This window comes from Hirundo rustica, chromosome 5 (genome assembly GCF_015227805.2).
Source record: "Hirundo rustica isolate bHirRus1 chromosome 5, bHirRus1.pri.v3, whole genome shotgun sequence".
Lineage (NCBI taxonomy): Eukaryota > Metazoa > Chordata > Aves > Passeriformes > Hirundinidae > Hirundo > Hirundo rustica.
This window is the reverse complement of record NC_053454.1, coordinates 60185612-60320173: the sequence shown is the minus strand read 5'-3', so window position 1 is coordinate 60320173 and position 134562 is coordinate 60185612. Positions and strand designations below refer to the sequence as shown.

At 47.8% G+C, this 134562-nt stretch overlaps 5 protein-coding genes and 1 long non-coding RNA gene across 12 annotated transcripts; 2 read left to right on the top strand and 4 right to left on the bottom strand.

Annotated features, from left to right (window-relative positions):
• Nucleotides 1-32514: 32514 nt before the first annotated feature.
• Nucleotides 32515-33673, top strand: LOC131378569 (uncharacterized). The gene is made up of 3 exons (XR_009207894.1): nt 32515-32627; nt 32814-32894; nt 33540-33673. It is a non-coding gene; the product is annotated as an uncharacterized LOC131378569 (long non-coding RNA).
• A 21418-nt stretch (nt 33674-55091) lies between these two features.
• KLHL8 (kelch like family member 8) lies at nt 55092-76076 on the bottom strand. Of its 6 annotated transcripts, none has more exons than XR_005700994.2 (11): nt 76014-76076; nt 68617-68923; nt 65141-65689; nt 62849-63035; nt 61996-62139; nt 60705-60816; nt 58917-59121; nt 58281-58440; nt 57070-57271; nt 56468-56673; nt 55092-56379 (listed from the first exon to the last, which is right to left on the bottom strand). XR_005700994.2 is itself a non-coding variant. In XM_040065156.2 (10 exons), exons 2-10 carry the CDS (start codon nt 68818-68820, stop codon nt 56550-56552), a joined length of 1887 nt encoding a protein of 628 aa, XP_039921090.1. In that variant the 5' UTR covers nt 68821-68923; nt 76014-76076; the 3' UTR covers nt 55092-56549. The 6 variants fall into 6 exon arrangements, 4 of the variants coding, with proteins under 4 accessions (XP_039921090.1, XP_039921095.1, XP_039921093.1 ...); XR_009207876.1 differs by having other exon boundaries at nt 58917-59085; XM_040065156.2 differs by having other exon boundaries at nt 55092-56673.
• Nucleotides 76077-82034: 5958 nt separating this feature from the next.
• LOC120752655 (17-beta-hydroxysteroid dehydrogenase 13-like) lies at nt 82035-88656 on the bottom strand. The gene is made up of 7 exons (XM_040064081.2): nt 88308-88656; nt 86007-86114; nt 85258-85389; nt 84523-84629; nt 83689-83826; nt 83320-83436; nt 82035-82598 (listed from the first exon to the last, which is right to left on the bottom strand). Exons 1-7 carry the CDS (start codon nt 88515-88517, stop codon nt 82511-82513), a joined length of 900 nt encoding a protein of 299 aa, XP_039920015.1. The 5' UTR covers nt 88518-88656; the 3' UTR covers nt 82035-82510.
• A 3255-nt stretch (nt 88657-91911) lies between these two features.
• LOC120752654 (17-beta-hydroxysteroid dehydrogenase 13-like) lies at nt 91912-101038 on the bottom strand. Its single transcript, XM_040064080.1, has 7 exons — nt 100757-101038; nt 99243-99350; nt 98494-98625; nt 97752-97858; nt 93955-94092; nt 93587-93703; nt 91912-92615 (listed from the first exon to the last, which is right to left on the bottom strand). The coding sequence occupies exons 1-7, from the start codon at nt 100964-100966 to the stop codon at nt 92528-92530; spliced, it is 900 nt and encodes a 299-aa protein (XP_039920014.1). The 5' UTR covers nt 100967-101038; the 3' UTR covers nt 91912-92527.
• Nucleotides 101039-101390: 352 nt separating this feature from the next.
• Nucleotides 101391-107738, top strand: NUDT9 (nudix hydrolase 9). Of its 2 annotated transcripts, none has more exons than XM_040064908.2 (8): nt 101391-101531; nt 102586-102822; nt 103853-103948; nt 104475-104561; nt 105440-105551; nt 105710-105856; nt 106100-106184; nt 107141-107738. In XM_040064908.2, the coding sequence occupies exons 2-8, from the start codon at nt 102629-102631 to the stop codon at nt 107314-107316; spliced, it is 897 nt and encodes a 298-aa protein (XP_039920842.1). In that variant the 5' UTR covers nt 101391-101531; nt 102586-102628; the 3' UTR covers nt 107317-107738. The 2 variants fall into 2 exon arrangements, with proteins under 2 accessions (XP_039920842.1, XP_039920841.1); XM_040064907.2 differs by lacking the exon at nt 101391-101531 and adding an exon at nt 101747-101946.
• Nucleotides 107739-109754: 2016 nt separating this feature from the next.
• SPARCL1 (SPARC like 1) lies at nt 109755-122033 on the bottom strand. The gene is made up of 11 exons (XM_040064906.2): nt 121867-122033; nt 118676-118793; nt 118495-118548; nt 115566-116714; nt 114801-114870; nt 114032-114159; nt 113327-113447; nt 112430-112566; nt 111831-111979; nt 110770-110918; nt 109755-110246 (listed from the first exon to the last, which is right to left on the bottom strand). The coding sequence occupies exons 2-11, from the start codon at nt 118727-118729 to the stop codon at nt 110218-110220; spliced, it is 2040 nt and encodes a 679-aa protein (XP_039920840.1). The 5' UTR covers nt 118730-118793; nt 121867-122033; the 3' UTR covers nt 109755-110217.
• Between the last annotated feature and the right edge of the window lie 12529 nt (nt 122034-134562).

The window sequence follows — 134562 nt, the reverse complement described above, 5'->3', positions numbered from 1 at the left end:
GGGACCAGGGGCAAATTATGGGCAGCTCCTTTGATTCTCTTAATTTTAAAGTTAGGGCAGATTATTACCCCCAAATTCCACCAGGGAAACCCCAAACGGCTCAGCTAAGCTAGATGTAAGTCTCTGGTATGTGGCTTGCGTAGCAAAACCCAAAAATCAGGAATAAACCTTTCCCCTGTTCTCTCCTTAATAACAGGTTATCTATCTTTTGGATCACCTGGTGCATGACAGAGGTGGCATTTGTGCTATAGCACTTCCCTGCCTGGCAATTGATGGAGTATTTCTCTTTCTTTTCTTCAGCTGCCTGTTTTCTTGAAATTTGTGGAAACTCTGCTTCTGAGACAACTGTGCTCACCCTCTGTTAAATTTAAGTTTGTTGACAGTTTTGCGGAAGAAATTACCCCACATGTTCTTATAAGTGATCTCATCAGCCTTATTTCCATTTAAAAGCAGGATAAACTGAACTTGCATTGACTTATTTGTCCCACTTGTTCTCTCCCCCCAAAGAAGTAGAGAAGTCTGCCAGCTTTCAGGTGTTTTTATGTTCTGAGAAGATGAAAACAGACATTTTTCCATGTCAGCAGCCTTGGAGGAATAGAGATTGCAGCCTCTTGGTACTATTACTCGTCCTTCTCCAAATACCAGTGGGAGAACCGTGGGTTACGAGTTCTAATGAAAACACCAAGGGAAACAATTCCACAGCCGGTTATGTTTTTTTTCTTATTTTGAGTAAAAACACCAGTCAAGCAATGAATATACATTGCAGGTATTCCTGTCTTTGCACAATATTTACATCCTTATACCTCGAGAAGCCGCTGCTGGGATTATTGGCTTCGTGTGCTCAGGGCCATTGCTGGGGCAGCCCAAGGGAATTGTACAGTTGCCATAGCCCTGGGATGGGATTGCAGTTCTCTAATTCAGTTTTTCCTGCTAGGGTTTTTTTTATTTTTTTAATGTGAAACACAGACCTGAATCTCTGCACTTCTTTTCCTCTGCTACGTGGCTGGTCCCTGAAACTTTGTGAGACTGAATTTGTCTCATGAAAATGAATCAAGACCAAGATAAAAAGCCACGGTCTTGCTTTCTATTTGGAACGTTGTGCATCTCTCTCTGCTTTGTATGAAAATAATGAAAAGTCTTAATTTACATTGTCCCAGACTGGAACCCAAGTGCCTTCCTTAACTGGGTGTCCACGATGTAAATACTTCCAAGTTCTCTGTTGTTTTGAAGAGTTACAAACAGTTTTGTTTTAGTTTTATGTTGTTGTTCAATGCAAAGCACTTGCAAAGTTTTGGGTTGTTTGTTGTAAATACAGTTTTAAGTTCTTTTTGTTACCTTTGGAAAACTTGGTGGTTTTTGAGAGTAATGCTCTTCTGCCTTGCAAAAGGAGAGATGGGGTTGAGAGGGTGGTACCTGCCATGGAGATGAAACTGTGGAGAGAAGGATGGTATCCCAAACTAGGAGTGATTACAAGAGCGAATGATCTCCCTTTTCCACGTCATTCCATGCTACAGGAACAGCTTAACCAGGGACTGAAATAAAGTTACTCTTGGCCACGGTTTTGTGGCTGCTCCAGTTGCCTGCCTGTGCCGACGCACACAGCCACATTTCCCAACAGTCCTGTGGATAGTGCCATGAACAAAGGCAAGAGTCCCACGGAAGTTCCTCCTAAAGGGGAAAAACAATAATTCTTGTCTCGGAGGTCCCTGCATGTGGCGTGTCTGCCCGTATCTGTCACCCGCAGCCTTTCCCAAGGCCGGGCTGCAGAAACGCTCGGGGTTAACAAGCGCTGACAGAGGTTGTGGCAGCCAAGGCTGCCCTCCAGCGTGGCTTCCTTGAACTCCACTCGCCAATGGCTTCCTTTTCGGGGTTGATAAACGCCTTCCGATGGCAGGGACTCTGTGACTCAATCTAACTGCCAGAAAATCTTTTTAAAATCTAGGTTTCACAAACCATTACTTTTACTAAAATTACATCGAAAATAGAAAAGAATGTGTAAATAAAGGAGTATTGCTTTTAAAATTTATATTTGGTTTGCTGATTTGTGTAGTCATTTTTAAAAAGCTCTACAGACCTGCTGGAACAGCTTTAACAGGAGTCTCTTCAGTGAACCTTGTGAGAGAAAATGCACTGCTTTCTGCCCTATACTGAGCATTCAAACTATGATCTACCACAACTCACACAAAGAGATGGTGAGATGAGCAACAGACAGAAGCATTTTGCCTGTGCAAAACCTCCATAGATCCTTAAAACACCATCAAGAGAAATCAGAATATTTTCAGACTATTATCCCAGCAGATTTCTGATAGTCCTTATAGTATAAAAAAGAATAAAATTCTTCCAAGTCAAAACACCCTCCAGCACCCTCAAAGCCGTTCACCTGTAACCATGCAATTCTTCCCACAAAAAACCCACCATGCAGGTATACACAAACACCTCAATCATGTCCAGAAATATCTGGGGACCTTTCAGGCATAGCTGATTTAATTTATTAATTTATTCCTCTTTCCTCCATAATTGATCTAGAGCTTGCTGCGGAATTTCAATCCAGAATTGCAGTCAAAGACAGCATCAATACAACATTGAGTGTGCATGCTGAAGTAGTTCCAACCAACAAGTGGCAGAAAGGTGATATTAGCCACATTTTCTCTGTCTTCACTCCCAGGTAAAAGCCACAGGACAAGAGGAAATAGCCTCAAGTTGTGCTGGGAAGGACAGGGGATTTTTCCATGAAAGGCGTTCAGGTTTCTTTTCTCTGCACACCCCGTATCCTCCGTGCACTGTGCCACAGGGAACATGCCAAGGAGCCTGGAAATGCCCTGGGTTTAGGGAAAAGGCAGACAATGGGCACGTTCTGTGTCCCATACACTTGCCAAGGCACACGGGGCTGCAGGGCCACGCCCTGTGCCAGGCGGCATTTGGTGTCCCGCAGGTGCCCTCAGCCCCAGGCTGGCAGGGTTCCAGGCCCAGGGCAGCTGCCCCCGGCCCCTTTCCCGGCAGCGCTCCCGGCTCCATGGCTCCCACAGGCCTTGTCCAGAGCCAGACGCCGCCGGCAGCTTTCCCCCTTTGGCCAGGCACGTCTCTGGACACGGCCCAGCCTCGTAGTGTGGCCCCAAACCTGAGCCCAGGATTCCAGATGCCCCCGCAGCAGCGCCCAGCACAGGGATATTGGTCAGGTCAAAGCATCATAAAATATGCTGAGCTGGAAGTGATCTACAGGGATTGGTACTAAAGGACAACCCAAAAGTCTCACAGTGATGTTGAAACATTGGGAGCAGCAGAAGGAAAGAAGACATTGTTCATATCAGAGAATCAAATAACCTGAATCAATAAAATTGAATGAAGAAACGGATTAGCATGCCAAAAACCTTGTATATTTCATATTGCTTCCCATCACTTAAAACATTTGACTCCCTGTGGTTGGTCTATTGCATTTGTAACTTTCCTTTTCCAGACCAGAATTGAAAAAGTTCATTCAAAAATATGTCCAAGACATCCCCACCACTGGGCATGACCAAGGCCATCAAATGATGGCGGTAATCCCTCTGGGATAAAACATTCAGGAGGAGGGGAAAGGGAGTGGCCCAGATATCAGCCAGAGAAGAGAACTTGGTGGCAAGAGAGAATCTCAGGGAAATTGCCCCCCAGGATGGAGGCCAGAGCTCCTCAGGACACTCGTCTGGCACAAAATGCAACAGCCAGAAGCCTCCTGTGCACACCAAGGACACCTTTTATTCGAGTACTGCAAGGCCAGGAGGAAACACCCCTCAATTCTCCCCGGAACTCCAGCATTCAGCATGGGAAAATGAGACACGGGAGCTTATGCCCTTTAAAACAAAACCGTACCTTTAAAGAGGATGAAGTAGAAAACGTTGTAGTAAAACCAAAGGCGATGTGGAGCGAGATGCAAGCTGTGCTTTTATTCCCAGCGAGTGCAGCAGTCGGTGCCCACGGAGCCATGGGGTCGGGTGGGAAGCAGGCTGGGCAGTAGGACGGCGTGTGCGAGCGAGGCCTTTGGCAGTGCCAGTCCCTCAGGCCTCCCTCAGCGGCTCCTTCTCAGCTGCCGGGCAGGGCCCGGGGGCTCGCTGGCACAGGGCCGCGCTGGCCCCCGCCCTGGGGCCAGCCCGAGCGCCGCTGCTATGGGGCAGGGCCGGGTTCCCGCAGGGCAGCGGGGGCCGCGGGCACGGGGCGAACTCCGGCAGGGTTCGGCGCCCTCCGAGCCCCGCGGCACGCGGAGCCCGGCCCGGCCGTGCCCGGGACGCTCCGTTGGCAGCGGCCCCGCCCGGGGCAGAACCGGCCTCGGGCAGCGCCCGCGGGCTGCAGCGGCACGGAGCGCAGCGCAGCGGCTCCGCTCGGCAGCGGCGCCGGCACGCAGAGCCTCGTGGAGCGCCTCTCCTGCCCCAGGGGAGGCATTCCTGGCCCGCAAGGCCGCCTTGTGCCAGGTAATTCTGCGCTTGGCTGCTGCCAGGGGCCCAACGGGCCGGCCACGGCTGTCCCTGCCGCCTTCCAGCGCTGCCCGGGCACAGCGACAGCTCCAAAGCCAGGCTCCTGCCCCTGCCCCTGCCGGCTGCCAGCACTTTGCTGGGAAAGAGTCACTGACCAGGGAAATTGCCTTTCTGCCTGATGCAAATAGTACCGATTGGCACAAAGCCAAGCTGAAGCGGCACCAATTAATGTCAGCTGGAGGGGGCAAGGTTGCAGGAGGGCTGGCTGCTGGTCCAGCTTTAATCCCAAGTGTCTCTGAGGAGCAGGAGAGGCAGGCAATCCCTGGCAAAGGAGGGTGCCACGGGAAGCACCAAGGCCCCTCGGTTGTGCCCCATGTGCTGCCAAAAGGAGTCAGCGGTGAGAAGGAGAGGGATGAGGGCAGAGGCGGCAGATGTGTGCCAGGGACAACTCTGGCCTTTTCCTGCAGCAGGTGTTCCAGCTGGGGCTGGGATTGGCCCGTTGGGAGTGGGAGCAGCTGCCCGGGGCCGCTCTTACAGTTGAACTGTCACAGCCAGGGACTGCAGAGGGAGGTGGCAAAGCCCGTGTGGAAACACCCACGTGCCAAAGTGAAGCCACAGCTATGGAGCTGTTATTTTTTCCAGTTTTCGGAATCAAGGCCGTTATGATGACCACGGCCTTGTCTATATATATTTGTATATCATATGTATAAAAGCACATTGGCCAGCAGAATATTTGAATCCTTCAAGGCCAGGTTGGACAGGCCTTTGAGAAACCTGGTCTAGTCAAAAGTGTCCCTGTCCCTGGCAGATGGGCAGAATGTGGTGACAATCTAAGGCCCCTTCCAACCTATGACATTCTATGGTTCTGTGGTTTTATGGTGCTGAGGTTCTACAAATCCAGTGTGTTTCCAGAATGTACGTCGAGTTGTCCATCCAATACCCGAATGTATGCAAAACACCAAGCTTTGTCCATAAAAATATCATGGGAAGTTTAGTGATAGCAACATTTGAAGGAAAAGCTCTTGAGATGGGGACACAAGATTTAGGTTTCCAATCAGCTTCCTTGTTATTAGTGCAGCTCTCTGCCTGTGGCTGGATGGGGAAGGCAGGAAGAAGAGCAATGAGATATGTCCTGCTAAGGGCTGCAGAACTGAGCCTGGCCACATACAGCACTGTCAAAAGCTTGTAAGAATTCGCATCGAGGTCATTTGTGTTATGATTATAATGAGGCTGGTGAAATTTCGCTGTATAAAAAACAGAGATCCCTTTTGGTGAGCCTGAATCTCTGGTGGCCAGAAGGATTCCCATCAAGCTCCCAGCACTGTTCCCCCTTTGCTCTGTAATTGTAACAGGTTCTAGTTAAATTTCATTTACTCCTTCCTGCCTGGGGATGGAGTGGTTTATAACACTTGGGCACCTGCTTTCCTCTCCACAGTGAGGAAAGCAAAGCTTGGTTCAGAAGTTCTGCACACAGCTGTGTTCAGTGGCACATGCTGGTTGCCAGAGCGTTTGTGCCTTGTGGGAATTGTGTCACACAACCCCAAATCCCTGGGGCGTCAGTGTGGGTGAAAACCCGGCCTTGCCAAGGACAAGTGCAGAAGTTTTTGGCTGTTCAGTGAAATCTAGATTTTCCTGCTGGCCACCTGTGTGTGCTTTGTGGCCATGCTGAGGAGAACCTGGTGACAGAGCAGGCTTCCCTGCCACGCTCTTTATTCACACGTGTGAACTCTCCCAAGTTATGCCAATGCCAGGTCCATTCAACAAAAGTTGGAAGAAAGTTGGAATGACTTGTCCCTGTATGCACTTCCTGCTTCTCCCACCTTTGTTGATCTTGAAATTAAAGTGGGCATCTGGCTCTTTAAAGGCACTTTATTTTCCACCCACCATGATGGTTTTCATGACTGTGAGGATGGAACAAAGATGCCGTGTTTGTTTGCTTCCAGATGTGTCCTCTGAGCTTAGTGTGAGTGTCTGTTCTTGGGCCTCCCAGCTGCAGGGGGAGGTGGGCTCTGGCAGGATTCCCCTCTGGAGTGGCCCCTGTCTCTCTGTGATGGCAGAATGGTTCCCTGCTGGTCCCTTCCCTGGTGTTAAAGCCATGGGCTCGAGCTCAGCTGCTTCAGCTCTTCTCGCAAGTGTCTCTGCTCCTGTTTCTCCCCAGTTGTCCTAAGTGGGCTGCTTCACAGGACTTCACACAAGGCTCCTGTAGCCTCCTCCCCAGTGCTAAATCATTCTGCTCCCTTTGGTGTGTGAGATGAATCTCACAAATGAAAATGTAAATGTTTTGAGTCCTACTTCCACCTGTTTGAGATAGTTTACTTCTGCTAAGGGGATCTCGTTACCTATTAAACTAGAGCTGGTTATTTTATAGTTGTTTTCTTTTCCCCTCCTTTTCTTTCCTTCCTCTTTCCACAAATGCTGCCATTCATGTGAGGTCCATTTGGTTGTCTAAAGGCAGAGTTCTTAGGGCACATTCATACTTAAAATTGAACCAAATATCCTGGAGCCTGTAGCAGCGGCCTGGTTTGTCATGTTCTTGGCCAGACCTGGAGTTAAGAGCTGACCTGGAATGCAGCAGCACTGCTGGGGAAGGGCAGAATGGATCTCTTGGCTCTCCCATTCCCCACTACGTGTGATCCCCATGTTTGGATTGTTGATGTTCAGGAGCACTGCAGTGACTCCCAGTCGGGCACTCCAGGCTGGGAGTGTAGCAAGTCCCTGGAGGTCTTGACCCCAGCTTTGGGCAGGACCTGGTGCAGATGGAGAATATCTGTTTGTTCTCTTCCAGAGAAGCTGCCTCAGTCTGAGGCTTCGTCATGGAACCGACAGACAAGCAGCGCAGTGACAATAGGTAGGAATTAATTTGATGTAATCAGGTTGGCTTCCCAAGTGCTCTGATGAACGTTGAGATGGTTTAGAAAAAGAATCCCCCCCATCCAATGCAAGAATCAGAGTCCCTGAGTGGGAGGAGGAAAGTAAGGATTGTCCTGTGAGTGAGAGTGGCCTCAGGGCACGTTGGTATTTTCAGAGCTTCTGGTACAGACCCAGGCCTGGATGATGGTGTGGGTCAGGGCAGGTTCTCTGCTGAACTTTCTGAAGCCAATCTCTTATTCCTGGAGCCAGGGCACTCCTTTGTGCAGGAAATGGGAGTTTGGGATGCTTTGGGCCTTGGAGTATTTTGCTGTTTCAGTCTGCAGCCAAGCAGGAGTAGTGGATTTTTGGAGTGGGTGCAAGTTTTTCCATCTTGTGGGCCATGGTTGAAGATGATGAGGACTGAGCTGATGTTTCAGGGCAGACATTCATTTTCCTCTGCCTCTTTGAAGAGTTGGGGTGTTTGGGTTTTCCTGGGGACTCATCAAGTCTGGCTTGCAGCAAGTACAGCACTATTTTTAACTCTCCAATCCTGAGCTGTTTGTCCCCTGGCGAGGGAGGGGCTGGCACTGTGGAGTCCCCCTGCTCCAAGGCTCCCAGGTGCTGGTGGTGTTGACAGCAGACTCTTCTGCTCTGAATTAGGAATGTCATCCTATGCAAACCCCCGATGTACTGTAAATAACAGCCCCTCGGTATGAGATGAGGCAGCTGTGCCTCTGCTCTAGGGATGATTCAACTTTCAGGAGCTGATTATTGGTGTGGTATTGGAGCAAGTGTCACTGCTGGGCAGACAAGGCTCTCTCCTGGCAACCTGGGTCTCTTGGGAAGTTGGATGGGTGAAGAAGAGCCCAGGAATTGTATGTAGAGAGCGGAGTGTGCAGTAGAGTAGAAAGAGATACCTGCATCCACTGTGCCGGCACACTTTTCCTTCCCCAGTGTCCACAATTATCAGAGCCAGAGTTTCCCTCATTTGGCAGTTGTCTTTCACAGAGCAGGGACAGTTGAAAGGATCTGGTGTTCCATGATGGAACACAGCTTTATTGGGGTTTGGATGTAGGGCTGCTGGGATTGAGTACGTGCCTGTGTGGATGAGGAGGAAGAGCAGGATTTGACCTGGTGTTTTCTGAATATCTGAGATCTCCTTGTTACTTGCATTTATGGGGTTGCTTTAAATGCAGTGACATGACACGGTTCAGTGTTTGAAGCTGGCAATAACCCTCAAGACAGAGGAAGCTCTTTCAGCCAGGAGTAGCAATCCCTGAGAAGGATGTGTGCTGTCATCCCGTGTGTCTCTTGGCTGTGGGGTACAGCAGACGCTGGACAGAAGCGATCTGTCCACTGGCAGCATCCTGTGGATTTCAACATGGCTTTGCTCCTGGACACGTGCCCTTGTGGGAAAGGCCCAGTTTGTGCAGGCAGTATGAACAGGGGTTCAAGTGTTAACTCTCCTTTCTCTGTGTCTTTCTGAAAGCTGGAGCAACAACAGAGAGTTGCTGCGCCTTCTGGAGCAAGAGAGGAGGAGGAGGCAGGCAGCTCCAGAAGAGAAATATCCACTGTGGGAGAAGACTCCCCTCTTTGCCAAACCCTACAAGGTAATGGGAGTGTGGTGCAGGCTGGAAGGAGAGGAGGAAGGAGGCTTGGGGTGGGAGAGGAGAGCTGTGTCTTCTGCATGGGCTGTGGCAGACTTGAGCCCAATCCCTGCAAACACAACATCTTCCCATCCGCTCCACTGAGCCTGCCCAAGTTCCCTTGTGGGGATGCACGGAGATTCCATGAAGATCCTGAGCTGTGTCTCTGGCTGGGCTGGATCTCCTGCTTGGGGTGTTTGTGCCATTTCCCGCTCTCTGTTCTTCTGCTGCAGACCGATAAAGAAGATGAGCTGTCGCGGCGCATGAAGAACTTGCTGGGTGATGTGGGCTCCAAGGTGCTCCTGAGCCACGAGTCCCCTGGGAATCCCGTCTGGATTCCAGAGAAGCCCAAACCCAAGTCCCACAGCAGCAGTCATAGGCCGGCCTCCAGCAAAACAAACCCCTATGCAGACATCTGGAGAGAATCCTCACCAGAATCTCTGGACCTCACTCCAAACCCTGAGCAGACCTACGATGACAGTGATGAAGGTCACTCAAAGCAGAGGTCAGAAGTCAAAGCTGCACCATCCAAAATCCTTCCTGGGCCTGTCAAGGTGAGTGCAATTGTTGGGGCTCTCTGTTGCTGGCAGTCCCTCAAGGCCCAGGGATCAGCACACGGGCCCTGCCTGGCTCGTGGCTCAGCCTCCCCAGAGCTCAAAGGCACTTGGTTCCCAGGGCATTGAAGACAAAGCTTAGCTGCTTCCAAGCAAAATTCCATAAAGGAAGAACAATGCACAAACGTATTAACATAATAAAAATAGCAGAAATGATAAGTAGTAGTAGTAGTAGTAGTAGTAGTAGTAGCAGTAGTAGTAGTAGTAGTTGTTTAAGAACAGAAACAGTGTTTCCTGACTGCCAGGTTCCAAAGGGAACACAGACATTTTTATCAGAGGAGGAGGAAGTGACTGTGGGGATTTCAGCTGGTTTTCTACCTGGCCTCCATTATTAACTCCCCTTCAGAGGAGCCTTTTGATCCTCAGCAGCATTTCATTATTAAGGGACTTGCATGACACGTGTAGAGCTGTTGGTAAGCAAATGCTGGCTGAGTGCAGGCTTGTTTGCTGTGCATGAGTAAAACACCCCAAGAAACTCACACTGCTTCCCTCCTTCTTGTTTCAGCCCATCCTGCACGTTTATGTGCAGTCCATTGAAGGAATATTGAAGGTGGGTGCTCTTCAATACCAGATGTCCACAGGGAAGCCTCTACAAATCCATGAGGAGGTGGATCCCCCTGACTCTGGGAAGGGTGAAACTCCCTCTGTGTCCATCAGCAAAACTCCTGAGAGCTGCTTCTCTCCCTCTCTTTCCAGGAAATGTGCAGCTCACTGCCACCTCTCCTGTCACCTCTTCAGTCGCCTCCTCGAACTGAGACTTCCAAACTCCCACTGCAGGCAAAGGTAACGCAGCCCATTTTTGCCAGGGCTTCTGATAAATGACAGGAGATCTTCCTGCTGAGCACAAGTTCAGTCTTGGCAGAAGGATCCTGCCTGGAGGCCAGCCTGAGTTCCCTGACCATAAACAGTGTTGTGAGTTAGGAACCAAGCACAAACTGCACAATGGGTTGGCTTGCATTATATCAAGGCTGGTTTTTATGACTTCAATGCAACCAGGAGTCTGATTTTGTGTGAATGGCAAATATTCCTGTTTCTTGAAAACTGGCCTAGGAGAATTGGGAACTCTTATTTCTAACTGGGTTTGTTTGTTTTTTGTTTTTTGGTTTTTTTTTTAAACTCTTGAGGCTCGATGCACAAGTACATGCAGAGGCAGCCTGTGGCTTTGCAGGCAAGGCTCAGGAGCTTCAACAGCAACTTAGGGAAAGGGCAGTTCCATAGAGGGAGCAGAGTGCAGGAACATGTTTATTTAAAATGAATGATAATTAGAATAACGATGATGATGAAAATCATAGTAATAAAGAGTAGGAATAGTAGCAGTAGTTTAGAAATGGGAACAGTTTTCCCTGACTGCCAGTTTCCAAAGGGTAGACAGACATCTTGAAAGAGGAGGAGTTGACAGTGGTGGCTTCAGCTCTCTCCATGCCTGGTCTCCATCATTAACCCCCCTTCAGATGGGCCTTTTCATCCTTACTCTCCCCTTATTTTCAATACACTTACAAGACATTTCGAGAGCTGTTGGTAATCAAAGGTTTGATGAGTACCTGCCCATCAGTAAATATCCCAAACAAACTCCCTTCTGTTTCCCTCGTCCTTGTTTCAGGCAAAGAAGCCCATGGAGGAGCCCTTGATTGAAGACATTTTGAGGGTGAGTGCTCTTAATTAGAAGCTCTCTGTGTTTGCTCATGTTTTGCAAACATTAAGGAAATGGCTGGGGACAGAAAACATTTGGAGAGCTGCTTCTCTCCCTCTCTTTCCAGGAAATGAGCAGCTCACGGCCACCTTTCCCCTCAACTCTCCTGACGCATCCGAGAGCAGAGACTTCCAAACTCCCACTGGCACCAAAGGTAACGCAGCCCATTTTGGCCAGGGCTTCTGATCAATGACGTGAGATCTTTCTGCTGAGCACCAGTTCAGCTCAGCTGTTTGGCAGCTCTTAGAATGCTCTAAAAATATTTATTCAGAAATGCACGTGCCCCTAACGTGCCAATAACACAGTTTTTGGTGTCAGTAGATGTCTTGTTGAGATAACGTGCTAAGCTGCTTTGTCCTTTAATTGTAGAAAACCCAAGCTGTTGGATCTGCAGCACAGAAGCAGAGTAAGTAGAAATGCAAAGAAACCCCGGTTCTTTGTGTGCTGACAGGTAATTTTGTGTGTTAGGTGTGGTAGACACCATCAAGTGTTCACACTGATTAAATCAGCGTGATTTCCTCTGCTTTGCTGAGCAGAAATGAATTTAGGAATGGCTTCAGAAAGTGTAAACAATCATTACCCAGAACTCAAGGTAGCAGTTCAGCAGAGGCCAACCAGTATTTAGTTAGGAAACCCCCATCTGGAGGGAGGAACACTTTTGATGGCAAACCCCTCCTGGAAGAAAGTGGCTCTCTAATCTGGTGCTCAGAGACCACAGGGTAAAATACGCCACAAGTGAGGCAGAGAAACGCAACCTTTTCATTTTTGCTTTCCAGAGCAGGCTGGAGCAGCTTCAAAGACGTTGCTGAGTTCTCAGGCAAGAAAATTGTAAGTACCCAGAGCTTGTTCCCATCTCTGCTGGGCAGTTACTTAAAGGAACTGGAATGCACAAAAATTTGGGTTCTCAGGCAGATTTTTCTCAGGAACCTTCAGTGAAGGGAATTTTCACCAACAGAAAAATTATTATTATATGTCATGATGGTCTCATGAATGCTAAGGGATACCACCTGAATCTGAGTATTCCTGGAAATGGTTTTGAAGCCTGGGCAGATGAGTAAAGCTACAGCTACAAAACCTACACAAATCTGGCAGTGAAATTTGAAAGTCATCTCCTGTGCCCAAGGAAAACTTTCCTAAGAAGTGTTGCAATGATTTAATTTTTATTTAAAAAAATACACACCAAGAAATATAATATTTCAGATGGATGTTCTAAAAGCCTCACTTTATATGCTAATCGAGTAGCTAGCTGCAGAGCAGGGTGAAAATGAATTTCCATGGCTTATTTGGATTGTGTCTGTTTGTCCGGCTGCGTGGGAGTTGGAGGTTTGATTATTTCCAGGGGTTTTTTATTCTGGTGCTTTGCATTTCCAGTCTGGCAAAGTATTCCTGTGGCCTTCTCCCTTCTGTTCTCCAACCCAGGTTTCAGTTTTAGTTTGGCACATTGCTATGCCAGTGGAATAAGGAAGTAAGCTTCCCCGCTGCTGCTTCCTAATTCTGTCTCCCGGTGGCCTTGCAGAGCTCTCCAGTGGCAGCAGCGCAGGAGGGTGGCACCAGCCCAGCGCAGGAGGTGCGAGTCGGGGAGCACCAGGGACTGCCACAGCTCCTCAGCTCTCTGTGACAGAGGCATCAGCTCCAGTGACAGTGAGGAGGACGACCTTCCAAGGGTGCTGGTCCTGCCAGCACGTGAGGTGAATACAGGGAGCATGGAGAGGCTGCTGGCACAGCCCCCTGCCCACTGCAGGGCGGGGCTGTTAGCAAGGAAGCAGATGTTGTGCTTCTCCTCGGGTACCAAATTCTGCCTGGTTTGTCCTGCAAATACTGATGTGTGAGAGCCCTCTCACTGCAGTGAAGGCTGAGCTATTTGCCACGGACTGGATTGTATGGTTTTTATGCAGCACATATCCAGGCATGGTGCTCGAGGAGCAAGTTAGTGCACGTGGCCTGTTTGATTAGAGTCAGTTCTTCCCTGGCCAAAGCCCAGACTGTCCAACCTCTGGGCAAGAGTCCCTGGGCTCTGGGGAGCTGTGCTAGGACAGAAGGAGCCCACAAAGGCATCAGCCTTGAATCCTTCTTCTCTCTTTTTGTTGGCAGCCTAAGCCATCAACTTCTAGAAAATGGCACCTTGACAACCTGGTGACCCAGACAAAGCGAGGAGCAGTGCCAAGAGAGGGTCCCAGGGACACTGGCTGTGGGAATGGACGTGAGGAGAGGAAAAAGCCAGAGCTGGGCATCAGCAGCAATTCCTGCCAGCAGCACTCCAAGGCAGGGGAGCCTCCTCACAACGTCTGTGGCCACCCAGACAAGAAATCTCAGACATTCTTTTGCCCAGTGGCCAGAAATTCAGAGAAGAGCTCTGGCAAAGTGCCCATGACTTCTCAAAAAAGCTGTGGCCAAGAGATCAAGAATCCTCACAAGAACTTTGGCCAAGGGTCCAAGGATTTCCACAAGAGCTCTGGCCAGGAGACAAAGGATTTTTACAAGAGCTCTGGCAAAGTAGTGAGGGATTCTCAGGAGAGCTGTAGACAAGAAGCCAAGTACCCTGAGAAGAGCTCTGGCCAGGTGACGCAACAGTTTAGAAAGAGCCCTGGCCACTTGGCCAAGGAGTTTCACAAGATAAATGGCAAAAAGGGCAACAATTTCCACAAGAGCTGTGGCCAGGTGAGCAAGGATTCTGACAAGAGCTTTTGCCAAGTGAAGGATTCTCAGAAGAGCGGTGGCCAGATGTCCAAGGCTCCTCAGGACACTCATCTTCAATCTAAACAGAGCTGCCTGAAGCCTCCTGTACTCACCAAAGATGCCGTGCCCAGGAACACTGCAGGCATCAAAAGGCCCGGTGAACCCCTGGTGCGCAGTGAATCCAAGAGAGTGTGGAATGTGGAGATCAATCCTGGTCCTTGGCAGGTCACAGACCAGTCCTGCAAGGACTGGCGGAAAGACAAGAAAACACCGATGCCAAAAGCCACAGCCAGTGCAGACCTGAAGCTGGCACTTCACGGGCCCTCTGAGAAGACAAAGGACAAGGGCTCCCACCAGGCCAATGCCAGAGGCTTTTTGGACCCCAGGCTCCCGGGAGATGCTCAGAGACGTGACACTCTCATCCCCAGTGGCCACAGACCTGGGGATGTGCACCAGGAGAAGGTGCCCTTGCCTCCAGAGGAGGAGAAATTGTTCTTGGCTGCAGTGAAGCCAGACTTGAAGAGAAAAGCCATGAGGAGTCCTGAGGAATCCCCTGGAAAGAAGAAGGTGAGAGGCGCAGGGGGAGGTGGGTTTGGAAATTGACCAAGGTGGTGTTAGAAAAACCCTTGTGCAGCCATGATTCTTCTCCCCTAAAAGGAGTTCCAGTGTGTTTTATTTTCTGTTTTCAACCAGAACCTCTCAATCTGAGCTGGACTGGTCGGGACTTCAGGTGAACTTTCAAGACCTGAGTGAATATTTTGTCCTTTTTTCTTTTTTCCTGTTAGAGGGAAGACAAGGGGGATACTCCCAGGAAGAAAAAGGAATGAGAGTAAAACCAACAAAATAATTCCAGCTTTCAGGAAGCCAAGGGTCCAATAAACTGAAGTGAGTATGCAGCGGTGGGATGTGAGAAAGATGTGTAAATCTAAGTCTCACGCCAGAAGGGTGAGACAAAGAACTGTATCTCCTGCCCTGACACTCGAGAGTTTCCTTCTGACATGCTGTGCCTTGTGCACCTTCAGCTGCTGCTGGAAGGCAGCAGTGCAGAAAGCAGCTCTGTAGGTGTAGGTGGGTGAGGGTAGGGAGCCTTTCCCTCCTGACATCCTCTGGAAGCACAGAGGCGCTGGGGCTGGTGTTTGGCTGGGGGAAGGGATGTTCCAATTGTGGTAGGAATGGAAGAGCTTTAATTTTGGAGTTGCTCCCTCCCTTTTCCTCAGGGAAAAGGAGCAGCTGTGTTAGTCCTGTGCTGGCTTTTGGAGTGGCAAGGGTAGGAGGTGTTTTTGGGCAGAGAGGGCTCTGGATCAGGTTGGGGATGGTGCTGTGCTCTGTGTCCAGTCATCCTCTGTGCCAAGGCAGAGCAGCTGGAGAGCACGTGTGCAGGGAGTAGGGACCAAAGCACGGGAACAGTGGGTGCTGCTGAAAGAGGGGAGAGCACTGTGCCATGCACAGCAGAGTCAGGCAAGAAGTGCAGCCTCACAGCTGAGCCTTCTCACTGGGTTTAACTTCATCTCCTGCTCTTCTGGTGCTGCAGTCCATGGGCTGGGATTCACTGCTTGGTGTGTTCTTGGAACCTTGGAGAAGCTGACTGAAAACGGTGGAAATGAGCAGTGGTGAAACAAGCTTGAGAGGTGTTTGGTGCTGCTTCTGGCTGCCAGAGTTCCCTGCTCCTCCTGATTTCAGATGATCAGAAATCTGCTGGGCCACTCTGTTATTGAATGTGCCAGTCTCTGCCAGTTAAAAGTCTCTCTCCTTGAAGCCTCTCAGCCTTTGTAATGTTGTCCTGTGGAGACACTGGCAAGATTTGGTGCAGGATGTAGCCAGGTTTTTAAGAAATGCCTAAATGACATGTGCATCCTAGTCATGAATTTGCTTCTCTTGTCCAGAGCATCAGAAGCTGCATTCCAAAGCCAGAGGAAAAATGTGGTGCTGCCACCGCTGCCGGCCATGACTGCTGCACAACGTGCGCCAAACTGGACCACGACAGCCACCAGAGACCCAGGAGCGAGACCGACGGCCCAGAGCTGCCTGCCGTGGATAACCCTGCCAGGAACCAGGATCCTCAGAACCCAGGGGTGCTGTGTGATTCTCTTCAGAAACATCCTCTCAGATAAGTGACCATTTCTGTTTGTAGGCCCCTGTGAATACCACACTGCTGTAAAAGGAGTGTGTTTATGGAAATAAAGGGTGGTTTGGCTAAAAATAAGAAACAAGAAACCTGTGGGTGTGGCTGCAACCTGGGCCTAAGGATTTAGAGGATGCTTACAAAATTGTTGACCCTTGCCGCTTTGAATTTCCTGGTTATAAAATTGGATTTCCCTGGCTGTTTATTAAAATTTGGCCGTTTAGAGCTGGCTCAGGGTGTGGGGTCTAGGATGTTGGGGGGCAGGCAGGGCTGTGATTTATGCCAGACTGTGCACATTGTATTAGCTGCCTTCTAACTGCTTGCTTTTTCCTCATCATTTTCCTGCTGCCAGCCCTCACTGCACTCTCAGCCACTGAGCCAGGAAACCTGCCGCTGAATTTCTCCGTGCTTGGGAAAGGCTGAGAGGTACAAAGCATTGTGAGCTGCCAGGTGAGAAGCCAAGGTTCCATTTCCATTATTGGAGAGATTGCTGGGGAAGAAGACCAGAGGGGAACAGCCTTGGGAATAGAATAGGCCTGGGACAAAGGAACATTTTCTCTGGAAATTTCAGAGATCCTGGATTTGGAATTGCTTGAGGCATCTCTCTCTGACCAGCTTTCTCTCTGTGTATTTTCAGGGATCTGCAGGGGACGAGAAGAATCCTTTTCCAGAGGCTTCTGCTGCAAATGAAGACAAGACAAGACCTCAGCTTTGAAGAGTGAGTGTTTGTTTTACAGCCCTGCCTGTAGTTTCTGAAGACACCAAAGAGGGCTGGCCCTGCACCTATCCCAGTTCCTGCTTCCTCATGAGCACTTCTTTTGGGAGCAAGGAGAGGGAGAGATGGGGGAGAGCTGCCCTGTCAGGGGAGCTCCTGCTAAGGGGCTAGGTTGCAGGTGAGCAGCACTGGAAATATTGAGTCCTTGCTGGGCCTTTGACCAGTACTGGCCAGCAGAAATTCCTGGAGTTGCTGCTACTATTTTTTATTGTACAGTTCAGTCCTTACAAATGCTGTGCTGTCCTGTGGGGCAGGCAGTGGGGAATACTCAAAAGCTGTAACCTGCCATCCCACGGGGCCTTTGCAGTGTCATTTTCCATAAACCACAAAGGTTTGTGACCCTGCTGGGCAAAGGGATGCACTGCCATGATCTGCTGGCAAAGCTGCAAACAAAAGAAGCACGATGTGCCTGGCAGAGGGGCTGGAAGGCTGCAAGAATCCTGACCCTAAAGAGGCAGCAGCTGAAATTGAAAAGGCTTTGCAGGTCCTCTTGGAGTAAAGTCACTGCAGTCATTGACTGTCCTCTGCCAGGTGTGGCTGTTGCATGGATCCCACCAAATCTTTTCTCTCTCCCTCCATCTGTTCCAGACCCTTCTGCTGAAGAAGGACAAGCGACGTGACCAGGAGCCCGGCGGACCTGAAACAGAATTTCCAATGTCCCAGCCTGGAACCCAAGTGCCTTAACTGGGTGTCCAGGATGTAAATAGTTCCAAGTTCTCTGTTGTTTTGAAGAGTTACAAACAGTTTTGTTTTGTTTTTATGTTGTTGTTCCGTGCAAAGCACTTGCAAAGTTTTTGTTTGTTTGTTGTAAATACAGTTTTAAGTTCTTTTTGTTACCTTTGGAAAACTTGGTGGTTTTTGAGAGTAATGCTCTTCTGCCTTGCAAAAGGAGAGATGGGGTCGGGAGGGTGGTACCTGCCATGGAAATGAAACTGGGAAGAGAAGGATGGTATCCCAAACTAGGAGTGATTCCAAGAGCGAATGATCTCCCTTTTCCACATCATTCCATGCTACAGGAACAGCTTAACCAGGGACTGAAGGGGAAAACCAATAATTCTTGTCTCGGAGGTCCCTGCATGTGGCGTGTCTGCCGGCATCTGTCACCCGCAGCCTTTCCCAAGGCCGGGCTGCAGAAACACTCGGGGTTAACAAGCGCTGACAGAGGTTGTGGCAGCCAAGGCTGCCCTCCAGCGTGGCTTCTTTGAACTCCACTCGCCAATGGCTTCCTTTTCGGGGTTGATAAACGCCTTCCGATGGCAGGGACTCTGTGACTCAATCTAACTGCCAGAAAATCGTTTTAAAATCCTCACAAACCATTACTTAGCTTTTACTAAAAAGTACATGGAAACTAGAGAAGAATGTGTAAATAAAGGAGTATTGCTTTTAAAATTTATATTTGGTTTGCTGATTTGTGTAGTCATTTTTAAAAAGCTCTACAGACCTGCTGGAACAGCTTTAACAGGAATCTCTTCAGTGAACCTTGTGAGAGAAAATGCACTGCTTTCTGCCCTATACTGAGCATTCGAACTATGATCTACCACAACTCACACAAAAAGATGGTGAGGTTAGCAACAGACAGAAGCATTTTGCCTGTGCAAAACCTCCATAGATCCTTAAAACACCATCAAGAGAAATCAGAATATTTTCAGACTATTATCCCAGCAGATTTCTGATAGTCCTTATAGTATAAAAAAGAATAAAATTCTTCCAAGTCAAAACACCCTCCAGCACGCTCAAAGCCGTTCACCTGTAACCATGCAATTCTTCCCATAAAAACCCCACCATGCAGGTATACACAAATCCCTCAATCATGTCCAGAAATATCTGGGGACCTTTCAGGCATAGCTGATTTAATTTATTAATTTATTCCTCTTTCCTCCATAATTGATCTAGAATTTGCTGTGGAATTTCAATCCAGAATTGCAGTCAAAGACAGCATCAATACAACATTGAGTGTGCATGCTCAAGTAGTTCCAACCAATAAGTGGCAGAAAGGTGAATTTAGCCACATTTTCTCTGTCTTCACTCCCAGGTAAAAGCCACAGGACAAGAGGAAATAGCCTCAAGTTGTGCTGGGAAGGACAGGGAATTTTTCCATGAAAGGAGTTCAGCTTTCTTTTCTCTGCACACCCCTGTATCCTCCGTGCACTGTGCCACAGGGAACATGCCAAGGAGCCTGGAAATGCCCTGGGTTTAGGGAAAAGGCAGACAATGGGCACGTTCTGTGTCCCATACACTTGCCAAGGCACACGGGGCTGCAGGGCCACGCCCTGTGCCAGGCGGCATTTGGTGTCCCGCAGGTGCCCTCAGCCCCAGGCTGGCAGGGTTCCAGGCCCAGGGCAGCTGCCCCCGGCCCCTTTCCAGGCAGCGCTCCCGGCTCCATGGCTCCCACAGGCCTTGTCCAGAGCCAGACGCCGCCGGCAGCTTTCCCCCTTTGGCCAGGCACGTCTCTGGACACGGCCCAGCCTCGTAGTGTGGCCCCAAACCTGAGCCCAGGATTCCAGATGCACCCTCAGCAGTGCCCAGCACAGGGACATTGGTCAGGTCAAAGCATCATGAAATATGCTGAGCTGGAAGTGATCTACAGGGATTGATACTAAAGGACAACCCAAAAGTCTCACAGTGATGTTGAAACATTGGGAGCAGCAGAAGGAAAGAAGACATTGTTCATATCAGAGAATCAAATAAACTGAATCAATAAAATTGAATGAAGAAACAGATTAGCATGCAAAAAACCTCGTACATTTCATATTGCTTCCCATCATTTAAAACATTTGACTCCCTGTGGTTGGTCTATTGCATTTGTAACTTTCCTTTTCCAGACCAGAAATGAACAAGCTCATTTAAATACGTCCAAGACATCCCCACCACTGGGCATGACCCAGCCCATCAAATGATGGCAGTAATCCCTCTGGGATAAAACATTCAGGAGGAGGGGAAAGGGAGTGGCCCAGACATCAGCCAGAGAAGAGAAGTTGGTGGCAAGAGAGAACCTCAGGGAAATTGCCCCCAGGATGGAGGCCAGAGCTCCTCAGGACACTCGTCTGGCACAAAATGCATCAGCCAGAAGCCTCCTGTGCACACCAAGGACACCTTTTATTCGAGTACTGCAAGGCCAGGAGGAAACACCCCTCAATTCTCCCCGGAACTCCAGCATTCAGCATGGGAAAATGAGACACGGGAGCTTATGCCCTTTAAAACAAAACCGTACCTTTAAAGAGGATGAAGTAGAAAACGTTGTAGTAAAACCAAAGGCGATGTGGAGCGAGAGGCAAGCTGTGCTTTTATTCCCAGCGAGTGCAGCAGTCGGTGCCCACGGAGCCATGGGGTCGGGTGGGAAGCAGGCTGGGCAGTAGGACGGTGTGTGCGAGCGAGGCCTTTGGCAGTGCCAGTCCCTCAGGCCTCCCTCAGCGGCTCCTTCTCAGCTGCCGGGCAGGGCCCGGGGGCTCGCTGGCACAGGGCCGCGCTGGCCCCCGCCCTGGGGCCAGCCCGAGCGCCGCTGCTATGGGGACAGGGCCGGGTTCCCGCAGGGCAGCGGGGGCCGCGGGCACGGGGCGAACTCCGGCAGGGTTCGGCGCCCTCCGAGCCCCGCGGCACGCGGAGCCCGGCCCGGCCGTGCCCGGGACGCTCCGTTGGCAGCGGCCCCGCCCGGGGCAGAACCGGCCTCGGGCAGCGCCCGCGGGCTGCAGCGGCACGGAGCGCAGCGCAGCGGCTCCGCTCGGCAGCGGCGCCGGCACGCAGAGCCTCGTGGAGCGCCTCTCCTGCCCCAGGGGAGGCATTCCTGGCCCGCAAGGCCGCCTTGTGCCAGGTAATTCTGCGCTTGGCTGCTGCCAGGGGCCCAACGGGCCGGCCACGGCTGTCCCTGCCGCCTTCCAGCGCTGCCCGGGCACAGCGACAGCTCCAAAGCCAGGCTCCTGCCCCTGCCTCTGCCGCCTGCCAGCACTTTGCTGGGAAAGAGTCACTGACCAGGGAAATTGCCTTTCTGCCTGATGCAAATAGTACCGATTGGCACAAAGCCAAGCTGAAGCGGCACCAATTAATGTCAGCTGGAGGGGGCAAGGTTGCAGGAGGGCTGGCTGCTGGTCCAGCTTTAATCCCAAGTGTCTCTGAGGAGCAGGAGAGGCAGGCAATCCCTGGCAAAGGAGGGTGCCACGGGAAGCACCAAGGCCCCCCGGTTGTGCCCCATGTGCTGCCAAAAGGAGCCAGCGGTGAGAAGGAGAGGGATGAGGGCAGAGGCAGCAGATGTGTGCCAGGGACAACTCTGGGCTTTTCCTGCAGCAGGTGTTCCAGCTGGGGCTGGGATTGGCCCTGTTGGGAGTGGGAGCAGCTGCCCGGGGCCGCTCTTACAGTTGAACTGTCACAGCCAGGGACTGCAGAGGGAGGTGGCAAAGCCCGTGTGGAAACACCCACACGCCAAAGTGAAGCCACAGCTATGGAGCTGTTATTTTTCCAATTTTCGGAATCAAGGCCGTTATGACGACCATGATATTGTCTATATATATTTGTGTATCATATGTATATAAGCACATTGTCCAGCAGAACATTTGAATCCTTCAAGCCAGGTTGGACAGGCCTTTGAGAAACCTGGTCTAGTGAAAAGTGTCCCTGCCCCTGGCAGATGGGCAGAATGTGGTGACAATCTAAGGCCCCTTCCAATCTTAGACATTGTATGGTTCTGTGGTTTTATGGTGCTGCGGTTCCACAAATCCAGTGTGTTCCCAGAATGTACGTCGAGTTGTCCATCCAATACCCGAATGTATGCAAAACACCAAGCTTTGTCTATAAAAATATCATGGGAAGCTTAGTGATAGCAACGTTTCAAGGAAAAGCTCTTGAGATGGGGACACAAGGTTTAGGTTTCCAATCAGCTTCCTTGTTCCATTAGTGCAGCTCTCTGCCTGTGGCTGGATGGGGAAGGCAGAAATAAGAGCAATGAGGTATGTCCTGCTAAGGGCTGCAGAACTGAGCCTGGCCACATACAGCACTGTCAAAAGCTTGTAAGAATTCGCATCGAGGTCATTTGTGTTATGATTATAATGAGGCTGGTGCAATTTCGCTGTATAAAAAACAGAGATCCCATTTGGTGAGCCTGAATCTCTGGTGGCCAGAAGGATTCCCATCAAGCTCCCAGCGCTGTTCCCCCTTTGCTTTCTAATTGTAACAGGTTCTAGTTAAATTTTATTTACTCCTTCCTGCCTGGGGATGGAGTGGTTTATAACACTTGGGCACCTGCTTTCCTCTCCACAGTGAGGAAAGCAAAGCTTGGTTCAGAAGTTCTGCACACAGCTGTGTTCAGTGGCACATGCTGGTTGCCAGAGCGTTTGTGCCTTGTGGGAATTGTGTCACACAACCCCAAATCCATGGGGCGTCAGTGTGGGAGAAAACCCGGCCTTGCCAAGGACAAGTGCAGAAGTTTTTGGCTGTTCAGTGAAATCTAGATTTTCCTGCTGGCCACCTGGGTGTGCTTTGTGGCCATGTTGAGGAGAACCTGGTGACAGAGCAGGCTTCCCTGCCACGCTCTTTATTCACACGTGTGAACTCTCCCAAGTTATGCCAATGCCTGGTCCATTCAACAAAAGTTGGAAGAAAGTTGTAATGACTTGTCCCTGTATGCACTTCCTGCTTCTCCCACCTTTGTTGATCTTGAAATTAAAGTGGGCATCTGGCTCTTTTAAGGCACTTTATTTTCCACCCACCATGATGGTTTTCATGACTGTGAGGAGGGAACAAAGATGCCGTGTTTGTTTGCTTCCAGATGTGTCCTCTGAGCTTAGTGTGAGTGTCTGTTCTTGGGCCTCCCAGCTGCAGGGGGAGGTGGGCTCTGGCAGGATTCCCCTCTGGAGTGGCCCCTGTCTCTCTGTGATGGCAGAATGGTTCCCTGCTGGTCCCTTCCCTGGTGTTAAAGCCATGGGCTCGAGCTCAGCTGCTTCAGCTCTTCCCGCAAGTGTCTGTGCTCCTGTTTCTCCCCAGTTGTCCTAAGTGGGCTGCTTCACAGGACTTCACACAAGGCTCCTGTAGCCTCCTCCCCAGTGCTAAATCATTCTGCTCCCTTTGGTGTGTGAGATGAATCTCACAAATGAAAATGTAAATGTTTTGAGTCCTACTTCCACCTGTTTGAGATAGTTTACTTCTGCTAAGGGGATCTCATTACCTTTTAAACTAGAGCTGGTTATTTTATAGGGTTTTTCCCCCCCGCCCCCTTTTCTTTCCTTCCTCTTTCCACAATTGCTGCCATTCATGTGAGGTCCATTTGGTTGTCTAAAGGCAGAGTTCTTAGGGCACATTCATACTTAAAATTGAACCAAATATCCTGGAGCCTGTAGCAGCAGCCTGGTTTGCCATGTTCTTGGCCAGATCTGGAGTTAAGAGCTGACCTGGAATGCAGCAGCACTGCTGGGAAAGGGCAGAATGGATCTCTTGGCTCTCCCATTCCCAGCTACGTGTGATCCCCATGTTTGGATTGTTGATGTTCAGGAGCACTGCAGTGACTCCCAGTCGGGCACTCCAGGCTGGGAGTGTAGCAAGTCCCTGGAGGTCTTGACCCCAGCTTTGGGCAGGACCTGGTGCAGATGGTGAATATCTGTTTGTTCTCTTCCAGAGAAGCTGCCTCAGTCTGAGGCTTTGTCATGGAACCGACAGACAAGCAGAGCAGCGACAATAGGTAGGAATTAATTTGATGTAATCAGATTGGCTTCCCAAGTGCTCTGATGAACGTTGAGATGGTTTAGAAAAAGAATCCTCCCCATCCAATGCAAGAATCAGAGTCCCTGAGTGGGAGGAGGAAAGTAAGGATTGTCCTGTGAGTGAGAGTGGCCTCAGGGCACGTTGGTATTTTCAGAGCTTCTGGTACAGACCCAGGCCTGGATGATGGTGTGGGTCAGGGCAGGTTCTCTGCTGAACTTTCTGAAGCCAATCTCTTATTCCTGGAGCCAGGGCACTCCTTTAGTAGGAAATGGGAGTTTGGGATGCTTTGGGCCTTGGAGTATTTTGCTGTTTCAGTCTGTAACCAAGCAGTAGCGGATTTTTGGAGTGGGTGCAAGTTTTTCCATCTTGTGAACCATGGTTGAAGATGATGAGGACTGAGCTGATGTTTCAGGGCAGACATTCATTTTCCTCTGCCTCTTTGAAGAGTTGGGGTGTTTGGGTTTTCCTGGGGACTCATCAAGTCTGGCTTGCAGCAAGTACAGCACTATTTTTAACTCTCCAATCCTGAGCTGTTTGTCCCCTGGCGAGGGAGGGGCTGGCACTGTGGAGTCCCCCTGCTCCAAGGCTCCCAGGTGCTGGTGGTGTTGACAGCAGACTCTTCTGCTCTGAATTAGGAATGTCATCCTATGCAAACCCCCTGATGTATTGTAAATAACAGCCCCTCGGTATGAGATGAGGCAGCTGTGCCTCTGCTCTAGGGATGATTCAGCTTTCAGGAGCTGATTATTGGTGTGGTATTGGAGCAAGTGTCACTGCTGGGGCAGACAAGGCTCTCTCCTGGCAATCTGGGTCTCTTGGGAAGTTGGATGGGTGAAGAAGAGCCCAGGAATTGTATGTAGAGAGCAGAGTGTGCAGTAGAGTAGAAAGAGATACCTGCATCCAGTGTGCCGACACGCTTTTCCTTCCCCAGTGTCCACAATTATCAGAGCCAGAGTTTCCCTCATTTGTCAGTTGTCTTTCACAGAGCAGGGACAGTTGAAAGGATCTGGTGTTCCATGATGGGACACAGCTTTATTGGGGTTTGGATGTAGGGCTGCTGGGATTGAGTACGTGCCTGTGTGGATGAGGAGGAAGAGCAGGATTTGACCTGGAGTTTTCTGAATATCTGAGATCTCCTTGTTACTTGCATTTCTGGGGTTGCTTTAAATGCAGTGACATGACACAGTTCAGTGTTTGAAACTGGCAATAACCCCCAAGACAGAGGAAGCTCTTTCAGCCAGGAGTAGCAATCCCTGAGAAGGATGTGTGCTGTCATCCCGTGTGTCTCTTGGCTGTGGGGCACAGCAGACGCTGGACAGAAGCGATCTGTCCACTGTCAGCATCCTGTGGATTTCAACATGGCTTTGCTCCTGGACACGTGCCCTTGTGGGAAAGGCCCAGTTTGTGCAGGCAGTATGAACAGGGGTTCTCCTTTCTCTGTGTCTTTCTGAAAGCTGGAGCAACAACAGAGAGTTGCTGCGCCTTCTGGAGCAAGAGAGGAGGAGGAGGCAGGCAGCTCCAGAAGAGAAATATCCACTGTGGGAGAAGACTCCCCTCTTTGCCAAACCCTACAAGGTAATGGGAGTGTGGTGCAGGCTGGAAGGAGAGGAGGAAGGAGGCTTGGGGTGGGAGAGGAGAGCTGTGTCTTCTGCATGGACTGTGGCAGACTTGAGCCCAATCCCTGCAAACACAACATCTTCCCATCCGCTCCACTGAGCCTGCCCAAGTTCCCTCGTGGGGATGCACGGAGATTCCATGAAGATCCTGAGCCGTGTCTCTTGCTGGGCTGGATCTCCTGCTTGGGGTGTTTGTGCCATTTCCCGCTCTCTGTTCTTCTGCTGCAGACCGATAAAGAAGATGAGCTGTCGCGGCGCATAAAGAACTTGCTGGGTGATGTGGGCTCCAAGGTGCTCCTGAGCCACGAGTCCCCTGGGAGTCCCGTCTGGATTCCAGAGAAGCCCAAACCCAAGTCCCACAGCAGCAGTCATAGGCCGGCCTCCAGCAAAACAAACCCCTATGCTGACATCTGGAGAGAATCCTCACCTGAATCTCTGGACCTCACTCCAAACGCTGAGCAGACCTACGATGACAGTGATGAAGGTCACTCAAAGCAGAGGTCAGAAGTCAAAGCTGCACCGTCCAAAATCCTTCCTGGGCCTGTCAAGGTGAGTGCAATTCTTGGGGCTCTCTGTTGCTGGCAGTCCCTCAAGGCCCAGGGATCAGCACACGGGCCCTGCCTGGCTCGTGGCTCAGCCTCCCCAGAGCTCAAAGGCACTTGGTTCCCAGGGCATTGAAGACAAAGCTTAGCTGCTTCCAAGCAAAATTCCATAAAGGCATATTAACGTAATAAAAATATCCGAAATGATAAGTAGTAGTAGTAGCAGCAGCAGTAGTAGTAGTTGTTTAAGAACAGGAACAGTGTTTCTTGACTGCCAGGTTCCAAAGGGAACACAGACATTTTTATCAGAGGAGGAGGAAGTGACTGTGGGGATTTCAGCTGGTTTTCTACCTGGCCTCCATTATTAACTCCCCTTCAGAGGAGCCTTTTGATCCTCAGTAGCATTTTATCATTAAGGGACTTGCATGACACTTGTAGAGCTGTTGGTAAGCAAATGCTGGCTGAGTGCAGGCTTGTTTGCTGTGCATGAGTAAAACACCCCAAGAAACTCACACTGCTTCCCTCCTTCTTGTTTCAGCCCATCCTGCACGTTTATGTGCAGTCCATTGAAGGAATATTGAAGGTGGGTGCTCTTCAATACCAGATGTCCATGGGGAAGCCTCTACAAATCCATGAGGAGGTGGATCCCCCTGACTCTGGGAAGGGTGAAACTCCCTCTGTGTCCATTAGCAAAACTCCTGAGAGCTGCTTGTCTCCCTCTCTTTCCAGGAAATGTGCAGCTCACTGCCACCTCTCCTGTCACCTCTTCAGTCGCCTCCTCGAACTGAGACTTCCAAACTCCCACTGCAGGCAAAGGTAACGCAGCCCATTTTTGCCAGGGCTTCTGATAAATGACAGGAGATCTTCCTGCTGAGCACAAGTTCAGTCTTGGCAGAAGGATCCTGCCTGGAGGCCAGCCTGAGTTCCCTGACCATAAACAGTGTTGTGAGTTAGGAACCAAGCACAAACTGCACAATGGGTTGGGTTGCATTATATCAAGGCTGTTTTTTATGACTTCAATGCAACCAGGAGTCTGATTTTGTGTGAATGGCAAATATTCCTGTTTCTTGAAAACTGGCCTAGGAGAATTGGGAACTCTTATTTCTAACTGGGTTTGTTTGTTTTTTGTTTTTTGGGTTTTTTTTTAAACTCTTGAGGCTCGATGCACAAGTACATGCAGAGGCAGCCTGTGGCTTTGCAGGCAAGGCTCAGGAGCTTCAACAGCAACTTAGGGAAAGGGCAGTTCCATAAAGGGAGCAGAGTGCAGGAACATGTTTATTTAAAATGAATGATAATAGGAATAATGATGATGATGACAATCATAGTAATAAAGAGTAGGAGTAGTAGCAGTAGTTTAGAAACTGGAACAGTTTTCCCTGACTGCCAGTTTCCAAAGGGTGGACAGACATCTTGAAAGAGGAGGCGTTGACAGTGGTGGCTTCAGCTCTCTCCATGCCTGGTCTCCATCATTAACCCTCCTTCAGATGGGCCTTTTCACCCTTACTCTCCCCTTATTTTCAATACACTTGCAAGACATTTATAGAGCTGTTGGTAATCAAAGGTTTGATGAGTACCTGCCCATCAGTAAATATCCCAAACAAACTCTCTTGTGTTTCCCTCGTCCTTGTTTCAGGCAAAGAAGCCCAATGAGGAGCCCTTGATTGAAGACATTTTGAGGGTGAGTGCTCTTAATTAGAAGCTCTCTGAGTTTGCTCATGTTTTGAAAACATTAAGGAAATGGCTGGGGACAGAAAACAGTTGGAGAGCTGCTTCTCTCCCTCTCTTTCCAGGAAATGAGCAGCTCACGGCCACCTTTCCCCTCAACTCTTCTGACGCATCTGAGAGCAGAGACTTCCAAACTCCCACTGGCACCAAAGGTAACGCAGCCCATTTTGGCCAGGGCTTCTGCTCAATGACAAGAGATCTTTCTGCTGAGCACCAGTTCAGCTCAGCTGTTTGGCAGCTCTTAGAATGCTCTAAAAATATTTATTCAGAAATGCACGTGCCCCTAACGTGCCAATAACACAGTTTTTGGTGTCAGTAGATGTCTTGTTGAGATACGTGCTAAGCTGCTTTGTCCTTTAATTGTAGGAATCCCAAGCTGTAGGATCTGCAGCACAGAAGCAGAGTAAGTAGAAATGCAAAGAAACCCCGGTTCTTTGTATGCTGACAGGTAATTTTGTGTGTTAGGTGTGGTAGACACCATCAAGTGTTCACACTGATTAAATCAGCGTGATTTCCTCTGCTTTGCTGAGCAGAAATGAATTTAGGAATGGCTTCAGAAAGTGTAAACAATCATTACCCAGAACTCAAGGTAGCAGTTCAGCAGAGGACCACCAGTATTTAGTTAGGAAACCCCCATCTGGAGGGAGGAACACTTTTGATGGCAAACCCCTCCTGGAAGAAAGTGGCTCTCTAATCTGGTGCTCAGAGACCACAGGGTAAAATACGCCACAAGTGAGGCAGAGAAACGCAACCTTTTCATTTTTGCTTTCCAGAGCAGGCTGGAGCAGCTTCAAAGACGTTGCTGAGTTCTCAGGCAAGAAAATTGTAAGTACCCAGAGCCTGTTCCCATCTCTGCTGGGCAGTTACTTAAAGGAACTGGAATGCACAAAAATTTGGGTTCTCAGGCAGAGTTTTCTCAGGAACCTTCAGTGAAGGGAATTTTCACCAGCAGAAAAATTATTATTATATGTCATGAAGGTCTCATGAATGCTAAGGGATACCACCTGAATCTGATTATTCCTGGAAATGGTTTTGAAGCCTGGGTAGATGAGTAAAGCTACAGCTACAAAACCTACACAAATCTGGCAGTGAAATTTGAAAGTCATCTCCTGTGCCCAAGGAAAACTTTCCTAAGAAGTGTTGCAATGATTTTATTTTTATTTAAAAATACACACCAAGAAATATTTCAGATGGATGTTCTAAAAACCTCACTTTATATGCTAATACTCTATTAGCTGGCATCAGAGCAGGGTGAAAATGAATTTCCATGACTTATTTGGATTGTGTCTGTTTGTCCGGCTGCGTGGGAGTTGGAGGTTTGATTATTTCCCGGGGTTTTTTATTCTGGTGCTTTGCATTTCCAGTCTGGCAAAGTATTCCTGTGGCCTTCTCCCTTCTGTTCTCCAACCCAGGTTTCAGTTTTAGTTTGGCACGTTGCCATGCCAGTGGAATAAGGAAGTAAGCTTCCCCCGCTGCTGCTTCCTAATTCTGTCTCCCGGTGGCCTTGCAGAGCTCTCCAGTGGCAGCAGCGCAGGAGGGTGGCACCAGCCCAGCGCAGGAGGTGCGAGTCGGGGAGCACCAGGGACTGCCACAGCTCCTCAGCTCTCTGTGACAGAGGCATCAGCTCCAGTGACAGTGAGGAGGACGACCTTCCAAGGGTGCTGGTCCAGCCAGCACGTGAGGTGAATACAGGGAGCATGGAGAGGCTGCTGGCACAGCCCCCTGCCCACTGCAGGGCGGGGCTGTTAGCAAGGAAGCAGATGTTGTGCTTCTCCTCGGGTACCAAATTCTGCCTGGTTTGTCCTGCAAATACTGATGTGTGAGAGCCCTCTCACTGCAGTGAAGGCTGAGCTATTTGCCACGGACTGGATTGTATGGTTTTTATGCAGCACATATCCAGGCATGGTGCTCGAGGAGCAAGTTAGTGCACGTGGCCTGTTTGATTAGAGTCAGTTCTTCCCTGGCCAAAGCCCAGACTGTCCAACCTCTGGGCAAGAGTCCCTGGGCTCTGGGGAGCTGTGCTAGGACAGAAGGAGCCCACAAAGGCATCAGCCTTGAATCCTTCTTCTCTCTTTTTGTTGGCAGCCTAAGCCATCAACTTCTAGAAAATGGCACCTTGACAACCTGGTGACCCAGACAAAGCGAGGAGCAGTGCCAAGAGAGGGTCCCAGGGACATTGGCTGTGAGACTGGACGTGAGGAGAGGAAAAAGCCAGAGCTGGGCATCAGCAGCAATTCCTGCCAGCAGCACTCCAAGGCAGGGGAGCCTCCTCACAAGATCTGTGGCCACCCAGACAAGAAATCTGAGAAAATCTTTTGCCCAGTGGCCAGAAATTCGGAGAAGAGCTCTGGCAAAGGGCCCACGACTTCTCAAACAAGGTGTGGCCAAGAGACCAAGAATCCTCACAAGAACTTTGGCCAAGGGTCCAAGGATTTCCACAAGAGCTCTGGCCAGGAGACAAAGGATTTTCACAAGAGCTCTGGCAAAGTAGTGAGGGATTCTCAGGAGAGCTGTAGACAAGTAGCCAAATATCCTGAGATGAGCTCTGGCCAGGTGACGCAACAGTTTAGAAAGAGCCCTGGCCACTTGGCCAAGGAGATTCACAAGATAAATGGCAAAAAGGGCAACAATTTCCACAAGAGCTGTGGCCAGGTGAGCAAGGATTCTGACAAGAGCTTTTGCCAAGTGAAGGATTCTCAGAAGAGCGGTGGCCAGATGTCCAAGGCTCCTCAGGACGCTCATCTTCAATCTAAACACAGCTGCCTGAAGCGTCCTGTGCTCACCAAAGAGGCCGTGCCCAGGAACACTGCAGGCATCAAAAGGCCCAGTGAACCCCTGGTGCACAATGAATCCAAGCGAGTGTCGAATGTGGAGATCAATCCTGGTCCTTGGCAGGTCACAGACCAGTCCTGCAAGGACCAGCTGAAAGACAAGAAAACACCGATGCCAAAAGCCACAGCCAGTGCAGACCTGAAGCTGGCACTTCACGAGCCCTCTGAGAAGACAAAGGACAAGGGCTCCCACCAGGCCAATGCCAGAGGCTTTTTGGACCCCAGGCTCCCGGGAGATGCTCAGAGACGTGACACTCTCATCCCCAGTGGCCACAGACCTGGGGATGTGCACCAGGAGAAGGTGCCCTTACCTCCAGAGGAGGAGAAATTGTTATTGGCTGCAATGAAGCCAGACTTGAAGAGAAAAGCCATGAGGAGTCCTGAGGAGTCCCCTGGAAAGAAGAAGGTGAGAGGGGCAGGGGGAGGTGGGTTTGGAAATTGACCAAGGTGGTGTTAGAAAAACCCTTGTGCAGCCATGATTCTTCTCCCCTAAAAGGAGTTCCAGTGTGTTATATTTTCTGTTTTCAACCAGAACCTCTCAATCTGAGCTGGACTGGTCAGGACTTCAGGTGAACTTTCAAGACCTGAGTGAATTTTTTGTCCTTTTTTCTTTTTTCCTGTTAGAGGGAAGAAAAGGGGGATACTCCCAGGAAGAAAAAGGAATGAGAGTAAAACCAACAAAATAATTCCAGCTTTCAGGAAGCCAAGGGTCCAATAAACTGAAGTGAGTATGCAGCGGAGGGATGTGAGAAAGATGTGTAAATCTAAGTCTCACTCCAGAAGGGTGAGACAAAGAACTGTATCTCCTGCCCTGACACTCGAGAGTTTCCTTCTGACATGCTGTGCCTTGTGCACCTTCAGCTGCTGCTGGAAGGCAGCAGTGCAGAAAGCAGCTCTGTAGGTGTAGGTGGGTGAGGGTAGGGAGCCTTTCCCTCCTGACATCCTCTGGAAGCACAGAGGCGCTGGGGCTGGTGTTTGGCTGGGGGAAGGGATGTTCCAATTGTGGTAGGAATGGAAGAGCTTTAATTCTGGAGTTGCTCCCTCCCTTTTCCTCAGGGAAAAGGAGCAGCTGTGTTAGTCCTGTGCTGGCTTTTGGAGTGGCAAGGGTAGGAGGTGTTTTTGGGCAGAGAGGGCTCTGGATCAGGTTGGGGATGGTGCTGTGCTCTGTGTCCAGTCATCCTCTGTGCCAAGGCAGAGCAGCTGGAGAGCACGTGTGCAGGGAGTAGGGACCAAAGCACAGGAACAGTGGGTGCTGCTGAAAGAGGGGAGAGCACTGCGCCATGCACAGCAGAGTCAGGCAAGAAGTGCAGCCTCACAGCTGAGCCTTCTCACTGGGTTTAACTTCATCTCCTGCTCTTCTGGTGCTGCAGTCCATGGGCTGGGATTCACTGCTTGGTGTGTTCTTGGAACCTTGGAGAAGCTGACTAAAAACGGTGGAAATGAGCAGTGGTGAAACAAGCTTGAGAGGTGTTTGGTGCTGCTTCTGGCTGCCAGAGTTCCCTGCTCCTCCTGATTTCAGATGATCAGAAATCTGCTGGGCCACTCAGTTATTGAATGTGCCAGTCTCTGCCAGTTAAAAGTCTCTCTCCTTGAAGCCTCTCAGCCTTTGTAAGGTTGTCCTGTGGAGACACTGGCAAGATTTGGTGCAGGATGTAGCCAGGTTTTTAAGAAATGCCTACATGACATGTGCATCCTAGTCATGAATTTGCTTCTCTTGTCCAGAGCATCGGAAGCTGCATTCCAAAGCCAGAGGAAAAATGTGGTGCTGCCACCGCTGCCGGCCATGACTGCTGCACAACGTGCGCCAAACTGGACCACGACAGCCACCAGAGACCCAGGAGCGAGACCGACGGCCCAGAGCTGCCTGCCGTGGATAACCCTGCCAGGAACCAGGATCCTCAGAACCCAGGGGTGCTGTGTGATTCTCTTCAGAAACATCCTCACAGATAAGTGACCATTTCTGTTTGTAGGCCCCTGTGAATACCACACTGCTGTAAAAGGAGTGTGTTTATGGAAATAAAGGGTGGTTTGGCTAAAAATAAGAAACAAGAAACCTGTGGGTGTGGCTGTAACCTGGGCCTAAGGTTTTAGAGAATGCTTACAAAATTGCTGACCCCTGCCGCTTTGAATTTCCTGGTTATAAAATTGGATTTCCCTGGCTGTTTATTAAAATTTGGTTGCTTAGAGCTGGCTCAGGGTGTGGGGTCTAGGATGTTGGAGGGCAGGCAGGGCTGTGATTTATGCCAGACTGTGCACATTGTATTAGCTGCCTTCTAACTGCTTGCTTTTTCCTCATCATTTTCCTGCTGCCAGCCCTCACTGCACTCTCAGCCACTGAGCCAGGAAACCTGCCGCTGAATTTCTCCGTGCTTGGGAAAGGCTGAGAAGTACAAAGCATTGTGAGCTGCCAGGTGAGAAGCCAAGGTTCCATTTCATTATTGGAGAGATTGCTGGGGAAGAAGACCAGAGGGGAACAGCCTTGGGAATAGAACAGGCCTGGGACAAAGGAACATTTTCTCTGGAAACTTCAGAGATCCTGGATTTGGAATTGCTTGAGGCATCTCTCTCTGACCAGCTTTCTCTCTGTGTATTTTCAGGGATCTGCAGGGGACGAGAAGAATCCTTTTCCAGAGGCTTCTGCTGCAAATGAAGACAAGACAAGACCTCAGCTTTGAAGAGTGAGTGTTTGTTTTACAGCCCTGCCTGTAGCTTCTGAAGACACCAAAGAGGGCTGGCCCTGCACCCATCCCAGTTCCTGCTTCCTCATGAGCACTTCTTTTGGGAGCAAGGAGAGGGAGAGATGGGGGAGAGCTGCCCTGTCAGGGGAGCTCCTGCTAAGGAGCTCGGCTGCAGCTGAGCAGCACTGGAAATTTTGAGTCCTTGCTGGGCCTTTGACCAGTACTGGCCAGCAGAAATTCCTGGAGTTGCTGCTACTATTTTTTATTGTACAGTTCAGTCCTTACAAATGTTGTGTTGTCCTGTGGTGCAGGCAGTGGGGAATACTCAAAAGCTGTAACCTGCCATCCCACGGGGCCTTTGCAGTGTCATTTTCCATAAACCACAAAGGTTTGTGACCCCACTGGGCAAAGGGATGCACTGCCATGATCTGCTGGCAAAGCTGCAAACAAAAGAAGCACAATGTGCCTGGCAGAGGGGCTGGAAGGCTGCAAGAATCCTGACCCTAAAGAGGCAGCAGCTGAAATTGAAAAGGCTTTGCAGGTCCTCTGGGAGTAAAGTCACTGCAGTCATTGACTGTCCTCTGCCAGGTGTGGCTGTTGCATGGATCCCACCAAATGTTTTCTCTCTCCCTCCATCTGTTCCAGAGCCTTCTGCTGAACAAAGACAAGCGACGTGACCAGGAGCCTGGCGGACCTGAAACAGATTTTCCAATGTCCCAGCCTGGAACCCAAGTGCCTTAACTGGGTGTCCAGGATGTAAATAGTTCCAAGTTCTCTGTGGTTTTGAAGAGTTACAAACAGTTTTGTTTTGTTTTTATGTTGTTGTTCAGTGCAAAGCACTTGCAAAGTTTTTGTTTGTTTGTTGTAAATACAGTTTTAAGTTCTTTTTGTTACCTTTGGAAAACTTGGTGGTTTTTGAGGGTAATGCTCTTCTGCCTTGCAGAAGGAGAGATGGGGTTGGGAGGGTGGTACCTGCCATGGAAATGAAACTGTGGAGAGAAGGATGGTATCCCAAACTAGGAGTGATTACAAGAGCGAATGATCTCCCTTTTCCACATCATTCCATGCTACAGGAACAGCTTAACCAGGGACTGAAATAAAGTTACTCTTGGCCACGGTTTTGTGGCTGCTCCAGTTGCCTGCCTGTGCCGACGCACACAGCCACATTTCCCAACAGTCCTTTGGATAGTGCCGTGAACAAAGGCAAGAGTCCCACGGAAGTTCCTCCTGAAGGGGAAAAGCAATAATTCTTGTCTCGGAGGTCCCTGCATGTGGGGTGTCTGCCCGTATCTGTCACCCGCAGCCTTTCCCAAGGCCGGGCTGCAGAAACGCTCGGGGTTAACAAGCGCTGACAGAGGTTGTGGCAGCCAAGGCTGCCCTCCAGCGTGGCTTCTTTGAACTCCACTCGCCAATGGCTTCCTTTTCGGGGTTGATAAACGCCTTCCGATGGCAGGGACTCTGTGACTCAATCTAACTGCCAGAAAATCTTTTTAAAATCCTCACAAACCATTACTTACCTTTTACTAAAATTACATCGAAAATAGAAAAGAATGTGTAAATAAAGGAGTATTGCTTTTAAAATTTATATTTGATTTGCTGATTTGTGTAGTCATTTTTAAAAAGCTCTACAGACCTGCTGGAACAGCTTTAACAGGAATCTCTTCAGTGAACCTTGTGAGAGAAAATGCACTGCTTTCTGCCCTATACTGAGCATTCAAACTATGATCTACCACAACTCACACAAAAATATGGTGAGATTAGCAACAGACAGAAGCATTTTCCCTGGGCAAAACCTCCATAGATCCTTAAAACACCATCAAGAAAAATCAGAATGTTTTCAGACTATTATCCCAGCAGATTTCTGATAGTCCTTATAGTATAGAAAAGAATAAAATTCTTTCAAGTCAAAACACCCTCCAGCACCCTCAAAGCCGTTCACCTGTAACCATGCAATTCTTCCCACAAAAAAACCACCATGCAGGTATACACAAATCCCTCAATCATGTCCAGAAATATCTGGGGACCTTTCAGGCATAGCTGATTTAATTTATTAATTTAGTCCTCTTTCCTCCATAATTGATCTAGAATTTGCTGTGGAATTTCAATCCAGAATTGCAGTCAAAGACAGCATCAATACAACATTGAGTGTGCATGCTCAAGTAGTTCCAAGCAACAAGTGGCAGAAAGGTGAATTTAGCCACATTTTCTCTGTCTTCACTCCCAGGTAAAAGCCATAGGACAAGAGGAAATAGCCTCAAGTTGTGCTGGGAAGGACAGGGGATTTTTCCATGAAAGGCGTTCAGGTTTCTTCTCTCCCCAGAGCCCTGTAACCTCCGTGCACTGTGCCACAGGGAACATGCCAAGGAGCCTGGAAATGCCCTGGGTTTAGGGAAAAGGCAGACAATGGGCACGTTCTGTGTCCCATGCACTTGCCAAGGCACACGGGGCTGCAGGGCCACGCCCTGTGCCAGGCGGCATTTGGTGTCCCGCAGGTGCCCTCAGCCCCAGGCTGGCAGGGTTCCAGGCCCAGGGCAGCTGCCCCCGGCCCCTTTCCCGGCAGCGCTCCCGGCTCCACGGCTCCCACAGGCCTTGTCCAGAGCCAGACGCCGCCGGCAGCTTTCCCCCTTTGGCCAGGCACGTCTCTGGACACGGCCCAGCCTCGTAGTGTGGCCCCAAACCTGAGCCCAGGATTCCAGATGCCCCCGCAGCAGCGCCCAGCACAGGTCAAAGCATCATAAAATATGCTGAGCTGGAAGTGATCTACAGGGATTGATACTAAAGGACAACCCAAAGGTCTCACAGTGATGTTGAAACATTAGGAGCAGCAGAAGGAAAGAAGACATTGTTCATATCAGAGAATCAAATAACCTGAATCAATAAAATTGAATGAAGAAACGGATTAGCGTGCAAAAAACCTCGTATATTTCATATTGCTTCCCATCACTTAAAACATTTGACTCCCTGTGGTTGGTCTATTGCATTTGTAAGTTTCCTTTTCCAGACCAGAAATGAAAAAGTTCATTCAAAAATATGCCCAAGACATCCCCACCACTGGGCATGACCAAGGCCATCAAATGATGGCAGTAATCCCTCTGGGATAAAACATTCAGGAGGAGGGGAAAGGGAGTGGCCCAGATATCAGCCAGAGAAGAGAACTTGGTGGCAAGAGAGAACCTCAGGGAAATTGCCCCCAGGATGGAGGCCAGAGCTCCTCAGGACACTCGTCTGGCACAAAATGCAACAGCCAGAAGCCTCCTGTGCACACCAAGGACACCTTTTATTCGAGGACTGCAAGGCCGGGAGGAAACACCCCTCAATTCTCCCCGGAACTCCAGCATTCAGCATGGGAAAATGAGACACGGGAGCTTATGCCCTTTAAGACAAAACCGTACCTTTAAAGAGGATGAAGTAGAAAACGTTGTAGTAAAACCAAAGGCGATGTGGAGCGAGATGCAAGCTGTGCTTTTATTCCCAGCGAGTACAGCAGTCGGTGCCCACGGAGCCATGGGGTCGGGTGGGAAGCAGGCTGGGCAGTAGGACGGTGTGTGCGAGCAAGGCCTTTGGCAGTGCCAGTCCCTCAGGCCTCCCTCAGCGGCTCCTTCTCAGCTGCCGGGCAGGGCCCGGGGGCTCGCTGGCACAGGGCCGCGCTGGCCCCCGCCCTGGGGCCAGCCCGAGCGCCGCTGCTATGGGGCAGGGCCGGGTTCCCGCAGGGCAGCGGGGGCCGCGGGCACGGGGCGAACTCCGGCAGGGTTCGGCGCCCTCCGAGCCCCGCGGCACGCGGAGCCCGGCCCGGCCGTGCCCGGGACGCTCCGTTGGCAGCGGCCCCGCCCGGGGCAGAACCGGCCTCGGGCAGCGCCCGCGGGCTGCAGCGGCACGGAGCGCAGCGCAGCGGCTCCGCTCGGCAGCGGCGCCGGCACGCAGAGCCTCGTGGAGCGCCTCTCCTGCCCCAGGGGAGGCATTCCTGGCCCGCAAGGCCGCCTTGTGCCAGGTAATTCTGCGCTTGGCTGCTGCCAGGGGCCCAGCGGGCCGGCCACGGCTGTCCCTGCCGCCTTCCAGCGCTGCCCGGGCACAGCGACAGCTCCAAAGCCAGGCTCCTGCCCCTGCCTCTGCCGGCTGCCAGCACTTTGCTGGGAAAGAGTCACTGACCAGGGAAATTGCCTTCTGCCTGATGCAAATAGTACCGATTGGCACAAAGCCAAGCTGAAGCGGCACCAATTAATGTCAGCTGGAGGAGGCAAGGTTGCAGGAGGGCTGGCTGCTGGTCCAGCTTTAATCCCAAGTGTTTCTGAGGAGCAGGAGAGGCAGGCAATCCCTGGCAAAGGAGGGTGCCACGGGAAGCACCAAGGCCCCTCGGTTGTGCCCCATGTGCTGCCAAAAGGAGCCAGCGGTGAGAAGGAGAGGGATGAGGGCAGAGGCAGCAGATGTGTGCCAGGGACAACTCTGGCCTTTTCCTGCAGCAGGTGTTCCAGCTGGGGCTGGGATTGGCCCGTTGGGAGTGGGAGCAGCTGCCCGGGGCCGCTCTTACAGTTGAACTGTCACAGCCAGGGACTGCAGAGGGAGGTGGCAAAGCCCGTGTGGAAACACCCACACGCCAAAGTGAAGCCACAGCTATGGAGCTGTTATTTTTCCAATTTTCAGAATCAAGGCCGTTATGACGACCATGACCTTGTCTATATATAACTGTATATCATATGTATATAAGCACATTGGCCAGCAGAATATTTGAATCCTTCAAGGCCAGGTTGGACAGGCCTTTGAGAAACCTGGTCTAGTGAAAAGTGTCCCTGTCCCTGGCAGATGGGCAGAATGTGGTGACAATCTAAGGCCCCTTCCAACCTAAGACATTCTATGGTTCTGTGGTTTTAGGGTGCTGCAGTTCTACAAATCCAGTGTGTTCCCAGAATGTACGTCGAGTTGTCCATCCAATACCCGAATGTATGCAAAACACCAAGCTTTGTCCATAAAAATATCATGGGAGGTTTAGTGATAGCAAATTTAAAGGAAAAGCTCTTGAGATGGGGACACAAGATTTAGGTTTCCAATCAGCTTCCTTGTTCCATTAGTGCAGCTCTGTGCCTGTGGCTGGATGGGGAAGGCAGGAAGAAGAGCAATGAGATATGTCCTGCTAAGGGCTGCCGAACTGAGCCTGGCCACATACAGCACTGTCAAAAGCTTGTAAGAATTCACATCGAGGTCATTTGTGTTATGATTATAATGAGGCTGGTGCAATTTCGCTGTATAAAAAACAGATCCCATTTGGTGAGCCTGAATCTCTGGTGGCCAGAAGGATTCCCATCAAGCTCCCAGTGCTGTTCCCCCTTTGCTTTGTAATTGTAACAGGTTCTAGTTAAATTTCATTTACTCCTTCCTGCCTGGGGATGGAATGGTTTATAACACTTGGGCACCTGCTTTCCTCTCCACAGTGAGGAAAGCAAAGCTTGGTTCAGAAGTTCTGCACACAGCTGTGTTCAGTGGCACATGCTGGTTGCCAGAGCGTTTGTGCCTTGTGGGAATTGTGTCACACAACCCCAAATCCATGGGGCGTCAGTGTGGGAGAAAACCCGGCCTTGCCAAGGACAAGTGCAGAAGTTTTTGGCTGTTCCGTGAAATCTAGATTTTCCTGCTGGCCACCTGTGTGTGCTTTGTGGCCATGCTGAGGAGAACCTGGTGACAGAGCAGGCTTCCCTGCCACGCTCTTTATTCACACGTGTGAACTCTCCCAAGTCATGCCAATGCCAGGACCATTCAACAAAAGTTGGAAGAAAGTTGGAATGACTTGTCCCTGTATGCACTTCCTGCTTCTCCCACCTTTGTTGATCTTGAAATTAAAGTGGGCATCTGGCTCTTTAAAGGCACTTTATTTTCCACCCACCATGATGGTTTTCATGACTGTGAGGATGGAACAAAGATGCCGTGTTTGTTTGCTTCCAGATGTGTCCTCTGAGCTTAGTGTGAGTGTCTGTTCTTGGGCCTCCCAGCTGCAGGGGGAGGTGGGCTCTGGCAGGATTCCCCTCTGGAGTGGCCCCTGTCTCTCTGTGATGGCAGAATGGTTCCCTGCTGGTCCCTTCCCTGGTGTTAAAGCCATGGGCTCGAGCTCAGCTGCTTCAGCTCTTCCCGCAAGTGTCTGTGCTCCTGTTTCTCCCCAGTTGTTCTAAGTGGGCTGCTTCACAGGACTTCACACAAGGCTCCTGTAGCCTCCTCCCCAGTGCTAAATCATTCTGCTCCCTTTGGTGTGTGAGATGAATCTCACAAATGAAAATGTAAATGTTCTGAGTCCTACTTCCACCTGTTTGAGATAGTTTACTTCTGCTAAGGGGATCTCGTTACCTTTTAAACTAGAGCTGGTTATTTTATAGTTGTTTTCTTTTCCCCTCCTTTTCTTTCCTTCCTCTTTCCACAAATGCTGCCATTCATGTGAGGTCCATTTGGTTGTCTAAAGGCAGAGATCTTAGGGCACATTCATACTTAAAATTGAACCAAATATCCTGGAGCCTGTAGCAGCGGCCTGGTTTGTCATGTTCTTGGCCAGATCTGGAGTTAAGAGCTGACCTGGAATGCAGCAGCACTGCTGGGAAAGGGCAGAATGGATCTCTTGGCTCTCCCATTCCCCGCTACGTGTGATCCCCATGTTTGGATTGTCGATGTTCAGGAGCACTGCAGTGACTCCCAGTTGGGCACTCCAGGCTGGGAGTGTAGCAAGTCCCTGGAGGTCTTGACCCCAGCTTTGGGCAGGACCTGGTGCAGATGGTGAATATCTGTTTGTTCTCTTCCAGAGAAGCTGCCTCAGTCTGAGGCTTCGTCATGGAACCGACAGACAAGCAGCGCAGCGACAATAGGTAGGAATTAATTTGATGTAATCAGATTGGCTTCCCAAGTGCTCTGATGAACGTTGAGATGGTTTAGAAAAAGAATCCCCCCCCCTCCAATGCAAGAATCAGAGTCCCTGAGTGGGAGAAGGAAAGTAAGGATTGTCCTGTGAGTGAGAGTGGCCTCAGGGCACGTTGGTATTTTCAGAGCTTCTGGTACAGACCCAAGCCTGGATGATGGTGTGGGTCAGGGCAGGTTCTCTGCTGAACTTTCTGAAGCCAATCTCTTATTCCTGGAGCCAGGGCACTCCTTTGTGCAGGAAATGGGAGTTTGGGGTGCTTTGGGCCTTGGAGTATTTTGCTGTTTCAGTCTGTAACCAAGCAGTAGCGGATTTTTGGAGTGGGTGCAAGTTTTTCCATCTTGTGAACCATGCTTGAAGATGATGAGGACTGTACTGATGTTTCCGGGCAGACATTCATTTTCCTCTGCCTCTTTGAAGAGTTAGGGTGTTTGGGTTTTCCTGGGGACTCCACAAGTCTGGCTTGCAGCAAGTACAGCACTATTTTTAACTCTCCAATCCTGAGCTGTTTGTCCCCTGGTGAGGGAGGGGCTGGCACTGTGGAGTCCCCCTGCTCCAAGGCTCCCAGGTGCTGGTGGTGTTGACAGCAGACTCTTCTGCTCTGAATTAGGAATGTCATCCTATGCAAACCCCCTGATGTACTGTAAATAACAGCCCCTCGGTATGAGATGAGGCAGCTGTGCCTCTGCTCTAGGGATGATTCAGCTTTCAGGAGCTGATTATTGGTGTGGTATTGGAGCAAGTGTCACTGCTGGGGCAGACAAGGCTGTCTCCTGGCAATCTGGGTCTCTTGGGAAGTTGGATGGGTGAAGAAGAGCACAGGGATTGTATGTAGAGAGCAGAGTGTGCAGTAGAGTAGAAAGAGATACCTGCATCCACTGTGCCGGCACGCTTTTCCTTCCCCAGTGTCCACAATTATCAGAGCCAGAGTTTCCCTCATTTGTCAGTTGTCTTTCACAGAGCAGGGACAGTTGAAAGGATCTGGTGTTCCATGATGGGACACAGCTTTATTGGGGTTTGGATGTAGGGCTGCTGGGATTGAGTACGTGCCTGTGTGGATGAGGAGGAAGAGCAGGATTTGACCTGGTGTTTTCTGAATATCTGAGATCTCCTTGTTACTTGCATTTATGGGGTTGCTTTAAATGCAGTGACATGACATAGTTCAGTGTTTGAAACTGGCAATAACCCTCAAGACAGAGGAAGCTCTTTCAGCCAGGAGTAGCAATCCCTGAGAAGGATGTGTGCTGTCGTCCCGTGTGTCTCTTGGCTGTGGGGCACAGCACACGCTGGACAGAAGCGATCTGTCCACTGTCAGCATCCTGTGGATTTCAACATGGCTTTGCTCCTGGACACGTGCCCTTGTGGGAAAGGCCCAGTTTGTGCAGGCAGTATGAACAGGGGTTCAAGTGTTAACTCTCCTTTCTCTGTGTCTTTCTGAAAGCTGGAGCAACAACAGAGAGTTGCTGCGCCTTCTGGAGCAAGAGAGGAGGAGGAGGCAGGCAGCTCCAGAAGAGAAATATCCACTGTGGGAGCAGACTCCCCTCTTTGCCAAACCCTACAAGGTAATGGGAGTGTGGTGCAGGCTGGAAGGAGAGGAGGAAGGAGGCTTGGGGTGGGAGAGGAGAGCTGTGTCTTCTGCATGGACTGTGGCAGACTTGAGCCCAATCCCTGCAAACACAGCATCTTCCCATCCGCTCCACTGAGCCTGCCCAAGTTCCCTTGTGGGGATGCACGGAGATTCCATGAAGATCCTGAGCCGTGTCTCTTGCTGGGCTGGATCTCCTGCTTGGGGTGTTTGTGCCATTTCCCGCTCTCTGTTCTTCTGCTGCAGACCGATAAAGAAGATGAGCTGTCGCGGCGCATGAAGAACTTGCTGGGTGATGTGGGCTCCAAGGTGCTCCTGAGCCACGAGTCCCCTGGGAATCCCGTCTGGATTCCAGAGAAGCCCAAACCCAAGTCCCACAGCAGCAGTCATAGGCCGGCCTCCAGCAAAACAAACCCCTATGCAGACATCTGGAGAGAATCCTCACCTGAATCTCTGGACCTCACTCCAAACGCTGAGCAGACCTACGATGACAGTGATGAAGGTCACTCAAAGCAGAGGTCAGAAGTCAAAGCTGCACCGTCCAAAATCCTTCCTGGGCCTGTCAAGGTGAGTGCAATTGTTGGGGCTCTCTGTTGCTGGCAGTCCCTCAAGGCCCAGGGAGCAGCACACGGGCCCTGCCTGGCTCGTGGCTCAGCCTCCCCAGAGCTCAAAGGCACTTGGTTCCCAGGGCATTGAAGACAAAGCTTAGCTGCTTCCAAGCAAAATTCCATAAAGGAAGAACAATGCACAAACATATTAACATAATAAAAATAGCAGAAATGTTAAGTAGTAGTAGTAGTAGTAGTAGTAGTAGTAGTAGTTGTTTAAGAACAGAAACAGTGTTTCCTGACTGCCAGGTTCCAAAGGGAACACAGACATTTTTATCAGAGGAGGAGGAAGTGACTGTGGGGATTTCAGCTGGTTTTCTACCTGGCCTCCATTATTAACTCCCCTTCAGAGGAGCCTTTTGATCCTGAGCAGCATTTCATTATTAAGGGATTTGCATGACACTTGTAGAGCTGTTGGTAAGCAAATGCTGGCTGAGTGCAGGCTTGTTTGCTATGCATGAGTAAAACACCCCAAGAAACTCACACTGCTTCCCTCCTTCTTGTTTCAGCCCATCCTGCACGTTTATGTTCAGTCCATTGAAGGAATATTGAAGGTGGGTGCTCTTCAATACCAGATGTCCACGGGGAAGCCTCTACAAATCCATGAGGAGGTGGATCCCCCTGACTCTGGGAAGGGTGAAACTCCCTCTGTGTCCATCAGCAAAACTCCTGAGAGCTGCTTCTCTCCCTCTCTTTCCAGGAAATGTGCAGCTCACTGCCACCTCTCCTGTCACCTCTTCAGTCGCCTCCTCGAACTGAGACTTCCAAACTCCCACTGCAGGCAAAGGTAACGCAGCCCATTTTTGCCAGGGCTTCTGATAAATGACAGGAGATCTTCCTGCTGAGCACAAGTTCAGTCTTGGCAGAAGGATCCTGCCTGGAGGCCAGCCTGAGTTCCCTGACCATAAACAGTGTTGTGAGTTAGGAACCAAGCACAAACTGCACAATGGGTTGGGTTGCATTATATCAAGGCTGTTTTTTATGACCTCAATGCAACCAGGAGTCTGATTTTGTGTGAATGGCAAATATTCCTGTTTCTTGAAAACTGGCCTAGGAGAATTAGGAACTCTTATTTCTAACTGGGTTTGTTTGTTTTTTGTTTTTTGGTTTTTTTTTTAAACTCTTGAGGCTCGATGCACAAGTACATGCAGAGGAAGCCTGTGGCTTTGCAGGCAAGGCTCAGGAGCTTCAACAGCAACTTAGGGAAAGGGCAGTTCCATAAAGGGAGCAGAGTGCAGGAACATGTTTATTTAAAATGAATGATAATTAGAATAATGATGATGATAACAATCATAGTAATAAAGAGTAGGAGTAGTAGCAGTAGTTTAGAAACGGGAACAGTTTTCCCTGACTGCCAGTTTCCAAAGGGTGGACAGACATCTCGAAAAAGGAGGAGTTGACAGTGGTGGCTTCAGCTCTCTCCATGCCTGGTCTCCATCATTAACCCTCCTTCAGATGGGCCTTTTCACCCTTACTCTCCCCTTATTTTCAATACACTTGCAAGATATTTATAGAGCTGTTGGTAATCAAAGGTTTGATGAGTACCTGCCCATCAGTAAATATCCCAAACAAACTCTCTTGTGTTTCCCTCGTCCTTGTTTCAGGCAAAGAAGCCCAATGAGGAGCCCTTGATTGAAGACATTTTGAGGGTGAGTGCTCTTAATTAGAAGCTCTCTGAGTTTGCTCATGTTTTGCAAACATTAAGGAAATGGCTGGGGACAGAAAACATTTGGAGAGCTGCTTCTCTCCCTCTCTTTCCAGGAAATGAGCAGCTCACGGCCACCTTTCCCCTCAACTCTCCTGACGCATCCGAGAGCAGAGACTTCCAAACTCCCACTGGCACCAAAGGTAATGCAGCCCATTTTGGCCAGGGCTTCTGATCAATGACAAGAGATCTTTCTGCTGAGCACAAGTTCAGCTCAGCTGTTTGGCAGCTCTTAGAATGCTCTAAAAATATTTATTCAGAAATGCACGTGCCCCTAACGTGCCAATAACACAGTTTTTGGTGTCAGTAGATGTCTTGTTGAGATACGTGCTAAGCTGCTTTGTCCTTTAATTGTAGGAATCCCAAGCTGTTGGATCTGCAGCACAGAAGCAGAGTAAGTAGAAATGCAAAGAAACCCCAGTTCTTTGTGTGCTGACAGGTAATTTTGTGTGTTAGGTGTGGTACACACCATCAAGTGTTCACACTGATTAAATCAGCGTGATTTCCTCTGCTTTGCTGAGCAGAAATGAATTTAGGAATGGCTTCAGAAAGTGTAAACAATCATTACCCAGAACTCAAGGTAGCAGTTCAGCAGAGGACAACCAGTATTTAGTTAGGAAACCCCCATCTGGAGGGAGGAACAATTTTGATGGCAAACCCCTCCTGGAAGAAAGTGGCTCTCTAATCTGGTGCTTAGAGACCACAGGGTAAAATACGCCACAAGTGAGGCAGAGAAATGCAACCTTTTCATTTTTGCTTTCCAGAACAGGCTGGAGCAGCTTCAAAGACGTTGCTGAGTTCTCAGGCAAGAAAATTGTAAGTACCCAGAGCCTGTTCCCATCTCTGCTGGGCAGTTACTTAAAGGAACTGGAATGCACAAAAATTTGGGTTCTCAGGCAGATTTTTCTCAGGAACCTTCAGTGAAGGGAATTTTCACCAGCAGAAAAATTATTATTATGTCATGATGGTCTCATGAATGCTAAGGGATACCACCTGAATCTGATTATTCCTGGAAATGGTTTTGAAGCCTGGGTAGATGAGTAAAGCTACAGCTACAAAACCTACACAAATCTGGCAGTGAAACTTGAAAGTCATCTCCTGTGCCCAAGGAAAACTTTCCTAAGAAGTGTTGCTATGATTTTATTTTCATTTAAAAATACACACCAAGAAATATAATATTTCAGATGGATGTTCTAAAAACCTCACTTTATATGCTAATCGCGTAGCTAGCTGCAGAGCAGGGTGAAAATGAATTTCCATGGCTTATTGGGATTGTGTCTGTTTGTCCGGCTGGGTGTGAGTTGGAGGTTTGATTATTTCCAGGGTTTTTTTATTCTGGTGCTTTGCATTTCCAGTCTGGCAAAGTATTCCTGTGGCCTTCTCCCTTCTGTTCTCCAGCCCAGGTTTCAGTTTTAGTTTGGCACGTTGCCATGCCAGTGGAATAAGGAAGTAAGCTTCCCCCCCTGCTGCTTCCTAATTCTGTCTCCCGGTGGCCTTGCAGAGCTCTCCAGTGGCAGCAGCGCAGGAGGGTGGCACCAGCCCAGCGCAGGAGGTGCGAGTCGGGGAGCACCAGGGACTGCCACAGCTCCTCAGCACTCTGTGACAGAGGCATCAGCTCCAGTGACAGTGAGGAGGACGACCTTCCAAGGGTGCTGGTCCTGCCAGCACGTGAGGTGAATACAGGGAGCATGGAGAGGCTGCTGGCACAGCCCCCTGCCCACTGCAGGGCGGGGCTGTTAGCAAGGAAGCAGATGTTGTGCTTCTCCTCGGGTACCAAATTCTGCCTGGTTTGTCCTGCAAATACTGATGTGTGAGAGCCCTCTCACTGCAGTGAAGGCTGAGCTATTTGCCACGGACTGGATTGTATGGTTTTTATGCAGCACATATCCAGGCATGGTGCTCGAGGAGCAAGTTAGTGCACGTGGCCTGTTTGATTAGAGTCAGTTCTTCCCTGGCCAAAGCCCAGACTGTCCAACCTCTGGGCAAGAGTCCCTGGGCCCTGGGGAGCTGTGCTAGGACAGAAGGAGCCCACAAAGGCATCAGCCTTGAATCCTTCTTCTCTCTTTTTGTTGGCAGCCTAAGCCATCAACTTCTAGAAAATGGCACCTTGACAACCTGGTGACCCAGACAAAGCAAGGAGCAGTGCCAAGAGAGGGTCCCAGGGACACTGGCTGTGGGAATGGACGTGAGGAGAGGAAAAAGCCAGAGCTGGGCATCAGCAGCAATTCCTGCCAGCAGCACTCCAAGGCAAGGGAGCCTCCTCACAAGATCTGTGGCCACCCAGACAAGAAATCTGAGAAATTCTTTTGCCCAGTGGCCAGAAATTCGGAGAAGAGCTCTGGCAAAGGGCCCACGACTTCTCAAACAAGCTGTGGCCAAGAGACCAAGAATCCTCACAAGAACTTTGGCCAAGGGTCCAAGGATTTCCACAAGAGCTCTGGCCAGGAGACAAAGGATTTTCACAAGAGCTCTGGCAAAGTAGTGAGGGATTCTCAGGAGAGCTCTAGACAAGTAGCCAAATATCCTGAGAAGAGCTCTGGACAGGTGACGCAACAGTTTAGAAAGAGCCCTGGACACCTGGCCAAGGAGATTCACAAGATAAATGGCAAAAAGGGCAACAATTTCCACAAGAGCTGTGGCCAGGTGAGCAAGGATTCTGACCAGAGCTTTTGCCAAGTGAAGGATTCTCAGAAGAGCAGTGGCCAGATGTCCAAGGCTCCTCAGGACGCTCATCTTCAATCTAAACAGAGCTGCCTGAAGCCTCCTGTGCTCACCAAAGAGGCCGTGCCCAGGAACACTGCAGGCATCAAAAGGCCCGGTGAGCCCCTGGTGCACAATGAATCCAAGCGAGTGTGGAATGTGGAGATCAATCCTGGTCCTTGGCAGGTCACAGACCAGTCCTGCAAGGACCAGCTGAAAGACAAGAAAACAGTGATGCCAAAAGCCACAGCCAGTGCAGACCTGAAGCTGGAACTTCACGAGCCCTCTGAGAAGACAAAGGACAAGGGCTCCCACCAGGCCAATGCCAGAGGCTTTTTGGACCCCAGGCTCCCGGGAGATGCTCAGAGACGTGACACTCTCATCCCCAGTGGCCACAGACCTGGGGATGTGCACCAGGAGAAGGTGCCCTTACCTCCAGAGGAGGAGAAATTGTTCTTGGCTGCAGTGAAGCCAGACTTGAAGAGGAAAGCCATGAGGAGTCCTGAGGAGTCCCCTGGAAAGAAGAAGGTGAGAGGGGCAGGGGGAGGTGGGTTTGGAAATTGACCAAGGTGGTGTTAGAAAAACCCTTGTGCAGCCATGATTCTTCTCCCCTAAAAGGAGTTCCAGTGTGTTTTATTTTCTGTTTTCGACCAGAACCTCTCAATCTGAGCTGGACTGGTCGGGACTTCAGGTGAACTTTCAAGACCTGAGTGAATTTTTTGTCCTTTTTTCTTTTTTCCTGTTAGAGGGAAGAAAAGGGGGATACTCCCAGGAAGAAAAAGGAATGAAAGTAAAACCAACAAAATAATTCCAGCTTTCAGGAAGCCAAGGGTCCAATAAACTGAAGTGAGTATGCAGCGGAGGGATGTGAGAAAGATGTGTAAATCTAAGTCTCACTCCAGAAGGGTGAGACAAAGAACTGTATCTCCTGCCCTGACACTCGAGAGTTTCCTTCTGACATGCTGTGCCTTGTGCACCTTCAGCTGCTGCTGGAAGGCAGCAGTGCAGAAAGCAGCTCTGTAGGTGTAGGTGGGTGAGGGTAGGGAGCCTTTCCCTCCTGACATCCTCTGGAAGCACAGAGGCGCTGGGGCTGGTGTTTGGCTGGGGGAAGGGATGTTCCAATTGTGGTAGGAATGGAAGAGCTTTAATTCTGGAGTTGCTCCCTCCCTTTTCCTCAGGGAAAAGGAGCAGCTGTGTTAGTCCTGTGCTGGCTTTTGGAGTGGCAAGGGTAGGAGGTGTTTTTGGGCAGAGAGGGCTCTGGATCAGGTTGGGGATGGTGCTGTGCTCTGTGTCCAGTCATCCTCTGTGCCAAGGCAGAGCAGCTGGAGAGCACGTGTGCAGGGATGGGGGACCAAAGCACGGGAACAGTGGGTGCTGCTGAAAGGGGGGAGAGCACTGCGCCATGCACAGCAGAGTCAGGCAAGAAGTGCAGCCTCACAGCTGAGCCTTGTCACTGGGTTTAACTTCATCTCCTGCTCTTCTGGTGCTGCAGTCCATGGGCTGGGATTCACTGCTTGGTGTGTTCTTGGAACCTTGGAGAAGCTGACTGAAAACGGTGGAAATGAGCAGTGGTGAAACAAGCTTGAGAGCTGTTAGGTGCTGCTTCTGGCTGCCAGAGTTCCCTGCTCCTCCTGATTTCAGATGATCAGAAATCTGCTGGGCCACTCAGTTATTGAATGTGCCAGTCTCTGCCAGTTAAAAGTCTCTCTCCTTGAAGCCTCTCAGCCTTTGTAATGTTGTCCTGTGGAGACACTGGCAAGATTTGGTGCAGGATGTAGCCAGGTTTTTAAGAAATGCCTACATGACATGTGCATCCTAGTCATGAATTTGCTTCTCTTGTCCAGAGCATCGGAAGCTGCATTCCAAAGCCAGAGGAAAAATGTGGTGCTGCCACCGCTGCCGGCCATGACTGCTGCACAACGTGCGCCAAACTGGACCACGACAGCCACCAGAGACCCAGGAGCGAGACCGACGGCCCAGAGCTGCCTGCCGTGGATAACCCTGCCAGGAACCAGGATCCTCAGAACCCAGGGGTGCTGTGTGATTCTCTTCAGAAACATCCTCACAGATAAGTGACCATTTCTGTTTGTAGGCCCCTGTGAATACCACACTGCTGTAAAAGGAGTGTGTTTATGGAAATAAAGGGTGGTTTGGCTAAAAATAAGAAACAAGAAACCTGTGGGTGTGGCTGCAACCTGGGCCTAAGGATTTAGAGGATGCTTACAAAATTGCTGACCCTTGCAACTTTGAATTTCCTGGTTATAAAATTGGATTTCCCTGGCTGTTTATTAAAATTTGGTTGCTTAGAGCTGGCTCAGGGTGGGGGGTCTAGGATGTTGGGGGGCAGGCAGGGCTGTGATTTATGCCAGACTGTGCACATTGTATTAGCTGCCTTCTAACTGCTTGCTTTTTCCTGATCATTTTCCTGCTGCCAGCCCTCACTGCACTCTCAGCCACGGAGCCAGGAAACCTGCCGCTGAATTTCTCCGGGCTTGGGAAAGGCTGAGAGGTACAAAGCATTGTGAGCTGCCAGGTGAGAAGCCAAGGTTCCATTTCATTATTGGAGAGATTGCTGGGGAAGAAGACCAGAGGGGAACAGCCTTGGGAATAGAATAGGCCTGGGACAAAGGAACATTTTCTCTGGAAATTTCGGAAATCCTGGATTTGGAATTGCTTGAGGCATCTCTCTCTGACCAGCTTTCTCTCTGTGTATTTTCAGGGATCTGCAGGGGACGAGAAGAATCCTTTTCCAGAGGCTTCTGCTGCAAAAGAAGACAAGACAAGACCTCAACTTTGAAGAGTGAGTGTTTGTTTTACAGCCCTGCCTGTAGTTTCTGAAGACACCAAAGAGGGCTGGCCCTGCACCCATCCCAGTTTCCGCTTCCTCATGAGCACTTCTTTCGGGAGCAAGGAGAGGGAGAGATGGGGGAGAGCTGCCCTGTCAGGGGAGCTCCTGCTAAGGAGCTTGGCTGCAGCTGAGCAGCACTGGAAATTTTGAGTCCTTGCTGGGCCTTTGACCAGTACTGGCCAGCAGAAATTCCTGGAGTTGCTGCTACTATTTTTTATTGTACAGTTCAGTCCTTACAAATGTTGTGTTGTCCTGTGGTGCAGGCAGTGGGGAATACTCAAAAGGTGTAGCCTGCCATCCCACGGGGCCTTTGCAGTGTCATTTTCCATAAACCACAAAGGTTTGTGACCCCGCTTGGCAAAGGGATGCACTGCCATGATCTGCTGGCAAAGCTGCAAACAAAAGAAGCACGATGTGCCTGGCAGAGGGGCTGGAAGGCTGCAAGAATCCTGACCCTAAAGAGGCAGCAGCTGAAATTGAAAAGGCTTTGCAGGTCCTCTTGGAGTAAAGTCACTGCAGTCATTGACTGTCCTCTGCCAGGTGTGGCTGTTGCATGGATCCCACCAAATGTTTTCTCTCTCCCTCCATCTGTTCCAGAGCCTTCTGCTGAAGAAAGACAAGCGACGTGACCAGGAGCCCGGCGGACCTGAAACAGAATTTCCAATGTCCCAGCCTGGAACCCAAGTGCCTTAACTGGGTGTCCAGGATGTAAATAGTTCCAAGTTCTCTGTTGTTTTGAAGAGTTACAAACAGTTTTGTTTTGTTTTTATGTTGTTGTTCAGTGCAAAGCACTTGCAAAGTTTTGGTTTGTTTGTTGTAAATACAGTTTTAAGTTCTTTTTGTTACCTTTGGAAAACTTTGTGGTTTTTGAGAGTAATGCTCTTCTGCCTTGCAGAAGGAGAGATGGGGTTGGTACCTGCCTGTAAAATGACCAAATGGAATGCATTGTCTGAATGGTCTGAAGTGCTGATAGTCTACAAACATGTCTATTATGAATAACTAACGGGAGTATTCATACCTATTGCTGACAATGAAATCTGCACTCAGACTGTGTTTCTGAAGGTCTTGCTCAGTTCCTGCCTTGCCAGACTCAAGTTTGGGTGGCAAAATGACACCAAGTAGTGGTTTGAGACAGTTTTGCCTGTCTCCTGTGCCAGATTGATGGCACTCACAGGGAGGATTCATCCTTGGTCTGCTTTTTGGCATTTGGGTTGGTGAGGGTGGAAAACTGCAATGGGTACCTGGGATTGCTTGGATATTGTTGAGTCTGAGAGCTTCCATGGAGAGGAATGTCTTCTGATAAAGGAGGGATTAAGTGGCTGAATATGGAACAGAAGGCACATTTTGCATTTGGATATTTGCTTGCTCACTTGCTCACTGCTTGTCTCAGTGAGAGGCCAAGAGCAGAATTTGGTACCAAATAGGTGTCTTGCCTGTGAGAGGACTTGGGCTCCCTCTCAGCCACACTCTAAAATGGGCCCAGTGACTCAGAAACCTGCCAAGGGAACCTAAAAGGGAATAATTAGCTGTTTGCAAGCACTTTTCCCTTGCCACACCAACAGTGGAGGCAGCATCCACAGCGCTGGTATGTTCAGTTGACACCCTTCTCTACCCAAAGATTCCTGGAAATTAATCTTGCAGTGTGGCTCAAGGAGTTATTTTTCTACAGAAGTCACGCTTCTCTGAAAAAAAAGAAAAACCCCAAACCCTCCGCATCCTGCAGTCACCTTTCAGTTGACTTTGATGGGCTTTGGATCAATGTTATTTATACAAGATATTCAGAGTCAAGTTCAAAACACTGTTGTACAAAAAGTTTTATTTGCAAAAGTAGTTTCATTGTGCCTCAAAGACAGCTGAGCAGCATCCTTACTACAGCTGTATTCCCTCATATTCCCCCACAGTCCACTGTATTTCAATATGAAAGCAAGTTATGTGTAATGGTCCTAAGACAGTCAATAAAACACAGATGCTTGATATCAGCAAGAGATTCTGGAATCTTCATTTATCACCACGCTAGTGCAGTGTGTTGACACCCTTCTCTCTACCCAGAGATTTCCTGCTGTGTGACAGCAGCATCCTGCCATCCTCACATCCGATGGTGTGCCTGCCTTAGCCCTCTGCTGCTGTCACATCCCTTCCCTGTCTCTGACAGACCTGTGGGAATGTGCAGAGACGCATGGTATCCCAAAATAATAACTGGGCTTACAATAAGGAATTATTTCCCTTTTCCACATAATTTCATGATGTAGGAACAGGTCTGCACGTGTTTAGCAGTACTCCCTTTGTAAAATACCTCCTTGTGGGTTTGAGGCTCAAGAAAATGAACAGTAAATAAATACCAGCAAAATGCCTGCATTTCCAGAAGGGGTTTTTGTAGGAAGGGCTCCTGCCTGGAGTCATTCTGCCTTCTGGCCCTGCAGGACCACTGGGATCATGGCTGGGTCTTCCTGCATCTTTAAGGGACTGGACTTGTATGTTCACTTTATTAAAAGCCTTAGTGCATTTAGAGGGATAAGCTGCCCTAATGGAAGGTCCACATTCCCCCTCCCCATTTCACATATCAAACCTTTTTTACTTCTCATCCCTGGAGTTGTTCCTGCCCGTAGCAGGAGGGTTGGAACTAAACCATCTTTAATGTCCCTTTCAACCCAAGCCATTCTATGATTCTATGAAATAATAGAAATTTTTAAAAAATCCATTGAATTTCAACCTTGAGCCAGGTCAGGGGCCGGCAAAGGGTAGGAAAGATGCTCCCTGTTTCCACTTGGACCTATTCTGGGACATAAACAAGATGACTGTTTTACCTGTTCATTTTGTCTGCCAGCTTTGACCTTCTATCAGTGAGGAGAACTTTAATTAAGGGCAGTAACTCACCTTCTGCTCAAAAACAGTGACTGGTGGGTGTGAATCAGCGCCACAGACGTGCAGAGGGGTGACTTTTACCCCGATGCCAAGGGGCTGGAGATAGCAGTGCCCTGCTGGGACTTCAGCAGGGCTGTGCTGGCTGCTCCTGTGGCCATGGGCTTTACAGAGCTCTGTGTGGATTTGCAGTTTCCCCCAGCACCTGAGTTAGGCGTGCTGATTTGCACTCTCCTGTTTTCTTTCTTGGAAAATGCATGCAGGGCAAGATAATACACGAGCAATTCTTGGCCAGTGTTAAGTCTTGCCTCTCAAGCAAACGTTTCTCCTGCTGCTACTCCCAAGAACAGCCAGAGCTGCACAGTTCCCTGCTTAGAGTATAGTTGCATTAAAACGCCACAAAGTGGCAGCAACTCCAGCCTCGCAGACCGAGCCAAGGCGGAATTACAAATGCAAGTTTCATCTCCTGGCTGGCTGTGCTTCATTTGCTACCAGTTCCAGTAGAGAAAACGTGCAAAGCTTTAGAAAACAAATACAGGTGTGGTAAAAGCAGCCAGCAAAAAAATTTAAGCGGAGTATCTGGGACAGAGTACTTGGGTTTGCAAAACTGCACTGCAGTGAGGCTGAAAATAGTTCCAAAATAGTTTAGGTTCAGCCTAAATTAAGGACAGAAAGCCCCATTTGACTCTGGGAACAATTTAGAGTTAAGAATTTCCTAGTAATTTGTTTAATTAAGCTTGAATGGGCTAATTGGCTGGATTTTTATCACCTGTTGACAGCTTGTTTGTGAAATAAATTCGGGTCTCATTTGATGTGGGAGCCACAGTCCCATCCCACGGGATCCTGTAGCTGTCCCAGCAGGCAGCGCAGACACAGCAAGCGAGGTGTTGCTTCTTGTTCCCATCCTAGTTTGGGACAATTAGGTTGGGCTGGAGTTGGGAAACCCTGCAGTCAGTGTTGCATTCTGAACACCTTGATTTTATCTTTGACAAGCCTTCATTTACTCAGGAGTTTCCCTGGGTTGGTGGGGCCTGACCCCATTCCTCAGTGATTGCTCTTTGTAGATTTTTTTTGCTTCTTGATGTGCGTTTCGTGTAAGCTCGCTTCCAACCCCTAGAAGAGATGGAAACACTCCACAATGAAAATGCTGTTGCAAGTTGGGGTAAGGACACAGAGCTGAGGTCCTGCAGCCAGGACACAGGAAGGCATGCTGATTTTAAGTGACTGCACACAAAAAGTTCATGGCAGCGAAACGATCTCATAGAACCTGGCTCCTCAATAGCCTTAGAACTGCTGGATTGCTGAATGCAGTGAGAAGAGGCCGCTCACCCAAGTGCTGGTTTCAGAATCTGCTGCCGGCCCTGCTGTTATTTAATTACCTTCCCACCTCTGTATGAGTTTTGCCCGATCACAGGCAAGATTTCCTTGGTTCTGATGAATAAACTGTTCCTGACATGTTCGGTCTGCCCTATGGGCATAGAATGTTAACCCTACAAGGGTTACCAATGCTGACACTGCAGTAACTCCCCCCAAATCCCGCCGCATCTGAAAGATCCTGGAGACAGGCAGGGCGTCCCTCCCGGCTGGGATCATTGCTGCCTCCTGCTGCTTCTCCCGTGCAGCATCCCGAGGCCACTGGTGGATGCCTGGTGCTTGTGTTGATAAACACACGGTGCGAGCAGAGCTCTCTGCCAGGACGGGCCCGGTTTTCTGCAGGGCTGCATCCCCCTCTGCAGGCAGGCATTTCTAGTTGAAATCATTTTCCCAGCCGGTGTTCAGACAGGAGGGGAGTCTGCAGTCTTTCTGATAGGAGTGCACACGTGTTATCTGGTTTACATTTTATAATATGCAAGTATCGTGTGTTTTGCCTTCTAAAATTTTCTGAGTATTTTAGCAGGATGTCAAATCCAAGGAGTTTTGCTGCCAGCATGGCTCTATTAGAAATGAGATTCTGTTGGGAAAGAGGAGTATTAAATAGTATTTGAAGCTGAGAAAAGTATAACCAAATGGACCACAATCCCCTTTGAACATAAATAAAGATGTGGGGCCTCCTGCCACTGTGTGGCTGCTCTGTTCTTCAGCATGGCGTGGGGGGGGATATTCCTTTGTCATCACTGTCCCCTTGCCAGGACAGGTGTTGAATCACAACAGCTTTATGTGCAGGTAGGTCACTGCAGTTTGTCACCACAGCAATTCTGTGTTTTTATTTCTTGTTATACTCTGTCATCATTAGCGCATTTCCAGCAACAGTGATTCTAAAACCAGTTCTGTACAAAACATATTTAGCTGTGGTGCCATCCAAGATTAACAGTGTGGGACACCACTGTTCTGGGAACAGGGCTGTTCCTTGTAAACCTGCTTTGCAGTTTTCTTGCCAGTCCTTAGGAATACACCTCCAGAGCCCTGATCATGAGTGTTGGGGCGGGGGTGTGCATTGAAATAGAAATGAGATGCCTGTTTTAGGATCCTGTTCAGAGCTAGTACCATGTGACTTCCAGCTCTTCCCACACAGCAGAGAATCCAAGAGCTTTTGCTGTAACCTGATTTCCCTGCTGAACACTTTCCCTTTGGTGCCTGGCAGGTGCTGTGGTCAGTGTGGTCCAGGCACGTGAGTCACCCACAGGCTGCACCCACGGGTGTCACACATTCCCACCAAGGGGAGAAATGGATCAGCTGGCAACCTGCACTGCCGGGCTACCTGGTCTCACAGTCGGGGCCATTTGGTAGAAAAGTCTGGGGTTTCGTTAGCCAGGACATCCATTTGGTCCCAGAGAGGGAAGCTTTATGACTCCTTTCCACCCCTCAGAGCCAGGTCAAGAGCCACGAGGGTAAACACATCCTTGTGAGGAGGGCAGCGGGGTGGTGCAGCCCATGGCAGTAATGCAGGATTCGCTCTGCCAACAGAAGCTTCCTGTTGAGAAATCTTCACTGCAGAAATCAAAAAATACTCAATGCTGTAATGTTTCCCAGCACCAGTGTGCTCCAGACATACAACAAACGAGGTGCTTTGAAGTACAAATGTTTTATTGCAACGTTTCATTATTTACAGTACTGTTCACTTTGTCCCCAGGGGCTACCAAAGTGCAAAGCCATTTTGGGCAGGAAAGCCAAAGGATGGTAACTCAGCAGAAAAACACAACTGTGCCTCCTCGCTCCTGCTGTCCTGCCTCTTCCCACTCCTGAATACAGAGAAGTTTGCTGCTCTCCCTGGGCATTTGGAACAATTTGGCAATTGTGAAACTTTGGTCACAAAGGATTGTCAGTTGTTGGTCTGTTCAAGGTGACGCCGGAACAGGAATCTGCAGTCTTCCCAGCAGGACTCTACTCGGGATTTAGGGTTTGCAATGGTGTAACAAGACGTCTTTGTATGCAGGGCTGTCACGTGGCTATCTCAACTTTTGATGGAACTACTGGTTTATTCCCAATTATCTTTCTTGCTGACTCTCTTTGGTTCGTTTAAGGTTTTGAGGTTATTTATCTGCTCCCCTAAAAGAGCACGTAACTCAAGAATGTTACCAGAGTTGCTACTGGATACTTGATTTCAATCAGTCAAGTCCTCTAGAGCTGCACTTAAAAAGTTTTACAGAATACCACAAATTTCATTATGCATTTCCATTTTGTATAAAAACGGTGATTCAAACACCACCGAAGTGTACATTTTCACACACCATCGTCTGAAAATAGGACAAATTACACTGGTTACTTCAGGAAGGACCTCTCAACAGAAACTCTCCTTTGGAGAGGGGGCGTAGTAACTACAGATTTTATGGAAGTATTTCAGTGGAAACTGAGGTCAAGAATCTTTCCAGCTCTCTAACAAGTTTATTATCTCAAGAAAGTACCTTGAACAACAGTTTTCAGACAGAATCCCTGCGTTTTCCACTGCTGCCAGCATTCCCTTGGGAGGTGAGCAGTGAACTTCTCTGCCTCAGTTATCTCAGTGTGCATCAGCGATGCCGTTACTTCTAAAACTTGAGACACCTTCTGTTACAAAGCTCTTGTACAGCTGGGAAACGTTTAAGACTCCATTCCAGAAAATAAGTTAAATGAAATGGCACTCGAGCCGTCCAGAGGACACGAAGCAGGGCTGTTGGGGGGAAGCTCAGCAGCAGTAGCTGCTGCTGCCCTCCTCACCACGTGCCTGATTGACAGTTCAATATCGAGTCCTTGCAACAGCTGCCTCAAATGATTCTGAAATTACAGCTTCTCAAAAATGGGATGATTGCAGTTCTTGGCGGCTTTGTTCCTGTGAGTCACACTTTTATTCCATGTTTTCACAGGCTTTTCTGTATCACTATTGATAGAAAGCCACCAAAAGCTTTACAGTTGCAGAAGATACCATTTTCACAAAGAAAATGTACTGGATTTATTCCTTAACCTACCATCCAAAACACAGCGTTTAGAAGCTCCACGGTGCCTCCCCTGTGGCATTATTCCTTTGGAATCTGGAGGAGGGGGCAGAGCTCACATGCAGTCCACAACGTTGCTGGATCCTTGGCCCACATCCCGGATCTGGCTGCTGAGACAGGAGCACACGGCCACGCCCGCCCCTGCCCTGCAGTGTGACACCGAGCCCACGAGCTCCCACCTACGGGAGAAAAGAAAAATCAGCTCCTGCCCTTTCTGAGCAACCTCTAAGTATTTTCTGTGCCTGAAATTCTATTACACTGCCTAGCTGTTCACTCCGCACAAAAATGCACCCCATTTAGTGCAGAATCAGATTGAAATAAGCAGAAGAACGTAGATTGTTACTGAATCAAAGGGCGACAGCAAGGGACAGAGAGAAGCAGAGGAGGAGGAGGTGTTTAATTATTCACAAGACTGCCCTAGTGATATAAGCAGCAGTCCTGCATTGATAGTCATGGATATTACTCAATTATTACCAGGAAACAACAGCTAGGCTCCTCCTGCACACTGTCTCTATGCTGCTGCGTTTTCACAGATTTCTTTGTCTGATTAGGACAAACAAAACATTTGAAATTACCTGTTCACTATGGGATCAAATGCTTCCACTGTATTCAGGTACACGTTGCCGTTATGACCTCCAACTGCAAAAATTTTTCCCATCAGTGTTGCTATGCCAACACCACCCCTTGGAGTTGTGAGCTCTGCCACGTATTCCCATTTGTTACAGCGTGGGTCAAACCGCTCCACCGAGCTCAGGGGCGAGTTGTCATCAAAGCCACCTGCAAACAACCATCACAGGGTCAGCTTTTGGCACTCCTGGTGCAGGGGATATCCAAGGCTGGCATAATCAGATCATTCTCAGCATTCAGGGAGTCCTGTCCAGCTCTTATTTACCAGGATTTTACAAGCTCCTAAAAATTCACCTTACAGCTCACCCTCTTCTCACTGCACGAGCACCACCCAGAGCAATACTTTTCCTCTACTCAAGTTGCAAGGATTCTAATTTTATCTAATTTTTCTCCCTGAGTTCACCATACTTATAATGAAACAGCTTCCCACTTGGAAGAGAAAGAAGCCTAACACCGGCAAAAGGACGGTCTCAATCTTAAACTTACTTTATGCAAAACACTCTAGCAGTGTTCTCAAATTACAGCATTGGCAAATATTTAAGTAGGGAAAAAAAAATTTCATCTGAGACCCACTGACGCATTCCCCTTGCTGGGGAAGCTGTCAGAGGAGCATTTTGTTAAAAACCTATTTAAGCACTTCAGATAATACACAAGTCAGAGCTTTTTAAACTACCATTGTGGCACACCTACCTGGCATCTTCCTCTCTCACGAAAGCAGGTAAATACAAGGTAGCACACAAGACAAGCAGCTGTAGAATAAGTGCAAAAAAAGCTACTGTTGTCTACACTCAGAACACAACTGGAACACAACATGCTTTGAAAGCATGTGAACTTAAGAATTGTTTCCTAAAAGGCAACTCAAGAGCAGTGAGTCTTGAGAGGATTTTCTAAAACAGACATACTGTCCTGAACAGATCTGCCCTCCTGAGATGTGGGTTCGGGGCTGCTTTTCATTTCCTTGCTAACGTACCTTCGTTTGAGCTGTGCTGTTTGTTTGCTGTGTGTTTGCCCTGGCTGTGCTCGCCTCCTTCTCCTGCCCAAGAACACCAAATACAGCTCAGCTCTATCTGTTCCCGGTTCCTCTAGCAACAACAGCCTCTTCCGAAGCCCAGCACTTGGCAGCAGCAGCAGCACTACAAAATGCCACATCCTTACTCACCCACAACATATAAGCAGCCGTGGAGCTCGCTGACACCGTTCCCAGCCCTTCGCTGACCCATCTCTTTCACTTCTATCCACTTATCCAAGTGGGGATCGTATTTCTCCACGCTGGAAAGAGATGCTACACCATCATTGCCACCCACAGCGTAAACATGGTTCTGGAAAACAGTCGTACAAAGATCATTTGTGATGCAGTTGCCTTTTTTCAGCTTTTCATAAGCAGTGTTATAATTACAGGAAAATGTGATATATCCACTTTCATTTAAGAATTTCAACAACAGACTTAATTAACATAAATGCAACCTCTTCCAACGAAAGGAGTGCAACAGTTCTGTAGTGTTGCAGCTGTTTTTTCAGAGCCGATTTCATCCCAGAGGGATTGAAGTAGAGCATGCATTTGGTACCTTTAAACACAGTGACCGTGACAAACCAGTCAGCTGCCATTAGAAGGGTACTCCAACCAGTACCAGCATGAGCATTACCCTAAATATGCTCAGGATATTGACGCCAGAGGATTTTGATGACCAGAGGTGCTCAGACCCACCAGCTGCACTTTGTCTCAGACCCGCCGAAGGCAGCTGTGAAAAGCAGGGCTCCCCAGCTGGCCCCAGGCCGGGAGGAAGCAGCGACTCACCACCAGGGCTACGGAGCCCACGCCTCCCCGGGGAGTGTTCATGGAGGCCACGGTGCTCCAGCGATCCGAGTCGATGTCGTAGCGCTCCGCGTCGCTGAAGCACGTGTTGTCATCCAAGCCCCCGATGGCGTAGATGGGGCCCCCCAGGGACGCCAGGGCGATGCCTCTCCTGGGGAACCACAGCAGCAACACCTCAGTGCGGGTCCTTAACCAGAGGGAGACACACGGCGAGGGCCGCGGTACGTGAACGGCGCCCGCTCCAAACCAGGCGGAAAAGAGTAATGCAAAGTTTACAGGTGGAGTTTTTAGTAAATCACGTGGCTGGCCCTCTGCACACCTGGGTCCCTTTCGACTGAAAGTCAACTCTAAGGCCAAGTCCTCTGCTCACATACCTGGATACATGACAGTGTCTTAGATATGATTTCTCTATTTTAATAGATCTGAAGATGACCAAAAGTCTGCTGGTTTCAACTGCACTGGTATAGCTGGCTGCTACCATTTGGGAATGACTGGGGTGATACTAATACATATTAAAAGGCAAACTTGTGCTGGTTTTAAATCGCTGAACTCTAGGAAGATTTAATTGCAGTTTCTTCCATTCTGGTGGTTTTTTAAATTCAGTGTTAAAATGGCAGTCAGATTTTTTTCTACTAAATCTACCAATATGAGAGTACCATAATCAGTACTATAAAATTAAAAGTGTGGTCTAGAATGTGAGCATTAAGTTTCTGCTTTAACCACCAAGAGAGGTGATTTACCATGTTACTGACGATATTCTTGTCTCACTAAAGAGGGCAGGTTCAGAGATACCGAGGCAGGAGCAAGGGAGGCACAATCTTTCTGCAGAACAAACGTTGTGGCAATACCATGGCCTTATCTTAAACTGCCTCAGCAGATAACACAGACACCGCTTAATGGTGGCAGGTTTTTTTCTCCACTAAGTATTCCAAGACCTCAGTGAATGGAGCTGGGAGGTAGCCAAGGCACAGCAGCCCTTTCATTTAGCAGAATAAATGTCACAGAAATCTAGGGCTGATTCTTGCTGAGATTATGCCCTGGGGTGGTGGCAGGAGGGAGGAAGCAGAGCAAGCCACTTCCAGGAGTCTGGGTCTTCTGCTTTAATTAGGTCACAGCTACAAAAATAGCTTTTGGACTTAAGCCATACTTGATATCTCACTCCTACTCCTACATGATGCTTTGAAAATGGAATGCAGAATTAGGAACATTGATTTAAATAACAGCAGAAACAAAAAGTTAAAGATCTGTGGGTCCAGTAACCCCTTAAAAGGATCTTAAATGTCAAGGCAAAAGAAGTCCTCAATCTGATTTCCAGATTGCGTGCTTCTGGCCTTTTGTGTGGAAAACATAGGCAGCTATTTGTTTCCTGGTGTAATATTTCACTTTCTTTATAATTTTAACTACGAAGCATTTCGCTTCTCATGTTATGCTGGCAGTTATCTCGCTCATTCTTAAAAAGAGCAAAAGCCCCAGAGAACCAGTTCATCAGTTCCAAGTTGTTTACTGGGCACAGCAGAAAGGCCCTGGATATTAGAATGCAAGCACCGCTGGGGTAGCAGAGGTCCTTGGTCCAGAAGCCAGCTCCTCCAAAAAAAGGACAGAAGGGTAGTACATTCACAGCATAAAGTTCCAAAATAGGGGAAAGAAATTCCTAGGAATAGAGGAGTTTGAAAACCACCCCCCAAAAAGGCAGGACAAACAGGATGTTTTTCAGCATCAGCAAGAAATGGCACATCACGGACTAGGACTTGGAGCGCGGGACAGATATACCTCTTTGTGTTCATTGATGCCTTCATCATCCACTTGTTTGTGAGAGGATCAAATACTTCCATGCTTCCTAAGTGCTCATTTCCATCATGTCCACCTACTGCGTAGACTTTACCTGAACACAAAGACACCTTTTGATACAGAGTTTGCTTGGCAACATTTCAGTTTTTTCATTTATATAATATCCCTGCCTATGTGGAGACGAAGAGGTCAAATAAAGGTTAAAGTTTTAAAATGTTTTCAACATCAGCGCTTTATATCCTGTACTCAACCAGGAATCTGTTCTAAAGTGAACTTTTACACAAAGCTTGAGATTACGTACACAAAAAAAATCTTCCCATAATTTAAGTACTGCAGGTCAAATCAGTTTGGACACATGTACCAGTCTCTCCAGATTTTCTATGGAGAAAAATGATCTCTGGTCTGCTGCAGCAACAGAGCGGCTGCCACGTACAAGAGAAAGCTGCATTATTGCAGCTAAGCTGCTCTGGACTGCACAGACCTGTTTTCAAGAGATGGAGACCCAAAAATAAACCTAGGTCGGCTCCTGGAAGAGTTATGGTCTTAGTAACTTTCCAGGATGGATTTAAGTAGGAAGGGAGCCACTATGAGTACTAGCAAATTCTAGGTGACTGCTGTGTAAGGCCACTCCTTTATAACTGGATTGTAAAAAAGTAAATCGCCTATTTAAAGCAAGAGGCTATATACAGTTCCGTTGGGCCGGGAGGAACCTTTAAAGGCCATCTAGTCCAGCCCCTCTGCAATGAGCAGGGAGATCCTCACTTTCAGACTGCTCAGAGCACCATCCAGTCTGACCTTGAACACTTCCAAAGAAGTGGAACATTTAGCACCTCTCTGGGCAACCTGTTCCAGGTTTTCACCAGCCTCACGGTAAACATCTTCTGCTTCATATCTAGTCCAAATCCACCCTATTTTAGCTCAGAACCATTACCTCTTGTCCCCTTACAACAGGCCCCACTAAAAGCCTGTCTCCCTCTTTCTGGTAAGCTCCTTTCAAAGTGCAGAAAGGCCACCATAAGGTCTCCACGGAGCCCTCCCAAGTCTGAACAGCCCAACCCTGTCAGTTCCCAGTAACATCTTTTCCATAAGCACAGTCTCAGACTGGCTCAGGACCAAACACTCCTTCAAGGGGGGGAAGCTTTACTAAACTGAAGGCTATCCAACAATTCAGCGATTAATTTACTTCTTGTCCAGCTGGTAAAAGTACCAACTCAGCAAAAGGAGCAAACAAGCGCCTTTTGCCTGGGGTTGCTTGACGAATAGGGTTACTGACCTCCCACGGAGATCACGCCCACGTGCCTCCTCCTGCTGTTCATTTCAGGGCCGAAGAACCAGCTGTTCTTACTGATGGAGTAACACTCGATGCTGCGGAAGGGGTCACCGGATCCGCCTCTGCCACCGACACAGAACAGCACACCTGCAGAGCACAGAACAGGCTTCCAGCCAGCCAGCAGGAGGATGGGCAAAAACAGCTGTACAGCAGAGCATTTAGAACATTATTACGTGGTTCGGGGGAAGCTGTATTTCACTTCAAGGAGCACAGTGATTGCCCTTCATAACTGGATACTGGATTTGGGCCTTTGCTTGACATGCTGCTACGGCAATCAGCTATCTATGCTCTCGTAAAAACAATGCATGTTTTAAATATGCTTTTTGTCATTTGGCTTATGGAGATAAATCCATTGTTTGTTAAATATGATGACGTAGAAATTATGATCGGCGGTCAACACTCATCACTCACTTTTGGTGTAGATTAGTCAAAGACTTTAGAAGTTAGCTCAGCCTTCAACACCAAAAGATAACTGTCCACTGTTCTCAGTACAGCTTTGAACAGATTGCCTGGTCATAACATATGTAGCAGCTCTGCCTTTAATACAGATAGAGCCAACCAGGATAAATTATTAATGCTTTAAAGAAAGAAAATGACTGCTAAAGTTCTGCTAGGAAAATGCAGCACATCACCGAAATACCAGAGAGGTACGTAACGGCTTTACCCAATTTTGGATTAAGTCATCAATAATCCTTGATATCAAGCTATACCCGCTTGATATCAAGACACCTGCACAGATGTGCTGCCTTTTCTCCACACCACTCCCTACTGGGTAACCAGACACACATTTAATTACCAGCAGTCTGCTTCCTTGGTGTTGTGCGAATGGAGTACTCAAAGTCAGGCACTGCCCTGCTGCTCAGGTGAAGGTGGTAGTTCCTTGCTTCATCCAGCAAATCCCTACATTTTAGATTCTGCTTGACAATCTCTTCCTTTGCCACAACACCCATAAGGAAACAAATGGGCAAGAGAGGCAGCCGTACCTGACACAGAAATGAACACAGTTGGAGAGAGCGGCTGGACTGCCGAGTGTCACCATGCAGCGCGGCACATGCACCGGCCGGCAGCTCCGGAGCCAGCCGGCAGCCCCACGCTCCTCAGCGAGGAGAGCAGCCCTCAGAGTTCTTCCAGACAGCAACATGAACAGTTCATGGCGGTGATAATGTCTGCTACAGCCGTCTGCCTTTCAGCCACGGTGGAGAAGCGTCCCCTGGCCCAGGCTGTGCTGAGGAAGGAGACAAGCTGCTGCCCGCGCGCCTGCCCGGCGCGATGCAGGCGGCGCCTGTGGCTTTACCACGGCTTTACTGGGTTAGTCTGCTGTGGGGTGTGAATCCCCAGCTCACTGCTATGACAGTGTAAGAGGGCTTGTGCTAAAATGGTTTGTTTTCTTTGGGTGGCAAGTCAAAAAGGAAACACTTAGTCACCGTGAACCAAGTGTCCATGAAGGAGGCACTGCTAGTGCAGTAACAGCTTTCTCTAAGGCAGACTTGACAGACTTCAAGCTTAAAAAAAAGTGAATAAATACTGAGAGCTAATTGTTTCCTTCTCTAAATCCTTCCTGCCATTTATTTCAGCAAACCTTTCATCCTCCTCTGTAAGACAAACAGTGCAGAATACAAAGTACAATCAGAGGCAAAGGTGGGACAGATGTTAGTGGGGGGAACTGAAGCAAATCTCCACCTGACTTCCTAAGGTTTGGAGTCAACACTGTCCAGCAGCTCTCAGCTGGCTCAACAGCAATGGTGCAGAAGTCCAGTAGCTCCAGTGCTTCTCAGAGCAGCGGGATGGGGCTGTTACAGCACTGACAAGCACTCCTGTCTTGAAGCAAGCATGTGTCTCTACCTGTTCTTCCTCACCTCCTTGCTTTCAGTCCCACTCCTTCCTTTATTTTGGCCCAGCTTATTTGAGGATACTTAAAAGCACCACTGTAGCCCTGCTGACAGGCTCCTATGATTAGTGATGTGGTAAGAACTCCAGGCTGTTAAATCCAGAACCTCATTATACCAGTTAAACCCATAAGGCTGAATGTGACAGGGATAATCACTGTCCAGAAACCCAGGCATGCTTTCTGCTAGCAGTAGTGTCCAAGTCAACTGATGACTCCATATGCTCTGGCAAATAACCCATATTTACAAGAAGGGGTTTACTTTTCCTCTGCTTGAATCTAGTGTCTGGTTTCCATCACCAGACTAAAACCGTTAATCTCATCTGCTAGCACAACTGAGCAATAAATATAAATTTCTTTTAAAAATCTTTAGTTATATCACCTGTAAGTCTAAGTACAGCATAATAAAGAAGGGGGTTTTGTACCAAAAACCTCATGACAGTCTAGATGAAACTGAAGGTTTTTGGAAGACAGCTAATAGACCATTGTGATCTTTTCCTAGGAAACATGAAAAATGTTTCATGAAGGCAATGACAGCAGCATCATAGCGGACCTCTCCTTACTCACATAATGCCAATATTATCAATTCAGCCAAATGCAAAATAATCAAGCTGGAGTTCAGAGACAACTAAAACTGTGCAGCCAATCCTGCCTGCTAAGACACATGGAATGTTTTGCAGCACATGGCATGCAAATCCTTCCCAGTACAGGCTCTCCACACCTGTCTCAAATACTGTGACACTACTTGATGTGACACATCTCTCCGAGTTTCCCTTCCTAGCCATTTAAGAAAACTCAACAGCTTTGCCTCCTTTCTTAAGTACAAATATGTAACAGCAAGGGCAGCGAGCATATCAAGCTGTAGGAGTGGCAGGCCAAGTGAAGTGATGGCTTTATCTTCTGTTTTGTGTCAGCATAAAACACTTCTGCTCAACCACAGATGTAGCTTCCTGTTGGTTCCCCACCTCCCAGCCATGAGCATAAAGTGAGTACTCTTCTCTCTACAGGAACAGGAGAATATCACTTCTCCCTGATGTTTAAGAACTCTAACTCGCTTCCACTGTCGACTCCCAACCCTGAATACCGGATGAGGCACCAAAAGCTACGAACATTTTTCACCTTCAGATCTACCCAAGTACAAAGAGCCGAGTGCACAACTAAACCAGTGATGAGACAGGCGCTTGGTGCCTCGGTCTGCCCTACCTGTGCAAGGATCTCATCCAGCCACGTGGCATGATGCTGCGGATTGGCCAGCAGCCACTTGATAGCAGCACTGTAAACTTGCTTTTCGTTTTCAATGTTCAGGTCACTGGAGGACAGGAGTTTATGGAGGTGCTGCGGTGACACGCTCACAAAGTCCTCGCACTCCATCACTTCTGTGAAATGTTCACAAGCAAACTGATCGGCCATGTCCATCAGGTCGATGCGGTTGTGGCTCTCGGCGAACGCCCTGACTGCCAGGCAGTTGGAGGGGTGGAAGTGCAGCTTCATGTACTCGCAGCAGGCCTTTGCCACCAGTTCTACCTGCAGGATGCAGGCGGCGTACAGGAGGGGCTGCACGTTGTCCACCGTCAGCGTGAGCCGCGAGGAGTACGCGAACCTCACCAGGTCCTCGATGGCATCGCCGTCAAAGTCCCTGATCTCGATCAGCTTCTGCTTGGCCTCAGCCATTTCCGAAAGAAACATGGCTCGGAAGTACGGGATGACGCAAGCTAGCACCAGTTTGTGGCAGGAGATCAGCTTCGAACCCACCTGAAAGAGGAGAGAACAACAAAACCCCCAGTGGTTTACTGCAGCGTCAGTTTTGCCTGTGAAAGCAGGAACAGTGAAGCTGAAATAAGAATTCTGGACTCCATGTGTTTTGTCTGTATTTTGTCCACACAAATTAACCCCATTTGTCCCTTACTACTGACATTACATCCGAGCATGCCAAGGAATTCTGAGTTGTAGCCTGGCCACGAGAGTGGAGCCAAGCCCCAACACAAGAAAGCAACAACACTGATGCACTGGACTTGCCTTTTTTTAAAAGCCTTATGAGCATCCTTAGAAATATTCTAGATGCATCTTGGAGACAGGAGGAGACTGCTAGACACTTCTTTTACATGTACTCAGAGAGTTTAAGGGGGGGAAATTAGAAAGAGACATTTTTAGACTACTTAATTTAGACTTTTGGACTTTTACGACTGTTGAGGAATTGATGTTTATAGAAGCAAATTTATGTAAAAACGTAAGAATAACAGCTATTTCAGGGATTATTAGAAGTTACCAATCACTTCAATATTTTTAGAATGTTTACCCACAAAAGACAGTGTACTCCCCATAAAGGTATTTCTCAAAATTCTGATCAGAAAATGTAAAATAAGCTTTTCATGTACAAAATTTGAGAATTCCACCACATTAAAAAAGAATTTTAAGTATTGAAGGTAAATGACCAATCCACTGTTTGTTTGTGTTCCAGGAGTGCTTTCTTACAGCCTTTGTCATTCTGCACTAACATGAAGGGATGGCTGGCTGACATAAGCAATCAGTTTCCCTTACGGACTAAAATTACATGTTCATTTTCAGACGAAGGTGTTACAGAGAGCTGTTGTGCACTTAAAAAATTAAAAAGATACTAAATTGTAAAGGATAATTTGGATTTTTTTCTAGCTCTGATTCCATACTCAATTGCCCCACCTTTTTAAAGAGTATGATCAACACAAGTGTGATCACCCACGTGGTGAGCAGCGAGTTGAGTACAGAAAGCAAACACACAAGCAAGAGAATGCAGATTAAAAAAGAGGAAAAGATGGATGGTTCAGTGTGATTACTTCAGATCACCAAAGAAGGAACAATTCAAACTTAACCAAATGAACAAAAAGCAAACCACCAGGAGAAAAGCAGATGGTGTTCATCTGCCATTCTCCACCTTCAACCAACCAGCCTCCTCAGACTGTTCATATGACAGCAACAGGAGAGTAGGTGAAATTCCAGGATTGAACTCTTTGGAGCAGAAGGAGTCTTCCTGTGTGCTCCCACGGCTTATCACTCTTACAGCATCAGCACTCCAACTACAGTACTGATACAGAAAGATGCTACCAGTGGTCTGCTGTATCAGGGAAAGCTCCCAGGCCGTCCTTACCTTTGTTTTTATTCTGCCTATCATCCCACTCTCCAATTAATCCTTTTTTTTAAATTAAGCAGCTTTACTATGTTACCCAAATCTGCTCAATTTTAAATTACAGAATGCTTTGGGTTGCAAGGGACCTTAAAGGCCATCTCATTCCACCCCCTGCCACGGGCAGGGACACCTTCCACCAGTTATCTAGCATGTTCTTGCTATTTTGAAAACAGAGTTCCCCTCCAGTTACTAACTATCATACTTTAAGAGCCAGCAGTTAGAACAATAACTGGTCTGATGACAGCAACACCAGAACTGCTCACTAACTCAGGTCACACACAAAAGCAGAAAGTTCAGTAGAGATCTGATTATTCTTAAAATATGAGTGAGGCCTGAGCACTACAGGAAGAAAAATCAAGCCCCCTAGGGAATTCCAATTCAAGTACACAGTTAGCAGCTACTTGAAAACCCCTTATTTAGGAAGCCATACAATAAGATGTCCATGGGTTGCTCTAGCCTTCACTGGAAGCCAAGTCATGCCATCAAATATTCTTAAATTACCCAAACAGCTCCACACAGATCACACAAATGAAGATTAATACAAGCCTAACTTAGGGGAAGTTAACTGCAGCCCCAATAAAGTGTTTTTTCCAAGGCAAGTTTCCCTAGCAGGAATATGCATTTAACTGTGTTTATAAAGTAAGAATTTCTGCCTTTTTCCTTTTGCAAGGGCAGGTGGAAAGGAAGGAAGGCAAGAATGAGGTCAACAAGAAAAGGGATGAGGAGGGTTGGTAACACCAGGGACATACACCTGTCAAGGATTTTCCCTGTTCGTATCTAACAAAGTAGCAGGCTAACAGCTTCTAAAGGCATCTGGCATCTGTTCTTGGTTTAGGAAATGTGCTTCATCACTATTCCTTAAATAACTACCTTGCACTAGTAAGTTGTTTAGCTAAGCAATACTTAATATTCAAAGGTGCTGGCACGCACTTCTATGCATGCTAAATACAAATTTATTGTGATCAGGAGATAAGTAATATACAGCTGAGTTACAAATAATGCATTGAAGCAATGCTATGCAAGAATCATAACATTTGCTTCCTCCCTCTCTTCCTTTACTCTTTTATCAGCTGTAGAACACAACTGTCTGGGTTTTTTTTTTTTCCTTCTTTCTTTGAAGAATGCTGGAAGTTAGATTTGTTCCAGAAATCCTGTTTGCTGAGAAGAGTCTAGCAGAACAACACAAAATGCAGACACGGAGGTAAAATCAGGGATGAAAGTATATTTAGAGGAGCTGGAACTGCACAGTAATTAGTGACCAACTGTGGGAACTTGCTTAGAAGGCAAGTTGGACGAGGTCCAAGTCGTGTACTTCCTCTCTTGGACTGTCAATATTTTAAGTGTTTAAATTTCAGCTGTAAACTTCCTAAATAAGGAAAAAAAACACGAGATGCCTCAGATCCAAGAGGTATTCTGTGGCTTCCACAGCCCTGCCAATATTCACAGCCAACTCCCAACACACTTATCTGCAGCTTAATCTTCAGACTGACACGTGCAATGGGTATGTGACAAGCATCACCTTCAGTGTAACATCACAGAGCTCTCCAGCTTCAAAGAAGTGAAGGAGAGAGCTGTGAAAATCCTTCCAAGCCTCATGTGCCTCAAACACGAAGACATCTTCATCCCCATCACTGGTGGAAGGCCGAGTTTGCTGCTGCTGCCGCCTTTTTCCCTTTGCCAGATGTTGTTTTGCCTGCTCAGGGACCATGGATTCTGAAGCCATTGGCTGCTGCTTCTCTCACTGCATCAATCTTCGAAAACTTCTGCCAAGATAAAATCCTGCCCATTCAGGAGTTAGGTCCTAAAATTCAGTTCTGTTCATCTTCCTGTTTAAAAACACACACAAAAAAAAGAAAATGAGACATTAGGTAATGCTAGTACACAACACTTTGACTATGTTACAATACTACTTAAGATCTTACTTGGGGAAGCTGAGAGGAGAAGGGACCAGAAAAGAAACCCACAGCTAAGAATCCTATGTAGGTACCTTCAGGAAAAGCCATTATATGTGAACTTGTTGTCCACACTTCTTGATAAAGACATGAAAAAGAAAAGGCAGACAGGTACCACAGAATCAGAATTGTTTGGATTGGAAAGGACCTTAAAGATTATATAGTTCCAACCTTCCATTAGACCAGGTTGCTCAGAGCCCCATCCAGCCTGGCCTTGAACACTTCCAGGGATGGGGCATCTGCAGCTTCTCTGGACCAGTGCCTCACCACCCTCACAGCAAAGAACTTCTTCCTAACATCTAATCTAAATCTCTTCTCTTTTCATTGGAACTGTTCCCATTTGTCCCACCTGCATGTGTAAGAAGTAGCTCTCCCTGTGTCTGTGCCTCACTAAATTTACAGCTCTTCATGCATCAGTACTGGAGAAAAAGCAGGAAGTGACCTGAGACAACCTTCATCGTTCCTGCTGTAGGTCACAGGGCTGCTGCCAGCTCCACATCCTGTGTGGTGACAGAGCTGATGGCTGCATGGGCCAGGCAGGTTCAAGTGAGATCAAACATGGAATATCTGCCTGTGGCGCTTTAAGCGAGGTAACTATTCTTCCTTTAAAAGAAATGTAAGAGATAAATCTTAGTTTTTCCAAAAACTACAAACTAGCTCAAAGACATTCTGGATCAGGGGATCTTTATACAGTTTGTAGCAATGAGTACCTTTCTCTGCTGAAAACTTAGCTTCATTATGCCAGATTTGACAAATTACGAAGACATTTTTCTAGTTCATTGTATTTTGGTTCCCAAATTAATCCTCCATGACTGGTAGTCATGTTTAGCACGCCCTTCAAAGAGGTCACTGAGATCTGAAGCTGACACTGAGCTTCAGACACAATCTCCTGAGGTTATAAAAACTAACACGGACAAGCAAGAGGGAAAAGACTGATGTTCTTGAAATGCTGTACAGGGATGTTGAAAGGCATCATGTGTTATTCATCCACATGATAATGTAGCTAAGATACAGCACCTCCAGCCTAGACTCGTAGGGACCTCATGCTTATTCTGGTCTTTGACTGACACTCGCTTCACCACTCCCTGCTTACTCACACCCAACCATTGCTACAGCGAGTAGAGACGCTGCTTGCAGACAGAACTGCCACTGACTGCTAAATGAGAGTTCACAGCTCCCCAGTCATAAGGTTCTTCCATCTGACACACATGCTACATTTATCTTCCTGCTTTAACTTCAGCTGCACACAGACTTTCCTCATCTGTTCTGTGTCTCAAGGTAAAAAAAGGTTGATGTGTACATTTTACCTACTCTGGATATGCCACTGTAAACACCAACATAAACCCCATGAATCTTAAGAAAATATCAGTGCTGTGGGGGTGAATTTTTTTATGCTACAAATGAACTAAGAAATAATACAAAAGCCAGACATAATGGATTTTAAACAATGCTCTTCATTCATATCTCATGCTCATAGCAAATAAAGGTCTTGGAGATTTTCTGAGCTTTTGCCTGTAAAAAAAAGAAGTTGAGTGCATTGATACCTACTGAGTACCCACTTGATATTGCAGGGGAAGAAACTAGAAATGACACCAGAGGAAACCAATGGCAAGACTCGGGCACACAGCCATAGATAAGAAAATCACATCTATGAGGGAGTGCCCAGTACTGTGATATCAAGTATGGGTATGGGAACATGAGAACAAGTCGATTATTGCTCCTCAGGTAAGGAGAAGTCTCTGCAACATGTTAGAAATTAACATGTGTAATATAACCTTCAGAAATATTCAGACAGCAATAGACCGACATAATTCAGCTTTCTTCTGATGAGTCTTGGCGGCAGGTAGATTTTTCTTCTTCCCCCAGTTCACCAATTCAGAAGCATCTTGTTTCTGTCATACACCTTGGTCATGCAGGTCTTTTTAGACACCTATTGCCAAATACTCCACTGGTCTTAATTACAGCATCTCAGAATTTGAGTCTTCAAACAAATCATCACCTCCTGTTGAAAGTAGCAGCGTTCTGTACTGTAGCTGTAGCCATGTTTCATTTGCAGAAAATAATGGCTTGGGCTCATCTTGAGCCAGAAGCCTTTTCTGTTCTCAGATTTTAAATTAAAAAAAAATTAATTTTAGTAGCACTTGGCTCAAGATACTAAGGTCTGAAAATGTGACAATCATTCCAAATTCATGAAGGTCAGTATATTTCAACTCCACAAACTACGAGAGGAGTCATTACAGATTTACTGCCCAAATCAGCAGTAATTCAATAATAACATCCAGCTACTTGAGATTAGTTTAGTCCTGGGTGAATGCCCCACACACAGAGAATCTTTCCTCTCTAGAACGAAACACTGCCATGGCCATTCAGAACTTCAATAACATGCTCCCTTTTTCACCTTGGCAATTAAGTCTTCCAGCCTCCACAGAGTTTAATATTTTGATGACATTAAGGGCATAAGTGACCATCACAGCAAGTGACTGCCTCTAAGGAAACTAAAGGAAGCACCTCGTTCATAACATCATCTATCATTCCTTGTAAACAGTTACTTGACACTTTCCATGAAGCAGCTGTCTGAATAACAAAACCCAAACAAACAAACGCCACACATGTTTACAGCTCACTATCCTTTGCCAAGAGCCAGTCAGCAATTTCCTTGCTCAAGATAAATACTTAGAAATACTGATGATGTCTGCTGTTCTCGAGGTGCTGCTGTTCCAGACCCCAAAGTCTGTGCTCTGGCCATCAGTGCTGGCCCTCAGGCAAGGGACTGAGGATCCCCTCCTAGCTGTTCCTCAAACTTATAAAAGCAAGAAAGATGGGAGGGCAGAGCACTAACAGGCTATCTTACAACTGCCCTGATTCAGATAACATCTGAATTCAGTAGCATCTCAAAGTGACATGATTTTGATGCAGACATTCTAGCTAAATCTAAAACTGAATAAAGTGTAAAATTTCTCAAGTCACATTGAGTACTTATGTTCAGCAGAGACAAAATACCTCCATTTCGAAGCAAAAAGAAATTGAAGACAATAGGCAGTGGTAGGACATGAATAACACTGCTGTTTTCCCCCATTATGAAATCAAATCCCAGGAATCCTGGCCCACAAGCCAATCTAGATGTTGGAGTACACAGCCTCCTTTGCCCTGTGGAGCACCTTGGGAGGCAGTGTCCCAGAAAGAAAGGAACATCCTTTATTCCTTCTCTGACACATGGAAGGAAGCCGCTTCAGTGACATAAAACAAACAAAACCAGGATTGCCACGATAACAAAAACTAGGCAGTGTTCAGACAAGAGGTATTATGATACCTGTAAATCCGACGCTCCTTATGATCAGCGGTACTGAAGCTGGAAAAAAGGTGGCAGAAGTGCAGGAGAAATAAAGATACAGATGAAGTTTCCCCAGGTATCCTGTATGTAATTCTGACTACCTAGCCTCAAGATGAACTAAAATCACATCACGATCTGTGCAAAGAAGGGTGGTCAGCCTCCCTCAGGAAACAAAAAGGCCTTTTAGTTGAAGGAGACAAGAAATTTGCCTTTCTGCATGTGGCTATGTAAAACTAACTTATCTAACACAGAGCCTGGTGAGTCTCTGTGGGTAATGAAATGCTCTCACTGCTGCCCACAAGATCACAACAGCAGAGGCAGCAACAAGATCTTCTCCAGTTTAATCCAGAGCAAACAGAGCAATTGGAGTTGTTGTCTTGTGTTGTGCTAAGAAAACTTGAACACTTTGAGAAAGGACAGCTGGCAGAGCTAAGGAAGACACAGAGGGAGGGAAGTGGGAAGGGCAGGAGGCAGCTGCAGTGCAAACTGCAGACAAGCAGCAGCTTTGGCAAGGACTGTGCCAGCAGCTGTTTCACTGCTCAGTCTGGCTACAGCTGCACCATCGAGAAGAAACACGGGGAGAAAAAACTGATAGACAAAATAGGGTAGAAAATCCTCAGTTGTCTCCCATTCTCCCCTCTCATCTTTAACTCTATTAAAGTCGATGTGTAAACTTTATGCAAAACTGTTCAGATGCCCACACTAATTAGGTCAAATTAGACAAGGCTGGAAAACATGGGAACATTCAAACTACACACTGTATTGCAGACCTAAGCCTACTGCACTTTTCAGCAAAAGTTATTTAACAGAAAGAAAAGAAAATAGTCAGAAACCACCCATCTAACTGGTTTAGCTTGTTTAAAACCACCAGGCTTGCTTTTGTAGAAACACACAGAAAAGCTTCTTAGACAACACTAATATACAATTTCTAAATCCTTCCAGCATTTCCAAGGTTCTTTGCAGCAAAAAGTGACATTATTCCTTTGTGTTACTTGTCGCACAGGTAGCTCAGCAACACTGAAATGGGTACAGCTGTCACCATCTCTCATCTGTTTGTATAATGAAAACCCCATCAGCGCTGCAGACACACAAGCTGTGAACGGGGAGTGCTCTTCCTTGGAAAAATGCAACAGAAAAGTTGTTTTGTAGAGAATGAAAAGCATAGTCAGGTAAAATTTCATTTTGGAAATAATTCTTCCTGGCAGTCCCTTCATGCTGTTTTGAGACAGCTTCTTCCCAGCTCCCTTTGATTCAATGCTCAGTGAAGTTCTCCTGAGGTTTAATCCCAGTTTCCATGAGACACCAGAAAGGCCACCTGTCTCCTGGGATTTACAGAATGACAGGTTGACAATTTTGTTCAATTTTGCATGACAAAAACAAACAAAAACCTCTTTTGCCGTGATTTATTTATGCTTCATTTGCTTTTACTTCAGAACAACCAGCAAAATCCCTCAGCAGTCACAAAACAGCAAAGCAGGGCTCTGCTTTGCAGATAGAGGGGTAACTACGGCATGATTTATTTATGCAACGTAGACTTGGGAGGACAAAATAAAAACCACTGAAAACAGTGCAGTGGGAGCATAGTGAAGTGCTGACGTATAGATACAAAAATTTAACTAGCCTACTACATTCACAAGAACACAGAACAGCCCCTTACCAAGGAGAGGCACTATTGTCATCTCTGATAGACCATATGAAAAATAACAATAGTTTAATAGTCTCCACAGCAGCATTTAGTCCAGCCATTCCCAGGAAGTATTAACAGAGAGTAAAATTATTTAAAGTCATTTGGCAGCTTCCTTTATCCTGGACATGTAAATCAAGGCATGGTACCCACCAGAGCATTCCAGAACTGTAGCCAAACTATGCTTCCCATGCACACACCAGTCCCTTCCTCCCAGGACTCTCTGCCTTAGCTGCCAACCATCATCACATTCTCTCATTCAGAGCAGAGATTCACAAGACAAACAGCTCCAACCATTCAGCAGTACCACCTTCTTTTTGTTCCCAAGGCTCCTTCAAAATCTGAAACCAAGAGGTGGCAGAGGTAATACAAGACAAAAAGGCTTCACAACCCAAGATGCTACAACCATTGTAGGAAATGATTATTACAAAATCTGTTTGTGAAACCTGCTGGGGAAGAACTAAAGCACTGGCTAATGTGGCACTGTGCTGCCTTGCATCAAATTACCGGCAGTCATGACACAATGATCCTGTCTTCGTGTGACCACACTGATTACATCCGCCTTTACAAACAAACAGCCAGCTAGAAAACTGGATGCCAGGCTAGTGTCATCCTACGGACAACTAATAAAATAAATGAGGTCATGAGCACGCTGCACAGAAACCCCAGGCATAACCTCCCCATGTAACAATGCAGTCACACTTCCTCCACAGCACAAGAGTTTGCACGGAGATTACAGGGGGACTCAGCCCAAACTAACTCAAAAACCTCAGACCGCATTGCTTGAAGGTGGCTGAACCTTTTGCAGCCCAACCTCCATTTCCAGCAAAGCCACACCATACACCTCTGTTGTGGTTTTGACACTTGATGAGCTATTTTACTTGTTGTGGTACTTCTCCATAGTGTGATTCGTTTCTTGATTATCCTTGAAGAAACCTCAGCAACCAGCACAGAAATCCAGGTTTTCTCTGAGTTTTGCAACTTTTACAAGTGTAGGATATACAGGAACGGCTTAGGCAAAGGAGGAAGCACAGATACACTTCCCAGCGGCCGGTAAGCAATTGCCTCGAGTGGAGATGGGAAGAGGAACCAACCTACCAGAGGAGGAAGGAAAGCCAAGCAAGCAGGCAGTTTCAAGAGCTGGGGGAGCTGTGACACCTTGAATTCTTATTTATTTGAGAAGGAAGAAGCTAGGAACTCCCGAGTTTCTCTCCAGCAGCAACGGGGAATTTCGTGCTGGGTTTTTTTAAACACAAAGACTTGTTTTGGGGCAAGCTAAGTGACTACTCGTTATCCTTTACGAGATGCCGGCAGTGAGCTGACCAAGGCACTACCTTCGGCCTTGGTCTCCAGATGGAGCACCCTGAATCGCGTGGAATCCCGGCTCGGTTAAGTTTTAAATTAACACTTATCTCCTTCTCGAACGGCGCGGCTGCCGGGGCTCTCTCTGCGGGTGCCTCCGCAGCAGAAGCCTCCCGATGCCGAGCCCGGGCACGGTGCCACCTCTGCGCTCCCTGAGCCCAGCCCAGACCCGGTAACCCACCTTAAATTCCCCGCACGCCGGCGCTCGGTCCGGCTCCCGGGCTGCGATCACGGCGATCCCGGTGGGCGAGGAGGGAGCCGGGCCGGCCCCGCGGCCCTCCCGGGAACGGCTCCGGGGCCGCCCCGGGGGTGGGAGCCCACGGCGGTGCTGCGAGCAGGGCGAGCCCGCGGCAGCGCCCGCCGCGCCGAGCCCGCTCCCGGGACACCTGAGCGGGACCCGCGGGCGAGGGGCGCGTTACGTAAGGGCGGGGGAGCCGCCATGGCGGCATGAGCGCGGTACGAGGGCGCGGGACGGCGGGGGAAGGGTGCGGAGTGGGACGGAGCCCTCCGGCTGCGGGAGAAGGGGAAGCGAGAGGCCAGAGCCGGGGTGAGCCCCGCGGTGCCCGCCCGGTGCCCGCCCCGCTCACCTGCGCTGCCGCTGCCGCCGCGGCGGGTCCGGCGGAGCGCCCGCCGCCCGCCAGGGGGCGCGCGGCGCGCATGCGCCGAGGGGCGGGGGCAAGGCGAGGGCCCGGCCGCGCTTCCCGCGCTCCCGCCCCCTGGGGCTCCCACAGGGAGGCGCCTGTGTCCCTGCGCTCGGCGGGAGTGGGCAAAAGAGACCCGCCGGGAGCCAAAAGGGCTGGCACTCGGCGGGCAGGGCAACTGCCGTGAAATACCGGCACCCTGTCCCCTCACCCAGTTCGTGCAATCTCCCTGCCTGGGGGAAGGCCGTGTGAGGAGTGGCTGAGGTCACCCGGTGTGTTCAGCCTGGAAAAGAGGAGACTGAGGGGAGCTCTCGCTGCAGTCACAGCTTCCTCGTGAAGGGAAGAGAAGGGGCAGGCAATGAGCTCCTCCCTCTGCTGAGCAGTGACAGGACCCGAGGAAACGGCCTGAAGCTGTGTCAGGGGGGGTTTAGGTTGGGTGTCAGGAAAAGGTTCTTCCCCCAGAGGGTGGCTGGGCACTGGAACAGGCTCCCCAGGGAAGGGGTCACAGCAGCAAGCCCAGAGAAGAAGCATTTGGACGGTGCTGTCAGGCTCGGGGTGTGACTCTGAGGGATGTCCTGTGCAGGGCCAGGAGCTGGACTCGATGATCCTTGTGGGTCCCTCCCACATCAGCATGTTCCGTGGTTCTTTGATTCTGCAATACAAATTGGAAGTGATCCTGCCTCAGATTTCGGAGGAACTGCTCTCCATGAATTCAGAGAGAGAAGGATGTAATACAGAAAGGGAAAGGCTGCACCAATTCCTTCCCCTCCACCTGTCCACCAGCTCTGGTCTCTGCAAGAGTATATTTTTAATATATACATAACTCATACAGAGAGATATATACAGCCTCTCCAGTGCAGGAATACATTTCCCCAATACACATGTCCCCCTGGCTTGATTCAGTCTCTTTGTTAGTAGTACCCTTCTCTGCCTGTGGAATAATAGGAGTAAGTCTTGGTCCCGTTTGGTCAAAGCTTGATTTCGGAACTTGAAAAGCATTGGCCGTGAAATTTTTGCAGGCTGTTAGAACCAAAGAAAGACCTTATGAAAGAAATAGATGCCCTGGGGAGTGTGGAGTCTTCCTCACACAAAAGCAGGCACAGCTTGCCCGTCACCTCCAGCCCCACAGATGAAGAGCCCAGTAGATTTCCCAGTTCCACACTGCAGAGCTGAAAGCTGGAGTCACACTGGATACCAAGTTCACCTCTACAGATGTGCATAATAATTCTAGGATTTCCTTTGTTCCTGAACCCAACACAATTCTGCTGAAAAGCAGGAAGGTGTTTTATAAATCCATGTTTATCTGAGAATGAGTGGCTGGAGCTTTGCAGTTCCACACAGAGTACACATATACTGGTTTTAGGAGGAAATGCACATCTATTTAGGAATCTTTAAAGGCCAAAATGTCCAACTAAATAACACTTCTGTTTGAGGTGGCCTGATTGACAAAGAGGTGGAACACTGTCCACGAAAATATGGGGATCATTGTTATTATCTCAAATATATCTGTTGGGTTTGGGTTGTTATTCTGCACCCCTGTGCCATTTATTCCATAGAGGTCAGAGGCGGTGAAAATTCAGTCACAAACAGCTGAATTGATTATATGACGTGCTTATCAAAAAGTTGCACTAGTTGTGATCAACCCAGCACATTTTAGGTTTTGCATAAATGCATCTCAGAAAATTCCTGTTCAGCAATGCCTTTTTTTCTGGTTTTACTTCCCCAAACTGGTTCTCTTCAAGATGAAAACCTGACACTTAAGAAGTTCCAAGGCAGGAAATATTACCTCCCAGCTTCCTCAGACAAGTGCTGGGGGTTGAAGCAAGGTCTATGAAAAGGCAGAAGTCATCAGTGGGCAGACTCTGTTCTAAATGAGGAACTTTGTGCTCTTATTTCTGGCTTTGAGAGTTAGTGATACTGCTTGCAATGTATTGTGGCTCTCATCCAATGCCCCTGGAAACCACAAAAAAGGCTCTGATTTACTTCAGTCGTAGTTTGATCAGGCCTTCAACCCACAAAGATGCCATTGTTTGGTTTTACTGCCATTGCAGTGCTTGGCATAGTGCTGCTCCTGCTCTCATGCATTCAGATACATACATACACAAGTCCTCACAAGCAGTGCTTTACCAGGGGTGAGGTATAATCCCAGATGACAGAAAGAGGTTACCTTTTCCTGGATGTGGGCAGACTTTGAGGCTGGATTCCTAGTGATCTATTGTGACTGTTCCGCTAAATGCTTTACCTCTGTTCTCTTAGTAAATATAAAGTAGGTGTTTGTCTGCATTCTCTTAAAGCTTTGAGTTTAAAACTGTAGTAGCTTTTTGGAATAGCAGTTGTAGAAAGCTGTAAGACTTACATAGTTTATCTTCCTGCTCTAAAGGCAGCAAATTTAAAAATATTGCTATTCCTTGATAGTAACAATTCTGAAAAGAAAAGAAAAGAAAAGAGAAAAGAGCCAACTGTGAAAACTTAAATAGCCGGATTTTTGCGTGTGTGTTATTTTGTTTTGTTTTTTTCAGCTGTTTCAGAGGGAAAAAGAGGAAGTTCACTTGGTCTAAAAGACAAATCATGACCTGGCAGCTCAGAGACAGGGCATAACCTTGGGTGAAAGAGATCTTTGGGTGTTGAGTGACTGTAGCTTTGTGTGCTAATCTCAGCTACATCAGCAAGTGACAGATATGCGTGCAAAGTGAAAACCCACAGAAGCATAAACACCTTCCTTGAGGAGGCTTTGAAGAGAAAATGAATGCCAGGTAGCTGTGTCTTGCCAAGGAGGTGTCATTCACTGAGTATAGCTTTGCACCATGTCACTTGACAGCTTCCAGAGATCCTGGATTAACTACTGCATGAAGAACAATCCCTCTCCCAACCTTGTTAGTCCACAACAGCACTAACACAGCCATACCCACTGCCAGGCTCCAAGGCAGCAGGTAATCATGGGGCTACACATACATGCAAAACACCTCTTTCTTACTGCCCTTGAGCTAGCTAGTGCTGAGGTAGCTCAGCACTGCACAGCATTATCTAAAATGGCCTTTAGAGTATTGAGGATCATGCTTTAGGATTTGTCTGCCTGTGATCCATATTGTGTTTGTAAGCACTTGGAAAGATCCCTGTTTAATGTAACTGTGCATGGAGCGTCCCAAGTTTCACGACTTCCAAGGCTTCAGATGTGTTGTGTGTGACAGGGCAAAATGGAAACAATCCGTGTCTTGAAAAATAACTACCTGAAAAATCTGTGCTGCTGCTTCCTTATCTACCGGCCTGTGGCATACATGGATTTACGTCACCCTGCTGAAGGAGAGTACACTTCTGTTTGGCATGTTTCTTCCCTCTTATCTGTTCCCTGCTCCTGAGGAGGGAGAGCATGAAGTGAGCTCAGCCTCTCCTGCCCCTAAACTGGTTACTGATTAACCATATCGATTAGGCACAAATGCTTGTGAGTCAGGAATTCTTTATCTAGAAAATGAACCTGTGAACAGTGACAATAAGCTATCTTCATAAAACGTTGCATTTTAATGATTCTCAGTCACTCATTCCTAGTGTCACATCCATTAGAACTGATCCATATAAAAGGAGTCTCTTTTCCAAGGTGTCTCCATAGTCCTGTGCAGAAAAATCTCGGTATCTCAGAAGCTGTTAGCTGTAACCATGTCTCTGTTAATTAGTGTCCTGATTGATTTTGGTTGGTTTGGTTTGGGTTTGTTTGGGGCTTTTTTTGGCTGAAAGTATTCATTAAATGTTTTTTTTATGCAAACTGGTACTACCTGCAAGCATTAAAAAGTATTGCCCAAGGCATGAGGCTGGGGCCTTGGTGCTAGCAGACCGTGGCACTAAGAGGAACAGCCCTGATTTTTCTCTTGTAAGTGGCCTAGGTTTGTGCCAAGAAATGCAGGTTGAGATGATTTTCCTAACATTCTGAGTAGGATTCAAGGACTTTGGAAAAATGCGGCAGAGCCAGTCTCCGAAGAAGTACCCTCAAACTTTGCTAAAGAGACAGGTCAGGTGGCAGTGCCCTGCGGAGCTTTAATCCATGCCATCACAGATTCTGTAAGTAGTTCACCTTCATGCCTCTTGCTTTGGGGACCGGAGCCCCTGTCACTGGCAGGGAGACACCAGGTCCCAGCAGAGGCATCTGCCTGCTGGCTGCAGCCCCTCAGGGAGTACAGAGAGCACCTGGCACATGAAATCCCGGTGGGACCCTCACTCTCTTGTGACTTCTTTAGGTGGAACAGCTGGAGGAGCTGAGGAAGGAGCTCCACAGACCTCTAGCCAACATCATGGTGCTTTCAGCTGAGCTGCAGCTCATCAAGTCTGCAGGAGACTGGGCTGACTCCAGCACGAAGGTGAAGAACTAACCGCTTCCTACTTTTCTCTTGGAACTCGGTTCTCTGCGTAATTAACACATCAGTGTTTGGGCCAGACCCCAATTGCACGGCTCAGCAGTGCTGTCATTTTCCTGGCACAGGGCTCCAGTCAGTGCTGGGGCCAAGGAAGAGGAGGCAGGGAGGGCATGGAAGCACCGACTCCCAGAGACACCTCAGCAGGAGGCAGAGCACAGCGCCAGAGTCACGAACCTGACTCATAAGGAATCCTAGACCAGGGTGTGAGGTACTGCTCTGCAAATTTGGGACTTAACTGTAGGTGCCTGCATGAAACCTGCTCACATGGACTCCTGCTGAGCACCCAGGTGTGACCAGAGTTTGGGCTGAGCTTCAGTTGGGTGTTGTGGCCAGAAAGAGAGCTGAGGAGCCTGGGGGGCTTGGTGACTCAATTCTGTCACTGGTGTTTGGGAGGTGAGGGCTTAATTAAGGTCCTTGGTTTTTGTCCAGTTCTTATGCCAAGCAGAAGACTTGGAAGCTCAAGCAACATGGAGAAGAGAAAGTAGCTCTCAGTTGTGACAGGTCTGTCCTCTCAGAAAGAGATGAATATGTAGTTCAAATAGAAGCAGGACAAAACAACGTCTTTCAGAGTAGACAAAAGTCACTAAGTCACTCTTCTCAGATTTGGGGGATGCCACTGAGGCAGGGAAAACAGACTTACAAAATAGCTTACTGCAAATGCATACAAATTGTACTCCTTTATCCTGCGGGACTCAAAGCATGCTTCACTCAAATGTTTTGGGGGTTGGAGGGTGTGGGTTTTAAATACTAACCACATCTAACTCCTTAATTGACTTTCTACTTTTTGGATTTTTTAAATTCTCTGAAATTAGCTAACCCTTTTTTCTTGTCTTTTTTGCTTTCTCTATGAAGCTAAAAATCTAAAGCTGGGAAATTGAGCTTCACTCTCCTGAGTGTCCGGTTACATGAATGTTCCATGAGCAAAAAGGAAACTATTTTTGTGTCATTTAGCTCATCTAGCAACAATTTGTGCTGATGGCAGCAGAACATTTACTTGTTGTCAGCTAAGAGCAGCAGGAGGAGCTGTCAGGCGAGGGCTCTCCCATTTCTGAAGAAAAAGAACCTCGGTTTACAGACCAGCTTGAAAGGCTCAGGCGAACAGGATGCATTCCAACTGCGCCTGCCTGGCATGGCTGCGGACCGGCAGCGCCTGCGGCGGGCGGGAGTTGCACAAGCGGGTGCACGGATCCTCTGTGCTCTGGAGGGGTCTTTGACCCGTGTGTCAGCAGCTGCTGCCCTCTTGGAGCCCAGGCCAAAGACCTGTAGGGGCTGCACCTCCTGTGCCATCAGAGCAGGCCCCTGGCTTGTGATGAGGCTCGTCTGGAGCCTTCCCCCGTACCTGCACTCTTCCCCTGGCCTGGCACCTGCGTGGGCTGCACTTGTGGCACCCAGTCATTTGTAGAGAAATGCTGCATCTTTTTCATGAGAAGGTGTTTTAAAGATGTCTGGAAAGTGCAGAGGAGCAGTGTGAGAAATGACACAGGGAAAGGTGTATTCCTTGATACCATGCCTTAAATGCATCTCTAGGACCTGATTATGACTTTCACTGCCAAGAGACACTGTGTTCTTTGTGTTAAAGAACTCTGTTTATTCATATAAAGGCATATTGATGGTGCAAATGTGTAAATGATAATCAAAGTAATTAGGTATGTTACATATACACCTGTATTATTTCAGGTACTTCCTTAAAAAATGTGGGAAATTCAGTGTTCATTGCAGCATTTTATAATTCAAAAGTATAAACTGAGGTGAAAACAGGCCACCCACCTTTGTGGGAATTCCTGCCTGCCTCAGCACAACGAGATAGAGGTGATGGGTTGTACATTCAATGCAGCCCTCCCAGAGCTGCATCCCTGCTTTGCTAACACTCCCTGTTGTGCAGGTGTGTTCCAGCTGCGGGTCTGGGATAAGCTCTTAGGTGGGAATGGTGGCCTGGAAGCACCTGCCTGAGCTCTGTTTGAATCAAGGCAGCTGAACTTTGCTCAGCACATGTTCTGTTTTTGCTGGTGCCTCTGGGAAATGAGAATCAGTTCTTGCTTTTCACTGGGTGCTTCTCTGCCCAATGACTGCATCAAACTTGACCTCAGACATCTTCTTCAGAAGGTTCAGAGCACGTTCTGGAAACACCCTGAAACAGACAATAACATGAAATTAATAGTGGGATAGAAACGTAAATTATGGGAGAAAGTGGCACTGCAGGTGAGGTGAGAGCTGGTCTGGGGGTAGAATGCATGCTCACACGTGGACTGAGACTAAGGCTGAGACAGTCTTAAACTGGGCGTTTCTTCCCAAGGACATGTAGCCCTCGTCAATCTCAGACATGTTTTAACTCCAATCCCACCCATCTCTTTTTATGACAGCTTCAGGACAGGTATGTACCAACCATGATTTAGGTTGCAATATTGCTGCAGAATCCAGAAAGTTTTCATACTGAGCACAGACACAAGCATTTGCTCTTTCTTTGCAACAGAGCCCTTTTAAAGCAACTTTCCAGCCTCCATTGCCTGAATCTTAGGTGCTGACATGGAGAAACAAATACTCAAGTCCTCATCTCATTCTGGGACTATGCTGGAGCTGCTGTTCCAGAGCATGTGGTGGCCCATAGAGCAGTGGAGCTCTGTACTGACACCAGTCAGGTGCAGCAAGTGGTTCTATGCAAGGGCCTGCCTGTGAGAGGGCTCAAAAAAATCTCTGGATGATGTTTGCTGTTGTCACTGGAAAGAATCACTGCATTATTAACTACTTTGTGATATGTTCTAAAATAAAACATAATCTTGAATGAGATTTTACAAGTTTGAGGGTGGTACACTCAGCAGGTTACAGCTGATATATTTTTTTGCCCTACTCACCTTTCAAGCAGTAAAGCGACACTCTGATTTGGTGGAACGAAGACCATGTTCTTGTTGGTCACTATTCCTTCCATCAGAGTCTCTACAACTTCTTCAATCTCCAAAATCTTTCCAAGCCTACACAGGAAAGCAAACACATGAGAGCTGCAAGAGGGAAAAAGGGGTGGTACCAGCTGATCTAGGAGGCACAAACTCAGGTAACTCAAATGCAACAATTACGTGGGTTAAAGGACACTGCAGATTTCCTTTAGCCAATGATACACACTGCTGTTATACAGCCAGCTGGAACAGAGGCCTCAAGATGGGCATTATATGCAGTGCCTTGATGTAAAGAGGGAAGCACAGGAATGCAGAGTGTTGAAGAGTTACCTTGTGCTGGGGTTTTTGACAAATCCAGTGTTTATAAAAACAGGACAAAGGCACGTTGTTTTTATTCCATCCTTTCCCAGGGCAGACAGCTCCTCTGTCAGAGCTTTATGAAATCCAACTGCAGCAAACTTGCTTGAGCTGCAGGAGGGGAAGAAGTACAAATGAGATAGCAAAGCAGAAATCATATTTCTACCCTTCTTCTAGTGCAAATGGCCTAAACATGTACATACATGTACAGTTACAGGCTAGAAGGCAAAAACCTCCAAATAATATAATCCAGCTGAGAGGAAGAGCAAGGACTAGTCTAACTTTCTCTGTGCCAGAGTGTAGTGGTGGGTAAGATTTTGAAAGATTATAAAGTAATTGTGGAAAGCAGAGAGGGTGTGAACAGGCAGACAAAACAGACTGGAGCATGTCAGGAAATCTTAGACAACATTAACTACTGTGTGTCAATCAATGCACATCCCATTTTTCCCATGAGAGAAGGTTCTTGGAAGGAATGCACCCTGAATGTCTGAAATTAAGCAGGATGGACAGGGAAATGGAGATTAACCCTCTACTGTTTATTGTACCACAGAGGAGCATCTCAAATCAATTGTGTGTGCTTTGAAATAGAAGGACATTATTCAAGCAAAACTGAGGAACAGCCTGCCACGGAAATAGGCGTGGGCCTTAAGTTTAAATGAATTCCAGAGAAAATACATGTCATGTGATTGTTCTTTCCTACAAACACTGCTCAGGATTCAGCCAGAGCTAGCAACTCAGTACTTTCTGGTGGGAAAGACACGAATATTTTTTTTTAATATTAAGCAAGCCTATTTCAAAATCACTTACCAATAAGTCACCATATAAGGAACCACAAAATGACCTGCTGCCGAAGCCACCGTGACAATGTGCCCATAGTTGTTGTTCATCATGACTGGCAGAAAGGCTCTCGTGGTCTTGGAAGTCATTTAAACCAAGAGGCAAAAATGCAGGAAGAAGGAAAAGAACACTGTTTTCTTAGGCATACTCAGCACTGACCCTCAATATCATTCACTAGGGGCCAAAGCTATCCCTAAAGCTACGAGCTGCACAACCCCTCAGATGCCCAGAGCCACAGGGAGACCTGCTCTGTGACCAGTGGTGCAGCTGGCAACCTGCTCTCCAGAGGTTTCAGCACCTGGCTATAAACAGGAGCTGGTTTTCACACCTTTCCTTTGCTGCTTGGAAGGTTTCAGGTGTCAGCAGAAATGCGGGCAGGGTCTCACCCCCAGCACAAACAATGAACCACTTGTCAACCTATGGCTTCTCTTTCCTTCTGCCACCAACAAGGACTGCTGAAAGCCTCCCACCCTGTCAGCCCCACGACACCTCTGACAGAGGCCAGTGTGTGCTGCAGAGGAGGCTGTCCCCAGCCAGCTCACATCTGCCAGAGCCCATTCCAGTTTCCCAGCACACAGTCTGCTTGGGTGCCCCTGGGCTACACGGCTCATTTGGTAATTCACTGCTAATAGTGGCTGGTCTGAATACGCCTCCTCAGTGACACTCCCAAAAATCTGTAGCTGTGCAGATCCTGGTGGCCCTTACCCACATGTGACCCAGAATGTTGACGTCAAACATCCTTTCTATCTGGTGGTCCTGGGTCGAGAGAAAGTCGGCAGCTGTAATCACACCAGCGTTGTTCACCAGGATGGTCACATCCCCAATATCCTTCTTCACCTTTTGGAGAGAAGAAAAAAGCCCAAAATTGTGTCTGTCACTCAGGGAAAAAAAAAAAAAAAAGATTCACAAGTGTGGAGAAGAGGAGCCATAATTAATTAAATTCTTAACATTGCATCTTTAAGGGAGAGGGAGATGATGCTACATTTCCAGATATGGCAGGAGCTTTGCAGTAGCAGAGCCATGCAATCTGGTTTAGATCTGTTTCTTTAATTAATTCCAGTATTTACCCTGTTCCACAAACTGTGCACACTTTGGACCGTGTAGTCACAGTTGGGGCCATGGAGGCACAGACTGTTTTGAGGCAGCCAGACCACAGCCATTACAGTAAAATGTTTGATATGTCCTCAGTGCTGCTGTCTGTGTTCCTTCAGAGGCTGGAACCCTAGAGGGCAAATTTGGCAACAGGATGTGATATGCTGGAGCCTCCCAGATAGGATGAGACTGGCTGTGATCTTGGAAGTGCTGCAGCACTGTGTGTGCAGAGAGCAGGGAGGAGTGGGGAGCTTCCCAAGGGCTTGCAGGATTTGCGTACAACACCTCTTGTCTAGTTTTCCTGCCTTCTCTGGAAATCAGCATGGCTGGGAAAGCCTTTGGCCGTTCCCCTGCTGCCCCACCTTCTCTGCAGTGCTGTAGATCTCCTCCCGTTTGCTGCAGTCCACCACAAAGGTTTGAACAGTGGCTCCCAGCTTCTCGCATTCTGCCGCCGTCTCCTCAACGCCGTGCTGGAAGAGGCAAAGAGAAAGACACTGTGCACAGCTGTCCCCTCACCATGGCTGAGCAGCAGAGGCTGAAGATGTCCCTGGATTGGGCAACCACTGCTCAGCCCCAGAACAGTTCATGGCTGCCCAGGGAAAGAGCTGTAGGTAGGGTTGAGAGTACAGTTTTTCCAGCTGGGAAATTTGGACCTGTGTAGAGCCACAACCAGAAGGGAAATTGCAGAATCGTGGAATGGTTTGGCTTGGAAGGGACCCTAAAGTTATATAGTTCCAACACCTCCTTGCAATGGGCAAGACGCTAGATCAAGTTCTCAGAGCTCCATTCAATCCGCCCTTGAACATTTCCAAGGATGAGGCATCTATAACTTCTCTGGGCAACGTGTTCCACTACCTTATCATCCTCCCAGTAAAGAATTTCTTCCTAATATCCTATCCTTCCTAATCTAAACCTCCTCTCTTTTGATTTGAAACCATTTCCCTCTGTCCTGTCACTACATGCTCCTGGAAATACTCTCCATCTTTTTGTAAGCCTCCTTCACATACTCAAAGGTGGCCATTAGGTCACTCCAAAGCCATCAGTTTCCCAGGCTGAACAATCTCAAATTCCCTTAGCCTTAGGAATGTGGCAACAAGAGTGAGCTTGGCTTGGAAAGGCACATGTAGCAGGAGACAGAGGGCACACGGTGCCTGTCACAGCACAGCAGGCAGCACTGTGAGTGTAAGCAGAGCTTGTGCAACACAGGCCTGGCTGACACCCTGAGGTGTGGAGAGTGGCTCTGCATTTCAGTATTCACATGCTGGCTGTGAGAAGAGCCACAGTTTCTATGGGTCTGGCTGAGCTGGAATTCATTTCCCCAGAGCATCCTGACAGCGCTGCGCTTTGCACTGGTTGCTAGGGAGGGGTTGAAAACACACCCATTTTTTGGCTGCTGCTGAGCAGTGTTGGCACAGCATCAGCACTGTGTTCCCAACATTCCCCGCCCCATCAGTAGAGCCTGGGATGGGACACAATTAGGAAAGCAGAGCAAAACTGACCAAAGGGATATTTCATATCATATGATGACAGCTCAGCTGTAAAAGCCAAGAAAAGGAGGAAGAAGAGGAGGAGCATCCGGTATTTACAATGTTTGCCTTCCAGATCAAGCACTTTCCAGCACATGGGCAGTCATATCTTGCTGATAGGCCGTAGAGAATAATATTTTTTTTTCTCTTTGCTTCTGTGTGCACAACCTTTCAGCTTTGCTTTAGCAAACTGCTTCATCTCTACCTACAAGTCATTGTTTCCCATCTTATTTCCTCTACCCAGTCCAGCTGAGAAGAGGGAATGATAGAGCAGCTTGGTGGGCACCTGGCATGCAGCCAAGGTCAACCCACCACAACAGTGCACAATGCAGAGACTTTCCTTACAGAATTGCACTTGACACATGGAACAGAAGCTTCCCTGTGTCACTGGAACAGCTCACTAAGCCAGGGCAGGAGTGATTTTGCAGTTGTCTTGTCCCCAGGTGCCAGGAGGCCGTGCCAGTGGGGCCCTGTGCTAGGGTCTGTTTTGCAGCTTCAGGATGACACAGTTAACTTCTTTGCTGACCCAGTGTGTCAGAAAGTCCAGCCTCTCACCCACCCTGCTGCACCTACGGTCAGGACTTGGCCCGGATCCCTTCTGAAGGCCATGCTGCATGTTTTATCTGCCCATCATCCGCTTGCCAAGGTCCTTCCACCCGTGCAGCTGCCCAGAGGGCAGCCGGGCTCACACACAGCCCGGCACAGCGATGCTGCTGGTAACAGTGCGGAGAAAACAGCTCCCAGCAGCGCACACAGAACACCCGGGGCCACGGAGGGAACAAGTGAAGGCAGACCCGCTCCTCTCTGCGAACACCCTTCTGCCCTCAGCGGGCTTTCTCTGCCAGCCCGGGCAGCGGCTCCACCAGCAGCTTCCCGAGCAGCTCCCGCAGGCGCTCTGCCGGCGGCCGCCCGCTCCCTCCCGAGCAGCGCCGAGGGACTGCGGGACCGGAGCCCCGCGTCCTGTGCTGCGAGCGCGGCCAAAGCCTCTCCCGGCGCTCGGCATCCCCGCCGGAGGAGCCGAGCGGGAGCCGACGGGAGCGGGCTGCGAGGAGGCGATGGGGAGCAGTGTGGTGCTGCCCTTCTTCCGCCCCTACATCCCGCGGAGGTGGCGGAGCGAGGACGCGAGCGTGCCATTACCTTATTGATGTCCCACAGAACCAGCCTGCTCTGGCGCTTGGCGAACTCCAAGGCGGTCGCTCTCCCGACGCCATGGCCGGCGCCCGTGATGAGCACCAGCTCCCCGCTGAGAGACTTTCTCCTCACGGGCAAGAAGAGCTTGACAAAAGCCTCCAGGTAGGAGTAGACAAGCGTGACCAGGAAGAGGAGAAGCTCCAGGAACAGATTCATTGTTTTCCCGGAGTTCTTTTGAGGAGCGAACTGAACTTTAATCTCTTTTGAGAGGACGCGGGTTGTTGATTTATCCGCTGCCCGGCTCGGTGCCCGCCGCTGGTCCCGTCCGCTCCCGCAGGATCCGCCCCCGCACCGGCGGCTGCTCCGCCCAGCTGTCCCACCCTGAGCTCCCGGTGTCCCTGTCCTGGTGTCCTTGTGCTGCTGTCCTTGTGCTGGTGTCCCTGTGCTGGCGCTGGGTGAGCGGTGAGGAGAAGCTGCGGTCTGCACTCCAACCTGTCCTCGCAGAACCTGACAGGACGTGCCGGGCGTGGATAAAGAAACGTGGCTTTTAGGGCGTTTTCTGTGCTTTCCTGTCCCTTTCTCAGGCCATTGTATCAAGGAAGCAGCAAAACGCGTTCTTGTTTGTCATTTGCTGCAGGTGGAAAAGGGACGGATGTGGCAATAAAATTGCCCATCCAGTTCCTGACAAAAGCATCTTGAGTTCCGTTCAACTCTGTGTTGTAATTCTTTTCAATTTTTGTGCCTTGTGCCTGTCGAGCTGCTCAGCGCCATGAGATCCTTGAGCAGTTTTCTTCATGGTCCTTCCTTCCATTGCATCTCTGAGCGTTGTCAGCAGGCTTTGTCCCCCACCGTCCTCTTCCAGGTCCCCTAAGGAAAGCTGAAAGAGACAAGTCCTTTCAACTTCTGGAACTCCACATCACGGTGAGCTCTTGCCTAGATGTTTGTCTTACTATATCTTTTATTTAGTTACCATGCTCCAACCTTCCATCTTATGCTGCAGCTGCTTAGTTTCTGTAAGTCCTTTGAAAAATGGCATTATACTGCATGAATGGGGTAATTTTTGTTTAATTTAGTCTAAATCACATTTGGACTCGTTTGTAATGGCGTATCCAGTACCTTAAGCAGACCAGGAATGCTTATAGGAAATAGGAGAAAAGTATGTTCAGGTGTCTCTTCCAGCTCTATCAATATAACTGCACGGCCTTTCCTGGAAAGGACTGCTGACCTTACTCATTTGTTTTTCAATTAGAGAACCTGATGTATCACAGTCATGTTCATCATTTTACTTAAGGATATTTTTCAGCTGCTTGGGGAAGTGTGACAGGCTCACAAACATCTAACAACTGACCAAAATCGTGTCCATTTAAGATTACAGTTTTTGAAAAGTATTATTTTTGTCCTGGTGGTTTGGCTGCAGCTCACCTTGTCCATGAGAGACCAGAACAATTCCAGCACAGAGACTCTGAGCTAAGCGCTTCCTACTTTTCTCTTGGAACTCAGTTCTCTGCGTAATTAACACATCAGTGTTTGGGCCAGACCCCAATTGCACGGCTCAGCAGTGCTGTCATTTTCCTGGCACAGGGCTCCAGTCAGTGCTGGGGCCAAGGAAGAGGAGGCAGGGAGGGCATGGAAGCACCGACTCCCAGAGACACCTCAGCAGGAGGCAGAGCACAGCGCCAGAGTCACGAACCTGACTCATAAGGAGTCCTAGACCAGGGTGTGAGGTACTGCTCTGCAAATTTGGGACTTAGCTGTAGGTGGCTGCATGAAACCTGCTCACATGGACTCCTGCTGAGCACCCAGGTGTGACCAGAGTTTGGGCTGAGCTTCAGTTGGGTGCTGTGGCCAGAAAGAGAGCTGAGGAGCCTGGGGGGCTTGGTGACTCAATTCTGTCATTGGTGTTCAGGAGATAAGGCTGAAATCCTTGCTTTTGCATATGTTTCTTGATGCCAAGCAGAAGATTTGCAGCCATAGGAGATACAGAACTGGACCACAGCCACATACGGAGTACTGCACTAGTTGTCTTGCCCAGTAATTCCTCTGGGCTCTGAGACCGTGGACTAGATCTAGCAAAGCAGGAATCAATAGTCTCCCTTCCTTAGGAGCAAGACTCCAGACTCTGCAGAAGAGTGCTGTCATCCCCTGGATGGATCTTTGACTTCCAGCTTAATGCTGCCATCAGAATCAGAATGATACACAGGGCTATGTGCCCTGTTGGAATGGGAATGCCAGGAATGGTGTGCCAGAAGGTAGGCATCTTGTCTGGTGTGTCCTACTGAAGCCAGTCCTTCCCCAGTCTAAGAAAAGGATCTAGTTGTCCAATGCTGACTTTTCTCCAGGGTCTTTAAAAACTTTTTTTCTGTTGAGTCACTGCAATGTGACCTTCCTTTGAGCAAGGATTCAAGTCATGAAATAGAAGAAATGTGGAAAATGGGTACTGGGAGAGGCTAAGTTGGGTGGGAAGTTAAGGAATGCTTGCCAGCCATACAAGAGAAAACTCTCAAGTACCTACAAAGCAGTTAAGTACTGATTTTGCCCTTATGTTCCAGTAAGTGCTAAGCACAAACATTTTGGCTGGTGTGCTGCTTGCTCTGACAGGTCTTTTGAACTTTTGAAGCATCTCTATTTTTAGGCTTTTTGATTCCTTACTTAGGTAGGAATAGGTGGAAGTGAACATAATCCAAAAGCCGTGCAGGTGTGGCTTCAAGTGTCTCACATGTGTGACAGGACTGTCCTGGTAGCAGGAGGGCAATATAAAGCTCAAAAAGAAGCAGAGATGCAACCCCCCCCATTTTGGCTTGTTTTTTAAAATAGAAACCGTGTCTAGGTATTCTTTGATCGGCTTATAATCTTCTTTTTCATATGTCCTGAATTTTGTGAACCCCCTTCTTCCTTTCCTGTCTCAGCTGCAGGAATCTTGCTCTGTGAAGCACAAGACCTGAAGCTGGGAAGTGTCCTGTTACATGAATGTTCCATGGGCAAAATGGAAAACAGCTATTTAAGCTGTCAACAGTCCTTCTACCTGTTGCCAGCTGAGAGCAGGAGGAGCTGGCTGTCGAGGGCTCTCCCTTTTCTGAAGAACCTGTTTACAGAACAGCTCGAAAGGCTCAGGTGAACAGGACAGACTCCAACTGTGCCGAAGGTGGCAGCGCGTTCAGGCCAGCCTGGCATGGCTGCGGGCCGGCAGCGCCTGCGGCGGGTGGGAGTTGCACAAGCGGGTGCACGGATCCTCTGTGCTCTGGAGGGGTCTTTGACCCGTGTGTCAGCAGCTGCTGCCCTCTTGGAGCCCAGGCCAAAGACCTGTAGGGGCTGCACCTCCTGTGCCATCAGAGCAGGCCCCTGGCTTGTGATGAGGAGCTGTGTGGAGGCTCGTCTGGAGCCTTCCCCCGTTCCCCCGGCCCTGGCACCGCCTTTAAGGCCTGGCCCGTGCTTGGGCTGCACTGCCTGGCCCTGCACCTCACCGACCCTGATGTGGCTTCCCCGGGGACTGCCTCATCCCTGCAGCCTGGGCTGGTGTTTGGCAGACTCTGGTTGATCCTTTCAGCATTGCGGCACCTGCTCCACTGTCCTTGCCTGGACCTGGTTACCACTTTCATTGCTGAGAGACACCTTTGGGTTAGAAAAAGGCATTTATTTCTGATATGGAGTGTTGATGGCACTAATGCATAATTGATAAATGTTGTACTTAGGCATTATGTTACAAACAAGGCTGAATTGTGTCAATAATACAAATAATTCAGTAATGCTCATTACAAATGCACACGAAACTTTAGGTGTTCATTAGAGCACATTTGTTTAAACTTAAAACTATTAAGTGAGATGAAACAGGCCACCCACCTCCTCTTTAAATTGCTTCTTGCAAGATGCTTTTGCTCAGGGATAAGTCCAGATTAACGTGTTCTCAGGCAGTCCCTTTGCACTCAACGAGGCAGCTGTGCTGTCCTGAACACGGGCTTTGTGGGAATTCCTGCCTGCCCCAGCACAACGAGATAGAGGTGATGGGATGTACATTCAATGCAGCCCTCCCAGAGCTGCATCCCTGCTTTGCTAACACTCCCTGTTGTGCAGGTGTGTTCCAGCTGCAGGTCTGGGATAAGCTCTTAGGTGGGAATGGTGGCCTGGAAGCACCTGCCTGAGCTCTGTTTGAATCAAGGCAGCTGAACTTTGCTCAGCACATGTTCTGTTTTTGCTGGTGCCTCTGGGAAATGAGAATCAGTTCTTGCTTTTCACTGGGTGCTTCTCTGCCCAATGACTGCATCAAACTTCGGAATGGTCATTTTCTTCAGAAGGTTCAGAGCACGTTCTGGAACCACCCTGAAAGAGACAATAACATGAAATTAAAAGTGGGATAGAAACTTAAATTATGGGAGAAAGCGACACTGCAGGTGAGGGAAGAGCTGGTCTGGGAACAGAATGCATGCTCACACATGGACTGAGACTAAATATTAAACTGGGCATTATTTCCATAGCTCTTATCAATCTCTAACTAATTAAAGTCCAGTCCCAGCCTTTTATGACCATTCCAATGCCAGGTGTCTATGGGCACTATGTGAATTGCAATATTGCTGCAGGATGCAGGAAGGTTCAGCATTCTGTGGATGTAATAAGTGTGTATTACATTTCATGCTCTGAAAAGCAGCAGGCCTGTGGAAGGATGAGATGTTAAAACTGAGGGGCAATTTCCACTCTTAGGATTCCTTCTCTTAAAGACCTTTGTCTTTTTATCCTCATGTCCTAAATTATGACAAAAACCCCCAAAGTCCTCCTTGGATTCTAAGTGCTTTGACAGCATTAGTTTTGACTTGCCTATGCTTCTGCATGCTTGCAGTATCAACAAGCAGCTCTTGGACTTGCAAAAAGACTTAAAATATTTTTCCCACTGTCCGGTGTTTGGTTTAGCAAACAAGAAAATACCAAGTGTTTCCTGAGATACTGTAGGATTTAACTGAGAAGCTAACTTTGTTGTTTGGATGTGAATTCCAGATTTGGAGCTAGGGCTCTGGTAAAAACACCTCCTCAGCACAGCAGCTGCACTGGATAGTTAAGTTGTGTGAGAGGATAAATCTTGCTTTACATAGCAGAGAGCAGTAGAGCCCTTTTGAAGGAACATCCTCAGCTTCTGTCGCCTCAGTGCTGACATGAAGAAACAAACAGTAATAAGCAGCAGATCCTCGGCTCCTTCCAGAACTTCTGCTCACTCAGAAGTTACAAGTTTGAACTTTGTAACAATACTCAGGTAGTACTGTTGTTTTCACACCCATTGTTTCATTTTCCTTTGTACTTACATTTCAGACAGCAAAGCAATGTTTAGCTGTGGTGGAACAAAAACCATTTTCTGGTTGGTCACTATTCCTTCCATCAGAGCCTCTACAACTTCTTCAACTTCCAAAATCTTTCCAAGCCTACACAGGAAAGCAAACACATGAGAGCTGCAAGAGGGAAAAAGGGGTGGTACCAGCTGATCGAGGAGGCACAAACTCAGGTAACTCAAATGCAACAATTACGTGGGTTAAAGGACACTGCAGATTTCCTTCAGCCAATGATACACACTGCTGTTATACAGCCAGCTGGAACAGAGGCCTCAAGATGGGCATTATATGCAGTGCCTTGATGTAAAGAGGGAAGCACAGGAATGCAGAGTGTTGAGAGTTACCTTGTGCTGGGGTTTTTGACAAATCCAGTGTTTATAAAAACAGGACAAAGGCACGTTGTTTTTATTCCATCCTTTCCCAGGGCAGACAGCTCCTCTGTCAGAGCTTTGTGAAATCCAACTGCAGCAAACTTGCTTGAGCTGCAGGAGGGGAAGAAGTACAAATGAGAAAGCAGAAATCATATTTCCACCTTTCTACCACTGCAAATGGCCTAAACCATCATATACATACAGTAAAAGGCTTGGAGGCGGAAACATCCAAATATAATCCAGCTGAGAGACAGGGCAGGGACTATTCTAACTTTCTCTGTGCCACAGTGTAGTGGTGGACTAGATATTAAAACTTGTGGAGTAACTGTAATGCGTAGCAGGTATCTCAAAAAAGGGCACTTTAGCTGCAAACAGACAGACAAACATCAGGAATTCTTAAAAATTGCAACTGCAGCCTATCAAACAATGGACATCCTATTCTTTTGCCTAGGAGAAGAGTCTTAGAAGGAATGCAGCCTGAATCTCTAAAATTAAGAAGGTTGGGCAGGGTAGAAATGGAGATTAACCCTCTACTGTTCATTGTACCACACAGGAGCATCTTGTAACAGTTTGTGTGACTTTTGAAATAGAGGAGCATTATGCAAGCAAAACTGAGGAACAGCCTGCCATGGAAATAGGTGTGGGCCTGAGGTTTAAATCAACTCCAAAGAAAGGAAAACCACAGAATCAGTTTATTGATTACTATGGATTTGGCAGTGTAGTCCCAGTAAAATCACTGGCTGGAGAGCTCTCACACTGCTGACAGTGAGTGACTCCCGAAGAAGGAGTATTCCCAGGAAAAGATTGCTCTAAGAAGGAGTGTTCCCAGGGAAGACTGCTGCAGCTGGACCTGCCTTTATAGAAGGCTGGATGTGATGCAGCACGCAGTCTAACAGGTTTTTGGGGCCTGCACCATGATTTTCCTGACATGTTTCAAGTAGAAAAGTAATTTGATGTCAAGATGGCAGAAGGTCAGGGAGGATGTCAGCAGGGAGGACCTCATGGTGGGAGGCTGTTATAGAACACCCAGGCAGGACAAAACAGGCAGAGGAGGTGTTCTCCAAGCAGCTGGCAGAAGTCTCATGGTTTCCAGCCCTTCAACTTGCCAGATGTTTGCTGGAAATACAACACAGCAGAGAGAAAGCAGCCTAGGGTGTTTCTGGAGTGTTTGGAAGACAACCTCCTAACACAGCTGGTAAGAGAGCCTACTGGAGGAGGTGCCCTGGTAGATCTGTTTGTGAACAGAAGACTGGTGGGTGATGTGGTGGTTGGTGGCAGTCTTGGGCAAAGGGACCACAAAATGTCAGAGTTTTCAATAGCGTGTGAAGTAAAGAGGGGCACCAGAACTTCCACCTTGGACTTCTGGTGGGCAAACCTTGGCCTTGTTTAGGACCCTGATTGACGGAGTCAGTCCTGAAAGGCAAAGGGGTCCAGCAAGACTGGATATGCTTTAAAAAGGAATTGTGAAATATTCAAGAGCAGCCTGTTCCCACGTGGTTGAAAGACAAGTGGTCCAGGAAAAAAACAACAGTCTGATTAAAGAGAGAACTTGGTCTGGAATTTTTGGGGAAAAAAAACAATGTATTCTCTCCAGATGGAGGGTCAGAAAACTTGGGAGGACTATAAAGATGTTGTGAGGTCACATAGGGAGAAGATTAGAAGGACCAAAGCCCAACTAGAACTGGGCCTTAGAGACAACAAAAAAGTTTTCTATAAACACAGTAAACAGAGGGGTCAAGGAATGTCTCCATCATTTGTTGAATGCAGAAGGTAGTGTAGTGACAGAGGATGAGGAAAAGGCAGAGGAACTTAATACCTTCTTTGTCTCAGTCTTTAATATTGTCCAGTTGTCCCTCAGGATTCTCAGCTCCCAGAGCTGGAAGTTAGGGACAGAGAGCTAAGGAAAGGGCCCATAATCCAGGAGAAGACAGTTAGTGACCTGCTGTGCCAATCAGACAACCACAAGTCTATGACCTCTGATGGGATCCATGCCAGAGTAATGAGGGACCTGTTGAAAGAACTCGCCAAACCACTTTCTATCACCTATCAGCAGTCTTGCTTAACTGGACAAGTTTCATCTGGCTGGAAATTAGCAAATGTAACACCCATCTACAAGAAGCCTAACCTTGGTTCCAGGCAAAGTTATGGAAGAGATCATCCTCAGTGCCGTTACAAGGCACACGCAGGACAAGCAGGGGATCAAGCCCAGCCAACATGGATTTATGAAATGAAGGCCCTGCTTGAGCAACCTGATCTCCTTGCATGACAAAGTGGCCCACCTACTAGATGAGGGGAAGGCTGTGGATGTGTCTATCCAGGGTCTCTCTAGACTTCAGTACAGTGTCTGCCACCATCTGCCACAGCATCCTCCTAGAAAAACTGGCTGCTTGCAGGCTGGGTGGGTGGGCTCTCTCCAAAGGGTGAAAATCTGTCTGGATGGCTGGGCCCAGGGAGCTGTGGTGAATGGAGATAACTCCAGCTGGCAGCTGGTCACCACGGGTGCTCCCCAGGGCTCTGCTTTGGGCCGTCCTGTTTAACCTCTTTGTGGATGCTCTGGACACGGGGATCGAGGGCACCCTCAGGAACTGGGCAGAAGACAGAGCTGGGCGGAAGTGCAGATGTGCTCAAGGGATGGAAGGCTCTGCTGGAGACCTGGACAGACTCCATCAGCGGGCTCAGGACACAGCTGCAGGAGGCTCAAGAGGGTGCAGTGTTGGGTTCTGCCCCCGAGCCGTGCCACGGCACAGGCTGGGTGAGGAACGGCTTGGGACAGAAAGGGACGCCTGGGGTGCTGGCTGACAGCAGCTGAACCCGAGCCAGGCTGTGCCCATGTGGCCAGGAGCACCGGGGGCACCCTGGCCGGATCAGCCAGCAGGACAGGCAGCGGCTGCTCCCCCGCACTGGGCGCTGGTGCGGCCACGCCTCGAGCGCCGCGCGCGGTTCCAGGCCCCCACTTCAAAAGGACATTGGGGTGCTGCAGCAGGTCCAGAGAAGGGAAACAAGGCTCATGGAGGGTCTAGAAAACGTGTCTTATATGGAATGGCTGAGGGAGCTGGCTTTCTTTAGTCAGGAGAAGAGAAGGCTCAGGGGGGACCTCGCGGCTCTCTACAGCTCCCAGAAAGGAGGTTGGAGGAGGTGGGGTCGGTCTCTTCTGCCATGCCTGCAGTAAGAGGAACAGAGGAAATGGCCTAAGGCTGAGACAGGGGAAACTCAGATGAGATAGGAGAAAATATCTTCTCACTGTTAGGGTGATCAGGCACTGGAACAGGTTCCTCAGGGAAGTGGGGGAGTCCCCATCCTGCGGGTGTTTAAGAGGCATTTGGATCTGACACTGGATGATGCAGTTTAGGGGTTACAGTGGCAGTGCTGGGTGGATGGTTGGACAGGATGATCTCATAGGCCTTTTCCAACCCTGATGATTCTGTGATTCTGTTTTTATACTCTACAGTCAATGCCACAATGATAAAAAAAATCAAAAGTTACTCACTAAGGGTTTACTTGACAACACTACAACAAATCACAGAATAACTACATTCTAAGAAGGAGGAGGGAAGAGGATACCTTTTTTGCTAAGCAAAAGTCTGCATTGGTGGGGAGAGAAAACAGGAGAGTCTTTCATTAGTAGATGTGTCACATGACAGTTCTTTCACACAAACACTGCTCAGGATTCAGTCAGAGCTAATAACTCAGTACTTTCTGATGGAGAAGATGCAATTAAAAAAAAAAAAAAAAAAAAAAAAAAAAAGCAAGCTGATTTCAAAATCACTTACCAGTATGTCGCCATGAAAGGAGTCACAAAATGACCTGCTGCCGAAGCCACCGTGACAATGTGCCCGTAGTTGTTGTTCATCATGATTGGCAGAAAGGCTCTCGTGGTCTTGGAAGTCATTTAAACCAAGAGGCAAAAATGCAGGGGGCAGGAAGAAGGAAGAGAACACTGTTTTCTTAGGCATACTCAGCACTGACCCTCAATGTCATTCACTAGGGGCCAAAGCTATCCCTAAAGCTGCGAGCTGCACAGCCCCTCAGATGCCCAGAGCCACAGGGAGACCTGCTCTGTGACCAGTGGTGCAGCTGGCAACCTGCTCTCCAGAGACATCAGCACCTGCCTATAAACAGGAGCTGGTTTTCACACCTTTCCTTTGCTGCTTGGAAGGTTTCAGGTGTCAGCAGAAATGCGGGCAGGGTCTCACCCCCAGCACATACAATGAACCACTTGTCAACCTATGGCTTCTCTTTCCTTCTGCCACCAACAAGGACTGCTGAAAGCCTCCCACCCTGTCAGCCCCACGACACCTCTGACAGAGGCCAGTGTGTGCTGCAGAGGAGGCTGTCCCCAGCCAGCTCACATCTGCCAGAGCCCATTCCAGTTTCCCAGCACACAGTCTGCTTGGGTGCCCCTGGGCTACACGGCTCATTTGGTAAATCACTGCTAATAATGGCTGGTCTGAATACGCCTCCTCAGTGACACTCCCAAAAATCTGTAGCTGTGCAGATCCTGGTGGCCCTTACCCACATGTGACCCAGAATGTTGACGTCAAACATCCTTTCTATCTGGTGGTCCTGAGTCGAGAGAAAGTCGGCAGCTGTAATCACACCAGCGTTGTTCACCAGGATGGTCACATCCCCAATATCCTTCTTCACCTTTTGGAGAGAAGAAAAAAGCCCAAAATTGTGTCTGTCACTCAGGGAAAAAAAAAAAAAAAGATATGCAAGTGTGGAGAAGAGGAGCCATAATTAATTAAATTCTTAACATTGCATCTTTAAGGGAGAGGGAGATGATGCTACATTTCCAGATATGGCAGGAGCTTTGCAGTAGCAGAGCCATGTAATCTGGTTTAGATCTGTTTCTTTAATTAATTCCAGTATTTACCCTGTTCCACAAACTGTGCACACTTTGGACCGTGTAGTCACAGTTGGGACCATGGAGGCACAGACTGTTTTGAGGCAGCCGGACCACAGCCATTACAGTAAAATGTTTCATATGTCCTCAGTGCTGCTGTCTGTGTTCCTTCAGAGGCTGGAACCCCAGAGGGCAAATTTGGCAACAGGATGTGATATGCTGGAGCCTCCCAGATAGGATGAGACTGGCTGTGATCTTGGAAGTGCTGCAGCACTCTGTGTGCAGAGAGCAGCGAGGAGTGGGGAGCTTCCCAAGGGCTTGCAGGATTTGTGTATAACACCTCTTGTCTAGTTTTCCTGCCTTCTCTGGAAATGAGGCATGGCTGGGAAAGCCTTTGGCCGTGCCCCTGCTGCCCCACCTTCTCTGCAGTGCTGTAGATCTCCTCCCGTTTGCTGCAGTCCACCACAAAGGTTTGAACAGTGGCTCCCAGCTTCTCGCATTCTGCCGCCGTCTCCTCAACGCCGTGCTGGAAGAGGCAAAGAGAAAGACACAATGCAGAAAGATTTTCATTTTAGAATGACCCATGATACACATAGGTCAGAAGCTCCCCGAAGTCATTACATTAACTTGCTAAGCCAGAGCAGAAGTGGCTTGGTTGTGTCCCTGTTCCCACGTGTCAGAAGGCCGTGCCAGTGGGAACCTGTGCAGTGCAAAGTTCTAGGTCACAAATAGCCTGGGAGAGCTCAGCAGTCTCTGTGGTGGGTATCTGGGCAGCTCTCCTCAACAGCAGCTGCTGGTTAATGCTGAGAGCTCCCAAGAAGGAGTCCTTGTCAAGGCAGCTGTGTTGGAGGAGTGTACTCCTAAATCCTCTGGAATCCACAACCTCCCTTGGCACTGTGTTTCAGTTCCTGCTGACACCCACGCTCACATTCTGATTCCCAGCACTAAAGCCAGGTGTCGCTCGCTACTAAATTTACACCTTAATCCCCCCATTCCATCCAGTGAACGTGAACAATTCTCTGCTTCACTGCAGCTCTGTACACCTTGGGAGAGCTGTGCCATGCTTCCTCCCACCCCTCCAATGTTTGGTCTTGTGCATAATTGGTACCACAAACAGACATGGAAAACGTTCAACATTATCTCCCCTGTTTTTCCATCTTCTCACTCAGCTTGTCTCGGGTTTGGTGTATTTTTGCTTGTGGTGGGCTGGGTTCTGTTTTGCAGCTTCATGATGAACTCCTTTGCTGACCCAGTGTCAGAAACAGGAAGCCCAGCCTCTCACCCACCCTGCTGCACCTACGCCCAGCACTTGGCCCGGATCCCTTCTGAATGCCATGCTGCATGTTCGTATCTGCCCATCCTCCCCCTGCCACGGCTTTTCTGCATTCCAGTCAAATCATCTGAAATAAAGAGCTTGGAGCAGTGTAAACGTCTAGACAGGTGCCCTCTACGCGTGCAGCTGCCCAGAGGGCAGCCGGGCTCACACACAGCCCGGCACAGCGATGCTGCTGGTAACAGTGCAGAGAAAACAGCTCCCAGCAGCGCACACAGAACACCCGGGGCCACGGAGGGAACAAGTGAAGGCAGACCCGCTCCTCTCTGCGAACACCCTTCTGCCCTCAGCGGGCTTTCTCTGCCAGCCCGGGCAGCGGCTCCACCAGCAGCTTCCCGAGCAGCTCCCGCAGGCGCTCTGCCGGCGGCTGCCCGCTCCCTCCCGAGCAGCGCCGAGGGACTGCGGGACCGGAGCCCCGCGTCCTGTGCTGCGAGCGCGGCCAAAGCCTCTCCCGGCGCTCGGCATCCCCGCCGGAGGAGCCGAGCGGGAGCCGACGGGAGCGGGCTGCGAGGAGGCGATGGGGAGCAGTGTGGTGCTGCCCTTCTTCCGCCCCTACATCCCGCGGAGGTGGCGGAGCGAGGACGCGAGCGTGCCATTACCTTATTGATGTCCCACAGAACCAGCCTGCTCTGGCGCTTGGCGAACTCCAAGGCGGTCGCTCTCCCGACGCCATGGCCGGCGCCCGTGATGAGCACCAGCTCCCCGCTGAGAGACTTTCTCCTCACGGGCAAGAAGAGCTTGACAAAAGCCTCCAGGTAGGAGTAGACAAGCGTGACCAGGAAGAGGAGAAGCTCCAGGAACAGATTCATTGTTTTCCCGGAGCTCCTGCGGCGCCCGAACTGCGCCGGGGCCCCGCCGCCGCCGCCCGCCCCACAGCTGCCGAGGCCACGCCCATGAAGTTCGACGCCCAATCAGAGCGTGGCTGAGCAGGGGGGCGCGTCTGTGGGCGGGGCCAGGCCGGGGGCGTGCGGGGGTTTGGCCCGAGCCGCGCTGTCGGTCCCGCTTCGTTTCACAGGGGAGGGAAAAAACCATAGGAAATGGCGACTCTTAGGTTGGGATTAAAGTAAAAGACCTAAAAGAGAAAAGGTTATTCTCCACTTTCCCCCGGGAAGCAGGGCTTCCGCACGCACACCGGTCGCTCCGGAAGGCAAACGCTGTAAACAACGAATGCCCTCCCTCCCCTTCCCCCTCCTTCTTTCCTTGTGTTTTATGTCTGAGCTGACGTCACGTAGCGTGGAATAACCCTTTGGTCGCTTCGGGTCAGCTGGCCCGGTCGTGTCCCCTCCCAGGATCTTGCCCACCGATGCGCCCGGGAATGCTGGGCGCACAGCGCTGATGCCGCGGGAGCGGTGCCGGGCGGCAGCCGGAACGCGGGTGTGTGACCAAGCCCTCCCTGAGCCCCAGAGCACGTCCGGCACCGCGGGGCTGCGCGGGCACCGAGCTCCGCCCCGGCCAGAGCCGGCACCGGGCGCTGCCATTGGCGCCGCTCCCGCCAATGCGGGTCCGCCTTGTACAGCGCGGGGCCGCCAGGAGCGGGATCGAGGAGCGGGAGCGAGGAGCGGGAGCGAGGGGCGGCATCCCGGAGCGGGATCCCGGAGCGGGCTGCCTCGCATCGCCGGCCCAGCGCCCCGGCCCGGCCCCGGCGCTGAGGCGGAGCCGGTGCTGGCGGTGCGGCGGCGGCGGGGCCGATGCCGCTGCCGGCCGGAGCCCTGCCTCGGGCGGTGGCCGTGCTCTCGTTCTCCGTCCTGCTGAGCGCCCGGGGCGCTGCCCAGCGCCGCCCGGCCCACAGGTACGGCGGGCTGCGGCGGCGGCGGAGCCGCGGGAGCCCGGGGCGGGCCCCGGCGTCGCTGCCGGCGGTCGGCGGCCTGTTCCGCCGGGAGCAGGCCCCCGCTGGCCCGGCCGCCATCCCGGGGCTGCCGTGCACCCCCTGCCCGCCGAGCGGAACTCCCGGAGCGTGCGGTGTCCCTCAGCGTGTCCCTGACAGCCGAGCTGTCCCCTAAAGTGATGCAATCGCTGAAAAGTACAAGAGCGGTTTTGCCCCTTCCCACCTCTCTGTTAAACGGGTTTGGGGTTTTTTTGGTGAACTCCAGGCGTTTCGTGAGTTGAATATTAGGGGGAATTTCTTCTGTTTTCGTTGGGCTTGGGAATGGGCTGCGCCGGGAGGTGGTGGAATCACCATTCCCGGAGGTGTTGAAGGAAGGGCGCTCAGTGCCACGGTCGAGGTGACACGGTGGTATTTGGTCTTAGGTTGGGCGCGATGATCTCAAAGGAATTTTCCAACCTAATTGATTCTGCGATTCTGTCATTCTGTGAAAAAGCTGAGTCTGTTCTGCTTGCTATAATGTTCTTTGCAGATCGGGAATTAAAGGGCAGGTTAAAACCTAATGAATGAGATGGTTATTTTTTGTTGTTTGTTGTTTTCTTTTAGTAATTTATCTGCAAGCTGTTGGTCCCGTCTTCATCCTGTAAACATGTTCAACAGTTATAATCTGAAGTTGCACCACAGCAAAGCTCTCACCTCCCCATATCCAGGATCACACATTGAGCGTAGCCAAGTTCCTGAAGATAAGGTGGACTGGCTAACTGAGTGGAAAGATTATAATCCTGTGGAGTACACTGCAAAGTCTGTTTTGGCCGGACCCAGTTGGGCAGATCCCCAAATCAAGTGAGTGGGAATGATGGGTCTTTTCCTCTGTGAACATGAAAGCAGGAAGCAGTCATGAATTGAGTTGACAAGATCATCTTAAGTGATGCGTGATTCTGCAGTGTTGTGTGAAAGTCAAAATTAAGGAAAGTGGTGGTTAGAGAACTGAGTCATTTGGGTTTGTTGTGAAGGTCTTTGACACATGATTTTACTGAGCTGATGGCTGAGATTGGAATAATGGACCGCTGTTGATGCTGTGCAAGTGTTTCTCTGTGTTGTGAGCTTAATAAAAATCTAATTCTCCTTAAGAATTTTGAGGAGCATTTTAGCAATACACTTATTTGTTTGTTCATAGTTGGAATGCAACGTGAAAAAAGAAAGTGTAAATGTAGTTTTTGAAGGGAGTACTCTGACTCAGGAAATGTGAAAGGTTGAATTAGTTGCAGAATTTTTTTGTGGCTGTGTAAAAATGGGGGTGTCAGTTCTTCTGTCTCAAGTTACAAGGGATAGGACAAGGGGAAATAGTATCATGTTGTGCCAGGGAAGGTTTAGATTGGATATTAGGAAAAATTTCTTCGCTAAAAAAGTTTGTCAGGCGCTGGAACAGGCTGCCTAGGGAAGGGGTGGAGTCACCATCCCTGGAGGTACGTAAAAGACATCTGGATGTGGCACATGGGGACGTGTTTTAGGGGTGGGCTTGGCAGTGCTGCGTTGAACTCAGTGATTTTAAGGGTCTTTTCCAACCAAAATGATTCTGTGATTCTACAACTCTAATCTTAAAATTACCTTTGAAACATGTTGTCTAAATGAAGACTGAGAGAGATGGAATATTAAATGCTTCTGCACTTTTGCCAGCAGAACTAAATACATAGAGGCTGTAATCAGAAAAGGTTAGGACTTCATAGCTCCTTTAGGGGAGGGAGGGCCTGCAACTCCAGCTCTGGTAAAAACTGCTCACGAACACGCTCAAAGGGCTGTTGCTGGCCTGATGGCTGGCGTACAAGCTTTTGTGTTTTACAGTTTGTCTCTGAAACTCTTATTTGCCTTGCAGCGATGAAGGTTTTTCTCCCAAATTCAATGAGAGAGATGGAGAAGTGGAGAGGAAGAGTCTGAACGGCTTGTACATGGTCGAGAATGGGAGACCCCGGTGAGTGTGGGGTGTTTGTTTGCATATTCATTTCAGTGATGCACTGTCAGTGCTCTTACAGGTCTGTCAGTTCTGATACCTGATACCTGCTAGGACAAAGCCAAGAGAGAAAAATGGAATCTCGTTTTATGAATCTGCGTTGATGAAGGAGAAGAATGTGTCATGTCTCTTGCCCTTTAAAGCACGTATGTGCCTTCGCACCAAATATATGTTGCTGTCCTTCCCTTTTTTGTTATTTAATCTTGATTTGTGGGGTTTTTTTGAGCTTGTTTTGGTTGGTTTCTTTGTTTTGGTTGGGTGTTTGTTTGGTTGTTTGGGGTGTTTTTTTTGCAGAATATTTTGAATGTGGGGAAATAAATACGTTTAATGTACTGCTGTGTTGAGGGTTTGGAAATTGAGCAGAAAATAAACTCGCTTTTGTTTCAGCTGGTCCTCAGAGATCAGAGGAGCTGGGTGTGGCTGGCCTGATTTCCAGTAGGAACCAGTTCATGACTATATGAGTCATGTACTTTGGCATTTATTTCAGCAATCCAGTGGGAAGGACTGGCCTCACTGGCAGAGGATTGTTGGGGCGCTGGGGACCAAACCATGCTGCTGATCCTGTTGTAACCAGGTGAGGAACAGGTGACTCCCAGGTACCCTGCAGTAAAGAAAACATCCATGCATTTTGCTTCTTTTCTGCAGCTCTGGACAGGATACTACTTTTCATGGCCCTTTTCTCTGTGTGTTCTCTATGTGTAAGCCCATTCTGCTTTAGTTATGTAAGAAACACTAACCTGACTTAGTCTGTGATGGGAGGAGGTGGGATTAGGATGCTGTTTTTGTCTCTGTGTGCTTTGTTTCATTGTGCTTTTCCCAGCAGGGTGTGTGCGTACATGCTAACCATTTTGCACAAAGCATTCAGAAAAGATTGTGTGGTTCACAGAAAGTGCCATGCTGAATGCAGAACCATTGTGGAAAATCGTCTTGATGCATTTTACTTCTTCCCCTTTCCAGAAGGATGCCGATGTTACTGAGTTGCTTCCTTGAAAGTAAATGCTGGCATTGGTTTTGTTTTAGTTTTTGTTTAGACAGCTTTTTGCTTTGCCTGTTGGTAGTTTTTAATTCTTTACTGAAGGCAATGGTGGCTACTTGTGGCTTTGTCCTGGTGCTGCTGTAGCCCATGTGACCATTCTGTTCCAGCAGAAACATTCTCATCCTCTTAGTATGGATTGGCACAAGTGCAGCTTGGAGAGCTTTCAGAGGAGCTGGTGCTTCCAGCCTGGCTGCAGAAATCGTGCCTCATGGGCATTTTCTGCCCCTTTGGCTGAGGAAAACCCTCGGTGTTCTGCCCTCGGTTGCGATCCTGCTGGATGGCCTCTGTCGGTCACTCCCGACTGTTCATTCTCTGCTTTGTTTGTCCACTCACAGGTAGCAGTGCCTTGCTGTTCTTCTCTCAGGCCCATGTGTCAAGAAGCAGCAAAACATATTCTTGTTTGTCGTTTTCTGCAGGTGGAAAAGGGACGGAAGTGGCAATAAAATTGCTCATCCAGTTTCCGGCAAGAACATACTGCAGTTCGTAGCCATCAAGAGGAGAGATTGTGGGGAGTGGGCCATTCCAGGGGTAAGGGCAAAGCTCCAGAGGCAGCTGGCATTTCCCTGCTGGTGAGGCCATGAGGCAGATATGGCACGTGTGTGCTGCAGGTGGATGAGGCCAGGAAGTTAAAATGTGTAGAATCTGAGGGATAGTATTTTTTGTTTGTTTGTTTTCTCCCCTCTAAGGGGATGGTGGATCCAGGGGAGAAGATCACTGCTACCCTGAAGCGAGAATTTGAGGAGGAGGCCTTGAACTCTCTGCAGAAATCCCCTGAGGAGAAAGCAAAATTGGAGAAGCAGCTCCAGAAGCTCTTCAGCCAGGAACACTTAGTGGTGAGTTCGGTGTCTCTTGTGGTAGCCTCTTGAACATGTAACTCACAGTTGGATGGAACCTGAAGAAGGGCAGCTGAAATGAAAATAAGTTGTGATGCTGATGTTCTTGGGGTGTAGGAAGTGGAAGGAACTGTTGAAAACTCTGTAAGGGCAAATGTGCCAGAGGGAAAGAAAAAAGTATGACTGATTCCACCTTGCTTGTTGTGACACTGAGCTTGCTCTGGTTTGTTTGGGGCCTTGTAGGTATACAGAGGATATGTGGATGACCCTCGTAACACTGATAATGCCTGGATGGAGACAGAGGCTGTGAACTATCATGATGAAACAGGTATGTACCCCCCAGGCCTGCTCTTAGTTGCCTTTTACTCCATATATTGGTTTGTAATTGGGACTGTTGTTGAGCTGAGAATGTCGGTGAAGTCAGGGGAGCATGAAAGTCAGGTGTGAAATATGGGACTAGATTCTTAAATTGATCTGTTAAATTGATCTTGGACTCCCATTTTTCACCTGTAAGATAAATCAATCTACTTAAATGCCTCTGACGTGTTCAAGCCAGCAACTTCATGCAATGACATTTCCACTGAATTTTGGGTAGCAGGTGCCAGTTGTGAAGTTTCACGTGTCACTGGTCCTAGATTTATCGGTCCCCAGAAGTAGTGGAGATAGTTTATCTTTTGTCGCTGTTTCCAGTATAGGATAGAAAAACATTTCCTTGGTTGTTGTCTAAGAAGTCCTGAGATTCTTTTTAAAAACAGAGTGAAAACTTGGATTGAAAAAAAAAAGGCAATTCAGAAGCCTATATGCATCCCCTCTTAAACTAGTATTATTGATTTTGGGGCCCTCAGTAAAATTTTAAATTTTTTTTTTCATAAGTGTATGTAAGTTTCAGAATTCAGTCTGTCCTGTAGAATAGTATGTGAGAAAAGGAGCAGTCAGATGTTATGCAAAGAAACAAAAATCCGGGCAGATTTATTGGCTAAACCTGGGGTAATAAGTACATGTTGTCATTGTTGTCACGGTTTCCAGTAAACTTTTCATGCTGCTGGTGATACCCTAGGAGTGGTGACAGTGACACTTCTGCCTTTCAGATTTGCCTTAAAATAGTGCAAGAATGAAAGGGTTTCTGGCACAGAATCTTGTGAGAGACTGAGTAGGTTTTTCTCTGAGAAGCCGTTGAAGGTTGTGAAGGAGCATTGAGGCAAGGCAGAAGTGATAGGATGTGAGAGGGGAAAAAGCAGGAAGAAAAGATGCGATAGCATGTTCTAACTGTTGTTTTGTGAGCAGGTGAGACGATGGATAACTTGCCTCTGGAAGCAGGTGATGATGCTGGAGTGGTGAAGTGGGTTGACATCAGTGAGAAGCTGGAGCTGTACGCGAGTCACAGCTACTTCATCAGGCTGGTGACTGAGGAACGGGGAGCCCACTGGAGTGAGCATCCTGGCTCTGAGTGCCACGAGTGATGGAAACTTGGAACCGGCAGACTCTGAGAGGAGAATACATTTTCCAGCCTTGAAACAGATGTCATCCTCAGTGAAAATTCTGTGAGATTCAGCTGGGAAAAACACTGGACAGTGATAAACAGAGGCTTTTTCAGAGACGTCAGATTGCTTCTTTTGATTTTTTAGCTAGTGTGAAATGAGAAGTATGTGGCGCTCTCACTTTGCTTTCTTGGCTTCATTATTTGCAGCTGCTCCATAATGTCTGCAGATCTGCATGGCAGCACTAGCATCCTGACTGGTGGTAGTTCACAGTCTCTGTATTTTTGCACTGATTACTTTGCAGGAGTATGCATCCCTAAGGAATGAGAGACTTGTGGGATAACCTGAATGACTTAAATTAAGTGCTGCATAATAAAGTGAAATTTCTTTTCTGAGTCATTTCACTGAACATACCTTTTCAGTGATTTTCTACTTTGAGAGATTAGTTTTGACATTTAATTACTTTTTAGTGTACAGTATGGCTGGGATTCACATCCAAATGTGTGAGTGTGCTTCTGTGTCGAAACTGTTGGAAGATGAATCTTCGTGACTGATTGGAGGAGCTGAATTTTGAGGTTCCTTTTCTTCCCATGGCTTATGGCAGTAAAGTTGTTGTGGAGGCTGCAGCATAAACAGAATCACTGGAAAGAGCAGCCTTGCAGTATAATGCTGTAAATGCCGGTTTCTTACCCTTCAGGTGATGTGAGTAAGTTGCAGTCAGGAAGCTGATGGGGGCTTTCTGTGGCATTTGTGCTGCTAACACGGGCTGCACAACAGTGGCTGGCATTTCTCCCTGTGTTTTTAATCAATTGCTGTTAATTGTACTGTCAGGAGTTGGTGACAGTGACAGCCGAAAGTTGATGCTGAGACCTGAGGACTTCAGGAATTTTGATCCATGTGTTGAAGTAAGGTGGTGACAAGTGTCGTGGTCTGGAATTAACAGACATGGTCTTGTGTAACAGACACACTCATGCACTGTTGAGACTTTATCCACATCCCCCTTAACTAATGAATGGGCTTTCTTCTTTTCAACCCTACCCCTGCCACCCAACTAGCTAGTGAAACCTGGAGGAGTCATGGGTGTTTATGCAGGAAACCCTGGGAATCTTGCAGAGATTCCTTTCAAAGGAAAAGGTAATGCCAAGAGGTATTAATATTTCTTTCAATCCCTGCTCACCTCTTCCTGCCCGTCTGATTTCTACTGTGGTGTGATGCATTATGCAGAGCAGACTCCCAGCAGTGTAGCTGAGTTTTGAAAGCATGACCCACAAGAGTGGGTCCCCTTCTTACGGATTCAGGGGATGTGGATCTGCAGTCTCTATATCCAGTTTTTAATACTCTGGCTTGCATCAGAAAACCATAAAATTTTATGAATCATGCCTTCCTCAGATGTTTTGGGTGATTAGTTTACTTTTCAGCTGATAAAAACGACAGGGTTTTTTTTGTAACAACTCCTACATTAGTAGGATCCTTGGAGGATTGAGAGGTTTGGCAGTGAAAATGTGTTATGAAAGGAATATCTGTTTATTTTTCCACTGCCGATATTCTGACTGTAGCGATGCTGGAGGAGTACTCGGGTGATAATACTGAGAGTACTGAAGCTGCAAACTGAGAGGCAGCATAAATTCTTTCTCCTGAAAGAACGGGAACCTGTGGATTAAAGTCATTCCTTTTGAGGCCAGCCATGTACTGGCAGTGTACTTGCAGTTTGAAAGCTGTGCTTTCTGCCACCCAGCTAGGTGAGGGTTAAACAAAAAGCAGAAAGAGCAAATAAGCAATAGGCTGCAGCCAGGCTGGAAAAGTCCTGTCAAAATTACTTTCTCCCTTGAGACATTTGAAGTTCTGGAGAAAAGATTTTTTCCAAATGGAACGAGCATAGAGAAATGTGCTTTTGTACATGCAATCCAGGTTGAGTTATTTACACACTGCTGTGTGATGTTGCAGAATGTGAAGTGAGCAACAAGTCAGGATTATGGGAGAAAACTGGCAGTGGAACTGGTTTTGCTGGGAAGTAATCTGGTTTGTGTAAGAAGTTCTTGTGTTGGAAATAATCACAGCTTAATTAATTGTATCCCAGGGCATCGGGCTGGCTTTGGACTATGAACATTGACCTTTGCTGGTTCAACAGCAAATTAGCAAGGGGTGATGGGACTTCCACTATTTAAGCTACCAAAATAGCATTTCTTACTCCCATCTTCTTTTCTTTGGAGAGGTGACATGGTTTAGGTGAAAGATGTTTGCTGATCGTCCTTTGTAGGAATAGCATTTGAGGCTTTTTTCCTTAAAGCAGAACATGTCTGGAGTGTTTTCAGTGAAGTGCTTACCTTAAAATCACAAATTTATGTGGATTCAGGAATAATCTCATCCTGTCCTGGGTTTTTTTATACTTAAACTGTGCCTCTTGAGGAGAGCAAAAGATGGACAAAGGTGAAAGAAACAGAATTTTCTTTGACAAATTGTGACGAAACCCATATATCCAATTAGACTTCTATTTTATTTGAGACTTCTATGCAGAGTGTCAGGCTGACGATACAGTAAATAAAGAAAACAGGTCACATTTCAGTGAGTGGTAGAATCTACATCCTATAATTCTACTGAAGAGTTTTGTGAACAGCTTAGTTACTAGGTTAGTAGTATTTATTGGTTCAGAAAGATCATGGATACATGTGGGGGGCAAACACTGGTTGTTTAGCTACGAACCATTTGAAGTAGTAAGATTTTTCTGCTGTTAATAAATGTAGAAATTTCCTGCACTTGGGTTGTTTGATAAGAATTCAGTGAACCTTATTCCACCTTTTTCTTGAAAGCTGTTAAGCTGTTAATTATGGAAGTAAGCAGGTTTCACCAATTTTGGTGCAGTACTGGGAGTCTGTTCAGCCGGGCTCAGAAAAGGAGATTTTCATTTATGTCCTCTGCAACGAAGAAGAAGAAAACATTATTAACATTTTATGCCAAAGAGACATTTTTATGCTGTATCACTGTCAATAAAGTGACTGATGCTATGAATGAGAAATCATTGGCTCAGAAGTATATTTGTATTAAGATAACTTCTTGCAGCTTTCTTCCTTCATGACTGGTAAATTGTCATCAGAAGAGCTGGAAAAATTCTGGGAAAAGCGAAGGCTCCGTGTGTCTGACCTATGACCAAAATCAGCCTCCACTTAAAATTAGGGACCTGCTAATAGGATTTTGAACACTTCTTCAGTCTGTTTGTTTGGCCAAATGCCTTCTGTCCCCTAACTCTTCTGGGATTAACCTGTGCTATGTTGTTAACCCCACTGACCTTTTGCACTCTCGTTGTTAGTGTTCTGTTTTCCTCTCGGCACAATAACCATGGGCTTCTGCTTACAATTTCTTCGCTTTACGTTGAGGTCTGAGTAATGTTCTTGGCAGGAACGTTCTCTCAGGTACATCTGCCTGTTCTTTTAGGCTTACCTTCCTTAATCCCAAAGCAGTGGCACCATTCCTTCAAAGCGACAAGTTTGTCCTGGTCTCCATCGCACTCTTGGAAGAAGCGGGTTATGCAGTGTTCCATGGGAACAAGGGAGGCTCTCAAGGGCGCGAGCTCCGAGTGTGTTAATAACCTGCAAGAAAGGACAGGTACGGAGAGCTGTATTTCCTCAGAGAATCAGCAGGATTATAAAACTGATCTAAGGTGCTAGAAGACAACAACAATGGCTTTATCAGGCATGCCCCAGTGGATTTTATTACGGTGCTTCTGTAGTGAATCTGTCCCAGGTCATGATAAAGATGTCCAATATCTGATGAACTAAAATGCTTTTGCTGCACGTTCGTCTGTTGACATCTTTTTTCCTGGAACAAGTATTGCTTGTGTAGTAATTACAAGTATGGCAAGGAGCAACTTGCTCACAAGTCTTCACTTGTGGAATTTTGCTGTTAATCCTCAGGATATCAAGCTTGCTAAAGAGCTTAACTGTGCTCTGAAACTGTCGGTGTAATTGTCCCAAGATACTGAAGGTCTGAACTTGGAAACACGGATCCCATCACTGGGTCCTGATATGGCCAAAAACTTGAAATCCGAGTCGTGTTATCAGAAGGTGGAGGCTTCCTCTGAACTGTGACTGTATCTGCTCCTTAAACTGAGAGACCTCTGCGGTGTTAGTTGAACACTATGGATACCTCACTAGCGGATTTTTGCTGCCAGGGCTCTGTCCTTTGTATTTAGCCTCTTGCTCTTAGCTTCATTAATAACAGGACTTCTTCCTGGCTGAGAGCATTTGTAGGTATTAAGACACTGTAGAGCTTACAGTGTAATACATTACCATGCAAGGCAGGAGGATAGCAGGTTCTGACCTAGGATATGATCAGGAAAACAACGAGGGAAAAAATTCTGTGTTAGAGAGGGGTTGATACTGGCTTCTAACAGCTAAGGGACTGGTTCTATACGTAGAGAATCCCTTGAGGTGTTTAGAAAAGTAAAACAGCCTGAGTTTAATAATCAGGCAATCAGAACTGAACCACGGATATTTTTTTACCTGTCAACAGGGTGCTGATCGAGCTGGTGAAACTGCCAGTGCACAGGATACACGTACATGTGGTAATTTTTCTCAAAGTCGTGCAGGAGCAGCTCAACCGGGTGGTCACCAGCCACAAGGCGCTTGTCGTTCTGGTAGATCTTTTTGACCTGAACTCAACACAAAAATTGTTATTTTTTTGTTTCGGGATGAAGATCTGTCCTGAAGGGAACCATCTGGCAAGAAGGTGTTTTGGAGAAATGAAACTTGATAATAAAATACCGCTAGGGAAATGTGTTTTAGTGTTGGTGACCATACTCAGCATGAAAAGCTTGCCTCAGGTAGTCCAGGACATTTTTGCTGCTGTCCATGTCACCTTTGGCAGTAACTAGAAAGGAAGTGAGATTCTTGTGGCTTAATTGTCAGACTAAGGGGGGCAGTAGCCTTGTCGTGTTAGGAGATTATACCAGTTTTGTCACATCTTCTGTCCTAAGGCAAACAACTCATGTTTTGGTGTGAAATAAGCCATCTCAGAAGTCATCTAATTCGTGCCCTTTTGTATGAGATGTTCTGGGCTGCTCCACGTAACTGCATGGTCTTACTTGAAAAGGATTGCTGACCTTATTCCTTTGCTTTTCAGTTAGAATCCCAGAAGTGTTCAGGTCACGTTCATAATATTGAATAAGGATGTTCTTGAGCCAGTCTCGCATCCGGAGGGGAAACTGATCCACCTCATAATCAGTACAGGGGGGGATGTCTGTGCCAAAGAGAAAAGCTTTTGTTAACAACTCATCTGTTAAGTCCCCATTCAAGCATCTCTGAGATCTGCTTCCAGTTAAAATTAAAATTGATGGAGCTGTTAATACATAAAACTGTGAATGCACCTAATATGTTAAATTATAAATCTGCAATTCCTTGCTTAACCAGTTGTGCAAGCCACAATCTTTATATATCTGTGCAGCTTTTGAGCACAATTGTGTGCAATGAAGCTCTAACTGGTCAGTTGCACGAAAGCAGAGTGTTTGACAGCAAAGGGATGTTCTGGCTGGGAATGCACTTTCCTCCTACCATACGCAGCAGTAAAAGAGGCTGGAAATCTGTTCTGGCTTTTAGATCCTGACTTCTGCATTTGGCATCTAAGTTTGGTTGATGCTTTTTGTTTTTTTTTTTTGTTTTCCATGGGGGTTTGAGATGGACATTTTCATTTATTACCTCTCTGTAAACACTGTTTTTCTGATCAAGGATTCACAAAAAATCTCCAGAGGCTATAGCAATAGGAACATAGAAGACATTGCAGGGGGAAGATAAGGTCAGCGACAAATTGGTGTAAGCACAGGAAAGATGTCTAGGTTTTGGATACTTTTTAACCATGTTTAGGGTTTTGAAGGTCTTAATTAGCAGATAATCGATGCACAAGTGGCAGATTACAGGAAGAAGGGTACTTTAGGGCTGGCAGATGGGTTAAGGCTGCTGGTTCTTTACGCCTCAGTGAATTCTTCAAAGGAAAACAAGCTTACATTTGCAGGAGCCCATGTAGTCCAGGTGTAGCTGGCGTCCCATTTTTGTCCCTTCCAGCTGACATTTGGTGCCAAAGAGTTGACATGTGCCATCGTAAGTCTTGTTGTCCGTACCGCAGACCTAGAGGAAGCAAAACCACCACCCCACCACTGGGTTGAGTTAACAACTCATGAGTTGTCACTCAAGAGGCATTACAGTCATAAAAGCATCATTAACCTGTGACCAATACCCACAGGGAGTACACGTGATCAGGAGCATCGGAGTTATTAGCTGTTGCGTGCCGGCATCAGGACTAGTTGTCAGTACTTGTACACCCACTTTTGCAACGCTTGAGTTTCATTTTGTAGTTGTAAGAAAGCCTCTGAGATGCTGTGGGATTATTTCACTCAGGAAGCACTCAGCATGTGCTCTAAAACACCGAATGGATAATGGTAGAACTCTTAGTAACAGGGAAAAGCTACAATCCCTGAGAGACTGAGCGAAGCAAGTCACTTTCTGTGCAGTTGTGTGGGTCCATACTGCTCTCAAGCCACTCTCAGTGGGTTTGGGTGCTTTGTACTTAATTTTGCAAATACTGGAATCACTCAAATTTACTCTCATGCTTTTTAGGGTAGAATCATTCTCAATAATAGCAGGGGAATACGTTACCTTGTGAATACTTTGGGCAGCTTTTCCCAGTCCTGTGCCCGGGGTGAAATACTCACATGCTCATAGTCTTTGGTGGGAGGGCAAGCAGCAGGATCTTGGCAAATGCAGTGGGGTTTCCCTTGTTTGTCTGCACGGCAGACTTTGCCTCTTTTGCAGTGGAAGTTCCGACATGTGTCTGGCAATCCTAGCAGGAAAGAGGGGCTGTTAGAGGTGATGGGATAAAGCCGAGTGTGTGTCAGATGCTACCGACAGCCAAGGCAAAACACAGACCGGTGTTCGGCAAGAAGTTCAAATGCATTTTTAAATTTGCATTTTTAAGTTTGTTGTGAAGCTGGATCTTGTATTGAAAAAAAACGAGCCAAACTTTAAGGGAGGAATTTTGTGAGACTTCTAGCAGTCCCAGGCTTGAATTGGATGGAGATTTATTTATTTTTTAAGAAGCTGTTTTTTGTAGAGAGACATTCACTTTCAGCTTCCTTTGGTGAAACATATCCCATCTGTCTTTGCTGAAACAAGCACTGGCCTTTGTCCCACTCTTACTTGAATTCAAGCTACTGTTTTGAAACTGAAAGCTCTCAGTGCAAGGTAATCCCCGTTTCTGTACAGCTGACACAAAAAATTGTGCATTGCCTACAAATGTTTTTCACAAGCAAATTACTAAATCCAAGGGAGTATGGGAGGTATTCTGGGAACACAGGATTAGGCACAAGCACAGTTCAGTCACATGAAATCCTGTGCTGCAAAAGGCAGAAAAGAAATGCAGACCAGCAGATTCCCCAGCTGCAGAGAGCTGGGAGTCACATGACAGCTTTGCTTGGGGCTTACCAAGGAGAGCATCCTCATTCCTGTTGCTGCCACTTTCCATCTCACCATGGGAACTGCCTGTAGTCTTAACCTGCACAGTCACAGAGGCATAAGCAGAAAGCTGTGGTAAATCTCGGGAAGAAAAAAATACTTGGACAATTTTTTTTCAGATCCAAATATAGAGCTGACTGAGGCGCAGTTGGCTCTGCCTGCAGCAGAGAGAGGTTGCTATGCAAAATATGTGAGAAGAGCATAAAGCCTCTGGTAGTATTACCATGCTCTTGTTATTTGGGGAAAAAAATAGAGTAGGAGGTGGACAGAGAGAGAGAGAGAGAGGTGGAAGCTCAGTAAGGGCTGAGTTTCTTATAATTATTCTGTGGACTACAGTCCTGCCTTTCCAAACCGTTCACTTTTGTGTAGTAGCATTTAAAATCTCTGTGAGAGCGGAGTGAACAGGCTGGCCCAGTAAGCTGGAGACTGGGTTTCAGGTTTTGTATCTGTGTATCTGTATTTATTTGTGAGTTTCATTACACACCCCGCTGGGGCTGGAGCTCTTATTTGAATGGTGTTCACTTCCTTTCTGGTCCAATTCACCTAAATGCTCTGGGTGCAGTGACAAGCATGAACCAGAGGAATAGTGAGTAGAAGGGGAGATGGGACTTCTGCATATTAAGCAGCCACTTGTTTTTCTCCAACAGGTCATTTCGATCATCAGGAATTTGGGTTTGCAGCTAGTCCCTCTCCCCCTTTTTGTGGTATTCAAGTTTTATTTTAAAGATCATTTACCTTATCTTCACTCTCCATTGAATTTATGCTCTGAACAGAGCTACTCATTTTCAGTTGTTGCTTGGTGTCAGAATCAGGTGGCTCATGGTCATAATAATCTTGTTCAGAGTGGTCTTTAATCTTGACAATTTGGTAATCCTCAGTCTCTCTGTGAACTGCAGTGTCATCTTCAGTGGTTCCTTCCCCTTCGGGCTCAGTACTGGTGCTCTCCTGGTCATTACTCTGGATTCTCTCCTCTTCCTCATAGGCTGCTTCTTTCCAGGTATCGCTGAGATATTCCTCACCATCATTGTCACCACTGTCGTGACCATCATCATTACCATCTTCCCTGTCTTGTATTTTCACCACTGTGTCATGATCCCTCTGATAGTTCACCTGAATATTGTCTTTTCCCTCTTGACTTTGCTGTTTGCCATCCTGGTGCTCATTGTGGGTTTTTTGAGAGAGGGGGATTTCTTCTTCATAGGACTTCTTCTTCCTGTTCTCCCTCCCTTCTTCCCCTAGGTCGACTTTCTCGCTGTGTCTCTTGGTTTTCCAGGATGGTTGGCTGGAATCTCTCAGGAGTTCATCCGACTGCATGCCGTTCTCACGTTGCTGCCTTTTGTATCGGTCACCTTGACGTGTCTGACGGCCTTTGTGCTTTGTGTCTCTGTAGCCAGTTTCTTCACCCCATTCCTCCTCCTCTTCTTCCATGCTTTCCTCTTCATCGCTCTCACCGTTTTTCCCAGCCAGGCCAACGGCATTTTTGTTGTATTTCCACATGTTTTGCTCCTGACGAAGGCTGAAAGCACCCACGGGCCGCTCCGCCTGTCGGTTTGCCGTGTTCCCACGCTTCTCGTGCTCCCTGAGCCGGTCGCGCTCGGGGCTGGACCGTTCTCTGCCGCTGCTCCCGGGGTCACTGTCCTGGTTATCAGAAGCCAAGCCTGGTTTATTGCGCAGAGCAAGGAAATCGATGCTTTTCAGGCTGTTTTTCACTTGATGCTCGCTCCCAGTTCTTCCTTGTTTCCTAGCAGTCTGGGGCTCATCCCTGTCTTCAGTGCCTGGTACTGATACCTCTGGTTTTAAGTTTCTGTGAGTGGGCAGCAAATCCCCCTTGTCTACATACCCTGTGTTCTCGTCCTTTGAGGCTTCAGGATGAATATAGTCACTCTAAAAAAAAAAAAAAAAATTAAAAAAATAGATTAATAAATCTTAGGATTTATTTGAAGTGGATGCTGTGTTGTTTTTGCCTCGTATTGCAAAGCATGGCACCGGCTTTATTTGTTTTCTTTGTATTGCTTCTCTTACACTAGCCCAGGGCATGAAATTCACAGCTGGTGTCCCTTATCTTTCTCAGGAAATCTGTTTATCTGTCCCTTCCTTTATTGCTGGAGTTTCTGGAGAGGTCTGTGCAACTCTGCTTCAGAGACAGATGCATATGGGTGTCTTGTGAAATCTCAAAGTGCTTAATTGGTATTTTAGTCGTAACTACAGGCACTTGTAGGCTGCAGTAATTATCACTTATCTCAGAGAAGGCAGATGAAAAACAGCACAGATAAGCAAAAAATAAGGGACCTGGGAAAAGAGGAGCAGGCTTCAAAGAGAGGGCGCCTTTCACAAGGTGTCCTGATGGCAATTCCTGAGGAGTGCCCTGCACTGATTTCATAATCCATACATTCATCTACTTTGACTCAGATACATCATTGTTTACTGGCTGAAGCCACCAGGAACCATTGTGTGTGGTGACAATTATAAGATCAACAATAGATGTTTGAGGGGCCATTTTTTTTTCTTTTCTTTTTTTCTTAATCTGTCAACCCAATAGCAAAAGTAGTACCTTCAGTGGAAATGGTTCAGCTGCTTGAGGAGAAAAGAGGTACAAAAATGACTGTCAGGTCTTTGCTGAAGCAATTACCTTTCTGCTGCCGTGCGTATTTCTGAACAACTCCTATGGATGTTCAGTGTTGCTTATCACTTACAGCAATATAGCACCTGCTGCTGATTTTTCTTAAAGCTTTTGGGAGGTTTAATTTGGGAAGAATGGGCTAGCATCCAGGTTGCTGGAATAGCTTTTTCCTTTCGTTTGGGCGGTCTCATGACCACTTGGAAACAAGCACTCTACTCACAAACACACACACACACACATATATATATATATATATTTTTTTTTTTTAAGGCAGGATTGGAAATATTAATTTGGTTCTTGTAGATCAGCTATATCTTATAATAATGGTTAGCATAAGAGTTGGGATTTTGAATCTCTTACTACAGAGCACGATCTGAGTTTAGTAGTCCTGAAACACCCAGTGGCTTGGAGCCAAGACCCGTCGTGCCTGAGCCACAAAGGCTCACCAGAACTGTGCAATAAAAAGGAATTTTTATTTAGGTCAGCACGAATGCAGAACTGTGGGTTCTGTCATTGGCACACACGTGTGTGGCATAGGCAGGGCTGGTGAAATCCTCTGTCTCATTGCCATCAGGGCATCTGGCCTGTCAGCCACAGAGCGCTCTGCCAGGACAAGCTGTGTCTGTGTCTGCACCGCCAATAACGAAACATAAGGTGGCTAAAATTCTTACATGAGACTGCATGTGATCCCCTGGCCTGATAAATTGAGGATTTCATCCTCCTCCTGTACTGGGGCTGTGATAACAACAATTTTGACTGTCCCTGGAGCTTATTACTTGTACAAGTATGGGCAATGGTACGTGGGGATTCATTTAAGGTAATTTTATCCATAAGTGAATCTTACATTTTGAGCTTTAGATTTTGTCCTGCTTGCAATTGTTTAACATGCAAGGCAAGAGATACCCGGCACTAACGGGGTGAGAGGACCTAAAATTTTTTAACATATATCAATTTGCCAACCAGTATGTATGTGCCAATGTGTCTTTTATATTTAGGATGAATAATGTAAGTTACTTCCTATTGTTTAAAGAACAAGAACAGTACCTTTTCTGGAGTTTTCTGTCTGTGAGTTCTGAGCTTGTGGTCTACAGGATGGGTCTAAAAAAGACAGATATATGAACATCTACACATCTGCAAAAATCTTGCATAGATCAATGGGATAACACAGAATATTCTCAGAATGGGAAATGAATTTTCTGGTGATAATAGCATGATGAGGACTTACTGGAATAGCAAAAACTGGTCCTATAAGACAAATGAAGAGAGTTACAGCCTTCATGTTTTCCAGACCTTGTAGGGGACAATAGTTAATGGTACAGGGGCAGGGCTTAGAGGCTTCCTTTCTGCAAGAAACATGAAAACAAAACAAGTTAGGATTTGGGTATAACAACCAAGAAATGACTGATGGAAGTGGCTGCCATAACTTGTTCAGTCTGGGGACTCACAAAATTGCTATGCAGTGTCCTGTGAACTCAGATGTGAGACCAGCTTAACTAGAGGACACCTTAGTCTCAGTCCTTTGACAGCGATTAAGCTGTAGGCTGTGCTCACAAACTCCAGTGGGTGTTACTGAGAGGCAGAGGCGTGAATAGACATAGGCTGAGTATTTAAATCCTTACAAATACTTGTAAGAAGTTATCCCCCCCTCTGAGATACCACTTTGTGGAAAATGCCTCTTTTTTATTGAAGTCTGAGGCAGTGCCTGCTTGTGGCATCTCTGCAGCTGAAGTGTCTCCTGGCTGCTCCCCTCCGTGTCTGGCAGGAAGAATTAAGTGGTGAAATGCTGCTCAGCAGGTCTCCAAGCTCAGAAGTGCTGCCCAGGCTGCTTGAAGAATGGGTGCAGTCCTGCTTTGGATGCAGTCCTGCTTCTGTGTTTTCTGGGAAATTGTCACCCGAAGTGCACACTTTGGGAAGATCCCTCTGTTAAACATCGTTTAATGTCATTATCTTTCCGTAAATGAAGACCAAAATACTCATTAGTGGGACATAACTAGTATGCAATCCATTTTTTCTTGCAGTTAGTCTCCAAATTACCTCTTGACTAATTATCTATTATCTCTTTGGCATTCACAGTTAGTTGTCTAAGATGTTTTTAGAGGGAAAGGCAGAATACAACAGAAGCCATTAATGAGCATATGCAAAATGCCTGACTGGGCTGGATATGGGCAGTCAGTTCAGATCAAGGCAAGTGCTGTGTGACTGAGGGTTATGCAGGCAACTTGTCAGAAATGCAGGGCAATAATCCAATTTCATGTAAAGCCCTAAAAAACTGCATACTGTGCTTTTGGAAGGCCTGGCAAGTGACTGAGGAAAGAAGGATTTGAATGTCGGGTAGGCTTGATTTCCATTTCTTTCTGTTGCTGATGAGCAGCACAGATCTGGGCATGTCACTTATCTGAGTTTAATTTTTATTTTTTTTTAACTCTCAGTCATCATATTTGTTTTGGTAAGCTAGTTTGAGAGTTATAAATGAAAAGTTGTGCATGTTGTATTTTATTTATAATTGCAGTTTTCTAATTTGGCTTGTCTCTGTCTGTAAAAGTTGCCTCTACCACCTTTGCTCAAATAATGAAAAAGTGGTTGGAATAAATCTGAGTTAAGGTGGCAGGACAGGGCTTTTGGATTTTCTTTTCTTTTTAACAGCAAGCCCACAGCAGCCCATAGGAAGCGTAAGTCTTGAATTAAGTATTTGGTCTTGAAAAAGTATTGAATTATTAGGGAAGCCTGATCACATTGATTGGAGTGTCCTACGATGGATTGTGAGATATTTTTTTTTTTTTTTTACACTAAGTGGGAAGGCACTTCATTCTTGCTTTAATTTCCAAATATGTCCTACAGAAAAGGATTTTTAAAAGCAAGCATTGATAACACATAAGTTTAATAGAACTGTCAGAAAGGAACAATTACACAAGAAGCTATTTTTTAAAAATATGAGCAGGGACACATCTCCCTGGGAAAATGAAATCATTATACTCTGAAGGAGAATCTGTAGGAAAACTCAGCCAAAAGGTGAAATTTCTTGAGTATCATGGGGTTTTTTTTGACCAAGAAATGAGTAATTTAACAATACTTCTCCTTGGGTTATTGAGCAAGCAATGCTAGCTGGGGGTACTGGGTTTGCATGGCAAGGAGGCTACAGGGCTGCCATTCTAATAGTGTCAGCAGTCACTTGAAATCCTCATCAGTGAGATGAATTTTTAATAAAAGCCCAAGTGTGATACTTTTAAATTACAACTGGTATAGCACATTCCCTTTTCCAGGTCTGTTTCGAAAGCCCTTGTGAGAGCGTGAGTACATCATACATGTAGAAGCAGGTTCATGTGTGCATGCACACACATAAAACTAAAAGGCAGATTTTGAGGTGGATATCTGATCTGACTAATAAAAGAGATCACAATAAGAAAGAAAATATTAAAGCGTTGAAAGTATTTCACTCATTCTGTACCAGTAAATAGCTGCTAATGAGATTTGATCCCTCTGCTGCTGCCAGTTTTACAGCTGCAAAAGCCATAAGTCCTTGATGGCTTAGTGCAAAAAGATCATAACCAAAAGTATTTCAGGACAAGTTAAAACAATTTTTAACAAACCATTCACGTTAACGTCATGTAATTGTTAATCTCTTATGTTTCCTTTCTACCATTTCATTTTATTTTTTACTTGTTTAGATCTGAGTTTTTAGTGGGGGTTTTTTTGTTTGTTTGGGTTTTTTTTTTTTACCAGAGCTCTCTTTTATTTAAGACCAGATCAAGCCAAAATGAGCTGCTTTGATTTAATTTGAGGAGGATCAAAATGAGACTTACTCATTAGGCAGAATTATTTTGATATTAGTTGGTGGGTTTTGTCTTCTCCCAGATCCTACGTTTCTTTCATGGGCTCCTTGTTTGCTACGTGTTTTCACCAGGTCTACCAACACATTTTTGAAAGGTTCCTCCAAGACCTGCCAGAGTTTCTCTCTCTTTCCTCTCCAATATGAGAAAAGAAGGTGAAGCTGGTTTTTTGGCCTTGTCTATTGGACTACGGTTCCTAAACTGATATTTCAAGAGGCTGTTGAGGTGTTGGAAGTTAGGTCACACCATGGCTTTCAGCTGGACCACTGTATGGTTCCAAAGGAGGTGTGTACTTTCCTTGGCTCTTGTCTGCCATAATGCTTCATTGTTTTGCAGGATCGCTGGAAAAACAATTATTCCAGCGGGAAGATAAGGGTTGTCTTCCTCAACACAGTAACTACACATTGTTTTCTCTCACAAAGGACATTTCTTTCTGTCCTAGACATAAACACCTGAAATGTGTTATCCTTAAAACATATGACACCGTATGACAGCTTCAGCTACTTGGCAGTAAGTAGGGGAAAAAATTGCAGAGGGTTAAATATAAAGCATTCTAAAGTTTTAATTAAGAATAAAGGAGAAACAGTACCATAGCAGTAGAAGAGGTGCTCCTTCTTGGCCTCCACGGATGTACTGGAAACCCTGGAGCCTTGAGAAATGTTGCTGCTTTTTCCTGAGATGTGTTTTGGCGGCTGAAGCGGAGCCTCTCAGCAAATGCCTTGTGCTGCAAGCTCCAGTGGGGGAAGATGGTCCTCTTCGGGTCTTGGTGGAGCGAGGAATCCTAGGCTTCCATGGGACGAGGCGGGGGCAACGGGCTGCTGGAATCCCGGTGGATTAATTGAACCAGAAGGACAATTTGGTGCTCGCGGGCTGCGGGCCAGCGGAGCTCGGCGCCTGCGGGGGAAGGACATATTTAGCCTTTTGCAGGGAGGGGAGCCAAAGGGAGAGAGGGGTGCAAGAGTTTCTGCTGCATCAGCTGCTCCCAGAAGAGCTGAACTGAGGGATGTGCTGGGGCAGCCACGCTGTGGGCCCGGGGGAAAGCGGAGCACAGGGGATGCCGGTCCCTGCTGAACTGCCCAGTGTTGTTTCAGCACGTAAGACAGCAAAAAGGTAGAAACTCTGAATTAGGTACGTAAAACCCAGTAGTGGTTGGAGGCTCTTGCATAACTCTGAAGAGTTTGCTGTTTGGAAGCTGTTGCCATGGCTGTGCTGCCTGTCTGCAGAGCGAGCTGGGGAGGAGTGTGGAAACCTCCACGAGCTTCTGCAGCACAGGCTTTGTGGCTTCGGGCGCTGCAAGCGTTCATCAGTTTTTGGGGATTTTTTTTTGTTTTTTTTTTTTTCTCCTCATCTCATTATTCCGTAAAATGCTCCACCTGAACTGGAGTACTTTCTGGGAGGTTGTCCAGAAATAGTGGAGGGGATGCACCAATGTAAGAGCAGAGGCACTTCCAGTGATCAGGGAAGCAGCAGACCCAGCCTCAAATTCCCTTTTCTGCCAATATCCTCTCTTCCTAAGGAGGACACTCTGCACATTATCTTGACATGACTGGAAGAGAGGTTGAAGCAAAATGAAATGAAGTGTGTGAATGGTAAGAGCTGTAATGCAAGGGCTGAAAGTTCAGTCGCTTTAGATAATATTTTAATATGGTTCTTTTTAAAGCTACAGTTTTACTGGCTTCTGTCCTGTTCACCCTAGAAGGTAATAGACATTGGATGTTGATTAGACAAGACACGGTGAGAAATGTACAAAAAACGACCACGTTTTATGTGGCCAACTGTGAAGTTTATAGTTAATAAAAAAATACTAAAAAATAAAAAGAGCCTGAAATCAGAGCTGAGCCCTTGCTCTGTAGACCAAGCAGAAAAAAAACCCCTTTGACAAAAGCCCATGAGAAATTCTTTAAATCCTTTACCCTTTTATCTCTGCTTCTCTGCCTGGAAACTAATTCATGCCTACTGGAGTTGAAATTCTGCTTGTCTGTCAGCCAGTCAGTGTCTGAAAGGAGTGGGCATATTTCAGAACTTCCCATTTGTTTTTTCTTTTGTTGTGCACGCTGAGAAGATGATTGGTTTTATCTGTTCAAAGCTTCGTTTTGTGCTGTGCTGCACCATCAGATTAGCTTTACTGAGTTATCAAAGATAAGTGGCTTTGCTGTGGTTTTTCAGTGTTCCAGATATGGATGAACTCTCAGCTGATAGAAGGAAACTTCTCAGGTGGCCACCTAGAAATTAGGACAAGTACAGCCATGTTAATTTTATGGTAGACAAATATTAACTCTCTTTGTCACAAGATTTTCTGATAATGGCTATTTACATTGCCTTGAAGTTCTTAATTAAAAAAAAAAAAAAGAAAAAGAAGAGTGCCAGACTGTGAAGAACTGTGCAGCATAAACTTGAAGCAGAAATTTGTAGGAGTTTGAAGGTTATTTTGGAAAACTGTAAATGATTTGTAGGCTTTGCCTCTTTCTGTGTTTAAACAGCTTTCTTGAGACCTACAGCACAAGAGGGGAGGAAACGTTTTGGTTTTGAGGATATTGAGGGATTATACATCGTTTATCAGAGCTGTTGCCCATTTACAAAATACTTCACTCAGCAAAATTTTCTCGCTTCGCTTTCGATGACAAAATGCTTCGGTTGAGAAGATATCTGGTTGCTTTCTGATGTCACCAGGAGGCTTGAGCTTGTCTTGGAGCCACCACTGGTGGTGCTCCAGTCCTCAGCCAGTGCCACTGTGGCAGGCAGTGTGCATTTTGGAAACCTTTTGGGCAGTAAAGGGGTGCTCTGGCACCGAGGTGAAGTACGGGGGGAGACAAGCAGCTGCTGAGCTAAGTGAAAGGGAGGATATGCAGCAAACAATAGGGAAAGGTTAAACACAGAAGAAAGAAGATAGAAGAGTACAGGGATGTGAAAAAAACCTGTTTTATCTGTCTCACTGTGACAGCTGCTAAACAGACACTTTAAACAAAGGAAGAAGGGCAAAACCTCAGAGGACTTTGATTTATATTTATTAATATGCCTGTCTTGCACCGTGTTCTCTGGCAGCAGAGATCTGTGGGTCTGACTGACTGTGGGGGAGACAGAGTTAGGCTCAAAAGACACTTGTTTTTATTGGAGCTCTCTGCAGCTCTGCGTGCTCAGCCCAGCCAGAGGGTTCTTATCTCTGCCCACAAGAGAGTGGTGTTGAGCCATCGGCTCCCAGACCAAGTACCAGGGTTCAGCTCCCAGGTTTTTAAAAGGTACAGTAAATTTTGACGTCAGTGCTCGTTCTGATTTACAAATAAATTTTGGCTGTTCCATCAAATATGCTTTACCGCAAAATGAAAAGGTGTAAGCAAGTTGGAATTCAGGTGTTTTAGTGTAGATAAGGAAACTGTGCACATCCACTGGCTGTTATACCAATGACATAATACCTAGCTGTGTGTCTGTGCGTTTTCTCCTTTTGCTAGAGAGGGAAAAAATCCAGCAAAACGAGCCACAAAACAACAGACAGACATGAAACAGTTTGAATCTGATTGCAGTCGGCGCTGATGTGTGTGTGCTGTGGAGTTCCAGGTGGCGAAGCTCACAGTCTGCTAGGTGGTGTTGAGACGGCTCTAAACACGTCCCTGGTCGTCTCCTAGCCATTGATTAAATGATCAGGAAATTTAGGGAAGTCTGGTTGTAACTTCCTTAACAAAAGGAGCATCTGAATCCTTTCATGAGCATGTGAAATGCCCTTCATTTAGATTACTGTACAAATCATTTAGATTCTCAAAAGATCACAGCCTGTAGCAACTCCCACTGGAAACGTTGGAAAGTACTGCTCGTCCTTTCCTACTGGAAATAACTGATAGGGTTCATGTGGACCCCACAGGCATTTCATGGAGGGTTTAGTTTTTTTGAGAAAGGTAGAAAAACTGGTTGGTGACGGTGCTGGGGATAGGAGGGAGCTGGTGCCTCTGACCAGCTCTGTTCAGTTGTGCCACACCAAAGGAATACTGGGGGTGAGGGGTCTTCTGTGCCTTACTTTTGGGGAGGCAGGAGAAGATCAGATGTGGCTCTTTAGGTAGCTTGTAACAGAGATCCTGATCAGGAAGTTTGCCGAAGTATTTTTGCATACATTTCTTTCTAAACTAACTTATCTACCGAAAATAAATCACTGATAATTATAGTAAATATAATATATAGATCTGTACATAGACAAATATAAATTATAACCTCTGGACTAAGTAATATTAGTTACTTACTTGCATTACTCCTTTCTTCTTTCCTCAAAAGACAGAAAGCTTGACTTCCTTCTGGAGGCGCCTTGCACTGAATTTGGACAGAAGTTTTTATGCTCTGAAAAATGAGGTTTGGCATAGCTTTTTTGACTCTAAAGTCAAAAAAAGCTGCCCTCCTCTAGGGTCTCTTTTGACTCCAAAGACAATGCCTGGGGTCCTTTCCAGATTAACCAGCATCTCTGGAGCATAATAATAGATGCATATGAGCTGCTGATGAGTATATTGAAACTGAGTAATCTCCCAAGAGTTTTTTAGTGAAAAATCTCAAAAAGTGTGGCTTATCATTAAAAACTTTTGAAAAAAATCACAGAGCCACCAAGTTAAAAGTCTTCCTGTGTGTTCTCTTTGGTCTGTTACTTGGTCAGTTCTGCATTTAAAAGCAGGTTCTCTTGAATACAGACCGTGTGGTTGCAGTTTTATCTTTTGCTCTAACCCAGGAGCCCTCCCTCATCATCAGCAGTAGTTCTGCCTACTTCCACATTGCAATTCCTCTATTACATGGAGCTTTCCAACCCTTCAGCAATCTCAGTTAGTCAAAACCCTGTTGTGGCTTTTTATTTCTTGTTCTATCTGCATCGGATGCTGTTCTGGGTGCAATTCTGTCTGCGATTCTCAGGATGCCTGGGAAGACAAGAGGTGCCAGGCAGAGCTGCCATTGCCTGGATGTATGGAATGAGCCACTCCAAACGGGGCCGAGGCTCGGGCTGTGCTGCTGCTATATCAGGCTTTGCCTGTGATGCGCTCGGGGTGTTAGAGGCTCTCATCCTGTCTCCCGGGAGCTGCTGCTCTGGGCTGTGTCACGCTTGACCACAGTGCCTGCATAGGTTGAAATTAAATGTTTAAAAAGGAGGGAGAGAAATAAACATCTTGCCCCGCCAGGGAACATTTCAGTCCCGTTGGGGAGGAGCTATTTTAAAGCTCAGACTGAGGGACGGCTATTTTTGCCCTTCGGTCAGACAGACTCAGCTAATGGTCTATATTGTTCAAACCATTTTCTTGACCAAATTCTTAAAAAGAGGAACAAAAACGAGCAGGAAGAGTGCTTAAGCCAGCAAGAGGTAGACACGGCTCAAGCCTGAAAAGATCTTATCTGTACCCTTCTGTTCTTTGGGACTGCAGAGACGTGCTTCATTTTAACGCTGAAGTGTGCACTTGCTTTAATAACGAGGCAAAGAGATGAAGTTCAGCATGAGGATTTTAAGAGCAGTTCTGCTGGATAAAACATTGTGCAAGTTGTACAATCTCCAAGTTGTGTGTCTCAAGAGCAGGTTGTTGTTTCACGCGGTCATTTCAGGCGCGCAGCGCGGCCGGAGGCTTTCCGGGAAGTGTAACGCAGCGGGGATTGTTCACTGTGGCTCATCTTCCTCGTTCCTGATGTTCTGCAGAGCTCTCGCCTTAAAACTGCCTGTGTAGATGGATTGAAATCTTAGGCTAAGGGAAAAACAAGTTTTATGTCATGCACGGGTGCCATTTCATTGGATTTCCAACCCGGCTGCCCCGTGAAGCGGCTCTGCAGCTGCCTGGGAGCACCATGAAACAAATATAAGCAGGGAAAAAAGCCAAGCCAAGCTTGTGATGGGGAATCTGATGTAAAAAGCGTGTCGAGACACACAAAGGAATTTGTCAAGGCTGTTTATTTAGTGAGTGCTGTGATCTTTGGTGATGGCAGAAGGGCAATGAAGCTGGTGAAGGGTCTGGAGCACATGTCTGTTGAGGAATGGCTGAGGGAGCTGGGGGTGTTTAGCCTGGAAAAAAGGAGGCTCAAGGGGAACCTTTTCAGTCTCTACAACTGCCTGAAAGGAGGGTGTAGCCAGGTGGGGTTCAGCCTCTTCTCCCCAGCAACGGGACAAGAAGACACAGCCTCCAGCTGTGCCAGGGGAGGGTTAGGTTGGAAATTTGGAAGAATTTCTCCACAAGAAAGGGTGATTGGACGTGGGAGTGCGCTGCCCAAGGAGGTGGTAGTGTCACTATCACTGGAGCATTTGTGCAAAGAATGGATGTGGCACTCAGTGCCATGGTCTGGTTGACATGGTGGTGTTTGGTCATGGATTGGATTTGATGACTGCTGAGGTCTTTTCCAGCCTAAGTGATTCCGTGCTTCTGTGACGAGCAGCAAAACCCTGGTCCATAAGGAGACCTAAGGATTGTGAAACATTAATTAATCTGCTCCTTGTTATTTCAGGAGCAGCCTGGTCTTAGCATGGGGTGTCACCCTCTCCCGTCATGGTCCTGGTTCTGCTGATATTCTTTACAGTGTGTGATTTGTTTCAGCCTCGGTGTTGCCTCTGTCTTCCTCAGGAGTCAGGAAAACCCAAGTATGATTTTATACACCTAAACCAGCCTGTCCTGGGCCTCTCTTACCCTTACCCTCTCCAAATCAGCATTTCAGGGAGCTTCCCTTGCCCCTGGGAGCTTGGGAACAGCAGCTCTCAGGGCATTTTGGCTTGGCTGAGGGCAGCTAAACACTTCCCTGAACCAGGCAGCTGCTTTTATGATTTTCGGGGCACGGGAGAGTTTTGGGTACCCTCCCCGTGGCATTATGTCCCCAGCTTCTGGGTGCCTGCTCCCCTCTTCCCTCAGGTTTTTCCCCTTGCTGCCTGCATCCTCGAATAGAAATAAATCCTGAGGAGGGTGTGTTACTCGTGCCAGCACGAAGGTCAGGCTCCCATCAAACCCGCCATCTGCGTGTGTGATGTCTCGCAGCCTCTCGCAAGACAAAGACGGGGCTGTGGGTGGCTGTAATGTCTGTAATGTCTGTAATGTCTGTAATGTCTGTAAGGTCTGCTGCTCAGCCAGCCGGGGGTTTAAAAATACCACTTGTGAATGACCTGATGAAGAGGAGTTTTAGAAGGCAATCCACGCCCAGCACGTTTCAGTTCTCTGATGGGAAAGGTGTTTGAAGAGGCGTTTCTTTCAAAACAAAATTTACTGAACAAGAAGGGAACGGGGGCGCTGAGGGGAGATAAATATCCGCGGTGGGTGGCTGGTGGCTTTCGCTGCAGTCCCGATGCCTGCTCGGGGTGGCTCAGGACACTGCATTTGGGCTGGGGAGAGGGCAGCAAAGGGGCAGGGAGATGGGTGAGCTGGGGGGGCAATAAGCAGGGTGCTCTCCTGCTTTCCAGGGGGTGGCAGGGACCTTCTGTCGGGAAGGGAGGAGTGACTCTTGCCACAGGGTACCCCTCATCTCTCGCTCCCCAGCACCAGGAGCTCAGAAGGCATTTACATGGGCTCATTTCCTCTTTAGGCAAAGGTCTGGGTTTAGAGAAGGCTCGATGTAGCTGAGTTCAAATTTTGTGTCTGATCTGCAGTGAGCTCCTTGGATTTTTATAGAGATCCATCTCACCTCTTTTGCAGGGGTGCCAAATTCCTTTTTGAGTGAAGACTTCCTGGATGATTCCAGATGGTCATGTCTGGTTATACTCCGGTGTTCGAGATGGGCCTCACGTAGTAGAACTTCAGTTTCTATTTATTGAATTTTCTTGCTCTTTACTTTTATTTAAAGAACTTAGTTTATTTCTTCGTTATTGCAGAAACTCCTGGTAAATTACACAGCGCAGTTATAGAAGTGTTCCTATTGTCTTTTGCCTAAATTAAGTGATAGTAAAGGAGTAGGGCATTCTTTTGACAGGCCTTTTGTGGGGGGGTATTTTTCATTAAAAGAGTTTTTGACATCATTCTTTTAATTAAAGCCTGCTTTTCATTTCTAAGCGCCCTTCTCTAGTGCTGTAGCAACAACTTCCTGTCTGTATGAGTTATGCTAATTTCAGTGCTGAAAAATCCAAAAGTAGCTGAGGAGAGAGGAATCAAATTATAGTTTTGCGGTGGGATGAGGTAGTGGGAAGAAGAAGGAAAGGATGCTGTACCTTCTCCCCGTGTGGGCACGGGTGCATGTCTCCCTGTGCTCAGAAGGAAGCAGGACCCAAACTGGGAGCGAGCAAAGCACTTGTGTGGAAGTACCACCATGCCGAGATCCCTGGCTGTTGCCTGCTTTTCCCCAGAAATTCACCTCCTGAGGTCCACAAGAGCAGCCTGTCAGCAGCACCCCACGTTGTGTACAGCAAGATCTCCATGGCCACCACTTCAGGATCTAACTGTTACAGACAAGGGAAGAAAGGATAATAGTTTGGAACACTTCTACACGTAAAATTCTCGATAATACTACATATTTTCTAGTTTCTTTGTTATCCCCTAAAGGCAGAAGTTTCAGCCCAAGTGCTGGTGAGCTGTGCATCCCTCGGGGGTCTGCAGTGCCCAGCAGTGCCCAACCCTTGCTCCCACGTGTCGGCCCCTCCGTGCTGCATCCCACACCTCCATCACGGAGCGTTTCCCTGTGCTGCACCACTGCGATGGAATCATGGCCATTAGCCCCTTGTTGGCTGCCAGGCTGTCCTGGTACAGCACAGCAAGGGCTGGGCTTGTGAATGGGAAATGGCTTTTCTGGAAAAGATCACAACCTGAGAGGGGGTTTGATGATGCCTCTTTGAGTGTTTGCGTTAATGCTCAGCCAGCTCATGCTGGCTTTATTTTGGGTTTTGGTTTCGTAGAAAGGAAAAAAAAAAAAAAGGAAGTGAATCAAACTGAAACCTCCCTTTATTCCATTTATTTTTCAGTTGGAGGGAGTGGAAAGATTTGAGCTTACCTGCTGGAGCACATTAGTCATATGAAGAGATGATGGCTGTGGGCTCGGGCGAGATTTGAACGTGGGCTGGGTAGTTATGTGCTTAAGCCCACAGTGCTGAGAGGATTACGGGTGAGATGGATCACCTTTTGTCATTCTGGCCCGATTTCTTCAGGAGGGAGTGCCGAGACCCTGCTGAAGGTAAAGGATGCCCTGGCACATAAGCTGGGGTGACATTTCCAGGGATCCTCCTGCTCCCACGTGGTTGGGTGGATGAAGGAAGTCCTTTCATGGCATTGCATTCCCATTTGGGCTGCTTCTGGAGAGGAGCCTGGCGGAAGACAGAGGTGGTGATGCCACTTCCTCGTAGAAAGCCACAGAGTGCACCATGTAATTACATCTGGGCAGAGCAGCACTGCTCCCGCAGCACGGTTACATACGTGACTGGGGCAGGCAGTGCCGGAATTTGCAGACATGTCAGGAGTCACAAATACTAGAAACCCTCAGGAAAGCTTTCGTCAATGGCTGATGCCCTGAAGTTACTAAAAAAAAAAAAAAAAAGCTGGAGGGGAGCTCTGTGTTGCTGCTCCTGCTGTGGGACCGTGCAGGTGGGGAACAGGCAGCACACGCTCTCGACCCTGCTTCCCCAGACAGCACCTTGCTCTCATTTGTCTGCATCAGTCTTCCCTGTTTGCATATCAAACATATTTTCACACCTTTTTCTTTGTGACTGGTTATGGAAAATCGAATTCTGTGCACAAGCGTCAATGCTTATACGGTATTTATTTCTTATAAGCTCTTTTTTTAAAGATTCCTGCTTCTAATCTCCTGTACAATATTCTTTTGCGCATTCAGCATTCAGAAACAAAGCCACCGAGTAACAAGAGGGTATTCCAGCAGGAATAGTGAAGAGGAACTAGACTGAGTCAAAAGGTACTGACTGGCATGTGCAATCACACATATGCAACTGCTTTGAGGTGTACCACTGAATTCTGCTGGAAGTTTAACAGGGTGTGAATACACCCGTCCAGCAGAATAAGGCTGTTGTGTAAGAATTCATCTGTCATTTACAGCTGCTCATTTAAGGTGATTGGTATGAAATGACAAAGAGCAACTGAGGGGGCAGGGGGGTGGGTGATTAGGAAGTTTTATTGATCAATGGATCAAACAACGAAGAGTGTTAAAGTCATCATGGTGTTAAGAGTGAAGGCTGAATCCAGCCTATCTGAATTTGGTGAATTGATTACTGAGGGAAAAAGCTCAAGATCTCATAGAATTAGGTCTTAAAAGCAGTCAGCTTCAATTCCTACTGCAGTGCCGGTGAAAGTGGAGCAGAAATGCAGATCCCTGCCCCAGGATCAGGGGTGGGTGCTGTCAGGTGCTGTGGTGATGTTCCTGAGCTGCATTTTAGGGTGCTGGCAGCCAGCTGTGCACAGCTTCCCCGGGAAGTGGCACCAGAGTTTTGGCTGCTGGCTGAGCGCTTACAGAGGTTTGTCACCAACAATCCCACGTGTTGTTTTCAGGAAAATAACTTCCAGTAAGCAGTTCCAGATTTTTCTTTGTTGCTCTGATATTCAGAACAAGCTTCTGCTGCTGAAGCTTGGCCTACCCCTCCCCCAGTATTTAACCACCCTTTTAGGAGCCACGGAAAACCAAGAAACATCTTGGATTTAATCCTTGTTTCTTGCTGAAAAGCAGTTTATCATGCATAAGCATGTAGATTCCTGTATAAAATAGAGTAGCTTCTATGGGATTTTTGTTGTATAGACCCTTGTGCAATATGGAATATTGTGGGAGGTGTGGGTACAGCACTCACATAATAATAATCATAATAATAGTTAATAAAAAGTTAGATGGCGAACCAAATGAAAGTCACCAGAGGTGTGGTGTGCTTTTATTTTCTGTGGTTGTGTTGGCTGAGGCTTCTCTGGTTGTATGAGTTGTTTGGCATCGCTTGGGTTTTGGTAGTGTTTTTTTTGGTTGGTTTTTTTTTTGTTTGTTTGTTTGTTTGTTTGTTTGTTTTTGGTTTTGTTTTTTTTTTTTTGAGGGGGGGTAGTTTCGGTTTTTTGTTCTTTTTTTTTTTTTTAAGTTATTAGAATTTTGCGGATTCAAGTGTCCTTTGGAGGTACGAGCCAAATTGCTGATGATCTCTTGTTCAGAGCTGCACTGATGGTGTCTCTCCAGTTTTTTCCAGGCTCCCAGGGGACTGTGGTAATGCTTCCTGTCCAGCTACACCAAGCAGACATAAATTTAGCCCAAGTGAGCCATAATGACAGTACAGGAATCAGAGGGGTGCTGACCACTCTCCAGGAGGGGTCTGGCACTCCTTACAGACATCTTCATCCCTCGAGCTGCCAGCCCTGGCCTGACCTCTCTGCCCACTCTGGGCAGGCTGTGCCCCCCCCATTACCCATTTGCACTCCTGCAGTGCCTGTTCCATACAATCATTTCCATCAGTCATTTCCTTCTGACGTTTTTTCCCCCTCCAACAAGAAATCAGGGTGCTGTGACTCGGGAGACAGACGCACACCTGACCTGCACAAACAGCACAGCTGCCCCTGTGTCACCCTGAGCAGCTCACTGATGTGATCAGGGGCAAGGCTGGCTCCTGATCACTGCTCTGTTTCCCTTCCTGAGAGCACTGACACCGTGCTGCTTTCCAGATCTCTGCAATTCCAGCTGGATGGGAGCAAGCACAGGGTGAAAGCTGCAGAGAGCTTTTCATATTAAGGCTGCGTTACTGTTCCACTTCCCGCTTGTGATTGACAAGTACTTACGGCTCCCACCTCCCAAGGGGTTGAATTGTGAGCAGGAAGGGATTGTAAAAGATATTGTACTCGGAGTGAGACGTTAGGAGCTATAATCACCCACTAGAGCCTCTGTGATTGCTGCTGCCAGTGCTGAGCTACTGGCAGCTATGTATTGGAGCTACCTGGGAGCTGTGGCAGCACTGTCACAGCCGGTCCCTGCTGTGAGGCAGAGCCAAGCACCTGTCCCTGCCCTCGTTTTGACAGGGGCAGCAAGATGCAGTGGTGCCTGTGTGCAGCAAGATGTGCTGGATCTGACAGGAGGATGTGTTGGATCTGTGGCCAGGCAGAAATGAGAGATCCTGGTCCAGGTCTGATGGCGCCACAGCCTCAAATGTGCGAATTCGGCCAGGCTGACGGATGAATACGGATCGATAGGACCTGGCAATCCAGCCACACACATCTGGCAGGGATGGCACAAAGCCCCTGTCCAGCCATGAGCTCCAGCTGCAGAGGCTTGATGTGGGTAGCATCCATGCTCCATGTGTTTTGCTTTGCCGAAAGTGGCACAGAGCAGGTACAACACCTGTGAGCCTTCATCGCAGCAGGACATCGGGGCGAGGTGCTGGTTTTGCTGGAGGTCATTGCTCGGAGTAGGATGGCAGAAAAATGCTAGAAATAGACATATATAGGGGGTGGGGCTGGTACAGGAGGTGGGAAGTGAGGGATTTTTGGAGCCTGCCTTGCATAGATTTTGGGAAAGGGCACGGTGCATCTCATGAGTAGGATAAGGTCGGCACCTCCCTTCAACAGCATCACAGAGACTTCAAAGAGTCTGTGATGTCTGAAATAGGCATGAAATAGGGCAGATGACTGGTGCCTTGAAAGTTTTCTTCTGTTTTCTCTGGCTGTAGAGGAAACTCGGTGGTGGACATGGAATAGTGGGTTAATGATCCTATGCCTGTGCTGACAGGAGGCCAGGGGAGAGGGCTGTTGGTCTTGTGAAGAGGTCTAGCGTTAGCAGGTGCCCTGTGTGTGTCTGTATTTCAGGCCCCTGGATTCAGGCTCCTGTGAGATGTTTTTTTCCAGCAAGGAGAAGTAGCAAATTTTAGAGGCTTAGCAGAAACCAAACCTGTGCACGCCTCCGTGCTGTGACAAACACACTGGTAGTTCCATATCACAGCATTTGCAGCTTTGAGGCTTGCTCCCAGAAGGAGTTGGAATATCAGTGCTGCTCTTCAAACACCTAAAATGTCATCACTGGCTACTGGGCTACTAACTGTCATGTTAGTGCTGTGAAACGCAGACGATATTCACTCAGGTAACAGAATGAAACTGCGTTATAACACCTGCCACCAGAAAGTGTGGGGCAAAGGGATTTGGATTTGGAGCTGACCAAAAGGTAGGAGCTGGTGCTGAGTGTTGAGGACACGTGCCTCGTGTCCTGCTCTCATCCTAGTCTTCCCTGCTCCCATTCATTCATTGATCCTTTTCCTTTTGATGCTGCTGTCAAAACCCTCAAGTCTACTCAGGAGGGAAGTGCACCAGCAACATTAATATTATTAAAATACTTTGGGCTGGGAAAAAAGGGGGGAACTGTGGGGTTTTTTTGAACAATATTTATTTTTTGAGTTTTTCATGCTGAGTTCTCTTGATCA

What these genes read in the sequence shown, in the direction of transcription:
- KLHL8 (XM_040065156.2), bottom strand. Translation starts at nt 68,820, where the DNA reads ATGGCTTCAGAATCCATGGTCCCTGAGCAGGCAAAACAACATCTGGCA. An exon ending in TGGATGAGATCCTTGCACAG is followed by an intron (nt 63,036 to 65,140) that starts GTAGGGCAGACC and finishes TTTCTGTGTCAG; the next exon opens with GTACGGCTGCCTCTCTTGCC. An exon ending in TTTGATCCCATAGTGAACAG is followed by an intron (nt 56,674 to 57,069) that starts GTAATTTCAAAT and finishes TTTCTCCCGTAG; the next exon opens with GTGGGAGCTCGTGGGCTCGG.
- LOC120752655 (XM_040064081.2), bottom strand. Translation starts at nt 88,517, where the DNA reads ATGAATCTGTTCCTGGAGCTTCTCCTCTTCCTGGTCACGCTTGTCTAC. An exon ending in TCTACAGCACTGCAGAGAAG is followed by an intron (nt 85,390 to 86,006) that starts GTGGGGCAGCAG and finishes TCTCTCCAAAAG; the next exon opens with GTGAAGAAGGATATTGGGGA. An exon ending in CCTTATATGGTGACTTATTG is followed by an intron (nt 83,827 to 84,522) that starts GTAAGTGATTTT and finishes CCCCTCCTGCAG; the next exon opens with CTCAAGCAAGTTTGCTGCAG.
- LOC120752654 (XM_040064080.1), bottom strand. Translation starts at nt 100,966, where the DNA reads ATGAATCTGTTCCTGGAGCTTCTCCTCTTCCTGGTCACGCTTGTCTAC. An exon ending in TTCTGTGGGACATCAATAAG is followed by an intron (nt 99,351 to 100,756) that starts GTAATGGCACGC and finishes TGCCTCTTCCAG; the next exon opens with CACGGCGTTGAGGAGACGGC. An exon ending in ATTGCTTTGCTGTCTGAAAT is followed by an intron (nt 92,616 to 93,586) that starts GTAAGTACAAAG and finishes TGTCTCTTTCAG; the next exon opens with GGTGGTTCCAGAACGTGCTC.
- NUDT9 (XM_040064907.2), top strand. Translation starts at nt 101,846, where the DNA reads ATGCCGCTGCCGGCCGGAGCCCTGCCTCGGGCGGTGGCCGTGCTCTCG. An exon ending in CAGCGCCGCCCGGCCCACAG is followed by an intron (nt 101,947 to 102,585) that starts GTACGGCGGGCT and finishes GTTTTCTTTTAG; the next exon opens with TAATTTATCTGCAAGCTGTT. An exon ending in GAACTATCATGATGAAACAG is followed by an intron (nt 106,185 to 107,140) that starts GTATGTACCCCC and finishes TTTTGTGAGCAG; the next exon opens with GTGAGACGATGGATAACTTG.
- SPARCL1 (XM_040064906.2), bottom strand. Translation starts at nt 118,729, where the DNA reads ATGAAGGCTGTAACTCTCTTCATTTGTCTTATAGGACCAGTTTTTGCT. An exon ending in GACAGAAAACTCCAGAAAAG is followed by an intron (nt 116,715 to 118,494) that starts GTACTGTTCTTG and finishes TTTTTTTTTTAG; the next exon opens with AGTGACTATATTCATCCTGA. An exon ending in CTGAAAAGCAAAGGAATAAG is followed by an intron (nt 111,980 to 112,429) that starts GTCAGCAATCCT and finishes TGTTGAGTTCAG; the next exon opens with GTCAAAAAGATCTACCAGAA.